At 47.8% G+C, this 133,255-nt stretch overlaps 6 protein-coding genes across 37 annotated transcripts; 2 read left to right on the top strand and 4 right to left on the bottom strand.

Moving 5' to 3' along the window:
- Nucleotides 1-59,630: 59,630 nt before the first annotated feature.
- Nucleotides 59,631-73,275, top strand: LOC4576149 (guanylate cyclase soluble subunit beta-1). 4 transcript variants are annotated; one of them, XM_061661823.1, is made up of 12 exons: nucleotides 59,631-59,707; nucleotides 62,085-62,535; nucleotides 62,854-62,927; nucleotides 66,055-66,155; nucleotides 66,243-66,797; nucleotides 67,011-67,382; nucleotides 67,487-67,598; nucleotides 68,428-68,587; nucleotides 68,676-68,758; nucleotides 68,840-69,386; nucleotides 69,510-69,667; nucleotides 71,736-73,275. In XM_061661823.1, the coding sequence occupies exons 2-12, from the start codon at nucleotides 62,533-62,535 to the stop codon at nucleotides 71,866-71,868; spliced, it is 2,298 nt and encodes a 765-aa protein (XP_061517807.1). In that variant the 5' UTR covers nucleotides 59,631-59,707; nucleotides 62,085-62,532; the 3' UTR covers nucleotides 71,869-73,275. The 4 variants fall into 4 exon arrangements, with proteins under 4 accessions (XP_061517807.1, XP_061517796.1, XP_061517786.1 ...); XM_061661812.1 differs by having other exon boundaries at nucleotides 59,664-59,938; XM_061661802.1 differs by having other exon boundaries at nucleotides 59,664-60,071.
- Nucleotides 69,669-70,888, bottom strand: LOC1272053 (uncharacterized). Its single transcript, XM_310921.4, has 3 exons — nucleotides 70,519-70,888; nucleotides 70,236-70,449; nucleotides 69,669-70,162 (listed from the first exon to the last, which is right to left on the bottom strand). Exons 1-3 carry the CDS (start codon nucleotides 70,838-70,840, stop codon nucleotides 69,682-69,684), a joined length of 1,017 nt encoding a protein of 338 aa, XP_310921.1. The 5' UTR covers nucleotides 70,841-70,888; the 3' UTR covers nucleotides 69,669-69,681.
- Nucleotides 73,276-73,665: 390 nt separating the features above from the next.
- On the bottom strand, nucleotides 73,666-76,730 carry LOC1272054 (pancreatic triacylglycerol lipase). The gene is made up of 5 exons (XM_310922.6): nucleotides 75,692-76,730; nucleotides 75,339-75,616; nucleotides 75,092-75,253; nucleotides 74,346-74,994; nucleotides 73,666-74,279 (listed from the first exon to the last, which is right to left on the bottom strand). Exons 1-5 carry the CDS (start codon nucleotides 75,819-75,821, stop codon nucleotides 73,870-73,872), a joined length of 1,629 nt encoding a protein of 542 aa, XP_310922.4. The 5' UTR covers nucleotides 75,822-76,730; the 3' UTR covers nucleotides 73,666-73,869.
- A 324-nt stretch (nucleotides 76,731-77,054) lies between these two features.
- On the bottom strand, nucleotides 77,055-80,120 carry LOC1272055 (pancreatic triacylglycerol lipase). The gene is made up of 5 exons (XM_310923.5): nucleotides 79,063-80,120; nucleotides 78,707-78,981; nucleotides 78,472-78,627; nucleotides 77,612-78,381; nucleotides 77,055-77,534 (listed from the first exon to the last, which is right to left on the bottom strand). The coding sequence occupies exons 1-5, from the start codon at nucleotides 79,163-79,165 to the stop codon at nucleotides 77,264-77,266; spliced, it is 1,575 nt and encodes a 524-aa protein (XP_310923.4). The 5' UTR covers nucleotides 79,166-80,120; the 3' UTR covers nucleotides 77,055-77,263.
- A 303-nt stretch (nucleotides 80,121-80,423) lies between these two features.
- Nucleotides 80,424-94,262, bottom strand: LOC1272056 (glutamate receptor-interacting protein 1). Of its 9 annotated transcripts, none has more exons than XM_061661724.1 (10): nucleotides 94,119-94,262; nucleotides 92,227-92,872; nucleotides 86,676-86,798; nucleotides 86,406-86,603; nucleotides 86,136-86,326; nucleotides 85,756-86,057; nucleotides 85,521-85,687; nucleotides 81,961-82,783; nucleotides 80,909-81,890; nucleotides 80,424-80,830 (listed from the first exon to the last, which is right to left on the bottom strand). In XM_061661724.1, the coding sequence occupies exons 2-10, from the start codon at nucleotides 92,594-92,596 to the stop codon at nucleotides 80,723-80,725; spliced, it is 3,264 nt and encodes a 1,087-aa protein (XP_061517708.1). In that variant the 5' UTR covers nucleotides 92,597-92,872; nucleotides 94,119-94,262; the 3' UTR covers nucleotides 80,424-80,722. The 9 variants fall into 9 exon arrangements, with proteins under 9 accessions (XP_061517708.1, XP_061517693.1, XP_061517730.1 ...); XM_061661709.1 differs by having other exon boundaries at nucleotides 93,861-94,256; XM_061661746.1 differs by having other exon boundaries at nucleotides 92,227-92,869; nucleotides 93,861-94,256.
- Nucleotides 94,263-98,043: 3,781 nt separating this feature from the next.
- LOC1272058 (leucine-rich repeat flightless-interacting protein 2) lies at nucleotides 98,044-125,946 on the top strand. 21 transcript variants are annotated; one of them, XR_009766045.1, is made up of 11 exons: nucleotides 98,044-98,367; nucleotides 100,282-100,500; nucleotides 100,775-100,958; nucleotides 103,061-104,818; nucleotides 119,154-119,381; nucleotides 120,460-120,762; nucleotides 120,845-121,208; nucleotides 121,327-121,479; nucleotides 121,585-121,769; nucleotides 122,006-122,278; nucleotides 124,692-124,765. XR_009766045.1 is itself a non-coding variant. In XM_061657191.1 (10 exons), the coding sequence occupies exons 3-10, from the start codon at nucleotides 100,932-100,934 to the stop codon at nucleotides 124,800-124,802; spliced, it is 1,545 nt and encodes a 514-aa protein (XP_061513175.1). In that variant the 5' UTR covers nucleotides 98,044-98,367; nucleotides 100,282-100,500; nucleotides 100,778-100,931; the 3' UTR covers nucleotides 124,803-125,946. The 21 variants fall into 21 exon arrangements, 20 of the variants coding, with proteins under 20 accessions (XP_061513175.1, XP_061513101.1, XP_061513110.1 ...); XM_061657191.1 differs by lacking the exon at nucleotides 122,006-122,278 and having other exon boundaries at nucleotides 100,778-100,958; nucleotides 104,645-104,818; nucleotides 124,692-125,946; XM_061657117.1 differs by lacking the exon at nucleotides 122,006-122,278 and having other exon boundaries at nucleotides 124,692-125,946.
- Nucleotides 125,947-133,255: the final 7,309 nt, after the last annotated feature.

The following is a 133,255-nucleotide window of genomic DNA, read 5'->3' as shown; positions in this document are numbered from 1 at the left end:
CGCGCGCGCGCTCGCCTTCGTGCCACAACAAGACTCGTCTACGACCAGCGAGTTTCGAAGAGGGCCGCCATTTTGGGGACCGACAGACCATTTTGTGTGCTCCAAAACTATATCTGGAACAATGCTACCATCTTCCCCGACACCGCCCACCTCATACCGTCTTCATCGCAGCTTGCTTGCTTATTAGGATCCTTATTAGGTTGCTTATTAACGGCCTGTGATTCCGCACCACACACAACAACAACAACAACAAAAAACACATGAAACAGCAGTTCAAAGAACCTTCCAAAAAGTGCTCCAAATAGAGGGCACGTTTGGGGAAGATTGCACTCTGGCTTTTTAGCTGCTTCTTCGTCCCTGCTCTTCCCCGGCGTGTGCGTGTACTCTAACGAGGAAGTATGCAATCAGCTGGCCAGTCTGGCGAATGCGGGAATTTGCCCCCCCCTTTGGTCCCTGTCCCTTTGTGTACTTGCGCGTGGTCCGCTCCCCGTGGAAAGGTAATGCGATTAGGGATTACGCTAGCACCCCCACCTCCACCCCCGGGGACGTACGCCGCCTGACACCGAAAAATTTTTCGGCCCCAAGCGCGCGGGCGCTGATTTTAAAGTCGGTGCGCCACGACCCCCGTCAATAGGGCAAAACATTAAATCAATAATCAGCACCGCTTAGAGACGCGCACGGAGGGCGGAGGGCGTTAAGGTTGGGGCCTGCTTGAAATTTATAATTCTTTGTATTTTGTTTTTGGCTTTAGTCGGTTGGTCGGTCCGTGTGTGTGTGTGTGTTTAACGGGGGTCTTTGAGGCGTAACTAATTACCAGAAACAAGGGTGTGTAGCATGCGCAGGGCTACACTGCGCGTACTTGTTGCCTTGTCATTGACCCGTCAAGCTGCGTGGGTTTTTCGCGCAACAAGATTGCTCCAGATTTTTTTTTTTTTTTTTGTAATGCGCTTCAGCAAACATCACACGTCAGAGCAGAGCCATGCACAAGTACAGGGTAAACATGCTACTGATGATTATCCTGGCCTCTGGCCCAAGGCACCTATGTCTCATTCTCGGCAGCCGCAAACAGGATCGTAAACAGGATCATCACGATCACGGCCCAGAGGCGCTGAAGTGTGCCTTGCCCAATAAAAATAAAAATCCAAGAATGAAGAACCATGAGGGGGCAGAGCAATACTAGGCAAGCTTGCGCGTCATCTGCAAGCCCACTGTTTGGGCAATTGCTGCTACGGCTATTCAACACTTTTAAAACGGCAAGCTACTTTAATGAAATCTTGGGCTCGCGCTACCTCCCCCATTTTCTATTCGGGTGTTCGGTTGTAAAGCCAATCCACACCAATCGATTGACTTTTAAATTACTTTGACCGCCTTCCCAATCTGGCCCCGCAAGCGGGCCGTGCGTGGCCAGCTTTATTACCCCGCATGCATGTCTTTTGGGCAGTAGGCAGTCCTGTGCGTCCACGCCTCCCATTAGCTGCCGGGCAGGTCCTTTCCTGTTCCTGACGATGCCTTGCAACCCGAGGTCGTCGCTGTACCCGCAACCCGGTGCAAGGGGTTTGTACGGGCCATCTTGGATGGCCACAGTTCCGCGGGTACAGCGAGCTCGCCATGTCCTCGCGCTGGCCTGTCTGCCACTACCCAAGCCCGGTCAACCCTTTTCAACCGTTTACCGTTTACCCCCGTTTTCGGACAGTCGACCGACCGTTCCACGGGACCATTGAGCAGAAAGTTGCCTCGTTTGGTGAACGAACTGGCTCGCTCCAGCTACCCCGGGCCGGGTCAGCAAGGACCAAGGGACAGCTTTTAATGAACTTTTGTGCCAGCGTCCGCAAAAGGCACGAAATTTCGGGGATGGGCTGACGAGTTAACTTTCGATTCCACCCACCCCCTCCCCTTTGCACCACGCACCATTTGTGTGGCAGAAGGTAAACGAACGTGCCTCACGAAACTCTCACTTCCACTACCCCGGTTGCGTTCTGGTGGTGGGTTTCTGATGTGAACGGTTTTGCAGGAACTTTACATATTTTTTACTTTTGCTTATTTTTTGGTAGCAGTTTTATTTAAAAATGCATTTAAAACACACACACACACACCCACACACCGAAGTTTTGATGTGCAGTTAAGGTACGGGACGCCGGCTTTCCGCCAATTTTCTCGCCAAGCGCACGGCGCACAGCTACCGGTCGCTAGGGGCCCGTAGGGCAGCCACAGGCCACAGTAATGTAATTGCGTAGAGCGACCGAGGAACCCCGTGCGATTAATTAACGAACACGAACACGCTCCTGCCAATCACATCAGCCCTGGGGGCATACGGTGTTGGCTGGCACCGTCCGCGCGACGCGACCGTACCGGCAGGCAGGCGATTGATTTTTGCACCTTTCGTTCATTAATTTGATTGTTTTGTGATTATTTGTTTTTCGTTTTTTCTTGCATGCAACTGTACGATGGAGTTTGATTAACTTTCAGCGCAACCGAGTTTCAGCATTGCAGCATTCCAAAATTGATGGTCTGGCACTGCAAGGTTTCATAATTTCAGAAATCAAAGCCTTTAAAATATTAAATGAGCAGAAAGTGTTTTCTCCCAGTTGAAGAAACGGCAAAGGAAGTTTTAGGCTTGCTGTGGCAGTAATACAACTATAGCAAATTCACCAACACGTGTGCAAGCCTTAAAGATAGTTAAATATTAATGTAGAGTAGAGAAATTTAAGAATATAAAAACACACTTATTTTACACACGTAGCTTATTTTATTGACTAATTCATCAAAATTCAAATTTTTACTTTTGAAAGACGAAAATCAAATTTGAGTAAAAGAAAGCTGTAGAAATTTGATACATTCAATTTATATTTTCTAATTAAAACGAGATTTTAAATTTCACCTATTGTAAAGGTAGCGTTAAAATGGCCCTCAGCAACGTTAATTGTGAAGCAATGTGGCCCGCGAACTGAAAAGTTTGGAGACCCCTGATTTAGATAATCAGAGTGGACAAAAACATACAAAAAAGTTTTGTTTCCATGATGTTTGCATTAAGTAAAAAAAAAAAAATAATAAACAAAAACATCGATACAGCCTGATCATCTGCGGAGGTCTAATGTTGCTTCTTTTCTGTACAAATACCTCCACATTAAAGGGGAAAAAATGATTATTGCCTGCGGCTTTCACTGCTAGATTAATAATCTTTTTTTCCGGAATTCTGTTCAATTGGCATGGTTGTGGCATTTTTCTATGCTTTTAAAATTCCAATAATTTTCTCTTTTACAATAGGAAAGTACAATTTGCACCAATCCGTATCCCTGAGCTTCCATCGCATCGGAAAGCTAAATAGTTTCTCCGAATAAGCTGTAAATGACGCAACTCGGACACGGAGTGTGTATCATCACAAAGCAACTCATTATTAAACAGTTTTAGTGTTTCATTGTTTCAAATTCGCAGATCTGATTAAATCACAAAGCATATGAAGTGAATGATACATTCTCATCACGGTAGTGGTGCGGCTTGCTTTATCGAGAATTTAAAAAAATAGAAATTCAAAAATACATTGTGATGATGATGCTAAATAGCAGCTAATTCAAACCAATCTAGTTTTGGGGAATTGTTTTCAAACAAAATTATTTTAAAATCAATTTCTGGTTTCTGCTTTCTCTAAATCAATGGCTATTACCATATAAGAGCTGTCGTTTGGTGCAGTTTTATTAGAAATAGAATAATAATTTCGAAATCCAACTGTGGGTTATTTATTGTTTTTTTTTTTTTCTGTGTCTTGTTATTTATTTGTAATGTGAAAACGCTTCACAATAAGTTCAATTCCCATTTTTTTTTTAAATAAACACTAAACTTTTTATGGCATTAGATACCTGCAGTCGTTCAACGTGGCACACTGGACGTCAATAACTAATTCCACAAACAGTTGTCGTACTTAAAGTCTTTAATGACAGTAAATATAGTTTTACAAACAAACAATACAAAATATTATAATCGGTATCTTCGTCATCATCTTCATCTTTTGTTAATCTCTTCGACAATTGTAACAGTAAACCGTTAGCAAATAATTAATTTACCGTCATTATCTGAACAAAATAAAAACAAAACATCACTGCAATAAGTTCTATGTCTAGAACGTTCTCTTTTTTGAACGAATCATGTTTCGGCACTACGATCAAGTAACAGCAAATTGATGTAGCTAGAATAAAAATAAACAAAATCCGGTTCGAAGGACCATTTCCATACAGCGCTTATCCGTGCCAGTATGACGCATAAACGTCCGTAAACTTTGGATTGGCAGCTCGTTGCTTGTAATCCTGCTGTAATTCATTCCCTGCAGTGTAGGTTTAGAAGCGGCGAACCAAACAGGAGGCAACATTGACAATCAAGACGTTCCGATACCCTAATTGCCGTACGAGCAGCGCAGCATAGTGCAGAATTAAAAACATTAAAAACAGAGAAAAACCTCCAAAAAACGCTGACAATCCTCCGCCCAAACCGAGTGACCTATGCCCAAACCAACTTGGCCGCGCCTGGCATCCTAATGTTAAGCATAATTTAAAGCATTTCCACAGCTCGGGCCTCGGGTCTGGTTAGTTAATAAAATCAATAAAATAAAATAAAAATCCCCAGGTAACGTTTTTTTTCGGGCTGTCTGAGCGCTTCCAATCGCTTCGTAAACTACGTCGTTCAGATCATTTTCAGGAGCGAGAGAGTGAGACAGAAGGGAAGAAGAATAAAAAAAAGGTACCAACGCTGAAAAACAAATCCAGAGCACCGAACAATGCACCGTGAAATTATGAAACTAGTTTGCTACCGGTATTGGGACGGTTATTGAACGCGAACGCGTTTCGGTTTTCCGCTGCTTCTTCTTGCTCCTGGAATAGCTCACTGGATGTTTTTCTTCTTCTTCTTCTTCTTCTTCTTCTTCTTCTTCTTCTTCTTCTTCTTCTTTTGCGCTCTCTCTCTCCCTCTCACCAGAAGTCCATTTTCATCTCGTCTGTTTGTTTTTTAGTGCTCTTTTCTTTCTTTCTAGCTTTCTACATTTGCTGATGCTGCTGCTGCTGCTGCTGCCTACATTCAATAAACGATCCGCAATTGATCCCCGCTGATGTTCCTATTTTTCATTATTAAAGCAGCCGTGGCCGTGCTTAACTTTTGATATTTTTCGGTTAATTTCGCTTACGATGGACTTTTTGTTTTGGTTTGGTTTATTCTCTCCACGGTCCATGCACGTATGTGAGCGTTTTCCTCCTCCCTTTGCATCACGAAGGCAGAAAACAGGACGGCACGGGACAGCTCGCGAGCCGCATTGAGCGACAGCAAAACAAATTACCTCCACGGCCCCATCCCCATCCACCCCCTTTTCCACGTCTTTTTTTTTTCTTGTTTCGCTAACGCACGAATAACGCAACACCACGGTTTGTTCGACGGGCGCTTCAGAGTGGCCCCAGAAAGCATGAATGTCGATTAGTTCGTAAAGCTGCTACATTGAATTGAAAGAAAAATCCCCCCGTTGCCGTGTACGAAAGGCGTCCAATAGCGCGCGCACAGTCTGCGCGCAACGTGGCGGCACAAAATGTTAGAAGCGGCAAACTGGCCCTCCTGTCCCCCTCCCTCTACCCCCCCACCCCCTCAACACCTCTCGCACGTTAACAAAAAGAAAACAAAGCGACAAGAAAAACCACAACCCCGGCAGCGATCGGAGATTGGACGCGTCGGCACACGGAAGCTATGTTCGCGAGCACCAAGCGACAAATCTGACACAATCGTCGACCTACCGAAATGATCGATCCGATCTGTCGCCACGGGGTGTGCGTGTGTGTGCGCGGGGGAGGGAAGTACGTTGGAGCTAAAGCTAAAAGAAGGTTGGTGAAAAATAATAGCCAAAAAAAAGAAGCAAGAAGTAAGGAGGCAGTGGCACCCGGCCAAGGGGATCCAAAACACACCGACAAACGAATCTAACGAATGAGCGCCTAAATGAACGGACCCGCACCATCAGCAGCCGCAGCAGCAGCAGCAGCAGCACCCGGAGCAGCAGCAACCGAAACCAGCCGAAAGACGCCTTTATGTTAATAAATTTATTGCTATACACATACACTTCGTGAGCTGATTAACAATATTAATCATAAAGTCATAATTTATCATCCGCCGGCAGTCGAAAATAAAAGTCTTAAAATTTTGCCACCGCCATCGGGCCTCGCCACGAGCTTCGTGGTTGTTTGCCGAGAAGAGTGGTGGGGGGGGGGATGCTGAAACAGAACTACATTCTGAGACGGGGCCGGACCTGGGGGATAGGCGGTAAAGGGGGATGTATCTTCGGTCTCCCCCTTTCTTTGTGACCGGCAAATGTTGTCTTTTGCTTTTCATTCTTTTTTTTTTTTTTTTGTTGGTTTCGTCTCGGCTTCTCCTTTCCCAAAAAGCTTCCAGCAAACTTCAAGATCCTGCCAAAAGGGGATGCAATGGGACGGATGGAGGTGGAGGCCCACAACGACTGATGAGTGATGCAGGAGTTGGGGTACAATTCGCAGGAAAGAGAGAGAGATAGTGTGTGTGAGAGGGTCTTAGTGAAGAAACAACAACACAGAACGCCGCCTTTCGCCTTCAAGGATCGTGACCAAGTGTCGTGGCTCCGATTTAGAGAGAAGACGAGCAGAACAGCACACTCATACGCACTCGGTTTGGGTCGCGCATTTCGGTGCTGGGTGGGTAGAAGTTCGTTCCAGAGTTTGGGTGCGATGGGGCGAGGGGGCGGTCATCTCTGAGCCAAGGATCGCAAGGTACAACTGCAGTAAGAATTCGCTGTAATACTGACCTCGATTGTTGGGAGCTTTAGCTTGGCGGCGCTAAAGGCTTTGCCCACTGCAAATCGGCCTACCACCCATCCTCTCTTGCCTAGCTTCCCTCGCACCAAACCTTGGACTGATTAGCCAACAATTCTTGGCTTACTGTTTGCGTGTGTACCGTGGTGAGACCCCTTGGACATCTTCAATCCGCCTTGTCCATCATAACCTCCCAGAAACCCGATTCCCAGCCCTGGGTGGCTTCAACGTCCATCTCCAACACGATCACCTCCTCCCTTCCCGCTCTTCCCAAGCATCTAGATAAACAAACGGCGCGGCCTGGATCGACATTCGTAGGCACTTTAGAGCCTCTTTTTTCGCGCCAGCCCAAAAAATCTCCCACGAAATAACCTTTTGAACGCCACCACGTCACCGCAAAGGTACGGCCCGGCAGTGCCCACCGGACCGGACTTTACCCTGAACGGGGTGTTAAGTGGGATGGTGGGAAAGGGTAGGGGGGAGAGGGGGAGGAGAGTGTCCACAAAAGCAGTTGCTTCAGTGTGCAGCCCGCAACTGAGACGCGCCTGACAGCCTGAGAACGTTTTAACGTGCACGTCAAAGTCGTGTCCGAAGCATTGACAGCTTTAGTGACAGATTTTCGATTTGCCCCGATCCGTGCGCGCAGTAGGATAAAGGGCGGGATTTGGAAAAGGACGGACACACACAAACACACACACACACACTGTCATGCGCATACGCAGTCACGAAAATCGCTTTCTCAATCAAAGCTTGATCCACGGCCGCGCGCCTGTGTGTGAGCCGATTTTGCCGTTCGCTTGTGTGTTGCTCATTCGGGCCCTCGGAAAGCATCGTGAAGAAAGGGGTAGAATGTAATTTAGGTTAAATTGGGGAGATCTGTGTGATGCTGTGGCCGTGGCGTTTCAACAAACGCAATGGCGACACTGACCGCCATGCATAAGCTGTGCGATGTGGGAGGATAATACAAATGAATGTTGGGGAAACTGGATGCTCTACTCTGTCTCCGCATTTGTACGCGTCTTGACACGTCTTCGGAAGCTAGTACGGGCTATGAGTTATGAGTAACTTGTGAGGAACTTGTAAGAGACGCATCCTAGCAAACATACGCATTCATTGAGCCGAAACGTACAACTGTGTTTTTGTTGACTGAAAGCAGCAATATTCTTCAATTTAGCTCCAGAACTAGATACATGAAAAGATGTACCATACGCTGGCTCACAGTTGTAGAAGCCGTAGAATTATGGCGTCTCTAGGAGCGCCTGGAATTTCCAGTGGCCACTAACCATCCATGCTAATGATGATCCGTTAACTTTTAGTGTAATAATAAAACGTATGCTAGTGATTGTAGTTCGATTGTTATCTCATCGGATATTAAATTGGGGTTTACTTACATACTGCCACTACTGCCATGGCTACCACTATTACAAAGGTGTTATCACCGTTTTTCCTACTTCTGGCACTGCACAATGTCTACGATGAATACTCAATAACGGATTTGCGTTGTAACAAAACCGTCGTATAGTTACAGTGTCTCTCTACGGTGTAGTCTCTTCAAGATACATTTTTTAAAGGTGATCATGAAGATGACACATCTTGTCCTATTTTTTATACACATGTTGTTTCTTTAAGATCAATCTCTTCTTGGAGACTATTTCTCTGAGCTGCATATGCGTGTTGGCTGCTTAGATATTCCAAGCTGAATTGTTGGATGGAAATTCGCAAAAAATATTTTATTTGGCAGGTTAGACAACACTTGAAGCCTTGGATAATAACTGATTGATTTCGTTCCGCTAAGATGTATGTCTCTGTAAGCATTCGGTATCTAGAAAGATTATCGTAGTTCAGCGTAGCTTTCTATATGATACTTCACTGAAAGTCCATTCGTAGTGTAATCTAAAGTGCTACTTCTTCTCCTAAATGTTATCGGTAATGTCTTACGACCTAACAACATGCTCGCCTAGGATTTAAGGTCAGTATGAATCGTGTCAAAATGGCTAGAAAATGCAACATTAAAATAGAAGACAAACAATGGAATAGAAAAGAAGAAAAACGAAGCAGAAATAATAACAAAGAAGAGCAGAATCAAAACAAATCATGAAGTACGGATTGAAATAAAATATTATTAAAAAAAAGGACTAGTAAACGATTACAATCGTTCTGTATTACAGAAAAGAAAGAAACAAGAAGATGTAAATAAACCAAAGCAAATAGATAAAATGAAGGAAGAATCGCAAAGGAGTAAGTGATTAGAATCAAACGAAGGTGCACACAAAAACTTATTATCAGAATCGTGTTATCAGATAGACACTTCCTAATCGTACTGGGACACCTTTACAATCCCACTCATCAACCTACCCCTCCTCTGTTGTGCACGGTATAGCATCGTATGCCAACGACTTGCACTTTTACACCACGTTTATTGCACATACTGCAGGTCGCCCGGGTCGAAGTCCCGTCGTCGTTGGCGGGCGCGCGCGCACTTCCTAATTGCTCTCAGGACGGAGGAGCTCAGGCCATGCGCGCCCTTGGCACCTATGATCTGCGTCTACGGTCGTGAAAGTGCTACGCAGCGTGCGCAATCATTCTCGCAGTGCTGTCATTTAAAAAAAAAACTATTCCGCCCGTTTTGTAGGCTTCGTATTGTGGTTGCTACGGTCGACTGTCCTGGGCGGCAGCGCCTCATCAGCTTTCCTTTTATTCAATCAGATGCTCCGCTTTTCGCGCCTTGTTTGCAGACGAATGCCCTGCTCTTGATCAGCACACACCAGCACCAGGTTTGGTGGGCGCTAGAAGCAATGTTCACGCGCATCCACCACTCCCCCCACCCAGCCATAATATAAGGTCAACGGCATCAAACGGAGGAAGGAAACAAATCGAAACGCTCCACTGATTGCGCTTTCTTCATTGCGCGCGAACCCATCCGAACAGCACCTTTATGGGCAGGGTCATTACGATTGGTTCGGTTTATCGCCAGACAAGAAGTACAAGAAGAAGAACAAGCGGAAGATGAGAAGAAAGCGTAAGTAATTAACGAATGGGATAGTTTCTTTTTTTTTTTTTTTTGGAAACGCGACCCACTCCACAGAAGCTCCAAAAACGCGCGGACGCGTTTAAGGCTGCACAATTATTAATTCTTAAATTATGAAATTATTATTATTTGCAACAGTTTCGTGGCTACTGGCCCTCCTTTTGCAGGCGTATCCAGTAGCACAGACATCGCATAATCAGGCAGACCCCAGACACAGCGCTGCAGCTCGACGGTGGAAGAATGAAATTGGACTTCGAAAAATTCCGATTTTAATGCCCCCAGTCGGGCAGGTTCGTAGCCTATGGTGGCAAAAGGCGCGACGAGTCGCGCTCTACGTCGCACCACGGCTATGGTAATGATCTGCAAGCCCTCCGTACGGCTCCAAACTGCTCTCCCCCCCTGCTGCACCCATCTCCCGAGGCATCGCCGATCGTGTTCCGATTCGAAAAGCTCCGCAAAACGCACTAAAAATTAATTTCAATCCGCTTGTTGTTTCTCAACATCGCGCACCACCGTCCGCGGCAAGGTTTCAACGCGTGTTCTTGTGCATTTGCTGCTTGGAAGGAGTTTCAATCCGCCTGTGTGTGTGTGTGTGTGTTAGTTTTTTTTACTCTTTTTCCCCCTTTTGCTCCACTCCCCCTCAACTTTTGTGTCTTTGGTTTGATGGGGGGACAGGGTGGACAAAACCCCCTTTTGCCCGCGCTATGCTATTGCCAGCCGAATACATGTGTTTTGTGTGCAGTGTTTTGTACCTCTCCTATACCCCTCCCCCCACCCCTCCTTTTCTGCACGAGTCGCGGGTGCAATAAAAGCATTATAAATATTTTATTTTACTTTATGATTTCTTCGAGCGCTCCCTTGGCACCATCGTTTCGCTTGTCAGATTTGAGACTCCTTTACTGCGCTCGGTTCGTTTTCTTGGGCCTCCCCAACCCCCCCCCCCCCTCCCACCACTACCTTCCCAGCCTGCATTTTCGGTGCCGGGATGGATGGTACTGCCGGAAAGGATTTTACAGCCACCGGCGGGAATTGTCCACGAGATCGAAATGAGGCGGGCGATGCTGTAACGCTTCTTCTCCACCTTCCTCCCCCATCCGGCCACTCCTGCCACGGTCACGCCGGCTGATTGGAGCCTAGCGGGAGCAGTGGAAGAGAGAGAGAGAGAGAGAGAGAGAGAGAGAGAGAGCAAAGGGAGAACACAAGCTTCCATCTTCGAAATGGTTTAAAGCCTCGAATACCAGTAGCAACTTTCCGTTTGCCGATGATGATGACTCCTTGCCGCTTCTGGGAGGGGGGGGGGAGAAGGGGGAATGGAATACCATCTACCTTCATAATGGGGGAGAGGAGAGAGCACGGAGAGAGTGGGCGAGGAGAAAAAGTGAAACACAGTAGCAGTTTGGAATAAATTAAAATTAAACTCTTTTTTGCCTCCAAACATGCCTCCGCAAGCTTCGGGCATCGTCCCGGACCATCCCAGCCAAACAGTGTGTGTGTGTTGATGGGGAGGGATTTTAGGACGGGGGAAGGCAGGCAAGGAACAAAGGCCAGAGTTACGTCTCCCGAAGGCTGGTGGGACGGGAAGGATTAAAGCTTCACCAGTCCCCGCGCTGGGCGTTTGCTTAGATTGGGCCCCGTGTGGACACTTCGTCGTGAACTTCGTATTAGACATTCGGAACCCGCGCGGGCCTTACGCAGGCTACGCGGGCCACTGACACACCAGCGATCGTCCAAACTAACCAGAACGATCCGGACCCGGGCGGCACGATGAAGACGCGCACAAAAGGCCACCCCCGGGTTGCTGTTGCGGCGCGAGAACGTCGTAAAACGAGATTTAAGCAGCTGCACGGAGGCTGCCCGGCCCCGGGTCCCCACACGCGGGTGCCTAATCCGAAACTCATTAACTAACGCCCGCCGCCAAATTAGACCGTCGCCCGGTAGCTAGACGGAGGGGTGCGCGGGATTCGTGAACCTCCAGGTCCCCTCCGCTATCCACCCTTCCGCCTCGCAGACGCAAATTTTTCACAAATCGTCGCAAAAGTTTCCCTCCCCCCAAGAAACTTGGGACATTGTGTGGAGCCTTTCGGGAGTTAGCTACAAAGCTGGAGCATAAAGACCGTGCGCCGGCCACAACCTAACCTCAATTAACACGCAAGCCGACGGTGACGGTTCGGATCGATAGGGCGGCCCAGGGGAACGCGGAGGAGGTACCAACCTTCTGGTCTTTCACCTTACGATAAAAGTTGCTGCAAGCCCGCCCGCCAGCCAGCCTTTCGCAAGCATATCGATCCCGTGTGTCCGTCCGCCCGCCCACGCACCCTTGCGCGCGATGTCCGGTGTAATGCGATGCGTGGCCAAACAGAAAACAAACAAAACAAAAAAAAAACAAACTGAGAAGCCCTTCGCTGGGGATAGACGGGGGCGATAGAAACACGCAGTTACCAATTCGAAAAGGGCTTCCCATTGGAGTGTGCCCTGATCGCCTTCTCCTGAGGTTCAACGTCCAACGGGCCGTCGCTAATGGAATCGAGTCGCCACCCCTGTCCCTGCCGCTCGGGTTACACTGAAGGGGGGAGCCCCCACTCCCTGCTAGCAATAGCCCTGTGATAGTGTCAAATTTTTGGAGCTCCCCCCCCCCCCCCCCCCCAATCGCTCCTTTAACGCAAGGGCGCGAAGGGAAGCCGACACGCCAAAGCTGTCAACTATTCGGCAACTAGGCAGGTTGGTAATGTTATCGGAAACCACCCCCGCCCAGTCCTCTGCGCTCCCGTTTCGGGCTGCCGGGCCTGCACATCAGACGACGAACCCATCAACGTCACAAAAGGGGAAAGCGAGAGGGGGGGGGGGGGGATTGGGATGGAGGGAGTGCGCGCACACGCACGCACGCGGACATTCGCGGGGGCCCCTTTGACGGCCTGTCAAGGCCTGCCCGGCCGGGCTGTCATCGAACGTTACAGTCGGTAATCGCGCTGATCAAGGATGGAGGCTGACGAGGCCTGTCGGCACCTTTAATTTCTCACCTGACGCTCCCGCACGCCTCTCACTCGCTCTCAGGTGTAGCAACTCAATCAACAAAGGAAGGGCCGCAACACAGTTTCGGCAGCGAATGCGCTTCCCCGGGAATGCGAACAGGTTTGTTCTTGGCTTCAGCGGCAGCTCCGCCAAAGCGGCTATCGCCAGGTAGCGCCGGGAGACGAGCCCCTGCTAGTGACATCACACAATAGTGCCTCGTGGACCTCTCGAGAACGCATTCTGACGCCTTAGCCCCATCTTTCCAAGACCTGTCCCTTCGGCGTACTTACGCGGTCAGTTGTGCCTTGCGGACAGGCGCACAGGCATTACCGGGCTACCGGGCACACCGAATCTTCAGGCCCAACAAACAAAACCCTTTGCCTCTTGCCACTGTCGGGTTGGGCACCGGGTTCAAGTACGAGCGGATGATACCGGGCGGACCCGGACCAGGGAAGCCATGTGTGGACTACCCGCTCCCTGACCGTACCGTAAAGCGCAGCGGGGTGTTATGTCAACAGATTATGATAACCCTGATGAATGGCCAATTTGGCAGCACAACACAGCGCGCAGCGGATGCGCGAGTCGGGCTTTGCGGGGCCACCTTGGCCACCAGAAGATTATGCGGCACCGGTCTCCGCCCCGGAATACCGCTCTCGGGCTGCTGCTCGGATAATCCGCACACCAACTCATTCTGTCAGTTCATTTCGCATCATTTTTGTGTGTGTGTACTGATCGTGCAGTTTGCTTTTTCGCTTGTTTTGGTCCTCGGTGCTCCCGAGTCCAGGCGAACTCCTGCACGAGAGGTGATCTCTGATGATGAGATCTGCTCTCGAACGGCATTAGAATGTCCTTCCCTTTTTTTTTTTTGGTTGTTTTTGTTTCAACCTCTACCGGGCCCGGCCGTGGAACCGGGTCGTCTAGTGTCGTTTGTGTGCGCGTCTACCTGTGATCGTGGGGTGTGTTGGAAGGTGTGCCGGCCAAACCAAGTGGCTCAAGATCACACATTACACACATCCCACAAAAATAACATTTGTCTAACAGTGATCAGGTTTCACAAGGACGCCCAACATCAGGTTCCTCCCAAATGCCTACAGACATTGTGGTGGGTGCGCTTGAAACTTAAAAACTTCGCTTCGAGGTGTTCAAAAATGCCGCAAGCGACGAACCCCTCCGATTCTTCAGCTCGATGCGTAAGGCGGGCTCTGTTTTCCGCCTTGTGGCTTTTGCAAATCCTCTGAAGATCGCCGAAGAATGCCGGGGGAAGGTGTTTTAATGACTTCTCACAGTTCGGTGGCGTAAATATCACGCTTCCAAATAGCATTCCGAAGTCGTAATGAGCTGTCAGCGTTTTTTTTAACGATCGCGAACCTTTGATTTACAATGTTTTTTTTTTTGTTTTTTGGGCAGTGCGCAAAACAATAAGATTGCAGAAAAACGCTCCAATGTTCTACGAATTTCAGGCGAATCTTTCGACCAAAAAAAAAAAATTGTACCCAGGATGTAGGCTGATGTGTTCGATCTTCAGGTCTGAAATAATTGTCCGGCACAGTTTTTCAATGAACGTTCAGGGGCCCCAACGGGACAAAGCTGCCGTCCACCAGCAGGGCCATGGGCCAAAGTGACAACGAATAGGGGCTCACGCCATGACGTCTACCCCGCCGGTCCGTTCATCGTCCGCTGCCGTGGTCCCGTTTGCAGCAAAAACCCTTCCAGCCCCTCAAACCGCAAAAACTTAACCGCGCACTAAACTGCGTGTAATAATGATGATCTCCTACCGACAAAAGGGCACCGTACACACACACGCACACCCCTTAACCGGTAGAGCAGCTCCCGCACAAAAGGGTACCAGCAACGGTGGCAAGAATGGGCAAGCCTCTGGGCAAGCCGGTAATCATTATTAACCGGCACAGGCCCGGCTAATCCCCTTCCTTTTTTTTTCTCGGGGAGGCGTCCCCTGGAGGAGGTGCCTGCGCTGTCCACGGTCCGCGTAGGCAGGTAGCCGGGAAACCGATCCTTGCCGGTGCTGCTGACATGCGGGCATTGGGCAGTGGGCGCTTTTGTATCTCCCGGCGGGCATCACTTTCACGCCGCAAATTTGCAAACAGGCCGTGCCTGCGGGGACGCCCTTCCTGAGCCGTGCACGAGGGAAATGAAGACGCTGTTCGATCGCAGTGTCCTCACCTGCACCTCGATCCAAGGGACAGCCCTGTCGATCGAAAATTTCTCCAGCATGATTCACCACCAGACACCAGGCACTGGTAGGACTCGATTAGAGGAGGAACCACTGCCGGACAATTTATTACACACTTCTCACCTTTTTTTTTGTTCCTTGTTTGGTCGGTGTTCTGCTTTGCCCGTTGTCAAAGCTATTAACCGGACATCGATTTTTCGGTGATGCTTTCCCACAGCGCACCCCAGGAAGAACAACAGCAACAGCAATAACAAACAGTCACCGACCAGCGACCTATGGGAATGGCGATGGCGCAACATTCTCTCGGAGCTCTCGGCCCGGCTCGTTACTACCCCACGGTTTGTGTTTGTATCTTTTACTTCCCTTTTTACGACACTCTGTGGCTCTGAAAGTGTGTGTGTGTGTTTTTTTTTTTTTCTTCCCACCACAGTCTTACCGCAGTGGCACGTTCGTGGGCTTCCCGGCCGTCAACTTCACGCCACCGCCCCCCCCCCCCCAAAAAAAAAACGGGGACTTTCGGTCCCACCAGACCCGGGGCGGGGAAAGCAAACGGTAACATAAAAATAAAACATAATACAACTTGCCAACCTCGTTCGATGGCAGTGGCGAGACACACATAAGTATAGAGAGAGAGAGAGAGTGAGAGAGAGAGAAAGGGAGCGAGAATGCCAGGAAATAGTCAAAACGACTTAATCCAGTGTCGATGAAAACGTCGAACTGGAGCAAAAGTCCAAAGGGAAGAAACACATAAAAACCTCGTGCGACCCTTAAATCGGGAAGGAAAGACTCAGTCAGCACACACACACACACACACACGTACATACAGATTGTCTTGGCAGCGAGGGCCGAGGGCGAAAGGGGGGGGGGGGGCGTGTAAAAGCTGACAAGGAATTTAGGAAATCTTTTATTTAGATCAATAATAAAATCAAATTATAAACACCCTGCCACGGCGATGCTAGTAGGAGTAGCTTAGCGGGACGGTACTTCGAAGGGTTTGTTTTTTTTTTTTCGCCGCACGTACTGCATTCGTGACCGCTGGTGCAAGAAAACAAGAAATGATAGACGGGGAAATAATCGGGAAACGGACACGGTAGAGCAAACTTGGTTTAAAAGCAAGAAAGCACACGGAACGGAAGGAACGGATGCGTGGCGGCCCGTGGCTGCAGCTATAGAGGGGTGTGGGGGGGGGGAGCGGTGGTGCAACATTGTTTCGGCAACCTGACCGGAAACCCGGGCCTCGGCGCGGTGTGAAACGGGCGGGAAGTTCGATCGAGTAAAACACCGACCCCACTAAATCCGTGAGCGCATTAGGGAATGCTGGAGAAGGAAGCAGCAGCGCAGAAGGAGAAGGAGGAAGAAGAAGCGACAAAAGAAGGAAGCGCAATCTACAACGCTAAAGACACATTCCTTGACAGTTCAGCAGGCTGTCAGAAGTTGAGATCGTCCGGGGCGACCGAGCTCTCGCTGGAAAATGGCTGGCATTGTTTCGGATGGCCGTGTGTGTGTGTGTGTGTTAGTGCTCCCGAACGATGCACACCAGACCAACCCGGGAGAGAAAGGGACAGCAACATCTGAAAACAAAAACAACAAAAAAACAACACTGAAACAAACACACTAAGCCTTAAAGGTACGAGATCTTACCGTTTTACACAACACTGTGGGACGAAGCAAAAAAAAGGTAATCAAACACAGACGGAGAACAAAAGTGAAACAAAAATCAATAAACAAGCTTAAGCTGCAAAGCGACACAAAGATCGTAACAAAGCCACCTCCCCACCACCACTCCTTCTGCGCTATCTGGTGCACACACACTCTGGTTTTATTAAGTTCCTGCGAGTCCGGCCCGGGAAGGTACGCCACGCAGCGCGCAAGTGCGGACTGAAAGTGCGCGGGAGTTGGGAATTTCGATCAACGAAATTCGGATCTGACAAAACTTTGACAGATATGCTTGCACCGGGGATGACAGGCGGGAGGGAAGAGCAGTACGGAAAAGGCCCGATGCTGCTGGGAGACGTTCGGAATGGGCCCCGGGCCACTGATCGAATTAGGCCGATAGGCCGATGATTGCACGCCACGTGACGAGCCAATCCTTCGCTTCCGCTTCCCGTAGCGACAACAAAAGAAGAAGAAGAAAACGCCGCTACCCCTAGCACGATATTGCACACCGTGACAGCAACCCTCGGTGATGAGAAGATTGATGACGACGGTAAGACTCCCCGAGATGCTATGGCTCCGTGTTTGGGGGGGGGGCTTCATGTGTGATGATGCCTTACAGCAAAGTTCGTTTCTTCAGCAAACTGGGTGGAGTAGTTCATAGTACGGTAGCTTCAGCGGAAGCATCGGAGAGCTCTAACAGCGCAAAGTTGCCTGAAATGGAGCTCTAGAGCCTCTCCAATATCAGCGTGGACTACTGAAAACCGCAAGAAGAGCTAGATATTCATCAAAGATAGTCTTTCGATACAGACCTCCAGACTCTTATGAATGAGGACATATTGATAGTACCTACATTTCAAGGGATTTTGTACGATGTAAACTCTTGTTACTACTGTTACTTGTTAAGGTTAAGCCTCGTGTGGACTATGCCTGTCATTCTTAGGATTGATTTGCATGATATGGGAAATCAACAGGTCACTGAAAGCATGAGTGAAACCTCATCACTCATGAGACTGGCTGGTAAGAAAAGCTAGTCCTCTAAGGTAGTCTTTGGATATAGATATCCTACAGATAGAGCCTTATGATTTGGGACTGATCGATAGTAGCTGCAATCAAAGGGATATTATACGATGTATGTTCTTGTTCTTGCACGACTTAATGATATGCCCGTCATAGGATCAAGGACAGAGTTACCTAACAAATAGATCACTGTAAGCAAACACAATGCGTTGTTAAAACTGATCTTGATCGACTAGGGTCTTCTTCTTTTTGGCTCAACAACCGTTGTCGGTCAAGGCCTGGCTGAACCCACTTGTGGGGTTGGCTTTCAGTGACTTTTTTGGATTACCCGCGGCACGGTCTATTTGGGGCTTGAACCCCATGACGGGCATGCTGTTAAGTCGTGCGAGCTGACGACTGTACCATGAGACCGGCTTAAATCGAATAGGGTTGATATACCAAATACGAAGAACAATAACGTCTTGTTGGTCACAATGATCTCAACAGAAGATGATATTTATTAATTAAATTATTCTTTATAAACCGCTTGACCTGAACATGCGAAATCGCAACTAATCAGATATCTTCTTCTATTTGGCGTAACGTCCTACGCGGACATGCCGGCCTTAACAGGCTTTCAAGACTTAATTCAGACTATTAATTCAGAGACAATTTAACTAATCAGGTATAATGTCCCTAAATATCCTCGATCAGATAACATGTGTTTATCAATTTAAATTGCTTTGAGACTATAAGGCATATTCTTGAAATTGAGATACTTCAACGCCGCAGTGGTAGTTGTTGATGTTTTATTTGGGTCTCTTCAAAAGGTGATGATGGTAAGCAATCGCAGCAACGCTCTAGGACCACAAATTAGAACCCCACGGTGCAGACCCTTTCGAGCGAACTTCATTCTACAATTTCTTGGAAGTTTTCTTGCATTTCAGCACCAACTCCAACATGTTTGTGAAAATTTGGCAGCCCAATGCTCCGCTTGCCAAACTTCCCGAAGAAACGTCAACATATACAAATCGTTGCCTAACTTAGTGCTAGAAATTTAGTTGGCTTTTTGCCAGCGAGGGGAAAGTCGGAGTTCAAAAAAATGCATGGACCTTGAGCACAACAGGTAACTGAACAATTTTAATCGTCTTGTCTTGAATTATCCTTAACTACCGATCGCTAATCTGACGCCAGACTAATTCCAACTGTGCATTTAGTGTCTCGGTTTAGATCCTTAGCCCGCTGTACTGTGCGATTGCATTAAACAGTCGCATTTAAATCCAAATCTGTGCAAAGCCTTCGAATACGGACTGCTGCGTGATAAGAGATTCCAATCAATATTTTTATGCTCATTGGAAGGGCTTAACAAGTAACGCTAGATCCGACGGCTAAGCCGCTGCTATTAAGTTCCTTAAACTTAAACCCGGCTCACTATCACCTCTGCCTTTGTTTATCCTCGTTGGTCAGCAGGACGGGCGGCCGGGCCATAACCGTGGCACCTGCTGACAGCGATCGGCAGTTTGCAGCGACCAGCCCCGCTACTCTCAACGCTGATGTTTAATTACTGTTTTTAATTACTCATTGCATCCTCCACGCCACGGTGACGGCGGCTTAACGGTTAGTCAGGTCCGAGCGCCTAGCGAAATCAGTTTAAAGTTTTACTACCGTCCTGCAAATGCACCTGTTTTTTCTACGCACCGTAGAACCATTTTTCCTTTCAAACTCCAATCTGGTCGCCCTTTTTCTCACCCCGCACGGTCGGAAAGTCGTAAAGTGTCGGCTCAACCGACTGACAAGGTGTGTAATTAAAGACAGCCTCGCTGCAAAACCAGACGCTCCAAAAAACCGGACGATACCGATTAGCTCAATCCAGAAGCTCATTACAAGTCGACCAATTGCCGCTCGCTACATGGAGCAGGCGTGATGGGCACCAGGAGCATGCCCGCACAGTGGCTGGGCGGGAGTGAAATATGGAAATTTGAAAAGTGTATGTTTGATGCGGCGCGGGCAATTAAGCACAGTGCGGATCCGCTGCCCACGCGCAGAACGCACGCAGAAAAAGGGATTAGAGTGTGTGCGCGGGCGCAAGTTTTGCCAACCTGGTTGGCGACACCCTTCTTTTCCACCCCGTCCCCAGGCTCAGACGAAACCAATTAAAGTTGCTTGGTGACGGACTTTCATCATTTGATTACACCACATTCCCGCGTCATCTTAAGCTCGAGAGCGCGCGCGCGCGCGCGCTCGCGTCCACGCTCGCGGCTCGCCTAACACACGCAATTGCGTGTGTCAGGGTGGACAAGTCGGCGACAACAGCGTTTACGACCGGGGCCGTCAGGCCCCTTCCGGTAGTCGGTTTCGGTGAAGGACACTCTCGCCGCACCTGCAGCAAGAGAGTAAGAGGGAGAGTGCACGGCGCAACCGGTGTAATAAAAATATTGCCATGGATGATCCATGGACGCTGTCCCGAATCGAAGCATCCGTAACCCGGCGTGGCAAGCCAAAGAGCAAGCCGCATCTCGTCGACTCGTCAACTCGTATCGGCCGGCCATAAAAGTACGTCGCCCGGCCACGGCCGTCCGTAATGCGTTCGCGTCCGCCCGGCCGGCCAAACGGGCGGCCATAAAACAATTTACGATTATTTTACGGCGCACGAGCGAATGTTACACCTTCACCACTCCCCCATATGCTGTTACCCCCATGCCCCCGTGCCTCTCTGTCCTAGGTTGAGGTGTTTGCTTCGGCACCGCAAAACCAATTTCTTCCCAGCTCAGCGTACGGCTCGGCTAAACGGTTCAGAGCAGCATAAAATTGGTAATTATGTTATTAAGTAAGGCACCCCCCCCCCCCCCTTTGCCTACGCCCTTTGCTTGTCTTTTTCCTTTCTTTGAGGTTTGAGTCGTTCAGTGGGACTGTTTTTCCGACTGTCTTAGCTTGCTGCATCGGGCTTGATCCACGATCCAGATGCATGGTTGAATTTATTTTTTTTTTATTTCTATTTTTTGCAAAAAAAACGGTCATAAACGGTCACTGTCGGACACGCTGGAACGCCGGCGCAATAAGAGCCTGTCGCAAGTAAAAGTTTATGGTAAACATGCAGCGTTCCTCCCTTGCACGCAGTGCCAATTGCCCTGGCCGGTGTGATCGCAGCCGCAGGACAAGTTCGATTTTAGTTTGCGGTTTTTGGCCCTTTTTTGCCGTAGGGATTCCTGAACGGTCCCACCCGATCCCAGCATCCCAGCACCGTACCTAGCGCGTTCGTTTCCCGAATGGCACAGGTAGCGTCGCCGAGCGTTCGATCGAGCGCGCGCCGTCGACCGTACCGGGCCCAACAGACACCGGGTGACTCAACTGCGCATTCCGCACCCCCGGGAACCTTGAAATCGGAGCCCTCGGATCGAATCCGCCCAGCGTCCGGCTAGATAAAGTGTGATAATCACCGGTTTGGGTAGCTTCTTGATGAATTAAACTGATTAGCGTGGCTGCGGCACTGCTTCCCCTCTTTCGGGGATTTGGCCCCTTTCTTCCTTTTTTTTTTTCTTTTTTGTTTGTTTTGTGTATCGCTCTTTCCTACGCTGTGCGGTCCGCGTATCGGTTTTGGTTTGCTCCCTTTCCCGCCCGTTCGGATTGTCTGTACGATTGCCCTGAGACAGGTTGTCTCGGTGTCAACATCCCGAATGGAAGCGACACAGGACACGGCACACCATATCCGCTGGATGGTGACGGTGGACAGGAGCAGCAGGCGCGGGAGACACAGACAAGATCGGCAGCAGCCATTAAAATATCGAATTTCAAACTCAATTATGACAAAACATCTACATTCCGGAGTCGACATTGCCCGGCGCGGCGGGCAGGTTGATCCCGGGCGTAGCCCAAAGTGCACCACGCTGCGCGGGGAACGGGAAAGGAATGTGGAAGAGGAAGCAGGGGAATGGGACAGGCTTTTAGAGAATGTGTAGCCGGGTGCCCTTGCTGACCTTTTTTTTTTTTTTTTTTGGGTTCTTCTTGGAGAAACATTCTTGGTCCCTTGGGGGAATGGAGGAACTTGTCTTGTTACGCATTTCAAAGCTCATAAAAACACACACACACGCACGCACAGTGTGGGCAATAGGTGACAGTTTATTGCGGCCCAAATCAGGGTAAACGTTACGCAATGCAATTGGGGTCGTAAAGAAACCAAAACGGGGATAAAGCTAATTTAATAGATCAAATCAGGGCCTGCAAAGCGATGCTCTGCAGTCAGACCCGGGACATCCCTAATGGGTGCTCCGCTGCTCGTTCTACTCAAAGCCCGCTCAAACACTACAATGGTCTCAATCAGTGGGACAATTCGCCCTAACAAGCCCGCAGCGAAAGTACTGGGGCACACTGGCGGCCGCCAAACTCACCTCCCCCAAACGAGGAGCCCTCCATTATGCTGCAAAGTAAACAAAAAAAAAAGGGGGAAAGAATTGAAGGCAAAAACTGACCTATCGCAACTAGCGCAACAACGGTAGCGCCACTCCGCGACCGGTACCGCCCAACACTTTAATCCCTTTAACAATGTACCGAGATAATAACGGCTACAACCGGCAGCACGATAACAGGGCGCAGCAACCGCTCGCGTGACGACACCGTCCTTCATCAAGATGCTAGCCCCGCCGCCGCCGCCGCACGACCAATCGAGCTGATTTGCACAGCATTATGTTGCAAAGTCGCAGTCGCTAGTTTGCACAAAAAGCTCGGTTTTTTTTCCTCTGCCCGCTGCTTCCTGTTAACGCTCGCTTAACCCCTCGTTAATCTGGCGGCTCGTTTTGAGCGATGCCAACACCTCAGAGAGAGGTCTAACTTTGCATTGCAAAAGAGCTATACTTCGAACTATTCGTGGTGAAAAGAAGAGTGCAAAACCGTAGAACAAATACAAGAAAAAAAGCGAACGCACAATTCCCACTCAATGCTGGTCCGTTCTCGACTACGCCCGCCCTGTAAGCCCTGTTGTTGAACAGCGTCAAAGCTAAGGGCTAAAGGAGGCTTTCGGGGTTTCGATCGCAATCTGCAAGCTAATGCTGTGCCGGAAGATGTAAAGATGTTCTAGAGTGTGTGTGTGCATGTGTGTGTTAAATGCCGCCACCGATAGGGAAAAATTATGGGAAAACTGGGTACCAACCAAAAAAAAAGCCATCCAAGCACTCGAGATCGCGCAGCAAAGCTTGACTTTGGGCAGGGTTTCGTGCCAGCAGAGTGCTCTAGCCATTCGGGCTCGCTCGCACCTCAACACTTAGCGGTTGAGCGAATTTCGGGATCGGCTTGGGCTGTGTTGTTGTATTTTTTTTCTCCTTCTTCCCTTTGGATTGGCGGAAAAAAACAACCAGACACGGAACGATGCTTATCGCGCTCGCACTCGAAGCTCGCACTTTGAGGTTTTTCGTGTGTGTGTGTGTGTTTTTTTTTTTTTTTTTTTTTTTTTTTTTTGCACCACCAAGTACCCTCTGACCCAACTGGGAATGAAATGCATTCCATTGCCGAGCGGTGGTAGCTCTAGCGGAACGTCTTAACCTCCGCACCGGTGAAGAATCGATCAGGTAGGCTCCCGTCCGGCGCGAAAACGCAAACGAAATGGAAAGGAAAAGCAGTGGGGATTGAGGGGAGAGAGAGAGAGAGAGAGAGCGACAGCATACCGTGCACTAAATCTACCGACAGCTTGCGCTGCTTGTTCGCTGCTAATTAGATATAGATTCACAGCGCAGCACAGCTTAATACGCGCCCGCACTAACCGGATCGCGCACGCTAGCGCCGCAGAACGCAGCGCTTAACCAGCAGCCCTGCCCGGGATTGTACGAACGAATGAACGAATGAAAAAAAAAAGTACACACACACACACACCAACGGAAAACATTACCCAGGATTAGAGCGCGTGTTTGTACATGCACAAATTAAGCCACTTGCGACATACCCCGCGTGGACCAGGGGGAGGGGAGAGGAAAGGCATTAACAGGGGCTTTCGAGCTGGTGGCCCATTTTAAGCAGCCGCTTACCCGCCAGGAACGGAACGCGCGCGCACTCGGAAATGTGCTAAAATCGGTGCGATAAATAAAGTTAATCCAGAGCTGTGAAAACCGTTTTGGGCCCAGGCGGAGCAGCGCACCGAAACCGATCGGATTGGAATGGTCGGTGGGTAGCGCAGTGCGCAGTGCGCAGTTAACCCTTCCGCCCTTTATGGTGCGGTGTTCAGGTGCATCGAAGGGAGCAATCGATTGAGCATCGAGCGCATATTTGACGTTGACCTCTAACGAGGCTCAAGCAATACGTTCTTGAACGATGGCTATCAATCAATGTTTTGTTATTTTGTTTGCAGTTTGCAGCGTAGAAAAGGTGTTTATTGCTCAATGTTTTATTAGTTTCACCGATTGTTTGACGCCTAATAAGGTAATCCTACTTAATCTTACTAAGAACATGGTACTGTTTTGACAGACAAAGTACAATTGTCGCTTAATGAGTAGGAGATGGAAGCTCTTCGCAATAGTGGCCATGAGCTAGATTACATTTTGGACGCTTTTCTGATCTTCAAAGTTTATGCATGACTTAATTTTGCTACACAAACCTACTGGTTGGGGTAAAACTCAATACAGTAGCAGCTTTGTGTGCAGCAAGCACTGGCAAGTGTGGAAAGGAATTAGCCGACTAACAAGGAACAATATTTTACGATCATAAATAAATATTTAAAGGGGGGGCATCCATCAATTACGTAACGCAAATGTGTTTGACTCCCAGTACTTCCAGTCAGTGCTGCAAAATGTCATGAGTATCGCGAAATTTTCACCAACGAAAACAATGAACATATCCGTGGTAGCTTGATGCTCATTGCTGATAGTCAATAAAAGTGCGTCTTGACACGCTGAACATAACATGTGAATTCTTGAGTCCAACGCGATACTCTGACTGACAAGCTGAGCTTAATCCCGGCGCAAGCATACTCATGACTCTTTCTGGCTGTGAACAGTGCTGCCAAATGTCACCAACAATCATGACTGAAACGAAACTCAAATCAGCTCACTTATACAGCTGAGATGATCAGAAATGTCACTGTCAATGTAAAAAAAAATCTGATTGAAACAACATACATATCAGCGTCACGTACTCAATTGTTAAAATGAGAGGTGATACTCAGAACGGTTGGTGTGACCAATACATGCTCATGACATGTTTGCGACTATCGCTTGGTCAGTCACTATGTCATGACTTTTTTACTGTGATGAGTTCTGCAAAATGTCACTGACATAGTCATGACGAAATCCGGCTGAAACAAAATCATGTCAGCGTCACGAGCTCTACTGTGATGTTCAGAGATGAGCCTCTGAACAGACGGTGCGACCATCACATGCAGTTAGTGGATCAAGCACATGCTTGGTGACATTTTGATTAGCGCCCAACTCTTTCTCACTCACTTGGTGACGACATTTTTGTCGGTGATAATCACGATATACTTGGCGTGGGGTCCCAAGCAACAAAATGAGCATGATTTCTGTCTGATATGATGGCGAGCGAGCGACAGAGCGAGTAACCATGCTGATTTTGTTTCTTGGAACCACTCGCACGCACCGCGATATGAGCATGACTATCGTTATGCTCACCGGCTGAAAATATCACGACCAAGTGACTGACCAAGAGTTGGTTGCACACAAGCATGTGATGGTCGCACCGTCTGTTCAGAGGCTCATCTCTGAACATCACAGTAGAGCTCGTGACGCTGACATGATTTTGTTTCAGCCGGATTTCGTCATAACTATGTCAGTGACTTTTTGCAGAACTCATCACAGGAAAAAAGTCATGACATAGTGACTGACCAAGCGATAGTCGCAAACATGTCATGAGCATGTATTGGTCACACCAACCGTTCTGAGTATCACCTCTGATTATCACACATTGACAGTGACATTTTACAATACTGTTTGCAGTGTCACATTGTGAGGGTAAAGCGTTGAAATAATTTCAGATACCAAGTGTCATACTTTTTATTAAAAGAAAAAGATTCGAAATCGGAAAAGCCTCCATTTTTGTTTTTTTTTTCTTATTGTCAGTAGGCGGTTTTTGAAATATTTTGTTTTGTGCTACATAACATGACCCCTAACAGTTAGCAAGAAATTTATTTAGTTAGCTTACTGATTACATTGGTGTTGCTTTTGTATTGCCATTCTTGTTTCGTTCTTTCCTTATTATCGTATTATGTTTTTCGGTAATTAGCATTTAGTTCAATTATTGTTTCATAATTTCTTTATTTTTACTTTTCTTTGGTATTACAGAAGGTCTCGATATAAAAAAAGTACAGAAAAATGAAAAATATATTTCATCATGTGATGATGTCCTTGCAATGACGTGATTTAGTTCGACTATCGAGCCTATCGATCGGCTCGTGTAGAAATATTAATAAAAATACGAATTTGTTTCGTTCCCGACGGTCAACCTGCAAATAATCGGGCAGGTTTGCGACGTCAAGTTTGAAAATGATAAGCTACCTTTTTCCCCAGCTCCCAAAATCAATCCAAAGCATCGTCTGCCTGATAATGCTGCTGCGCAATATTCGCCAAAACTTAGGCCAGACATCCAGCGCCATGCCAAACAAAGCAAACACGTCCTAACCATCCGGCTCCTGCTGCCGATGGCTGATGGGGGTTTAATTTCAAGGCTTATTGGTTTGTCTCAATCCTTTTGACTTCGTTTTGAGTCGTCTCTTCTATTTTATTTGCACCACACAATGCCAATGCATTCGATGCCTGGGACCTGATAAACGTGTTATTAATTAATAAGTGCATCTTATCTACCGTTTATTGCCGCTCGGCCGTACCGCCTTCAAACTGTGCTCGAACAATTAAGCATCGTGTTTGCCATTGCCGTACGAACGGGCGGGCCTCGTCGATCATCTTTCTAACGCCTCCAGCAACCCGAAAAGAACAAAGAGGGTGAGTGAGAGAGTAAGAGCAAGATCCGCATCCGGGGACCGTCTTATAATCTGCCCGATCCCATTCAATTAGTGAAATTGCAACTTTATTTTTTCCCTCCACCTCCAGGGGCTCAGGTACGGGGCTCGACCCTCTGGCAATTAATTTCTCATGGCCCACACTACGCCTACCCCTTGAAAAACGCACACACACACACATACATGGAGGATGGGCTTTTTTTCGTGTGTTGCTCACAACGCCCGTTCCTTCCTGCGGGCCGCAGCAACACTGTCCACAGCTATAGGCCGGGCGGCTTAGCGCTGCACGCATGAACTGTTGGGCACAATTGGGTCCCGCAAGGGCCAATTGGTCTTACCGAAAGAGCCAACACACACACACGCACGCAAGCACACAAAGAAAAGGTCCTTCAATTTCGACGATTTTCCCCCAGCCGCATGCCGTCACGAGGATTGCAGCAGCAGCCTCAACCTTTTGCGGCTGACACGAACCAACGAACACACACAAAAAAAAATGAGGGGATCTTCTGCAATTTTTCTTCCATTTTGGCAAAATTCTATTTCTATTTGCCGAGCTCTGGGACCCTTTGTTTTCGGCCAGGGCGGGCGGGGCTGGCGGGCGCAAACGGATTGCCCTGGATGCGGATGCGGCACGGCGTTTGCGAATGCATTTGCACACATCCCTCCCTTCGGGCACGGTTTTTCCCTAGCACCGTACCCGTAGCTGCTGCCTCTTTTCTATGACGTTTTACACACACACACACACGCATGTTCATGCTTCTATTTGGGCCTGCTTTTTTTCTTCTTTTCTTTTTGGCTCTTCCACAAACGCATCGAAACACAAAAACCGTATTAGCATCCTAATCTTGTGTGAATGATACGGCGAACCCTTCACAGTGAAAAGCTCCCTCGTCGCACACTTTCGGGACGGGTGCGTACATGTTTCTTTCTTTCTTTCCTGTTCTTCTTCCTTTTTTTTTTTTTCTTTGTTGGTTTTTCAACTGCTGGAAAAGGGCTGGAAAGCCTACCGAAGCACGCAGGCAAGCAGCTCCCGGCAAGCCACCCAGCGTTGCCGCCGCCACGAAGCGCGAAACGCGCTTCCAACGCTGCCAACATCCGACGATCGACGATCCCGCCACGGACAGGGGACAACCAACCTCCGGCCGTCGCACATTAAGGCAAACTGTTATTCTAGCCATTGCCAAACTGGGAGAGGGCGCTGGGCCGGCCATAGCGAGTGCGTAAAATATTGTGTAAAATTAATCCCCGTATCCCGTATGTTCCCGACTCTCTGTGTGTGTGTGTGTGTTTTAGTGAGTAGCAACCCCTCCCATCGCGCCATCACGCTACTAAACGAGTCCTTTTGGGCATTCACAGCACTCTCCTGCAAGCACTATTCCCCTTTATCCCTTTGAAACGTGAAAAATGGTTTCCTTTACAACTTTGGCTGCTGGATGGCACTGTTGGCACTATGTTAATTATATTCCGCCACAAGTTTCCCTCCCTCCCCCCCCCCCCCCCCTAAAACCCTACGCATCAAATGTGCCCCGCGCGTACAAACAAATGCCGCCCCCTGTTTCGCTGGCAGCCGACTGCGTAACGCGCGACCGGCGAATTTATTATAGTTTTAATTCCCGAACAAAAAAATCCTTTTTATTTGTCTGTAGTCAAGTTTTCACGGCACGCCTTTTCGCCCCTCGCCCTTTCCCCCACCCGCGGCAGGCGATGCAGTTGATGCAGCGGGTGTGCCGCACGGTCTGCCGGTAGTATTGCGGTACGTGTTGCGTGCGCTGACCCTGCCAGGGGAAAAGCCAGCGAGTAGCCCGATTAGCTTTTCCGAGCGGTTTTCTGTGCCTTTTTTTTTTTGTTTGCTGCCGCTTGCGAGGTGAGCGCAATCTTGGATTCGCAATCGATTGCGACTGCTCGCTGGGATAACGGAGGACATACGTGGAGGACAAAATTGCCCTTAGCGTGGAGAGCAATGCATCTAGGTGGAGAAATGATGCATAATAAAAAGATGCAGCTATTTGCACAATGTTATTATTCGCTTTCTTTTTTGTACGAAAACAGGGGGCAATGTACGACCTTTCTAACATAATTTCACTTAAGAGCTTTGCAACTAAGAATTTGTTTACTTTTTACAGTCATTTTGAAAATGCGCTTTCAAGCCATTGGCATTATTGTTTCATTTTTAATGCCTGAAATTCCTATTCGGAACAATCAGTATTGCTCCATAACATCTTCATTAACGTACTCCAAAGATTGTTGCATACACACTGCATGCTCTGTGGACTCTACATTGTTTCTGAAGTGAAAGCGGCATTGTGATAGGATGCTGCAAGATGATGCATGCCTTTTTAAACGTTGACTCTTCGACAATTGTTGCAATAAATTTTCCTCCTGGACTTAACATGTCTAATAGTCTAATAGATTCCAGTAGCTGCAGACTTCACTGTAGTAACTTTTGGGCTGTATCCACGTACTGTAGCTTTCAAGATAGCAGATAGAACTTATTTTTTTAGCTCCACAGATCTCTAAACTTTTAATTGAACTCGCTGGTTCAATAATCCGGTTCGAAGGACCAAAATGTATAAGCGTTCTTTCGGTGAAGTACAATATTCTATTCTATTCTTATTCTAATTCGCCCGCTGCTGCTGCTTGTTTGCCTATCTCTAAGGCGTAAACAACCTGATTTATTAAACTTACATTCTCCATTAGAAAATCCTTATTACTCTAACTAGATTTCAATGAGGCTTCGCTTTCTAGCTTACGTACTAGTCGTTAGTTCTACTGCGCAATTTCATGGGCTGATGCTTATTCCCCTAAACTGTTTGCTTGTTCTCTTTAACTTAATGTCTTACATTCACATTCAATATTACATTTGTGTACGCTTTAAAATTAATTACAAAGGTACAATTTCTATCTAAGTAAGTACTATTCAGGGTTTTGAAATACAGTGAAAAGTCTCCCAGATGTAGTCTCTTCAAGATGCATTACACCGTTCATTTTCAAGTGAAATTTCTCTAATGCCAAATGCTGTACAATAGACCTGTTTATCTTATTTCATATTTACGCAGAGTTGATCGTGCCTTACACAGGCTGCTTCAAGGTTGCAGAGCTCCAAAAAAAAGCTTCTTAAATATGTATTATTATGATGGCCATAGCGATAAGAGATTTGTTTACTACAATCGGCCCCATTACCGTACGCATAAAGGACTTAGTTCCTTATGAACCGATCAATAAGCAAGTGAAAGTGAATGTGAAATATTTGGCGCTATGTGATGTTCGTCGTTCACATAAATTTGATAGAAACATAGCGCGTTATACACCAAAACAATCAATTCTTAATTTCTCGGTGGTTTTAAAATAGTAGTTCACGGAGCATTGGAATGTCAGCGAGAAAACGACGAAACATTTGAATTAATATTATATTACAAAAGAAGAAAAACGTTGCAAACTTCAAATTAAATTAAAACCACTGCTTTTTACGGTAGCATTCTTAGCCCGCTCACATCGCTCCCTGTCCTCACACTCTCCCATTGAGTAGCTTGTACGAATCACTCTGCCAGCATGTGAGGCGTTAATCCGTTAATTGGCAGACAGCACGAATCTCTGCCCTGTTTCTTTCTAAAATAAAGTTGAAGAATCGATCTATTTTTTTACATTTTAAATCACTTTTTAATTCTTAAGAGCAAGCATTATTCCACAAAAAAACCAACATTTGTCGCAGCCATCTTTACTTGCTTCCGTTTTCAAACTGCCTTTAACATCTTATTTAAGCTGCAACATTTCCCTACCCCGTCACTGCCCGTCGGCCTTACGCGCTCGTTCCTCCCCTCATCTCCCAACCGTCGCAAAGCGACCATTGAAGCGACCCGGTCACCCCACGGCACCCCTGGGCCGTGCCGTTTCGGTGCGTATTAATATTTACCTATCGAATTAATTCGCTTACCGCACAGGCACGAATCAAACTGAACGAACAAAAAAAAACAACAACAACCCCCACGGGAGAAGACAGAAACCCATAATGGTACAATTTCTACCGCACTTCCCTCGTTTTCCCGAGGGGTAAACGGAAACGGGGCGTATCATGATTAGGGGGTCGTCCCGCTGTCCACGGCTGCTCGTGTTTGGGCATTGATTTGGCGCTGAAAAGATTTTCTGGCCAGCAGCCTCGGCTCGTCATCTTTTCCACCGAAAAAAAAAATCCCCACCCCGTTCCTCACGCCCATTGCGCTTTAACCCTTCCGCCGTACGCCGCCAACAAGCGGGAAAAAAGCAGTGTGCTCCTTGCAAAAAGGAAATCCCACCGCCCTGCTCTGCCGGCCAACGCCCATCCTCCGGGCATTTCTTGCTGCTCAGGCGTGTGGGTGAGAGGGAAGTGCGTCCGTGTGTGTGTGTGTGTGTGTGTGCGCGCGCGGAGAAGCCAACACTTCTCTGTTTACATAAATCATTAGCGCAATTGTTTGGCTGCGCGCCGGAAACGAGACGGAACAGGGCCGGCTCAGGGTTGACTTTTTGCTGTTTTGCTGCCCTGGGAGATGATATGTTTGTGTATGTGTGTGTGTGTGTGTGTGTTTTTCCCCCTTCTTCTCAATGCGCCCCGACAAGCCGGGAGGGGAATGCGGGTGTCCTAAGTTATGCAAACGAATGATTTATGGCGGCTAATTGGCAACGGTAGCGTACGGGGTGGTTTTTTCTTTTACTTTTGAAATTGATTTTTATTTGCACCCATAAAAAGAATTATGAATCAATCAGTGAAGCGAAGCGTAGTTTAGTGGCCAAAGGCGTCGTGTTTTCTTCCCCTCCTCCCAGCCTTCCTCACAGAAGCTGCGGTTTCCGGCACACCGAAACAAAGTGGCCGGCGCTAAATTGTGCGAACGGACTTTTTCCGTAAAACGCTCACGCCACGACGGTGGTGTTATTTAGCGTCTTTGGTGTGTGGTTTGAGCTATTTTTAGCAGGCGAAGATGTAGAGGTTCGTTTGCAGAAATCAAAAGTGGTTTCCTTCCACAGCATCTTGAAAGGGGGAAACTAAACCTGTCAAGGCTTATGTTTTTTTTTTTTGTGTATAAAGTTTGTAGCCTAAGTAATGTCTCCATAGGTCCATTCGCTATCTATCTTGGTCACATATAGCTAGAATTAGTTTCAAAAGGCTTCAATACTATATTTTATATTGTTGATGGTCGTATTCCTGCGTCTCAGAGCCTAATCAGCGCCTTGAAGGATAATATGGGTTCGTTTGTTGCCATATTTCTATCACTGTCCTTAGTTTAAGGTGTTTTTTCTGCTCCATTCGATTTTCACAACAAACACAATTTTACATAGACTATAAGAGGATGTTTCTAAACGTGCAGATCTAAAATATAGCACCAGCCTGACACTCAGTCGTTGGTTCTGATCCTATTGCCTGAAATCCAACTCTTACGAATAGAACCACATCGAAGCAAGGGTTCTTCATGTCATCATCGTCTTCCAGTTCCAAAGAGTGGCTTTTTATCTGCCCTGTAATAAAAAGTGTTCCTATTTCTGTATTCTTGGATAAATCCAAGATATATGTAAACAATACATTTTTAAATAACTTTGAAGAATTGCTCGACGCGAGGTCCTAGTCTAACGACACTAGACGAGAAGTATTACAAAGGACCTAGTTCCAAACAAGATTTGCAACAAAATAATTTGTGTAACGGTAAATAAAACCTATCTTCAATAGTTTTTGTTGAAGTGTTTTGAGCTAGTACTGCTAAAACGATTATCAAAAGTGAAAACGGTTGAAACACGTGGATTGTTGAATATCCAAGCATCTGACGCTATCGTAGAGCATCCAATGATAGAGCCTTAGAAAACAACTGTTACTCCAAAACAAACTTTAACTTCTGTATTGTCTCAATAAGAGTTCCAATGTTGATATTAGATCAACTCCTGCAGGGTATTCACGTCTAAGACCCCCACGCTGTCTCCGTTCACCTCCCAATCCAAGATTCTTGCAATGTTTTGTTATTTCTCTCTGTTTTTCTCTCTCTCTTTCTCTCTCTCTCTCTCTATCTCTCTCTCTCTCTCCCTCTCTTTTGTGCCTCTTTTTTCCAAATTCAGTCTTCAAACATAAGGGTTTGTATTCTTCAGGACTTGCAGTGAAATCCACTCAGCGATTCAACAGAATGTGGCAGATCTTTCGTGCAAGAATAACCATCTCCAGGAAAATTATTTCCCAGCCAGGCTTACAATACATAAACATTGCCTGATTAACGATTAATTGAATTGGACGCACAGACGCAGCAAACATCGAAGAGAGTGTATTCATATCCATTGCCCTGATTGCAGTATGCATCTTCACACAATTCTTCCAACATTCTGAGAATTCTAGACCGCTCTGCACCTTTCGCTCTCTCTCTATCTCTCCCTCTCCTCCTCTCAGAATGCCCAAATCGAAAGCTGCTTATTTGCACTGGAACATAGCTGGCAAAGCCGTACCAGCACTTCAACCCGGACTGCCTTCCGACGCTGAAGGGCGTTAAGTAAACATCTTACATCAGTTCGATCCTTCGGGCAGTTGTGCAACCTGATTTGCTAGCGACAGCAGTGGCATAAAAGGACGCTTTGCCTACTCTTCGCCATTCCTGCAATCTCAAACAGCTTCCAACTGCATCTCACGCATCCTGCGCGGGTGCACGCAATCGCCGCTCCTGTACATGCAAAGGGTACACACAAATCCTGCACCAGACGGTGCGACGCCAGGGTCTTGAGAAGCGGTGGCAATGAGAAGCAAGCGATGGGCAACCCTGTTTGACAATGAACGGCCCCGGGCCCTAATCCTACCAACTCTTCCTTGAACAGCTTGATGCGCTTGAGCGAAAATTTCAGCCTACGACGCGTCGCGTACGACAAAACGGGTGGAAATTCCCATGTCATTCGATGGAATTCAATTACCCAAACCGGTGCCAGGACCGGCGCAACAAGCACCAGGCACGAACCCCCGTAATACCCGGTGCAGGTGAACCTCCGGGCGACAGCAAACGCTCCAACGTTCGCTCAGGTTGAGGCCATCGGGGCTCTGCTGCTCTTGCTTCGAAGCCCGTTGCTACGCACATTGTTCCCGGAGCTTTTCCGCTGTTCGCCCGCTCTCTGGTGGCGATTAAACCTCAAAGAACCTCTTGGCACGAGAAGATGAAATGCACTTTTTGCCCTCCGGGGGGGCGGCGAGCACGCAGCGGACCGATCCCGAAACAACATCCATTAGGCAATGTCGACATATCTTTCCCGAGACGACCACCCCGTAGGTGTCCCCTCCTCTTCCAGGACTCTCCAAAAAAAGGTCCACAGAGACTCTGTCACGGGAAAACCACCCGAAAATCAAAAAAAAGGTACCGATGAAGCATGAAACCTGATCCCTGGAAAAGCGTAATCACAAAACGTTCCGCTCCGTTTCGAAGCGAGGCGAAGAGGGAATAAGACATCGTGCACACACACACACACGCACACTGCGAGGAAGAAAATTCCCCAAGGATGTTCCTGGCTGGCTTTATTTTCGGGTTCTTTTCCCTTGCTCTCCCTCTCTCTCTCTCTCTCTCTCTCTCTCTCTCTTGCTCCAACCCCCTGCCGAGCTAGCACTTGTTCGTCCCCGTTGTTGTGGTTCCTGCGGCCCGAAAAACGGTCCCGAGATCCCCAGTTCCGACCGAACTCGATACGCTAAACGCGCTCACTCACACAATTCCCAGCGGGACCAGGTCCCAAAACATGTGTAATGAATTTTATTTCAATTAATTCGTACGCAAAGCACTCCCCTTCGACGGGACTGGCCTGCTGCTTCACCGCAAAATCACGACCGAAAAGGAGACGCCCGCCCGCCCGCCCGCACACTCTAGCTCTGCCTATCTCTCTCTCTCTTTCTATGCCATTTTCATCCTCGCCGCGCTTACTCTACGCATACAGAAAGACACATCAACACTGGAGGGTTTTCTTTTCCGTCCTCCCACCCGCTCGTTCTCTCCAAAGGAACAACAACAAAAAAGAGGGAGCAAATTGTGCGTCGCTGCGTGGAGTTTTTCCTTGAGCTCCTTTTTATCACAATCGCAAAGGTTTTGATTTCCCCTTGGTGCTGGGCCCGAGCTGAGCATGGGCTCGAAGTTTTCCCACTTCGGCAGGAAGTGCCCACGGATTGTGTGTGTGTGTGTGTGGACAAGGGTTTTTTTGTTGATGTTGTTGGTAAGTTGAGTGGCTTCCAAAATCGATATTATTGATTCGATGGGACGCTCACCTAACAACCGCTATTTGTTGCGGATTTGTTTGCTATACAGTCGTGGCTGAAATTGTAGCCAGAAGGTAGAGGATGCGCGTAAGCACTCGAGAGCACTACGGCGTTTGAACAGCAGCAGTGGAAGAATAGAAAATAAAGAAAAGCCGAAGGTTACCCTTGTAGTGGTCTCCAACCGTTGGCGGGCTGCTCCATTGAACCGTGAAGTACACAGCGTACACAAACATGTCCGCCGTATTTAGCGGCAGCTAGTCGCCGCAGCCAGCACGGCTAGCGAGCAACGAAATTGACCTCCGCTCATCGCAGTAGCCTGCCGCTCCATTTGCTGCGAACGCAAGGACAAGCTTTGCCAGCGTCCAACTGCAAAACGGTTCTTTGGGGTGAGGTTTTCGGTTATGCCGGTCGCAATAATGAACACGCTTTTGATTGGGTCCCCGGGCTCCCGTCAAAACATATCAATCGACGCGCCCCAGCGAACTGTGTGACAAACAGCTTAGATGTGTTTGCGCGTCTGCAAATGCTTTTTATTAGCTGCGTCCAGTGCGGTGAACGGGGAGCCAACGACTTGAGGCTTTTGTTTGAAGAGACAGGACGTGTTTTTACTTTCTTTTTTTTTTTCAGGTAACTTTACAATCTTTGGAGCCAACGAAAATAGGAAATATTCCAGAAGATCATTACGTTATTCGCAGACTTTGTTTGGATCTTGTAGACCCGCGAAGCTCATTTCGGAAGATAGCCTGTTCTGCATGAAGACTCGCAGTACGAGGTATACACCAAGCCTGGGAGTTAGCTCACTACCAGAGATGCTGTCAAACAACATGTAGATTAAGTTCCTCTTGAAGTTCCCTAGAATTGGAGTTCGTCCTCCCAGAGTTTTATGTGCAGTGGCGACCAACTGAAGTCGTACACATGATATTTGCACATATCTTCTGACTTTGAAGCTTTCTGGAAAGTTCGTTAGATACATTATCGGACAAACTTTCTTCACACGTCGTTGAGGATATGGAAGCAAATGTTTGACATTTATTGAGTCCACTGAAGGTCTCTATTCCTCAACGAAATGCCCAGATATAGGCCAAAATGGTGCTAACGTTGAGTAATTGTAGTTAGAAGTAATTGATTAGTGAGGTTGGTGGTAACTCAATAGGGTCTTTTCGTACTTCATGTGCTCACAAAATAACCTAAGCGTAAAACATCAGAGTCAATAATAAACAATAAGGTTATCCTTAGTTTTCCTTTATTGATTGTATATACTGGCCTGATTTTATGCACCACGATATGTACAGACGAGTGTATCGATAGGCAGTTAAAATACCTTTCCAGGAAGCCACAAAGTTTACGCATATCTGATGGAATGCATAACAAAAATTAAGGGTCTAACTTTAGGGTGCTGCCACTGTAAAGAAGGTGTAAAGAATATCATTTTGCATGCTCCGAACCAGTCTGTAGTAAGCGCTGACTTGACAGAAGAAGAATTGTGGCAGATACAGTAACGGACATTAAGATAGGACCCTTTTTTTTCAATGCACCGTGCACTTGTTTTGCCACGTTACTCGTGTTTGTGTGTGTGTATGTGTGTATTTGTGTGTGAATGTGTGTGTGAGAGAGTGTGTGTGTGTGTGTTTGTGTGTGTGTGTGTGTGTGTGTGTGTGTGTGTGTGTGTGTGTGTAGTAGTAGTAGAAAGTGAGTGTGCTTTTTAATGTGTATTTGCAAGTGCGCGGGTTTGTGTCTGAAAAACATAGCTTGCCATGATGTCATATTGCGTTGAAATTATTCTTATTATGTGTGTTATCATGTGAAACATTGTGCGTTTACACTTGGATAAAAACTAAAGTTTGCATCGACAGCAGCCCTTGTTCCTCGGACGAAAACGCAGGTGTGCTGTTTCATGAATGTGAATGCGACACCGGTGCGAAATGGACACACGCACAATATCAATGAACTCGGCATTCTCTCACAGGTGTTTCTCCAGTGCACGCCATTGAAAGGCCTTCGTGCATCTCTGCGTTGCACGTTGTGTGCGAATGGTAAACTTTGTGCGTGCATTGAGCTGGCGCGCAGTTGTTCTTTTCAATGGGCGTTTTGTTTCATGAGCGCGGCAGTATTCTGTTCTCGATTTTGAAGGGAAGACGCTTACTCGCGTACTCGTTGATAGTTTTTATCCATGCGATGTTTTCGCTGCTCGACAACGATGTAATTCATCGCGTATAGAAGTAGAACGCAGGCAGAGCACGGGATCAGCCGTGTCCAAGTTTTTAACCAGCGCGTTCTTGACGGTCCAAGCAAGCAATGTTAGTAACAATGGGTCGAGGTAAACGTTGTACCGATTATCAGCGCCATATGTAAAAGCGAATGGCTGCTGCTGGCATTAAGCGCAAAAGGATCGAGTTCGTAATGGAACGATCGCGCACTTTTGTGGCAAACGCGCTTCGGACAACCGAAACGTGCTTAGACAACTGAAACGCGCTTGGACAACCGAAACGCGCAAGTCAACCGGACGTCCTCAGAAGACCACGGCGAAAGAAGACCGTAACATTGTTAATATATCGAAAACACACTGATCGCGAAGGCGGTGGTCCTGCTTATCACACCAAAAACCTAACCCAAAACACAAAAAAGCTACTTACAAATCTATCCGAAACGACCTACTTGTGAAACAAACACACACATCAATACACATTCAAACATACATCCACACACACACACACACACATGCACACACACATACACACACACACATACACACACACATACACACACATACACACACACACAAACACAAACACATACAAACCACACATAAACTTGGCCCAACGGGTGCACGGTGCGTTAAAAACCCAATGCCCTATCTTTCTGTCCGATACTGTACTATGTAGAATATCAAGGAGATGCTGTAAACAATACTGCAAGAATCTCTTAGAACTCATCAAAATTGCCATGTTCTCGAATTGCCATGTTCTTACTTGCCACGATAGTATGGTATAGCACAGAGCTATAGTTGGACACGAAGTAGCCTTGGGCTTATAAAATAAAGAGCCTGGAAATCCATGGAACTCACATGCAACTACCCTGAAATGCTTCTATGCATCTCTTATCCAACACTGTTATATCATCTTAAAGTTGTGCTCTACTGAGCATTTTATTTCTTCTGTAATATATTCCTACAATGTCAAATTAGCCGAAGATCTCATTAACTAGGCATCCCGAAAGAATCTCTTGGAGGGTTTAAAATCATCTCAGAATTGAAATCAATCAGCATCTTCGCGATTAATTGGATTGAGTGGATTTGCAGCCAGTTGAACTAGTCTAGAGCTGCCTTCTGCCATACTCGCCCCAAACCGTTCCTACCCGTCAGCTAGATCGTATGACAAGAATAGAAAGTGCATCCGACTCCAAACAAACAAGAAAAACGGTGCACGGTCCCATCGTTCCAGGGCGTACGGGGCAAATCAGTCAGCTTAAGGATTGGTTTGATGCGTGCATTCAGCAGGAGATTTCCCGACAGCTTTCCCAAATCCGTTACAGCAAACCAGACCACGGCCCAGGGTGAAACAATCGGTGGAAACCTTTGCGTTTGCGTCCCTGCAAAGTTCCTCGAACGAAATTCCGGAACGCTCAAAGGTAACTGCAGCATACACCGCAAACAAAAAATCCTCTTCCAGACACACACACACACACACACTATCGCTTGCAGTAATTATCGCCCTTTCTGCTAACAAACAGTGCACAAACGCGGCCAACACGGACCCGCTGCATGTGTTTGTTGGGGCGAGCTGTAAGCAAAGGCTAGCCACCTTTTCTGTGCCCGGTGTGTTGTGCCCATATTTGCACATATGTCAACACTTGGGCCGTGTTTCGACGACGGGATGACAAATCCGTCTCCCGGGGTCTCTCTCTCTTCTGTCGCTCTCGTCCGCTTTCGCTGTCAGTTTGACAGAGGCGAACTGCACCGAAAGACGAACAAATAGGTAAAGGTGCGTTTGTGCCCGTGTTTGCTTAAAAATGGTTTCACAACAATGAAGCAATTATTACTGTTTGTCATCCATACGTCATCATTCGGATATTGAATATAACTTCCATTTTGGTGCGCCCTTCCCGCTTTCCCGCTTTGTTTGTTGTCTTTTTTCGTAGTTTTTTTCTTTTCTTTCTGGGCTCGTACCCCCCCCCCCCCCCCCCCATCCCCGTGCTTGTCACCGCAGACAAGGGCCCGTAAAGGTGTGGCACTGCCCCGGGTCACGGCAAGCAATCGCAACGACCAAATTATTTTTAAACTAATTGTCACTCCCAGCAACACAAAAAAAGGGGGTGAACGGGCATGAATGAACGAAGAAAGCTGACAGGGTTTCGCGGGACCACAAAGGGGCGGGGAAGGCCCGGAGAGTGGTACTGCCGCTGTTAGCTCTCTCACTCTTTCTTTTAGTATGTGTGTGTGTGTGTGTGAGGGCAGTGCGAGGATACGCTGGGACCGAAGGCGAAGGCGACAAAGCCCCGAATTCCCGCAGGGCTAATCTGTTTCCATTCCGTGTGCGCTTCCCATCGTCCTTTCAGCTCGTTCCATTTATTTGTTTTGTTATCGATGTCAGACCGTGATTTTTAGCTTTGCTGCAAGGTTCCTCCCCACCCATCCTGCAGCCCATCCTGCCCCCTCCCGACCTCATCAGGTTCCCTCACGGGAGGACCCGGTCGTCCCGGGTCCGAATGGTCCCGGCTGCACTTACGCAGTGGAATGATGATTATTCTGTTCGTTAATCCCTCCACTTCACTCTCTCTCTCCTCTATCTCTTCATTCTCTCTCTCTCTCTCTCTCTCTTCATCTCTCCTTCTCTCACTCTACCACTCGTTTTCTCGTGTGCCCTAGACCGTAGACCGTAGAACAAAGCGAAGAAAACCCTTCGGTGGGTACGCTTCCCGGGTGCGATACAATGCTCATTGCTTTTCAACAGTGTCCACAAACCCCTTTTCCGGACCCCCCCCCCCCCCCCCCCTCCAAACCCTCTCCAAAACTGCCACCTTCCTCATCCTCACAAATGGTTCGACAGCGGGCCAGCGGGAAGAACGATGCAAACAAAAAAAAACAAAACAAAACGCGCAAAACAGGCCACGAACCTACCCTTTTCGGCGAGTTCATTTAAAACGTGATTACGCGCCGGTAGCAACCGACATTGGGCTGCAAGCTGCGCTGCGTACATCTTGCGCTACCGGGACATCCCCCCCCCCCCCAACCCCCCTTTAATGCCAAGGGAGTTCGGGTACTGGTGGCACTGGGTTTTAAGTACAGCAGCACCAGTGTCCAAAGATGGCGCCCACGGTGAGATATCTGCGTCCAAATGGCGCACAATGGCGCTGCATGCATCTAATGGGTACGGGGGAGAGGGGGGGGGGATGGTGTGCTCGGACCAGGAAATCCCGTTTTTTGCTGCAAAACGGCGTTCGTCGCTTACGAAAATCAATAACCCAGAAGCGCTCGACCAGCAACGTCTCCAGGCGAAAGCGTACTGGCGGGAGGAATGAAGAAGAGTTGGGGCGGAGGGGGGTAGATTGTTTGCTTCAGCCCGATCCCACCGCCCCTTAAGATGGCTCGTAAGGCAACAGTCTCGCAATGCGACAGTTGATTACAACGGTTTTGCCACCGTGTTTACTGCTCCGACGTTCAGCGCACCATTGTCATCTACCATTGGCTGTTGATATAGTGGGAGACGGGGGGGGGGGGGGATGGGGAGGTGCAGCAGTGCCTAGAGCTACTAGAGCGATGCCCAAGTGGTTAGAGATGCCCTTTTTGAAAATGAAAAAATAAAAAAATAAAATGAATCGCAGAAAGCAAAAGATGATTGACGCAGGAGCACACCCTGCGCACGCTGTTCCCCATCCCGTTTTGTGGGACGTTTTGGAAAGTGCCTAACCAAACAAACCGAACTTTATGGAAGGGGGGGGGGAGGGGGGAGGGAGGGGGGGTGACCAGTAACAACAAGCAAGAAGAGAAGCAGCAGAAAGAAAGCAAAAAGATGTTAACGGAAGCATTCGTCCCCGTCCAAAGGGGAACACAGTCCCCCGAATGTTGGTTACCAAGCATTTTGGAGCGGCGGCGGCAGCAGCAGATAAGAACGTCTGCAAGCGGGTTGCTCACACACACACAGGCACACACACAGGCACACAGACACAGAGGCACAGGCATGGCGCTTGCCCGCCCCGGTCCGATGTTACATGTTTGCGACTTAAACCTTTTTAAATATTTACAAGCCCTCGACTGGGTTGACTGGGCGCAACCGAGTCTCTCCCATTTCTCCCCCTATGTCCTCTCCCCCCCCCCCGCCCCCATCCCACGGGGGTTACCATTTTGCAGCATCCAACAGCCAAACGAAATGAAAGAAATATAAGCTGCCACTCGTACTTGCGCCATCCTTGTGCCGCCGCCACTACCACTGCCGCTGATGGCGAAGGAGGAGAAGGATGATGATGCCGAAAGACGGGGCAGTGCCGTTTTTGGACGGAGCTGTCTGGGATGGGGCTGTGCGGGGTCGTGTGTACTAAGAGGGGGGTTTGGGCAGCATCCCATCTTGCGCTCTTGCGCTGCCCCCGGAAACCCCGAAGCGTTCGAGTAGAGGATAACGATGGCTGCTACCACTCGTACCGCGTACTGCCGCGCGAGGAACGCAAGGACTGGGCTCAGGAGGACTTTCGCATCGGCACAGAGCAATTCTCGTTTCGGACCCTTCTCGTTCCTCTTTTCTCTCTTTCTCTCTCTCTCGCACACACACACACTCGTACACGGGCCCTGTATGCAGCCCTAGCCAATGGGAAGTCGCCGCTCCGGTGAACGAGTCTAACGTCCCCGCAGAAGGAGGAGCTTGCCGAAGCGGAACCGGATTCTCGTTTTTCACACAACGCGCGCTTGTGTGTGTGTGTGTGTGTGTGTGTGTGTGTGTGTGTGGTTGTGTATGACCCGATCCGGTCAGCTCGCTCGCACAGCCGGCCCTCTCGCTCTGTCCTTCACTCGGTACCGTGCTTCTTTGTGTGTTTCTGGTCGCCGGGGAGCGCGAGCCTGGGACGAGCCCGGGCATGAGGGTGAGTTTTCCCCTTCCTCCTCCCCCCCCCCTCCCCCTCCTCTTACACCGTTGTTCCCGCCTGACCGCGTCTTCAAAGCCTTGTTCCGATATCCAAACACACAGCTGCATGACATTGCGTGTGCGTGTGATTCCCCGGGACCAGCAGCAGCAACAACAGAGGAAAAAAAAACATAAATTCGCGTAAAAGTTTAAATTTTCAAATCGCTTCGAATTTCTGGGAAATGCAAAACAGACATCCTCCCCCCCCCCCCGCTTAGTAGTAGTGTCCTGGTGGAAAACTGATTGTTCACCGCTCGCCACGGTTGGACGAAAAACGTATATGCGAAATCGAAATCACGACACGACTACAAGCGACATTCTAGTTGGTTTTCCTGGCGGCTTCTGGAGAATCTTCAATTCTTGAGCTCTTCCCGGTAAACCAGCACGTACTGGAACGGGAAGGGGGGGGGGGGGGGAAAGCAGAGCACAGCTTTAGTACGGGCAAGGTTTTCGGGCCGGCGTGAGCCAATATTCCGATAATTCGTAAACCAAATGGCCACCAAATTCCCGGGAAATCGTAACGTACCTCCCACCAGGGGTAAGTACCTGCTAATAGCGTGAGGTATTGGTTCCCAAGCTCCAGCTCCAGCGCAACCAGGTGAAGCCATTACACTGATGAGGCCACCCGGTCGACTCCACCAACGCTATCAACCATGATTAGCGACCGAGCTGGCGAGCATCTGTGTGCTCTAGGGCCTGCCCGAATCCAATGCATCCAATTGTGGCAAGGTTCGGTTTCGTCGACTCCGGTAGCAAACCTCCGGGGCTTCTTCGGGGTAGTGTGTGTGTGTGTGTCTGTCTGTTTGCTGTGACGCTACCGATGCTAATTGTGCCCTCCATGCGAAAACCATGCGCTGGTTGATAAAGACGATAAACATCATTAGTGCTGGGTGCGCGATGCGCCGGCCCCCGATAAGACGCACCAGACCGCGGTGCAGCGTCTTGCCTTTGATGATGGTGATGGGTGGCACTGCAGCGGCAACCTAGTTACTGCGACGGGTTCGATAATGATGCATGCGGGAATCTGCAAAAGAGAACCTATTAGCGACAACCACAGTGGTATTTGCCTAGTGAGCCGTTTGGAGGGTGAGGTTTGCCTGCCCTTTCGAGGGGTTTGTTGGTTGATGAGCTAGAGACATTCGAGCAGAGGTTGAGACATTGCTGGGCTACAAGATTGGTGGTGCGCGGTAAAGATGCGCTACTGCAACAAATAAAATGTCCAGTAACCCTGTATTAAAGGTCGGTAAAGGTCACAGCAAGAAAAAGTACAGGGAGGAGAGATGGCTGCTGGAATTTAACTCACTACCGATCGTTACCGCAAAAGCCGACGCCGCTCCCTACATATCTTTTACATTCACATATGATCTAAGTCTGGGTCATGTTGGCAAATGAGAATCGAACACGTATCCGCACAGCGCGTTGTAGGGGCGATCGGCGCGTCTGTAGAATAGACTATTAGGCTGCCTTCAAAGTCTTCGCTTGCAAGGAGGTTTTATTTACTATCTCCCAGCCAATGTTGGCTCATGCTCCAGTATTAAAGCTCAACCTGAATCGTGCTGAAGTAAGCATGTGAGCATGTGGTGTATTAAGCCCTTTATTGTTTGCTTTATTCATTAACGATGTTTGTGACCTCCGGATTTGGTCATCTTTTGTATCCGGACGATATCGATTACCGTTTGCGGCTCGCGAACGCTTCCAACTTTACCTGCTACTACTTTATCACATGGTGTTCCACTAATTTGTTATGCCTTTTTCCCCGATAAATGTGCAATTATTTCATTCTCTCATGCGCGGTCTCCTCTTTGCTTTCATTACAAGCTTTTATCTGTTTCTCTGTCTCGCGAATTGCCTATTCGTGGCCGTGGAGTAGTCGCTCGATAGTCGCTTGGATTTCAAACTACATTTTGATAAACCATTAGCCTATCTCGGGGTTCATTCTTCGGACACTATCTAATTTTAGGGATCCTTCTTGCTTAAGAACTCTCTATTGCTACCAGACTGCAATTTTGTAACATGCCAGTACAGGCCATGCCCCCGAGATACGCTATTAATGGGGACTGAGAAGAAAAACCGCGTATCTCGATTTTTCCGCGTAAGTCGAATCACGCAATTTTCAGCCAAAATATAGCTTTTCAAAATATAAAATATATTTTGGCACCTTTTTGAATGATTTTTATTTAATTCGACCAAAAGGGACATTATTTAACAAATGTCAATTTGCTTAGGGAACTGTCAAATTTAGAAAACCGCGTATCTCCGTATCCGCGTATCTCGGGGACTGTATAGAGTCCTCCTCCTGTGTGTTGTATAGAGTCCTCCTAGCGTTGCGGAATGTACTAGAATTGAGAACATCCAGAGACATTGCACTGAAATGAAGTGAAATGAAATACTGTAGTGGCACTTGCTAGAAGATGTAAGCGAGAAACCTTCATTCAATCCAATGTCAGTTCATTTTGAAAACATTGCTTTGGAACGGTTTTGAATAAACAGACGAGTAAACGAGTATTGCTGTAGTTATTTGTCATTTCTCGCGTTCTATAATGGCATCATTAGACTGTAAAACTCGCATATGGTGCCTAACATTAAAGCATTTGTTTGGCGCAAAAAAATTACACTAAGAAGTGTTTAACAGCATCGAGCAACCTGCAGTCAGACACGTTGGTTTATTGCCGATATGAAATCAAACAAACTGCCAGATTAGTAATTAGTTTTTTTCCAAAAATGTAAAATAAAATGTCATCAAAAAGGCAACAAAGGCCCGGAATCCTTTCCAACAACTAACTAAATTGTAATCCCTTTTATTTGACTGTCAACCCATCATGTCTGTCTCTTGGGTTTAATTACAAAGTTGTCTCAAAACCTCCATTGCAAGCCTTCGATTGCAAAATGTATTGAGCAATTGAGCGTCAAGAATAATCGTTTTAGGGTTTATTTAAATCTCTACATGGTTGCTTCTGAGCATCCGAGGTTCATTCGTGCCTCGGATATTTCAAATGTAGACATTTTCAAAAAATAAAACAGTTAAATAGTGCGTTGTTTCCATGGAATGGGATGGTTGATGTGGGAAACTTACACAATCCTCTATATTTTCTATTATAAAGCATTCAATACAAGGTAATTTACTTTAGTTTTTCTTTGCGTAATTCTTCCATCAAATTAATTCCATTTGCTATTAAAGCCAGGCTCATTACAGGGTTTTCCAGGAGTTCTCAGAGCTGTGGGACACTTTATTGACGCTTTCATACGTGAAATGGGACGTGAATGGGTTAATGTAATGGGAATTGGACTCTATAGCACTCTTGTTGGACAAATGCAATAGGAATTTCCAAGTGGACAGGCGAAAAAGGGTGCGATAGAGTCCAATTTCTAACATATGAAATTCACTTCCAATAGGAAAGTCAAAGAAGTGTCCAACAACTACGAGAACCGCTGGAAACCCTTGTAAAGCAAAACCGAGCATGGCCGTATGCTTCTAGTGACGTTTACATTTTTCGCAGTTCAAAATTACACCATTACGTATGCGACTTTTGACCAAAGCGGCAAAACTTATTGACAGAAATACCCACAGTAGATATGAAGGTCTTTAAGCAGTTTAATATCACAATAATTCATACATTCTTTAAACCCGTTACGTTGTGCAGCTTTTTTTTCGGAAAAACAAAGCTACCAAAACGGTGATCTAAAGCTGAATCGAAAAAAACCAAAAAGTCTCCCAGAAGGAAGATGTTTTCCCCTTGGTTCCGATCGCACATTAGCTCGGCAACTCGGCCGGAAAAGCCATCAGCAAAGACAAACACCACTTACGGGCCCGCACCAACCACCCGAACGATGCCACGGTTAATTGAGCCATCCCGGGGGCCAAAAATACACGTAATAGCCGCTGGCAGGCGGAAAAGCGGAAAAGCGTGACAGGAATTTCGAGCTGTCTAGGCGAGGCAGACACGTAGATTATCGGCAAATAAAATATAAATCAACACTCACCACCTCCACCCACCCATCCCCGGGGGATAGAAGACGGTGCCACCGCCGCCTCCCTTTGTTGTACAGCCCCGGTGTACAGCTGTAATTGATGTTAGAGGCTATTCTCAACCCCCGTGGTAGCCGCATATGGCCACAAACGTGCTCACTACTTCCCGCCTGTCGGGCACCGCCCCATCGCCCCTGCTCACTGGTGTTTGCTCATTTTCGATTCATTTATTCGGCCAGGGCCCGGGCGACATATTTTCACTATCAAATCAAATGTGATCGGTTGGGCGGGCTCGGCCGCAAGGGGAAAGCGGGAGCTGCAGTGGGAAAACAAATAACCGCCGAAGCAGCGGCGCTTGAGTTGTTGAGGAGCGCATGCGAACGCTCACCAAACGACCAACTTGACACAAAATCTGCCCCTTTTTCATCGGCGAATTGTTTGTTTCCCAATCAAACATTTGTTCATTTAACTTTGATATCCGGGCTAGGTAGGGGAAGAGAGGTGGGGAGGCGAGGGTGAGGGCCTACTGCTTACATATGCTCGCACACGAGAATCGATACCACAAATGTCGTCCCGGGGAAGTGGGAAAACAAAAAAACATGGGAGTGTTATTTTCCTTGCCCACCCGCTGCTTTGATTTCGGTCCGGTTTTCCACTTGCCTGCGATTTTTCTCTCTCTCTCTCTCTCTTGGAAATCCGATACGTTGTGCACCGTGCCCCGGGAAAAGTCATCGGAAACCAACCGCACACACACACACACACACACACAAGCACACACAGAAGTACTTGCGCTGCTCGAGTGGGGGGCCAGTAATATGAGCTACCCGGCGAGGTGGAGTGGCTCGCACTGCGGGCGGTGCGGTTACTTTATTTTCGCCTCGCTTTTCATTCCCACACTTCCCCCGGGGCCTGACCCGGCCCCTTTGTTCCGGGCTCGCGGCTGAAGGGCCCACTCGCGCCGCCAAGGACTGCAAACAATCGCGCAATAATCGCGAACCAGCGACAGGTTCGCGAGCCCGCTGCCAAAGGACATTCGCCCACATGTGGCGAAAAATATTGCACACTGCTCGAGTCAACACACACGCACACACACGCACACACTTGACTCGCGAGTGCTCGAGCAGTTCGCGGGGCTTGCTCGCACAATGTGCCCCGAATGGACCGGGAAAGGACCCACTCCCGGCGGTGCTGTTTTTCCTTCTGTGGAATTTTAGTTTTTTCGCTGCCCCTTTTTCTAGCGACGTTTGGAGGCTTTTCATTGCACACAAAAAAAAAAGCAGGCCCTCGAGTGTGGCACTTTCCACTGTACAAAAGCGATATTGTGTGAAAGTGCAGCCGTTTCTTTGCGTTGTTTGTTTGCACAGTGCGGGTAAAAAATACATATTTAACCATCGCTAGCTTCGAACAGTCATCTTTCTAACAAGCGCACCGGCCTACGCGAACCGAACCGACCCATATCCGCCCTGCACGCGCTACGCTCCTTCCGTGGGCCGCAAATCGTTCCACATTCCACGGGCGGCTAATCTTCGAGCTGGCACCAGGCAGGCCTCCGGTTTCATGGCCAGCTTGCGCTCCAAAGCGGGGACCGCGGCCGGGATTTAGTAATTTCATTTTTAACGACCACCACCACCACCGGTCGTAAAAGTGCGAAAGTGCACTTTAAAGGTGCTAGTGTCATAACGCATAAAGGAAGATAAACCTGTGTACCGGCATAATTGCGACAAATTTAATCACATTCAATCGACCAACCGATCGATCCGGGCATCGCTGTGCGATCGCGGAAGGCCTGGCCGGGCCGGGACCAGGCGACATACAGCAATCGCTGCGCGCTGCTCGCAGTAAATGCGGCACCCTCGGGGTTGCTTTGCAGGGTTTGTGCTGCTCGCGTCCGGTTTTGTTTATTGTGAGGTTGTTTTTTTTTGTAAATTGATTTTTAGACAACTCGTTAGTCGCCACCGCCCAAAACGGTTTCGGTTGGTAGCACTGTTCAGTTGATTCGAAGGATGGAGAGATGAAGCGAGGAAAAGCGCGAGCGAAAGAATCGCGGGGAACTTGAACGTTTTGAAACTCTAAGTATGCCTTCTATTTGCCCTTTTTCTTGTGCTAACATTCAAATACACAAATTGTGTACAATTCTGGCTCAGCTTTGCAAGTAGTTTTCATAAGCTTAGGTTTTTTATTGAGCTTTTTTTTCAAGCACACGGTGAGTGACGCATACAAAAAGGATTTTTTTAATTTAAAAATGTTTTTAATAATGTTGAGATTGAATTGTAGGTGAGGTTTTACAACACTTGTAACTGCTACAGCAAATCGACACAATCACAGCGTCACAGTTCTTGTAGCAACATTTCGAACCAGGCCAAACTCTTCTTTCCTTCCGTGGCGCCCTCTGTGGAGAAGCTTTGGACCTACTCGCTGGAAACGTTGCGGCACTTGCACACAACACAGGTGAAACTTTTCAAAGCGGTTCCCAACCCGCAAAATCCGACAATGCTATAAAATTTTCGACGTCGTGCATAAGTCGTGTGAACGTCCACCCGTCGTCGGGGTTACGTCGCTTATAAGAGGTTACTCGACGAAGCGAATTTTTTGAAATAGATTTCACGGCGAAAAACAGCAAAATTATGGGTGGTTTTGCTGATTTTGGGTTGTTGTATCGAATAGCAGCCACAAAAAATAAATTTTATGGATAGCTACAAAAAACGAATCTTGCCCTCCCCCCCCTTACTCCTTTGCTTGACGGTAGTGGCGATCACACCAGTTGTTCATAGGCTGCTAGTGGTGGGAGTGATAACACGCTTGTCTGCTGTCCTCTTTATCCGTTCTTCCAGATCACAGTCGCTTTGTGTGACGTCGCTTCCCACCACCTCCTTCATTCCCCTCTTTCTCCCAGCGGCTATTGGCGAATGCTTGACCTTGTGTGAGCGCGCTTGACTTGGGGTTATTGTTTTTTTCCTTCCCGTTTTTTTTGGCTGCTGATGCATTGTGCGTTGCCTGCAGCCGCCGTTCGAATCCGGATTTGATCACCGCGCAAAGTTGTCGTGTGGATGTATAAGTCGATCTACCGTTGGAGCTATTTGCTGGTTCGATTGAATAAATGCTTCGTACGGGGTTTAAATTGTTTGTTAGTGTAGTTAGTTGCGCTTGTGCAAAAAAAAAAGAAGCAATCAAAGGACAATTATCAATGCACTAGTACGCACATGTGAAGCCAACCAATGCTTAGATAAACTTAACGGAAAGTCAAATGTTCAAATGACGAATGTTATCATTGAACACATGTTGTCTTTCCATTTATTACTTTTTTATCAATAATGCACAAACCCATCCAATCCTCCCCTACCCCTCTCTATCCCTTCATCCCTACCAATGGGGATTACAAGTAAGGATGCATTTTGTACTGTATTCTTGTTTATTACCGGGGTCTACTCTTCGGAAGAGAGAAAGGAACGTCTCCCCCGCCTCTCGCTCGATGCTGTAAGCAAGGAAGACCCCGCCTCGACATGGCTGGCGCACGCATCGCTCGCTCGCGTTGCCTGGCTTGCTCCTTCTCTCGCCTTTTTTGGAGACGCATCATCGTTGCGGATGGTGCGGCGCGGCCATGTCGCTGCCTGGCGGGTGGCATAGAGAGTTGTGTTCTAGCCCGTCGCTGAACTCGCCATCGACGCAGCATGCGTAAGTGACGTTTATGCTGCATGCATTGTCGATAGCGCTGCGGCTGCGCTCGGGGATAGGCTGTGGCGACCGGCCCTCGGGAGCCTCACATGCCGGCGATGCAGCCGGACCTTTCACGCGCCAAGGTGCTCCACGCGTCCCCGCATTCTATGGATTGCTTGGTTGGTTTCGGCGGTCCCTCGTTGTCGTGATACCCGAACACAATACCACAACATACCAGTCCTAGGTTCAAGCCCCGTATGGTGCTAGTAGCTCAGGACTGGCTATCCCGCTATGGGTAAATCAATTAGTAACGTCAACTCGCACGACTTAACAACATGCTCGTCTTCGGTTCAATCCTCGTATGGGCTGACTATCCGGCTGCCGGCATGAACGCGCAGGGCGTTACGCCAAGATGAATAACAAAAAAACAGGAGATCCGTGCTCAAGAGTGGTTGAGGCAGGTAGAAAAACAATGGTTGTTGTGTAAAATAAGAAAAAGATAAATAAACTTTCTACGATCCTCCGCTCATAAGATTGATGTAGACAATACTTTTGATTTCATTTTTAAACAGAAATTTCTTTTCAAAGTGTGGCAGGAAGGAAGAACATTTACTTACAAAAAATGCATGTTGCTTCCTTCCTGTATGTCCTTCCCGCTCCTCCTTCCGCTCTTGTTTGCCCACCATTTCCTTACTTTCTTCCCTTTTCTTTCCTTTTTGATTCGTGTTGCTGTTCAATAAGGCTAGCATAGTTTAGTATACAAGCTACGGGCAGGGCTGATTAACCAGTACACAGTGGCGGATAAAGGGTATCGGGGGCCCTAGGCGATAAGACGAGTTAAGGTGTTCTAGCCCCCCCCCCCTGGAAATGGTATTCTTGGAGGGGGGGGGGTTCAAATGATTCGCCAGCCTCGGGGCCCCAACGTCCATCCTTTCGGGGGCCCTTGTCGCTAGTTCTCTGTCCATAGGCATACTATAGACTAGCGATCTACGGGGCCCCTAAATCGGCGGGGCCCCAGGTGACCGCCTAGTCCGCCTACCGTTAGATTCGCCACTGCCAGTTCGCAAATAAAGCGGCCGTGTGGGCCCCCACTCAAAAGTAACATTACTTCGCAAACCTTCTCTGGTTTAGCATTTCTCATATAACTTCTCGCTCGACACATTCGTGTGACCGCTTAGGGCCTCTACACCTGTTAATCCGCCACTGGGTGGGGGTCGACCTACCGGGTGGGAACCATCCGTAAACGATCCGGATCATTTGGGCCGACTCGAACTCGTTGCTCCCACGGGACGGGATGGTGGCTGGCGAACTACATACTGCACTCGCTGACATACCAGCGCTCCGTGGAGCCACGTGATCGATTGCAGTCCGTGGCCGATAAGACCCCACAGCTCCCTGCCATCTTCCTGATCTCTTTGTTGTACAGGTGATCTTGCCTCCCTTACGAGCCGAGGCTGAGCGCAGCAATTCAAGCCACATCCTCCCGTACAAAGTTTCTTCTTCTTTGACGTAACGACCAATACTGTGGACCGGACTGTAACAGCTTCTTCTTTACCTTACTAAAACCACGTTATCGGATAGTCAGTTCTTCATACCTGAGGAATGGTCCGGATGAGAATCGAACGCGTATAGCCTCGTAGGAAACGGTTTAATCACATCATGCGTTCTATGAGTCTGTGTGCATGCCAAATAGAGCAGCAGAATGACGTTTAAATCGCATTCTGCCGCTTAGTTTAAAGGGTATACAATATGCGGCATTTTATTGTTGCCCGTCCGTGTAAAATGTACCAAATCTACACACAACATCATACATGTGCTTTAGGTTTTTTTTTAAATTCAGGACCAAAGGCCGGGCTGTGTTGCTAAATTGTGTTGTTGTGCTAGCCAAAACGTTGTCCGTACAGTGTGGCACATAAACGTGCACGAATTTGTGCAGCATTGGGTGTGCCAGAGCCATTGCTTCTAACAATTTACCTTTAACTAACTAACGGATCAGGAGGATGATGATCGTTAGCAGCCAATGCCACACATGGGAATAACAAGGAGAAAGAAAACTCCCTCACGTGCGAGAAAGAGCAGCAACAACCACAGCTTTGCGCCTATAACAGGGGGAGAATGCGACGGGACACCATCGTTTGTGAGCGTGAGCGAAACAGAAGTCAGAACCATAATCTTCCCATCCATAATCAGCCACCATAATTTGTGTGTGTGTGTTCGCCCCATACAAATGGTATAATTTTTATTTTCGCTTGGTCGTAAATCGCGGCGAAAACCGCCTTTTGCGGGTTGGGTTGATGCACATTAAAGATGGGTAACACTGACCAAACAAGCGGAGTTGGTTCCGAACGGTTGCAGCATACATCGGAACCAGTTCCGGAAGGTAGGTTCTACCAGCCATTAGAACCATCCAGATCGTCGGAAGTGAAGTTCGTACAGAATCGTAGCTTGCTTGGCGTAAATTTTAAACGACTGTTCGTACAACAAGTGTTACCAACACCCGCTTCTATGCCCATAGTACAGTGGAGCACCGTTTACCCGGGTACCTTTTATCCGGTTATCCGTTTATCCGTGCTGTTGAAAAATGATGACATTGCGTGCTGAGGAGGATATTTGAAATAGCGGTTACCAGAGCATTTTGTCATAGCAAAATACGCTATAATTCATAGCACATTTCAAATATTCTCTTCGGAAAAACATGAAGTTTATAAAACTGGCCAGGTTTTACCAAAACATAATATTAATTTCAAAAACAAACCAGGATTTTGTGATAAAATAAATACTTTGACTCATTATCCGTGTTTTTCGACTATCCGTGCGAGGGCGAGTCCCGAAGAGCCCGGATAATCGGCGCTCCACTGTATAACTGTACTCTATTGAGATAGTGAACTATTGAGCAAATACTGTACACTTGAGCAAAAATAAATAAATAAATATGAAACCACTGTCTACGTTTATCTCAGCATATCAATATTTATTTTCCAGTCCTGTTTTTTTTTCTTAACAGTGCAAAGTATCTATCCAAAGAAATGCTAGCTAAGAAGAGGTTACTTAATTCTGTTGGGAAATTTTGTTCATTAGGGTCAGTACACCTACTCAGGATTGACCAAAGATTTTACTGAAAATAAAAGAAACAAATAAAAGCAGATGGTTCTAGTTGAAACAATCGCTTAAACGGTTATCAAACACGGCTAAACACTGTCATATTCGGTTGTAGTTTATCCTTTAAACGCGGGATTTGACATAGAATATTTACTAGAATAGAATATGATTTTGATGCTAATTTATTTTGAACCTTCATCATACATTCTATGGAAAATATTCTATTTGACAAATAAAAACCTACTTCGAGCAAAACCGAATCGCTCACGTCCGATTCCGATTGTCAGAGCGGCGTTTATCTGTCAAACGTCATCTGGCAGATAAACTCCATTCGGGAAAGGCAGTTTTAGCCGTGTGTGATACCAGCTTTAAACTTTGATGCACACCGAAAAGAAACATCGTAACGAAAAAAATATGAATGAAATGTTATGGCTTCGTAATGTATCGTAACAGCTTGTAACGCTACGTAACGCTTCTTTTTTCGGTCTGCCAATTACAGTAGAACGTCGATTATCCGGGGGCGGATTAACCGGCGGGCGGCTTAACCGTGCGCAAAACTGTGACAGCTGTTTAAACGTATAGCGAACATTTGCAGCGAGAGTCAACCAGTTTTTTTGTGCAGCTCTGTAGTGTCTAGTGGTATTTTCGAAAATCATTTTTGTGCATGAATAGTTGTTAAACCTATAGCTATTAATGAAAATAATATTCTACCAACGATTAATCGATTGATTTAAGGTGAATTAATTATAAAACTAGTAAAATTTATAATTTTTATATGAATTTGACATTTTTTGGACGATTATCCGTGCAAATCGATTAACCGGCAAACGTCCGGTCCCGAGCTGCCCGGATAATCGACGTTCTACTGTACGTTGCAATGCAAGGTGTATGTATTAAGAAGGTGAAGTCTTGTCGCGTTTGCCTGATACTTCCATGATTGAGCATTCTTATGTCAAAACGTATACAATTTCCCATAGCCCCTTCCAGCCCTCAGCTATTTTTATACCAGAGCCTCCAGTATTGTTACGTGAAGTTGTGTAATGTCAATTTGTTCTGAATGTCTTCACCTTCTATGTACATACACCTTGGTTGCGGTGGTTTTTCGGTCTGTTCGACAACGGCCTGAGAGTACACACAGTTGTTCTGGCTCTGATTCGATAGGCTGTTGGGCAGAACGAGGCGGTATGTTGATTTTCTTCACTGGGCGTCAAGTCCGATTTGGTTGTTTTGGTCACTCCCAATTTTCCACCATCTACCTAGTGAAGAAGGACAAAAATAAAGTACAGTGGAGCGCCGTTTATCCGGGCTTCTCAGGACTTGACCTCGCCCGGATAAGTGAATAACACGGATAATGAGTCAAATGATATATTTTATCACCAATTCCTGATTAATTTTTGGAAAATTATCTTATTTTTTGATAAAAATAACCCAGTTTTTATTAACTTCATGCTTTTTCCACAAGAATATTTCAAATTTGCCTTGAATTATCGGGTCTTTTGTTATGACAATGTGCTCTTTTAACCGCTTTTTCAAATATCCTCCTCATAACGCAATATCACCATTGTATTGAACTGTCATTTCTCAACAGCACGGATAAACGGACAGCCGGATAAAAGGTACCCGAATAAACGGCGCTCCACTGTAAGTAAGTTTCAAACAGGCCTTCCCAGCCAGACAAAACGGGCTAAACAACCTCTGTCTTACCGCTAAATTACCAGTAATTTAAGAGTAATTTAGTGGCGAGTTAGCAGTGTTGAATTTATCCATTCGAGCAGTTTTTTTTTTATAGATCCTATTCCTTCCTCTATTTTATTTTTATTCTTTTCGGCGAAATTGTTAATAAATAACACGAAATGTATAATATTATGGTTTAATGGTCATATTTCATCATTTTTCTTAAGTTCTACAAACGATTATGATGTTTTTTTACAATGCACTAATAAATGTAATTTCTCGGCTGATTTTTACATTTCCCAGTTTTGAACATGTCGCCGACGTCTTCTTCCGCTAAAAGATCATTAAAACAATATTCGTTTTGTTCTTGCGACAGACAAAAAACTGCTCGAATGGGAAATTAACAGAAGGCTGGCTGGCTGGGTCACGTTTGCTGCTCGTATTAACTTTTTTAGCAATTTGTACATTTTGTGACACTCCAACGGCCAACTCACAAGGTGTGTTTATTAAGGAGGTGAATTGTTAGCGCGTTTTCCGGGCGCCATCATTGAGTATTGTTATGTCAAATCGCATACAATTTTCTATACCCCCCTCCAGCCTTCCCCGATTTTAATACCGGAGCCCACAGTATTGTTATGTCAAGTCGTGAAATGTCAATTTGCTCTGAAGCACTTCACCTCCTAATATCCATACACCTTGCTAATATCCATACACCTTGCTTCACCTCCTAATATCCATACACCTTGGCTGTCAAAATGAAGATGTCAAATGCCATTGCACTATGTCCACCGCGACTATCCATTGTGCAATTTGGAAAACAGACTACGGTTAAGCGAAGCGGTCAACTCGAATTCCGTTTTTCTCCCGAGTGGCGTTGTGCACGACCGTAGTGGCCACGATAGCAAAGCAAACTAGTGCCGCAAGACTTAATTGATTTAAGCGAGAAACCGACGTACCGATGGAGCAGCTACCGGAAGATCCGCCATTGATGCACTGGCTGTCCCGTAAACGCTGGACGCTCGGGAAGTTTGTGTCCACCCGGTTGTATCCGGTCGCGGTCGTGGTGGGACCGCACACCAGCATCGCCACCCAGTTGATGCTGCACACCGGGGAGGTGGTGGGCGCACGGTTCGCCTGCCTGCGCGAGCTGCTACCGCCAACGGATGTTAATTGCAATGTGGCCAACGGCAAGTTCGTGATTGTCGTCCATGGACGCCTGAAAGGGATGTTCGGGCGGGTGATTGGCTCCTTTGAAAGCCGGCTGATTGTGCGCAACTGCCACGGGTCGGCACCGCTGAAGGCCAGGGGCTGCACGAACATCGAAACGTTCCTCTTTACCGTCAACTGTGCGAACGTGTTGAAGCAGTGCGAAGGATCGCACTCCGCCATCAAGACGTTGGCCCGCAAACTATTTCCACTGCCAACATCGCTGCCCACCATCCTGGAGGATTCGGAGTCGAGTGATGATGAGGAGGAGGACGGTTCCGCATCGGGCTACAGCGCAGACGACGAACAGGATGACGACAACGACGACGGTGAAACCGATTCCTGCTAGGTGACCGAACTTTGAGATGGTTGAGTAGAACATGGAGGATGTTATGTTGGCCATTGCATTACTCTAAGGCTAATCTTAATGTCCCGGCAAGCGATGTTTTAAAGCAACGGACGATTTGTTAATAAACCGTTGTTTATTTCAAGGGTAATTGCTTAGTACAGTGGTTGGCAGGATTGCGCGATTGTGATTTCTGTTCGGCAGTGTGTTGTGCTGTGGTGGCCGGGGGACAGCGCCATTAAGGATGGAGTTGGACATTACAGTGGCAGAATGGTCTAACCAAGCACGGGGTGAGTATTCTGATACATTAGACTGGAAAAGTAAAGGATAGCTTCGAAAAGAATTTGCATAGCATGTAACGTAGAGCATTATGTAACGAATGCGAAACATTATGGGTATTTCAGACTCGTTTTCCATAACCTCTGCCATGTTTTAGGTAATGTGATTCCAGATGCAACACGTCACAGATGCGAGAGCGTGTCTATAATGCAAAGTCCCTAACTTTAAGGCGGCCTAAGTCATCTACGCAAAAACACCACGTTGCTCCTACTGGATAGAACTTCCTCTACCCGTTCTCGAGTGTGCCACGATGTCGTTTCTATTTTCTTTTCCCATTCCCTAGTTGCAATGCCTCCCTTCGACGGACCTCTTTATTTGATTAATTTCCAATATTGCTCAGTAGCCAATGCGTCCTGGTTTCTTTCTTCTTCTTTGTCTTTGTGGAGCAGGGTGTAATCTGCTATACTCTCGAGACGAATGTTTCATACAGGCATATTCTTCCTGGTTTAGTCTAATGTGTTTTGGTGTCTAAAGTGTTGGCGTATCGTAACTCAGCTTGTAGCAATACTAACAAAGTGTGCAATAGGCGTTTATAGGAAGTGTATGCGGGCATCGTGGTAATAGTCCTTGCGTTACCATTAACCATTTTAGTCGCCATCTGCTTCAGACTAACACTGCTGCTCAGGTGATTGGTATTCCTTAAAATGTTTCAAAAAAATAACTTCAATGTACTGATTATCAATCCTTCATTTTTTTTTTTTTTCAAATTTGTCTGCAGATTGCCAGGTTTGGCTGAGAAAAGGCATAATGGAAGCGGGGAATAGTAAAATCAGCCTCAGGTAAGTCACTGCTACAATGCTTGGCGAGTAATCACACAAATACCATACGACGCTGGAGGTATTGAAGCATGAGGTAACCTACACCTCAACTGTGACACACGTTGAAAAGCTTACTATTCAAGTTTCATGTAGTCTATGGTTGCATTGCTGGTTTGTGTTTGCAACCACACTTTTGAATAGCATAATCGATAGAACATGAGCATTTATCCAATGGTCGTTTGCTCTAGCATCTCGGTGGCAGTTTATTTCACAAGTCTGCTAAACTTTTACTTCAATACCTAAAGTAAAACGTAAACTAACACGTAAACGTATCTTGGTCCAGAGCTCAAAATCCGCACCATTTTCAATGAGATGGTTGTGCTTTGAGATTATCTACTATTTTTGGACTGGGAATTATGCTACCAGCAATAACAGCAATAAGGTTGATGTCTCATAAATTTGCATTGGTCAAATTATTATCCGCATGCTGTGTATGAAGCATGATAAACACTCCTAAAATACCAAAAAATACTACACCTAAGCATTAAGTAGTGCTTGAAATTTAATACAACGTGTATTAAAAGATTGCATAAAAGTGTTCTACTTTTAGAACTGTTGCAATAAAACAATAAGCTTTTGAAGCTCTCATCTAAAGCTCCAACCCTTGAGAGACTTGCATTTTTGACACACTCTAGATAACATGGACCACATAACTCAAAGTCAAATGAGGCTGGCTGAAGTTTTATTGCACGAAAGCATTACAGGAACCACGCTTTTAAAGCACTACGTGCCGGAAGCTCACTGAGTTACTGAGGGAAATCTATTACGCGAATGCAATCAGTCTCGACAAGGTTGACCTACTTGATTCAGAGTAGAGACTTAACTTAAGCTTAACCTGAACTGGGAGAACTTGATTATGCTTTGAAGCGTCAAAACACTCAACACCGAGTTCGGTTTTTGGAGTAGTTACGATATAGGACGAAGTCTATAGAATGCAAAGGTCGATGCATAGCACGATTTCGGTTCACCATTCTCAAAGAAAGGTTTGACAAATGGAAAACTGTTAACACACAACTTTACATGACCTTTTTAGATCAAATCATTCTTTTACTAGACCACATGTACCAAGAACTCTGTTATGCTTCGCTTCAACAGCTGCTTTCTTTACAGTGTTTTTCTGTATTATATATGATACAAAAATGCTCGCAATACAACAATTCAATATCCAGTATATGACATGCCAGCAGAACCATAGCACTCAGTCGTCAAACGTCAGATTCAGAGAGCTCTGTCCTGGGGAGATTTAGACCTTGATTTGAGATATCAAGAAATTTTGCCAAGTCGTGTATGAACGACTCCATTCCGAGACCATATGCTGGATACTCGTAACGAAAGTTGATGATGTTGATAAGTCCCCATGATGCTAAGCCATTAGCAAATCGCAGTTGTGTCCTGATCCGTGGTGCACCAGATTCATTAATTTGAACTTGGTGAGCAATGTAAAGGATGCTGGTGGTTCCAGAGCACTACCTTCCGAAGCAGCATTATCTTATGTATCTGGACATGGCGATTTACGATCATCAATGAGTGAATCTCGTTGTGACCTTCCAGAATTTGTTACAGACAACGAACTCTCCCAAAAGAAACCCGAATTGTCCGCGCGCTTGAGACACTCTTGCCAAAATCTTATCATCATTATCAAAATGACAAGTGCAGTTACACATTACATAGTGACATAAGACATCAAGTCAGAATCAGTTATACCATTGAATCTCCTTGAAGAGCAAAGAGTTTTCTTGCAAGTTGGTAACCCTTGGCTCATGAGTTCTGCGTGTACATTATCGATGCACATCCAATCCCCGAACTATTCTTTCTTCAGATACCAATGCGGGTTTGAAACCTCTGAACCCTTTTTATTTGCCCTTTATTGCCAAGAAATAGAACAGACGAGAATGAAGTAAAGTGTGGTGATATCAGTGACTTGTAGAGGTGAACTTTCTCACACAAAAATCGAGGTCCTCCGCTAGCCTACTTTTCACCCCACACCAAGTGTTTGCCAAGTTACATGAAGCTTCACTAAACGGACGGTTCTAAAGCAACATTTAGTTGAGTTCAGTTGGGATATGGTATGCCTAATTAAGAACCTTTACTTTCATCGCGCAAAAACAACCCACTTTTGTACTAAAAACGTGGACAGTGAAATGTTTTCCAACATTCGTGGTGAGTTGCTTGCCGTAACGCTCCCACCTTTGCGTTACAGCAAATCTTTCACCGAGGACATTTTCCCAGTATAACAGATTTCCTTCCTTCCTCTGGTGTTCGTTCCCACCAATCACCAAAAGGGCAAATATCCTTCCTACTGTAGCTCGCTCTATCGGTCGGTGAGAATCACCACACCCACAGGTCCTTAGCAAAGACATTCACCCTCCGAAATCGACGAAACAATGTTCCCATCCCGCTGGGAAGGAAGCTTTCGTGCTGTCTGTCTCTCGCTGATTCATAGCACTCTCGCCGTGCGTCGCTGGAGAGAGGGTACAATCCTTCGCTCCTTCGCTCGTCGTGGAAAAAGTGCGCCTCGTCGCAGGTGAAAAAACCAAACAAAAAAGAGAAGAACACAATCCTCCCAACGCCCGAACGCCTTAAAACGGTTCAGCATGCTAGCCGACCACCAGTCACTGTCGGGATTGCAAACAAATCGGTAGCCGAGCACACCGAGCGGGCAAAGACGGGCCATACCATAAAGAGGAGGAAAAAAAAACAGCCAACCTCGAACCGCGCTTTTCCCATACACTCGCCATTACTACACACAATCGCAAGCAGCAGCAGCAGCAGCAGCAGCAGTAGCAGCAAATCGATCCGCTCGATTTCAGCCTCTCCCCCTTATTGCACACGCACGCCCTGCGAGGGAGGACGGGGTGCTTAATGTTTGGTTGGTGGTGTTTGTTGTTGTCGTTGTGGTTGCGCTAGAACAGGAAGTGGAAACAGGAAGCGAGTGCGCACGGCTACTATGTTGCAAGCTTGACTTCGGGCCGATTTACTACCCACTAAACGACGGGCAGCGTGTGAGTTTTCCGAGTTTGTGTGTGTGTGTGTTTGCGTGATTGATGCTGTAAAGTGTGTGTGTGTGTGTGTGTGTGTGTGTGTGTGTGTGTGTGTGAGAGTGTGTCTACGTTTCCTTAAATTCTGTGGAAAGGTAGCGAAAGGCAACTTCCCGTTTTGTGTATCCCCCTGCACGGTGTGTCCCCTTGCGCCCAATCGAGGACTTAAACTTCCGGATCCCGACCGCAACACTGGACGGACGGACGATTGTTTGAACTTTTTCACTTTGCTATCTCGGTAGACCACCATCTCGTAGCTTCTCGGCAGCATCCGCTAGTGTTACGAACAAAAAACAAAAACGAATAACGGAAAACGGGATGGTGAAAAGACACTCTTCAAACGGGGCGCTTAGTCCGTGGAGAGTCCGTTAAGTTGGGTGACTACTGCGTCCAGCAGAACAGACTGTACGGTGTGAAGTGAACAGAGTGTGCAGAGATAATGTGCCACCGCTTCAATGTAACCATCCAACCAACAGCCAATGGATGCGGTTGAAGAGTAGCTTTCGAGCCTGCCGCACATATCCGGTGCACCGAACCCCTTATCATTGCCATCCCCGAAAGACAAATCAGTGTGAGGTTTTGCGGTGACTCAAAGTTATCGTCCCCCCAAAAAAAAAGAGAAAAAAATCAGCACACCATCAGCAAAACTGTTGTAGATAATGGGACGACGACGACCACGCCGACAGCGAGACAAAAGCGCGCCCGGGAGATCTGTTTATTGCAGATAAAGCTCTCGCCACGCGGATTAGTGGACGCCCTGCAGCGACGGACGTCAATCAACACCCGTTCTGAACGGCAACGTGGATGGTGTGGCTTTTTGTTGGGTGATAGGGGGTGGGAGAAGGTGGGATTTTGCCCTGTACCTGCAAATATTCGACCGATTGCCCGAGGGTGGCAAATCTTAAAACTCCAACCACACTGCTCCTCCTGGTGTCGTCTCACCTGGGCTGGAGGAGCAGTGGAGCAGTCACTTCCGGGAGTTGCGACAGTTGGTGGTGTGTCTCTACGGGGGGGGAGGAAATTAACAAAAAGGGCGGGTAGGCCAAGGAAATGAGTCCACTTCCTTCGGCTGCTGCAAAAGAGCTGAAGACATTGCTGCAGACGGTTCGGCGGCAGAGCCAACGCCACGATCAAAAGCCCCGGAATAGCCCCCGCTGGATGTGGCTGCTGCGTGGTCCCACACTCACAATTCCAGACCAGAGCTCGTCCATCAACTTCTCCCTCGCATCACTCGCAATCAAGTCGCAGTCGCCGCTGCTGGTGCAATCAGTGTATGTGTGTGTGTGCTCTGCTCCAAAGAGGTCTTGAACGGGGGGGGGGGGGGGGGACCTATTGCAGAGTGGTTTCATTTGTTGCACCCCTGCCATGCTTCCTGTTGGCAGGTTTTGGCGTCCCACAGGGGGTACACAGAGATAGGGAGATCGATCGCCAGTTTAGAGGTACTGCCGCACCAAAAAACCTCTGCGAGAGGTTGTGAGGCGACGCGAACACGGAGATAGTGGTTGCAAAGGCTTTAGCAGGCGTCCTCCATTCTTCTGCTCCACTAGTCCGATTGTATGTGTGTGTGTGTTGGGGAGGGGGAGTGCGTTTAGAGTGCCGTGTTATGGGCCACCAATCGATCCATGAGGCGCGTTGTGTGCCTGTGTGGGAAGCCGGTTGAGTAACGATGACTCTGCAACACCTGGACACTAATGCGCTGCTCGTAGCACCGCATGTAAACAAGCCTGGACAGAGCCTGGGTTGGGGGAAGTGGCTGGAAATCTCCCCTCACACACACACACACACACACACACACACATTCGAAGGCCCTGTTCTGTTTTCATATCAGGTTCAATTTTAGCACTCATTTCCCATAAGTCACTGCCGTCCGCACACCGCCCAAAGCATGCACAGGACACGCAGATCAATCAAATTAACTCATCGCCATTGTGTCCCCCTCTCTCTATCTCTCCCTATGTGTGTGTGTGTGTGTACCAGTGTCCACAGCGGTGTAATACGATGGTGTTCGATCAATGAGCAGCAGTGGTACGCGAAATATCTAACAAACAAAAAAAAAGGAAGACAACATCGGCAAAGAGCGCGCGTCTCCCGACGCCTTATTCTGAACATTTGACCTGTGTGCACGGGGCGCTAGTGCAGGCGGCCTGCTACGTGGATGCTACGCATGCCGTACCGGCAGGGCGGATAAACCGGTGTCGAACGGCGCCTCGCAAAACCCATTCGGGGACCCCGATGACCCAGACCGGCACCGCCTCAGGAGCTCAGCGTAATTCGTCGCGCCAGGTCGGCCCGTGAGCGGGTGGGTTGGGATCCAGCAACAAGCGGGAAGCGACACAAGCACCAGCAGAGCCAGTGACAGGCGAGCTCCAAACATTCAAAAAAAAAAAAACAAAAACAAGAAAATCCTGCAACAAACGGCAACAAAATGGTAAGCGACCGATACACTCTCTGGATATCTCTGGTCACCGCGCCATGGACGCGTTGGGTGATTGAGCGATAGCGCGTTCCCCATTAATCCTGGTGCGTGCGGCGGGGGAATGCCCCCATTTCGGCGCTACATAATTCACCGTCCCGATAACGAAAAGCCGGGCATTCCCCCACCCCTGTTACAACGTCTCTGTTCTTTGTCTTCCCCTTACTGTGTGTGTGTGTTTTTTTTTTAATTCCACGCCGTCCGCCGGTTTGGAAACTGACACAACTGACTCGCGCGCACTCGGGTGGGGACGCCAACTTACGCGGACACTAGTACGGATTCGTGAACTACGCGCTGGAGCTGCTAGTTTTAAAAAACTTCGGTCTAAACATATGGGAACAAATAAAGTAAGTGTTGTGAAGGAACACCGCCAGCCGTACTGCGGGCGGGCGATAGTTTGAGGGATGGGGAGGCTCGAATTCCAAGTCTTTTGTTAGGTAACACTTCATTTTCCCTCTTTCACACACATACACTCTATCAAGAAGGAACGGAAAGGCAGCTCCAACTTTCCAATTGAATTCTGATGCACTGTGTGAAAGTTTTTCAACAATTCCTTGGGAAATGGTGTGTGTGTGTGTTTTTTTTTTTCTTCCAATTTCTTTTATTCGCCCCGCGAATTTTTACAATTCTCTGGAAATCCTTCCCCAACTCGCTTGCGAGGAAAATTGTTCGCATTGCGAACGACGTGACGTGCTCGCATCCCCAAATATCCCCCGCTCTGAACAAACTGGTCGCTAAATGTTAGCGATAGAAGAAGTTTTTATATTCCCTGTGTGTTTTTTTTTGGGGCTTTTATTTTGGGTTGCTGCCTGTCCAATGCTCTAAAAAAGTACAAAAATATATTGAGGAATGGGGCAAAAAATGTGAACAACAAAAAAGTTCCACATCCCCGGGGGGATGTCCGTGCTATAATGCTCCAAGCAACTGTTAATAACTGGAGGGAGCGTGGGTCGCTCAGGGTTCGATTTTTTGGTCAGCGTGCGTTTGACGATGCGCACCACTCCATCCCCACCCCAGTTCGATGTCCAGAAGTTAATTGGATTCCGTGCTCCGGATTTCAGCTGACCTACTTTAAAGCGGTTGCAATCGCAACCCCGCCCGTGTACCATCGGAGGATTCCCCGAGTGCAATATATTCCTTCGCTTACTACATCCTTCCGCCAGGCGAAGGGAGAGTGCCTACGACACATTGGCCACACAGCAGAGGATTCTGTAAGCTGGATTCTTGCTGGAATTGGCACCGGACGGATTGTGTGTGTGTGTGTGTTAAATAGTTGGCTCACGGCCCAACTCATACGATTGTTGATGAGTTGCAAAAAGTCCGCTTCGTCGTCCAGAGAAACTTAAAAAATAAGCTGTATAGGTTCTATCGTCCTTAGTCTGAAGGGCTCGATTGCGTTGCTTTGCTGGCAACGCACCAACTGCGCACCCTTCCGGTGCAGTACATGACGAGTGCACCAGCCGTTATGCCGCATTGGGCGCCACTTCCCTGTAATAGGTTTGGCAAACTGCATCAATTCCATTGGTTGAGGCATGGAATGAGGGCGTTGCAGACATTGGAGCATGGCACAATATCCCAAACCCAAACACATTACATCACATACCGATCCCCCCTGTCCTGGCATACACGCATACGCGTCTGCCATTAATTAATAATCTAGACGTACCTGGCAAATGGTAACAATTCAACCTAGGCCCCAACTCCATCTCCATCTACCAGATTGGCAGCGAAGGCACAGGCACAGGTTCATTTGTGGTCAATTATAGCATCATTCCGCGTTCGGTTCATTATGTTGACCCCCCCCCCCCCTCCCCTCCCCCACTCTGGTTGGTGTCCCGTGATTTCAAAGCGCAAAGCTTACGCGGCCACCGGGCTCATTATTGGAATTATCCGCACGACTCCGCGCGGTGTCGCGAGTCGTGACCGTAATTAAAGGACGTGCCCCAATTTGCAGTAAAGCAGTACTGCGTGGAGGTATTATTTTACTATTGTTGCCAGTAGCGGCGTTGCACAGTGCACTGGGGAAGGAAGGAGCGGTTACAGTGGCAGTAATTGCTGTAAGCACATTTGATGTTTGCTTAAATTTTTATTTTAGAGGATTCTATTGCTATTTGTTTAATTTTGCCATCGCATCAAACATTAATCGTTGGCTGTGAAATGTTTGGTCCTATTTAAATGTCAGCTTATTTCGATTGTCATCCAAGAGGGGTTAAGAGATAGGCGCTATTATTTATAAGCTAAATGAAGACAAAGTATCCTCAATAGTGAAAACGAAACATCGAAGGCCCTTGACAATCGTCTGTATTTGGGACCGAAAAAAGGTCCAAAAGCATGTCTTACTGCTTGCCAGTTGGTTTTCAGCTACGGTTAAATGTTGTATTTGCACTACAATATTTTTTCAGATCTTTGTGATATTCTACGCGCCAACAAGCTGATCTGACTGTGACAGTTTTTTTGTTATATGTTGAAAATTATGTGGAGAAGAGAATTAATTGTGATGGAAGAACAATACTTGACAGCTGTTGCAAAATAACTTCCAAGCGGTAAAAGATGCTGTTTTGAAAAACCCTATTGATCGTTTGTCGAATATCTTTCAAAGCATTGTTGACAACCGAGCATGTTCGGGTAAGATAGACGGATCGGCATCCCCGCAATCATTGCGAATAGCCAACAAAAACACGTTTAGTTTTAATGCAATGAAAAGAAATAGAGAAATCACCTTTGTTAACTTATTTGTTTAGTTTGTTTGACGATTTAAAATATGATTTAAAAGATCCTGCAATCATTTAATACTAATCTATAGGAGCATTTTTTCTCAAATAGTTGTCACACAAACCTGTTACTGAATGTTATTTACACAATTTCATGATTGATTAGAGACGTAAGATTTTAGAGCAAAGTCTCGATGGATGCTGGATGTCAAAATCAACCTTTTTTTCCTAATCAACTTAAATGTACACTAAGAATTTCGTATGAATGAAAAAAAGATTTCGTAAGAATGAAAACAAATTTTCTACAAAAATCTGAAGTAAACATGAACAAAAACTAAAATGTTTAAAAGTGAGAGTGCACTTAGAGGCATTTCTTTCACTGTACTGGAGAGCGCTCGCACTGGAGAATGATAGGTGCGAAATATTCATCAATCCATCATCACGGGATACCACTGCTGCCCACGTGTGCACAACAACTGAAGCTTTACACACGAAAAAAAGAGCGTTTTTGCATGCTCATTTGCCGTCGGGTCCGTTTCAGTGGAAGTAATAATTGGGTATTGATTAATTATAACGACGGAATTCATTTCCAACCCCATTGGAGGGTGCGATGAGCGAAATGGTGCTTACCTGCATTATTCCAGGAAATTACTAAGCATTTCCAACCCTCAAGCTCTGGCCAGTTCTCCAGCGGGAAGCGGAGTTTTGATGTCTATATTTAATTGTAATCCGCAACACTTTGCTAAACAAACCAACTTGACAGGAAAAAGGCGCAGGTAAATATGGAGGGCCAGTTTCTGGTGCGCCAGATCTACGAGGACGACATAACGTACAATCTGATAGAGGCGGCCGTGGATATACTTAGTAAGTGTGGCTTTCCCGTCGGCAGTACGTTGGCCACCCCCCCACGCACAGCTGCAATTGACCCTTTCTCCCCCCCCCCGTCCGCAGACATACCCGCCGGCGACATACTGGAGCTGTTCGGCAAGACGTTCTTCGAGTTCTGCCAGGACTCGGGCTACGACAAGATCCTGCAGGTGCTCGGGGCGACACCGCGCGACTTCCTGCAGAACCTGGACGCACTGCACGACCATCTCGGCACGCTCTATCCGGGCATGCGGGCGCCGTCCTTCCGCTGCACCGAAACGAACGGCCAGCTCGTCCTGCACTACTACTCCGAGCGGCCCGGGCTGGAGCACATCGTGATCGGGATCGTGAAGGCGGTCGCCTCCAAGCTGCACGGTGTGGACGTGGAGATCAAGATCATACGCCGCAAGGGCGACCCGGTCGAGCCGGAGGCGAAAAAAGCGACCGCAGAACCGCCGGTCGCTAACACCGCCGCCGCCGCCACACCGAAAGCCCGCCACTCGATCCCGGAGGTGGTGAAATCAGTTCCTATCACGTCCCTCGACCCGGCCGTGCCGGAACTGGCCAACCTGGGACTGTGCAAGCGAATTCTAGCCTCGAAAACGTACGGTGAATCTTATTTTTCGAATAGACTTAATAGTAGGTTTCATTCACGGTATCCGCCGGCTAGTGTGCTTCAGTCGCACCCGTTTTCCACCCTCTCCCCGCAAGAACCGCACCTTCTAATGCGTAGCCCATTCTGTTCTTTCTCTCTCTCTCTCTCTCTTTCTCACACACTTTCCGTACCATTTCTCGCCCCTTCATCATCCAACAACAACAAAAAAAAACGCTCCGAAAACCACCTCGCGCTAGATCTAGCCACCTCGAAGAGCAACTCCGCGCTCAAGCAACCTACCGACACATCGGCGTCCAGTCATGGCAATAAACTTAGCATAAGCAGTAGTCAAAACGGAAGCAATAGTATACCGCTCTGCGGCGAGGTTAGCAAAGCTAGTAAAGACACCAATACCAATTGTGATAGCAGCAGCAGCAGCAGCAGCAGCGGTGGCCCGGCGCGCAACGGCCCCGAATGGCAGCAGAAGGGGCCGAAGGGACCGGGCACCACCGCCGTCGAGCGGTCGGACCACTTTCAGTTTCTCATCACCGAAATCTCCGGCCCGAAGACGCCGACGCGCCGCTCGGACGAGAAGGATCAGCAGGCGGTCTGCCAGCTGGTGGCTAAAGGTAGGGGTCCCCGGTTTGGTCTCAGGTGTGCTCGATTGTCAGCAGAAGAATGCAAGCAACGTTTTGTTGCGCCTTGCGGTTTGTTTTTTTTTCTTCTATTTCAGAACCGATGATCTCGCCGATGACGTTTTGCAAAATCTTTCCGTTCCATCTGATGTTCGACCGGAACATGCACATCGTGCAGGCGGGCCGATCGGTTTCACGGGTAATTCCCAGGTAGGTTTGGTTGCGCAGATCATCCCAGTTCGGATTGGTAGAGATTTGGAGGAAGCGGTCGAGGAGTGGTCCGGTCGTTCGGGTTCTTTCAAGTGAATGAACTGTTTTAGCATGATTTTGCGAACTTGCCATCCATATGACGAACGGCTGAATAGTGTTGTGCTTCATGAATCTTTCGTAAAGATTCTTTCGTATGAATCTTCAGTGATTTGATTGTCGAATCGAATCTACAATGATTCATGAATCTCTCTCATTGATTTTGAATTCAGAGAGATTCATTTTGAAGATTCATTCAGATTTATGAATCTTAATCAGCGTTAGCCATCTCTACTACTGAACGGACGATCAAATGAACTAATCATTGATTGAACGTTGAACTTCAGGTGTTTACAAACAGCTGAACAATGGGCTCCAGAACTCCAGAACTCTGATCTCGAAGTAGCGATGTATGTATTTGACCGCTTGAAAGACTGTTTGCAGAAGAGCAGAAGAACTACCGTTCTCGAGTAGTTATTTTAGAATAGTGAACTGGTTCAACTGGTTTGCCGGTCTGGTGGTACAGTCATCAACTCGTACGACGTAACAACATGCCCGTCATGGGTTTAAGCCCCGAATAGACCGTGCCCCCATACGTAGGACTGACTATCCTGCTATGGTAACAATAAGTCACTGCAAGCCAAGCTCACTTTCACTAGTGGCTACAGGCAGGCCTGGACCGACAAAGGTTGTTGTGCCAAAGTAGAAGAAGAAGAACTGGTTCAAATCTCTCCAGAAAAGATTTTGACCCTAAATGCACACTAACCTTGCATCTGCTCGACTTTTTCGGTAGAATTTACGAGAAAAACTGTCCACTGCTGGCACTCTTCGAAGCGGTGCGGCCCCATCTACAGCTGAGCTTTGAAAACATTCTGGCCCATATTAACACAATCTACGTCCTGAAGACGAAGGCGGGCGTTATGTCCAAGAGCGAGAGATATCTAAGACTGAAGGTACGTGGCAAGTTGTGGTGCCTCGAGGTGTTCCCGATAGCTATGCTGTATGCTCACGCTCCTCGCCCTTCTGCTCTCTATTTCCCAGGGACAAATGATGTACATTCCTGGATCGGATCTGATACTATTCCAATGTTACCCGAGCGTGATGAATCTCGACGATCTAACCAAGTAGGTGGCAGCGGACGAACGCGTGCACCCCAGGCATTATTCTCCCTAACCCTTCTGCACACTCTTTCACTTTCCCCGCAGGAAGGGTCTGCACATCTCCGACATCCCGCTGCACGATGCCTCCCGCGATCTGGTGCTGCTGAGCGAGAAGTTCGAGGCGGAGTACAAGCTGACCACCAACCTGGAGATACTGACCGACCGGCTGCAGCAGACGTACCGCGATCTCGAGAGCGAGAAGCAGAAGACGGACCGGCTGCTCTACTCCGTCCTGCCGAAGACGGTCGCGAACGAGCTGCGGCACCAGCGGCCGGTCGCGCCGAAGCGGTACGACTCGGTGACGCTCATGTTTTCCGGCATCGTCGGGTTCGGCCAGTACTGTGCGGCGAACACGGACCCGGAGGGTGCGATGAAGATCGTGAAGATGCTGAACGAGCTGTACACGATCTTCGACGAGCTGACCGACTCGAAGAGCAACTCGAACATCTACAAGGTGGAGACGGTCGGCGACAAGTATATGGCGGTGTCGGGGCTGCCGGACGAATGCGAAAACCACGCGAAGTGCATTGCGCGGCTCGCACTGGACATGCTCGATATGGCGAAGAACGTCATGATGGGCACGGAGGCGATGGTAAGTGCAAGCGAACTGTGTTCTCTTTTTTACGGCTGCTCAGTTCCTGGGCAGGAAACGAAAGACACACCTCTAACGCCTCCACTAATTCCAATTCTCAATTCTCCCGTGGTGTGGGTGTAGAAAATCACCATCGGCATCCATTCGGGCGAGGTCGTGACCGGTGTGATCGGCAACCGGATGCCGCGCTACTGCCTGTTCGGCAACACGGTCAACCTGACGAGCCGAACGGAGACTACCGGCGTCCCGGGACACATCAACATCAGCGAAACCACGTACAAGTAAGTTGCACTCATCAGTCGAGCAAATCGATATATTTCTGCATTTTGCGGGGCAGCGGCAGCTTTAACACACCCCCGGGCAGCTGGAAGTTGTCGCGCAGCACGTCCCGCACCAGGCAGCGGCAGGTGTGCTTGAGCGTCGGCACACCGTACACCTGGTCCGGAGGCAGCAGTCCGTCCTCTAGCAGCGCCTCGTACTTAGCGTGGAACATCTCCCTGCGGACCGCGTACAGGTGCGGCTTGTACGGCAGCTCCACCATGCGAACCGTGCGGAGCAGCAGCTTCAGGCACGACACCAGCTGGAACGGGTAGCAGCGGTTTTCGCACTCGGCCAGCTTTTCCAGCAGACTCAGCACCGGGCTAGCGCCACCATCGTCCGGGCAGGGGTTGGCACCGTGCCGCAGCAGTATCAGCACGACGTCAGGTGCCGATGCCTGCAGGGCGACGCGTAGCGGCGACGCCTTACCGCACGACTCGATCGGCACGTCGATGAATCTGCGACGGAAAGCGGAGGTTGATCGGTTTGAACGATGCGTTGGGTTTTGGAAATCTCTGACCAAACACTTACTTGGTCTGGCGCAGCCGCTGGTAAGCGTACGAGTAGGTCGGATAGATGGCACGCGCCTTCGCCGAATGGTGCAGGAAGAACACGACCGCACGCAGGTTCTCGTCCTGATCGTTGAAGTCGCTCTTCCAGCCGGCGATGAAGTGGGGCGCATTGCAGCCGAACAGTGCGCCCAGAAACAGCCGCTCGAACGTCTTTTCACACTTGAAGATTTCATCTGTGGGTGGACGAGCGGTTAGGGATGTGTAAATCCTTGACTCCAAAATGTACTTGGCGCATCCCGTACCTAGCAGATTTCGCACGATGGTTGAATCCTCCAGCCCCCAGTCCCAGGTGATGCGGAGCGCTATGTACAGCACGTTGTGATACTTGCCCATCAGGCACACCTCGTAGTTGTCGCCCTTCATCCGGTTGTGGTAGTCGATGGCGGACGTGACGGCCAGCCCCACTGCCAGCTGGGTCGTGGCCGTCTGCCGACCCTGGATGCAGCCGGAGATGACCGAGTTCAGGTGGCTGATGATGTCGCGCCGGCCGGCCCGCGATGACAGCCCGCTGCGCTCCATCTTGTCGAAGCACTCCTCGAAGAACACGTCGAACACGTACTCCATCGTCGGCGTATCAGTTGGTACTCATTCGGGGTTAAGGGTGTAGTGTGCGCCGTCTAGCGCTTGGATTTGGACTGGCTTGGGGAGAGAAAAAAACAACCTTACCTGTCCACCCGGTGGTTTCACGAAGGAAGCCTTGCAACCGAACAAGCAACAACAACCAAAAAAAAAAAACTATTGGGAGGTCTACAAGCGAGGAAACTCTGCTAAGGGGAACCTGCCGGGCATAGAACTAGCTCAGTCCCCTCGCGCGTTGCAACTATGGCTTCCGTCACAGGTGTTTGCTGGTGCGCCAGCGCAATGAAGTAGCATTTACGTCCGGAAACGGGGAAATCCCTGAACGCTCAAACTTATCGAACCAGGTTGTATCGATTGAAGTGTAGTTTGCACGACGATGGACAAACAGTTTTGGGGAAATTGGGAACGCACGTCTTACATCACCGACGACGATATGTACGACCTTCGGCGGCTGGAACATCGATTCGAAAGCTTTGACGTGCTGTGGATGTGACGTAGTCTAGTCTTTGGAAAAAAGTCTTCCGAGCCAGAGTGTCTAGTAGTTGAAGAAATCACTGTGTGTGTGTCCAGTTGCTGTCGTCAGCTACTGAAATCATAGTCATCTTTGACGTATCATGACGCACTTTTCTTAATTTATGACTTACCAACGTGATGTTCTTTGTTCTTTCGATTGTGATAATCGCGTCATGTTCATGACGTTTTGCAGCACTGACTGCCGTACAACTGATGCCCTGCAAGTCTTGTGTTGGATGTCATAACTTAATTTCTCGTATGTTAAGTCTCTCTTTCAGGATTCTATATTCATTTGAATATCATAAACAGCCCAATAGATTAACAAATAAAAAAACTCCTCTTTATGTATCTGTTTCTAATTTGACAGGCTGCTCTGCGATCCCGTCAATCACGATCCCTCGTTTAATCTGGAGTACCGCGGACCGGTAGTGATGAAGGGTAAGCCCGAACCGATGGACTGCTGGTTTCTAACACGCAAGGGCACACCGGCCACTAAATAAGCTGGACAGGCTTCGAGCACCCATATCCCCAAAAAACCGGAAAGCTTTCCTTTTCTTCTCAGCGATGTGTGTGTGTGTGCGTGTGTGTATGTTGATAGATGTTTTGATGAACCAATGCCGATGCTCCCGCACCAGGGTTAGGCTTACAATCGTTTGTTGTAATGATGTCGTGTAGGAAGGGAAGAAGCGAGAGAAGAGAGTAAAAAAGCGAATCTAGTGTACTCCTTACGCGTGTAGGTTGTATGTTTTTGTACTGTCTGCCAAAGCAATCTATCTCTCTAGTCACTCTCACACACTCTTTAGATCATTTGCCAAAGCCTCCGGAACACACACGATCCCTTAGTCCATTCGATACGCGTGTAGGAAGCGTGTGTGTGCGCGCGCGTGTTTCCAGCAATGACGACCAACACGGAGAGAGCTTGCCATCGTCCTACTCCCCTACTACTAAGCTCTAGATTCGCTGCGTGTTTCGTACTTGTAGGTTGTACGCGCTCGAAGGGGTTGAGAGAAAAAAAAAACAAGATGGAGATGTGTCAGATGCTAAATCGTTTCCTTCCGTTTCACACACTATACTAGAAAGCCACGGTGCGTGTACTTTTGTAGCCTTTTTAGATAGCTGTACAATGAGAGTATTTATATAAACAAACAAAACAAAAACCGACATAGTTTTGACGTTGACAGTATGTAGTTTGTAGGGGTACTAATGGTAGTCTTCTAAAGATTTAGTAGATGGACGCAAACCAAAAACAAAACAAAAAAAGATAAGAAAAAACATTTAGCTAATATACATAGAATTTGGGCCAATCGTGATAGATGTACAACATAGTGGAAATTTGCAAACAATCGGTGCCAACCCGAACCAAGAAAAAGATATAACCAATCTCCCGCCCTCTCCCTTTCCCTCGCCATCCCCTTCAGTCCTAGCTAAATGCTATCCTGCGCGCGATAAAATTATCTACTGCAACCTTAAACGAAATCAAACAAACAAAAAAAAACGAACCAAAAAAAAACGATACTAAATAATCCAAAGCAAACACAAACGTGAAACCGATGTCTAGAAATACCATTCATTAAATCACAATCGCCCTGCATTGACATTCAAAGCAACAAAAACTCCATCACACAGCATCGCACACTCATATACCACAGAGAGACACATACAAAACGAAAAAAAAACGGACATCGCCACAGACCGATGGTGATTAGCGTGCTGCAAGTACGAGTGAGCTACGCTCTACACGAGATATATTACGCGAATCATGCTTCAATGGGAGCGATTCTTCTTCTACCGGTAATAACTACAACAGCAATGCCGAACAAAACAAAACGAAACAAACAAACAAAGTCGCTAATGATGATGTTATGACCAGAGCGAAACACAAATAAAGTCTAACTAATCCCTCTCTACATGCTTTCGTGGTGGTAGTATGGTAGCGCTAGTGTGTGAGTGTGTCCATAACTTCGTCGCAATACAGCTGCAATACAGAATCATTTGGATTTTAACTCGTTCTGAATCGTATGATTCGAGGCGAATCGTTGCTACGGCCGAATACATTGAGTGTGAATTATACCGTGATTTTTTGAATCTTCAATATGGTAGATGAGAACAACGTTTAGCATTTGTGGAATGTATGAATATCCGAAGTTGAAAACACCAAAGAAGTAAGAATTAACACATTGAAGCATCATAGCATTTCAGTTACCGTTCAAGTTTTACACATCTACAAAGATTAAGTTATGGATTCATAACACTTCCAAGAATCACTAATATCAAGAATCGTTGCATGTGAAGAAATGTTTTACGTTAGCGTGCTCGGAATGACTTTTTATTGCAAATTCATACGCTCCACCCAGCACATCGCTTCTTTCGTTTAACGTATCTTTAATCCTAATTGCCAATCAAAACTTTGTTTTGTCTAACTGAAAGGTACAGCTTCACATTACGCTGGATAAAGCAATCTCAACCATCACGATCGGCAAAGAGCTTGCCTTAGGGCCGCTTCAGGACCGGCAGTACTCACTCTTGAACTCATTCTCCTGATCGGCCCGGACCGGTGCATCGTTCAGCGGACACACCACCACACTGGTGCGCTGCTCCATCAGCTGGATGCGAATGCGCTGCACGTACACGCGCGGCACCACCAGCAGGCGCCAGGTGAGCGGGTTGAGCGGATTCGTCCGATACTCCCAGGTCAGCATCACCTTCAGCAGCTTGGCGACGTGCGAACCGGCCATGATGGCGGAATAGTTACCGCCCGGCTCGAAGTACACCGGATCCTTGGAGAAGTCCATCTTGCCCGAGCGGACGCCGCCCTCGCCGTGCAGCTCGAACGACATCTTGCCAATCTCGCCCCCGTGTATGAGGCTCTCCTCCTCGTCGGAAACGCTCATCGTGATGCGGAAGTGCGACCCTGCAGAGGGACGCTAACAGTTTTGAGCGCTGTACGAGCAGTGTGCGCTGCGCCGGCAATACTTACGGCAGTACGGTGGCTCAGCGCCCGTAATCATGTAAACACTCAGCGGAGCGTTCGGATCCTTTATCACACCGTTCTCGATCAGCCGGCTGTAGCTTTCCTGCGCCTTCAGCCCAAACTCGACGCAGTAGTGCCCGTCCCGGTCGCACTCGAAGCATTCGCCGCGCAGAAACTGTGCGTACGACTCGCACCCGATGCCGACGAACGGGCACCGGTGCAGTATGCTGTCCGTCAGGAACTGGTGGCACCGCAGATGGTTGCAGCCGAAGAACTCCTGAAAGCCCCAGAAGAACGAGTCGTCGTGCTTGCGGATGAACTTGTTCATCGGATCGCTGCAGCCCGGCTGATTGTACCCCCCGTTCGGGTAGAAGTCGACGTGCCCGATAGGCTGGTACATTCCCAGCCCACCCTTGCTCACCCACTCCGAACCGTCCGAGTGGATCACGTCCACGAACTTGGCGTCGCTGCGATCGAGCCGCACCAGCGGATCCGTATCGGAGAACAGTGGTTCGGCCGGATCGAGCCCGGTAATGCGGCCCAGCTTTAGCCCGAAGTCCTTCTGCAGATGGTACCCGGCGTACCCGCACAGGTGCGACCCGAGCGAGTGGCCCAGCAGGTGCACCTTGTCCAGGTTCTTCATGTTCAGCTCCTCCTGCAACGGACACAGACACGGGTTTTTGGGAAGTTGGATTTGGTAACTGATAGAGGGGTTTCAGGCGAGGTGGTGGTGCCTACCACGCGGTGCCTACATAGAGCAAGTAGATCACGTGCGCCGTGATGGCCCCGATCAGCCGAATGTTGGCGCAGGTTTGCGTGTACGGTGGGTTCGACGCCTTGCGCCAGTCGATCACGACGCAGCTGGCCGTCCGGTCCGGATCGTTCTCGATCAGTGCGTTCACCATCTGCCGGATCTGTCAGTAGTGCAATGGATAGGCGGGTGTCAGACGATCACAAGCTCTTTTAGTGTAGTTGCGATAAACTCCCTAAGATCCTTACCCACGGTCGATCACCAGACTCGATGTAGCCGTGCGTGATGAAGTAGATGCGCCCCTTGGGATTGATGCCGAGATGCCGCACGCTGGCCGGATCGTTGATGTCGATAAACTTCGGATGATCGGTGTTCGGCTTGGTAAACACCGGGTACCGCACGTCCACCGTCGCCGGCGACTGCGGATGGTACGCGACGGGGCGCTTCTCGTCGATCCAGGGCGGCGTAATCGGGAAGCAGCCGTACACACCGTAGCAGCGCACATCTTCCGCCAGCGAGAACTCACCTACAAACGAGAGCGGAGGCGTGAGCGTCATGTACTGGCCCCTTTGTCACAGCTACTACACCTGCAAACACCTACCACTCGTCTTGTTGCTATCCGCACTGAGCGTTTGATTGTGTATCACATTGATCAGCGAGTTGTTGTACTCATGGTTTGCCATCCAGAGGATGGTCTGCAGCAGAAACCCGGTGGTGTTGCTTATCTCCATCGTTTTGATTGTGCTGTGGAGCCCACTTGTGTTTTCCACACCTTGCCAGTCACTGTAACTGCTCGTTTCAAACCAACACCGAGCGCGTGAGTGTCCTCCACCCGACTAAAGGCGAAGGCCGACTGCCACACCGGCCCGCAGTCATCGCAATTAGTTCGGTCGGCAGGAGCGAACAAAAAAAAAGCAAAAAGCACACACACACGCAAACCACTGTTGACGTTTTGATTCCGATGAAATCAATCTGCTCCGTAGGGGTTGGGGCAGCTCACAGCCGATTGAAGCCGATCGCGCACGGAGACAAAGACCACTGATAAGAGCGGGGTTTGGAGCTCCGGCAAGCGAGTCCTAGAAACAAACGCGACTTTCAACGACATCCGAGAAAAAGAGCGAAAGAGACTATTCCAGTAAAGGTATGGTCGTAAACAGTGTTTCAGTGCGACTGCAGGAAATGTGTTCTCAACGTTGCGTACAACGCAGGAAGATCCTTCAGAAGCGCTTAACTTTGAACCCTTCTATCAGCGCACGGCACTCGATGACAGCTCTACGAGCGATGATTCTTCTAAAAATATCGATGAAGGGATCTCCTTTGCTGCTGATGCGTAATCGCGAGCGAGTGTCCCCCAGTGCGAGGTCAGGATCGACCTCCGATCCAGCGATAGTTACTTCAAGCTAGTTGATTAAGAGGCGTCATTTTAAAAGGGGGAGGAGAGAAAAAAAAAGTCCAATGCGTGTAACCTCATTACGCCTTTACGCCTAATCTCGCAAGGCTTTGCGCACAAAAACAGTCTAGAAGACGCTGGGAGCCTGCTGGGAAAGGTGTTTGCCTGATGCTGTCGCAATGTTTCACGCTCATCACTGGGAACAGCTGCACCCGGACGTCGCTACGTACAGTGCGCCATTTACGTCACTGATAGCAGCAGCGAGCATCCTGGAGTGGAGCGCAAAGTTCAGACGCACTGGCTCGCCGTAAACACAGGACCTACAGTGCCCTTCGGACACCGGCGGGGCGGTAGCGCGTGCAGCCGCGGCACGAACCAGGGCAGCAGCCGGATTTTGACATTTGGCCGCCGCGTGGAAGCGACCCCGGCTTATCAAGTGCGCCGAGAGCGATCTGCGCCACTGCCCCAAGATTACCTTGAAGTGCGTCCCCAGTGTCGGTGTACACTACATTACAGTGAGTGGAAATATGGGGAGGTTTGAAAAGGAAAAAAAAAACACACGAAACACGGAGTCTTCACTTAGATTTCAGTATTTAATATTTTATAGTACATATAATTATATTTTTACATTACTTTTGCTTTTTTTTTAAACTACAATACATTGCATTGATAAGGCAGGCGAAAGCGAGTGTGTGATGAGGGGAGTTGGGGGTTGAAATAAGACGTCCATTGAATGAGATGTAGTAGTACCTAGGATGATAGTATGAACGATACACTGTTCTGCTAATGCTTTTTGCAGTGTACCTTCGCCAGCACGCCCAGCTCATTGTTGGTGATGGGCCCGTTCGTCGCCTGGCACATCTTCACCCGTCTGCTCTGCGCCAGCGTCTGCAGCTCGACGTACTCGATGTACACGCGGGGTGAGGTGAGCAACCGCCAGGTGAGCGGGTTCAGCAGGTTCGTCTCGTACTCCCAGCCGATGCTGATGGCCGTCGGTTCACTGTTTGCCCGCCCCGTGATGACTTTGGAGTAGTTATGTCCCGGCTCGAACAGGCTGCGTGTGGGAGTAGTAGATAGTAGGATACAGTTAACATGCAAAAAAAAAAAATACAGTCACTTGCGCACACTTACGTCGGCACCTCGTTGAAGTAGATCTTGTCGTCGCGCCCGTCAATGTACAGAAAGATCTTGCCAATCTCCGGCCCGTGCTCCACACTCTCCTTGCCGTCCGCGATCTTGATCGTGATGCGGAAGTTGGGCGTCAGGAACGGTGCGTACGAGTTGGTGAGGAAGAACAGCTCGATGGGCCGGTACTCGCTCACACTAACCTGTCGCTCCCGCACCAGCCGCCTGTACCCGTGCACACTGTTCATGCCAAACTCGATGCAGTGGCTGCCGCGCGCCCCACAGTCGAAGCATTCGCCCGCATTGTAGCCTTCGTACGTGTCGCACGACACGACCCGCATCGGGTGCCGTATGCTCTCCGTGAAGTACAGGTAGGAGCGCGAATGGCTGCAGCTGAAGAACTGGAACACGCTCGACACGAACCGATGGTTGCCGGCGTCCTTCCAGAAGTTGCGCTCGCAGCCCGGCTGATTGAAGCCCCCGTTGGGATAGAAGTCGACGTGCCCGATCGGTTCGAGCAGCCCGAGCCCGATCTTGGGCACAAACGGTGTCGCGTCACTGTGCACAATGTCCACGAACTTGGCGTCGCCCGGATCGAGCCTCACCCGGGTGTCCGTCTCGGTGAACGCTAGCTCGGCCGGATCGAGCCCCGTGATGCGACCAAGCGTTAGGTTGTAGGTGTCACGCAGCATCGTGCCGGTATATCCGGAGAGGTGCGAACCGAGCGAGTGACCTATCATGTGCACGTTGTCGAGGTTCTGCAATCCTAGCTGACCCTGGGGAGAGGAGGGCGGCACACAGATTCAGAGACGGTGTAAGATGAGAACTTGCAAGAACAGGGGTAGGACTTTATTTCGAGAGCTTACCATCATCGTATATATAAAGTGCCCCACGATGTTCCCCACCAACCGAATGTTAGCGCACGCCTGATTGTACGGTGGATTGGAGCCCTTGCCCCAGTCGATAACAATCACCGTCGAGTCGGCGTCCATATCCAGCAGCGCGTTCATCATTTTTTCAATCTAGAAAGCGGAACAATACAAAACCAAATCGGATAAAGACACATCGCCCAGACGGCACAGGCACAGGACGCTCTCCTACCCATTTCGTGGCCCCCTTCTCCAGAAAGCCGTGCGTGATGAAGTAGATCATGCCCCTCGGGTTAATGTCGGTCGAGCTGATCGAGTCCGGCAGGTCCAGGTAGCTCGGGAACTTGTTCAAGTACTGCGGGTACGACCGGTTGCGCCCATTAAATATCACAAAGCTCACGTCCAGCTCTTCCGGCGGCTCCGGCAGCAGTGCGATCGGGCGGCGGGCACTCGTCCACGGATCGGTCGTGGTGTAGCAGCCGAAGATACCATAGCACACGGTAAGATCTGCACAGGATCCATGCGGTAGAAGATGTTGTGGTTAGTAAGGGGCTTTGCGTTGATGCCAACGGTTGATCGCGGTATTACCTGTCCGCAGTCGTGGACTGTTCACAACACTGTTGTCACCGTAGTTGAGCGAGTAGTTGTGCAGCAGTAAAAAGGTGGGAAACATTAAGCCCGTTCCGTTCATCTTCTTAATCTAGGACTGCCCTTTGCAGCATCCAGTACCCCTCCAAAAAAAATCAAAAAAACAGCGGAATGTCTGATATGGCGTCACCTATCTGTCTCTTTACATCCTGCATGTGCTGTAGCCGCGTGCAAGATCGGTAGTGTTCAGGGTCTTTCACTATATATAACTGTACGATTGGTTGGTTGATGTGATTGCCTCCACAGACAGTGTATGATCGATGAAGATTGAATGATCGGTTTATGGTCGCGTGCACACCGTGGTGGAAGTAGCCGAAACGGTTTTTTTCCCCCAACTATCACGACTCCAAATTTACACTTCCGCGTTGCCGCAACTTTCTTGGACGATTGCGAAGCTGCCGGCAACAGATTAAGGGGTATTGCACTGGCGCAGAGAAGATTCTCGCTACTGAGCTGTCGGTGTGCGAGAGCGATTTAAATAGCTTGCCATGCACACGTCCAACACCGACCGCGTCCGCGCTCCCCACGCAGGTTCGTGAATCTTCGTGCTAGAATAACCAACGAAACGGAAATAGCGCTCATTTGGACTAATGAAACCAGCCAGAGAAGGAGGATGAGAAAGAGAGAGAGAGAGAGAGAGAGAGAGAGAGAGCGCCAAACGACGATGATGAGATGAGTGAGATTGTCCGCTCATCGTCTGAGGATGGTGTCGAACCAAAACCAATAGTCGCCAAACGATGCACCAGGCCGCGCGGGGCACAGTTTAATTGGAAGAAATTGTTTAATGATACATCTCGGCTCGCCACTGTCTGGGCCTAACTTTCACACCCGAGCAGACTAATTAAAGCCGACATCTTGAAAGTGCTTGATAAGTACCGGATGCTGGAGCATCCAAGATAGCATCTGAAGTATCTGGCCGCATGCACACGGAGTAGGGTGTCCACCCCCCAAACACATGGCTGAAGTGTTGCTGTGCTACTTGAATTCTTCGTCGTGGGTCCTCCAGGATTTTTTTACGCATCCTTGGACACCTATCAAAACATTCGACTCCACTGGAACTTTACGTTTTAGCAAACGTGCCAAAGTACCCAAACCATGCAAAATATTTGTACAGTACGGGCACACGAGATACATTTGATAAGGGATTTCACTCGGCGCGTGACGTCAATAGAACTATAATTAACCTAGCCAAGCAAAGCACCTTTGGAACATCCGCGTACGCGCAGCGTAGGCTGTACTTTGCGCGCGATGCAACCCGTAAACAAAATCAAGCCCCCGTAAAAACACCGACCCGTGGAGCCTTTCAGGTTTGTTTGTTTGTTTGTTTTCTTCTTTTATTATTGTCAATTGTTGCAGTTTGTGTTATTAAAATTAATGTGTAAAGGCTAATACGTTAGTGGTGCCTAAGGAGAGACTTTTTAAATAAATAATGCCATATTAGTGGAAGCGATGAATGTAGTTTTGTTTGTTTGTTTGTTGTTTTTTAGTTTTAATGGACAGTTGTAAACGGGTAGTGTGTAGGAGTAGAAGAGCTTGTGGTGAGAAAAAAAGGGAATCAACACCATGAGTGGAGGGTTTCCGACGCTTCCGACGCCTTGCCCTACTCCGCGAGTGTTCGCTGTATAACCAGCTCTATCTTGTCGCCTGCCGCCGCTATCAGCGGCACGGTGAGGCAACAGTCAAAGTCCTGCGTCTTCGTCCCATTAACCTGCCACGTAAGGTAAGAGAGATAGCGCATTAGTTTCCTTGCAGTAGACGACGACCTGTAGGGGCACCTGCCGCTTACCTGTACGATCCGATCGAAGGGTCGCAGCAGCCCGGCTAGATCGGCCGGACCGCCCGACCGTATGCGGTTGATGTAGACCCCTCGCTCGTACAGCCCGTCCGACACGGAAAACCCGTAATCGTCGTACACCCGGTCCTTGAACAGCGTCACGTGCATCGTCCGGATGGTACCGCCCCCAGGGGGCCCCGTCTGTGCCGCACCGTACGAGCTGTTCGAAGCGGCATCATTGATCGAGGGGCTGCGCGGTCGCCGCTGTACCTTCGCGTAGACCGCCGACGCGGACCCACCATCAACACCACCACCGGCCGGAACCGGCTCAACGCGGGCAATCTGCAGGTCGACGACGTTTTCAAACTTCTGCAGCAGCTTGGTCGCGGTCGTGAGCGGCACACCGCTAACGCTTTCGCCGTTGATGGCGAGCAGACAGTCGCCGACCTGCAGCTGACCGACCGTGTGCGCTACACCGCCCTCCGTAACGGCGCTGATCTTGATGGGCTTCTGCAGGTCCTCGCTGGCGGCCAACGTTATACCGAGCGGACCCCCATTAGGCTCCAGCCGCACGGTGAACACACGCTGCCGCAGCTCCTCCGGCGGCGGGGCTGCCTGTAGCGGGGGTGGCGGTGGTGGCGGCTGCTCGTTGCCATAGGTCAGCCCAGTGTCGGGGGACGAGCCGTTAGCGCCAAACCCGACGTAGTTGCTGTTGCTAATGTTCATCGACACCATCTTGTAGTGGAGTATGTCGTCGTACCGATCGTCGGCCGGCTCACTGTCCATGGTCAACAGATGGGCCGGAGGTAGGGGCAGGTGTTCGGCACTGCCGCCCGGCTGGGTGGGCGCTTTCAGGGTGCCAGTGCCTTGACCAGTGCCCATCGGTGCACCGTCGTAGGAAGGTGTGCTGGACCAGACAGGACGCCGGAGCTGATCCTCGATGGCATATGACTCTATGCTGCTGTTCATCTTCAGCATCGTCCCGTCGGTGTATCTAAAAAAAACAACAACCAAGGTTACAATTTGGCCCTCCAGTTCACTACACCCATTCTTCCCGCTCCTACCGATTGCCGTAGGTGAACGCTCCGCTCTCCTCGGCGCTCCCGTAAAGCCCGGCCGGCTTCTGCTGCGCGTCGTACAGAAAGTCGGGCAGCGAGTTCCGCTTCACCGTCAGCGTGATGCACTCGTTCTTGCTCTCCTTCAGCAGCAGGTCCAGGTTGTAGTGCTGCAGGGGCCGGTTGTCCACCGCCATCAGCAGGTCGCCGGCCCGCAGCGAGCCCGTCCGGTGGGCCGCACTGCCCGGCTTCACCTCTGAGATCAGGAACGAACCGTGCGCGTTCCCATTCACCGTGATGCCCAGCCCGCACCGGCTCTGCTTGCGCAGCTTGATGTTGAAGACGCCGCTCGCCGGCACGACCGCGTCCGCCATGTCGAACTCCACCTCCAGCTCGACCCAGTGCGACGTCGGCGCCTGGTTGTGGTAGTGGTTCGCGACCGTCACCGGCCCGTAGTCGCCGAGCAGCTGGCGGGCCGCGTTCACGTCCAGATCGCGCAGCTTGTTGATCGCGATCAACCGATCGCCCTTCTGCAGGCAGCCGGACCGTTCCGCGACTGAGTCGGGCAGGATCTGGGCGATCAGGAAGCCGCGACCGCAGGCCGTCTTTGGCCCCAGACAGATGCCAGACCCGGCCGAACAGTCGAGGATGAGATGGATCTTTTCCGCCCGGCAGAGTCCCCCACTGGACTGGAGCAGCCCGTCCTCGGCGGTCTGGGGCAGCGAGCTCTTGCGCAGGAGTCGCCGCGCGTGCTTGCTATTGCCGCCGCCGGCGAGGTTCTTGCGCGAGTCAACCGTGTTGAAGCCGTACCGGGGGCTGGAGCATGAGATGCCTGCCGGCGGAGTCATTCAGGAGAACAGTAGTGGTTAGATTGGGCAAGCTGATACACAAACAAAATGGCGAACTAAGCAGTGAAGAGTTCCTACTCATTGGAACTCATTGGAATTGGGTCCAGAATCAGAATTAGTTCTGGAATTGAAATCAATTTCCAGAAATCAGACCGGAATCTTCTTAAGAATGTATTGTTTACAAGTAAATTTGGATTCTTCGCGACTATCAGTACAATCGTATCAGCATAGGATCCAAACGCTTGTTCTCATGGAGATGCTGATACCGACTCCGATTCCGGAGCCGGATCCAATTCCGGAGCCGATTTCGATTTCGAACCTACTATCCGGAATCGATTCTACTTCGGAGCTAGTGGAATCGAACCCGACGAAAACTTCATGTTTGCAACTATAGTGACTATACAACTATTGCAACAACTAAGTTTAGTGAGTTTGGGCCCCGATTTTGTTACCACATTGGGACTCTGGCACCCTAAGCTCCTGGTCTTACCCAGACGCCCCGCAAAAAAAAACACATTTCGATGCGGTATCAACTTTGTTTTCGAAAGGCCACACACCGGCCACACCGCGCGGTCTAATTAATGACACGTAATTATTAAAAAAAAAAACCCGTGCAGCGCAACCGTGCCAACAAACCGTAGATTGCCATTACAGTGCTGCCGTGCACCTTACGTGCACGGAGATTTGGGCCTTCGCTCTACACACATGGAGGCGGTGCTAGAGATCGAAGCGAAAGATAAAATTAGCAGCAGTTCCCGAGTGAGCAGCGTTCAACGCCGCTTCCCCGGGAGCGTGCACACACACATACACACACACACACACTCCAAAGTTAAATTTTATTGCCCATTTCGGCTTAAAGCAGACGACGAGGACGCGTTGTCGTTTTGCTCGTCAAGCGCACATTAGGGAGCGCTTAGGTGCAGCTGTCACTCCAAAGTGGTGATCTCTTTTCGGCATTGGCGAGCGGCTTGAAGCACTCCACCTTCTCCCACACGGTACATAAACACTCGCACTCTGCAGGTCGCTTTCATCTTAGTGACGCTGCGCTGAGTGTTTCATGGATGCTACTCTCGTCGCTCTCTATCTCTCTTGCAATAGAGATCGCACCGTCGTTCTCAAAAAAAAAAAACCAAAAACAAACGGCGGGACCCTGTATGAAAGGTGACGCAGCAGTAGTGTAGTTGTCAACGACGCTGGCGAGTGTCGTGTCGTCTTGCCGGGGTTTTCCGCCTTTTCATATTACGCGGGTTTCGCCACCGTGTGCTGCTCGGAGTGCGATCATCATTCAACCGACGATGCCAGTGGCAGGCATGGGCACCCGCAAAACATAGGCTCCTGCTGCTCTGCGACGACGCCCTTCTCACTTTGACTCAGCGATCAGAGCGGCCGAGGCTGGGAGGGTGCACAGCGGCAGGAGGGGAGACAGCGTAAGAAAATATCGCACCCCTAGGTGGAGGAAAACAAATTATAATGAGTCTAAAAATAACGTGCCCACTCACACACGCCCGCAGCCGTTGCGCAGCGCAGGCTGGTGCCAAAAAGCGGGAGAAGAAGAAACCTAACCAACCAACCAATAAAAAAAAAGGAAGAGGAAAACCAACACCCCAAGAAGGAGGAAAACGCACGTCGGCGAGATCGGCGTTTGTGGACACGCGGATGTCACGTTTACGGCCGCGCGAGTGTGCACTCTCTCTAGTCTCGTTGGTCGTACTGCAAACGTTGGTGGCCTGGACTTTGCGTCGAACGGCGCCCGACAGTAATGCTTGCGCGATTGGGTAACGACAACAACACGGCATTAAATAATACGCCTAAGCCGTACAGCGGTTTGGGGCAGTGCAGGGCATTGCAGAAACATTGACCCTGGATCGGATTTCCGAGCTCCGAATGCGCCTGCGCATCCAGGGTCCAGCGTCCAGCGAGGGTTTTTTTTTAATGGGCGGTAGTACGTCCGGCTGTCCTAAATACTCTCGCTTTGGTGGTCGTAAAAACCTGAGAACCGTCGTTTTTTTTTGTTGTTTTTGTTTCCGTTTTCACTTTCTATCGCTGCCACTTTGTTTGCCTTCATTACGTAATTGAGTGTGAGTGGGTTTTTTGTGTTGGGATTTCTGGTAGGTAGATCCGAATTATGGTTCTACAAACAAGTGTTAAAGAAAACTATTTTCTAGTGCATAACGCACTGAAAATCAAGAACGAGACTCATTTTGCTACACCACGTTCTTTATGAAGCACGCCCAAGCAAAGTGAGAAAAATGGCATGACAGTTTCATTTTTAATTAGTACTTGTCGCAGAAGTTCTTGCTGCTGCCCGTGGAAGTCATCCGCAGGGTAGGCACAGCAATATGGCAAATGATGCGTGTCATCAGCTCTTTATGTTTCCGGTCGTCACACCATCACGTCGTGTAGCAACCGATCCTCTTCCCCACTACTGCCGGGTCATAGGTTGGCAGTTCCAGAGAATGTCTGGATGCTCCAAAAAAGGAACCGACCGGATATTCGCGCGAAGAGACACAAAAAAGTGCTTGGATAATTAAAATAGCCTGTGACTGTCGCCTGAAACTGATTCTACTAAGACTCCCAGGACGGATCCTGTAGCTGCCACGCCGTTTGGGAGTCTTCAGTGTTGACAGCGTTGCGAATTTCCCCGTGAAAGATATCTTTCAATGCTATCCGCTCACTCAGTTCTTTGTCTATCTTTGGATCTCTGTCTCTCTTTGTACCTACCTCGACGCCGAACGAACATATGGGCAGGAAGTATGTGCAGCTGCGTATAGCCTTTCACGCAGTTTGCATCCAGCAGTGCGGTAGCCTCCTCCAGGGTGCACACTCCATTGTCGACCACACTCTCGTCTATCGACAGGATCTGATCGCCGACGGTGAGCGCTCCACATCTAGAACGGAGGCGGGAAAACAAGCGTGACATTCGTACCCAATGTCCCTGCCACAAACCGAAACCTACCTGTCGGCGATGCTGGCGGGCAGTATGCTGGCGATGAAGATGCCGTCCGGCTGCACCTCGTTCAGCTTGTAGCTGCTGTGGTAGATGTCGTTCAGGTTGACCGCGCTGGAGTAGTTGCTCAGTATCAGGCCGAGCTTCTCGTTCATCGGCCGCTCAATCTCGAGCAGCAGCGGGCCCATGCTCAGCTCGACCGTCTGCATCACCGAGACGTCGTACTCGATCATCAGGTTCGTGTAGCCGGACGCGTGCACATCCTTCAGAATGTGTTGTGCCTCCGAGAGGCTCTTGTTAAGAAGTGAAACCTGCGAGGAGTAGGACAGATGTAATAACAGATCTGTTTTGGATGGTTAGGTCCGGACCACTGGCCCTGTGGCTCTTACATTGTCAACGCGCAGAACCCGATCGCCCGGCTTGATCTGGCCCGTCTTAAAGACGGGACCATTCATGCGCACGTTCGTGACAACCAGCGGGTACTCGCCGCCGCCCCGCAGCGTCAGCCCCAGGCAGCCGTTTTCCCGCTCCACCGTGATCTGGGCGATTTTGGTCGTCACGCAGAGACTGTTCTGTGAAACTGGAGAGAGCGGGCAGAAGTGGTGAGCAGTAGTTCTAGGAATGGATTGAATGGGGGCTAGAAAGAGGATGATACTTACTGTACTCCGGGAAGGAGTATTCGATCTCGATGACGGCCGGTCCCTCGCCGTGACACAGGATGCTGAAGATCTGCTGGTTCGACAGCCCGATCGTGGACACGCCATCGACCTGGTGGATGCGGTCGCCCGGTGCTAGCAGATCCGCCACTGGACCACTGATCGACTCCACCATCGGCGGAAAGGAAAGATCGTTGCGCTCTGGGAGAGATCAAATAAAGCAAGCGTTTGGAGTCGTTGACTCGATCGAGGTTCACAGCCGTATACACATACCTGCCAACACTATGCCGATCTGGCCGCTGTCGCGCGGTATCGAGATAGTGGCGTACGTGGTGCCCCGATCCGCCGCCAGCCCGGAGTCTTCCGATTGTGCTGGACTCATGGCACGATCGCTCGCTGGAAATAGAAAAACGGAAACACACATCATACGCCTTTGCTCTGGCATAGCAGCCGCCCGGCAACCGAAACACGTTTAACAACTCCTGCAACACTTTACGACCCATCGTTAGGGTCCAGCTAATTCACTACTTGGAGTCGCTCGAATTGCCATTCTAGCACGTAGCTCTGCTCCGTGCCACCATCTGCTTGTAGAGGGTGCGTGTCCGGGAAAGCGTAGCGAGTTTTGCTAGAAAATTGAGGTCACGCACACAGCTAACAAATGGCGCATTCCTGGCTATTTCTTCGCTTTTGAATCTACAAATCGCTTGTTTCTTTCTTCTCTTTTTAATGGATTCGGAGCAATGGTATATTGGTCGCCATCGTTTACGATCCGTTGATGAACTGATTTTGCTCAAATGACAGCCATTCATTCATTTATTGAAAATTGAGAATCACTGGACTGTACAAACTAGTTCCTAACGCCCACATTGTTTGCAGATAATTACCGTTGCTAATGGCTAGAACATTATTGGCATCATTAAAGCATTATATTTTCTGTAGTTAACGGCCTGGAAGCATAGCCAGGCTGCATCATTAGTGCAGCGAATGCTGGATAATATTTGCAGACATCTTCATCTATGTCTAAGATTCTGGAGTATCAACGGAGTTTCTCTTAAATGTCCCATAGATGTCAAAACTAGTGCCATGATTTGGTGAGCTTATCTAGAACTTGCTAAAACCAATTGATGACCAGTATGTTCGTCTAGTTCTAAATAACACAAATTCTGTTCCTAATCTTGCGTGTTTTTTTCTTCACAAACTTGAGATGACCCAGCATGGATCGTACTTAAAGAAGAATACACGTGGTTTACGATTCCAAATACACAATGTTGAGCTAATTTCGAACATTGTTGAACTATAAGTACACATTGGACGTCTTAATGAAATGCTATGCCTATCTTAACTTCTAACAATTGTAACTATACACTTGACACCCCTAAGTTGTTCCGTTTTCTTCAAGGAGATTCATCTTTTTTGTGCTTTCCCTTACAAAAATAGAATAATTTATTTATCAATAATTTATCATGATAATATCAGAATTCATAATCATAATTATGATAATTCATAATTCATAAAATCAGTTCCAATCAAGTTAATCTCCCGCGAATCACTGAATACTACGCGGAATGTATCGTATGTTCAAGATACACACATCTAAAGTAGCTAATACATCTCAGAAGACTCGTTTGAATGAATCTTAAGCTTCCGTTCTATCAATAGATTGATGATATTTGAAATGAAATCATTCTTCGAAAAACGATTGCTATTCTGGTGGAAGCAAGTAATCAATTTACGTTTCCTTTTCCAACTAAAGAGCTGGAAGCTACTTTACCGATGATTCAACCAGCTAGAGAAAAATGATTTAAAAAAAAAATAAAGCATTCGATTGTTGATCTCCCCTTTGACGAGATGCTCCAGACGCATAAACTGCATTTACACGCATACACCATCTCGGTGCGTGTGTGCAGGCTCGTAAAAATAAAAAAAAATCTAGATAAGTAGTAAGTAAAATAACGTTCTCCATCCAGCGTGTCCAATTCCCTCCCGGTTCCGTTTCACCACTTCCAGCCAACCAAGGCCTTCGGCAGAAGAGTTCACAAACACAAACACACACATATATATATATATATAAATATATCATTAGATCAGTGATTAATGTCGGATCATTGACCTCGCGGGGCGGGAGAGCACATCCGGGAGGACAGGGCAACAGCATTTCGCGCAGTGCACGCAGCAAATGCAGTCTCCGCACTGCCAAAACGCACAGTCATTTATTTATAATTATGCATGGTGACGAACGAACGCTAGCGGTTCGGTCTTCTCGCCAGCAGCTGCTGGAAGTGGCGACCAGGGGGGGCCGATGCGTCGGCGATGGAGCCTTGCTTGGAGCGGCAAGGAAGCAGCAGCGAATAAAGCAATATATGTACGAAAGTACACAACCCGTTCGCGCCGGGACGGACGCCCGACCACATCGAGTGAACGTCGAGTTTTTCGCAATGCTTCGGCGAGTTCCGGTGGAAATTGGAGCCAGCCAGCTCCACGACACAGAAAAAAAAACCTTCCCAAAAAAATGAATCGGCAAGTAAGATGAACATGCTGTCGCCGTCCAGCTGGCGACACTGGCTGCCCGGCCGCTGCCGGGCAATCTCATATCTCAGGCCGGTGCCGGGGCGCTGGCGCCATGCCTTCTGGGAGCCACTGGAGCTCGCTCCAGTCGCAACCCCATTCCCTTCGGAAATCCGATGGAATGGTGCCAAGATTAGCATTTGTGCCCATCGCTGGTTCGGTCGCGCGATGCTATCAGGCTGGTTGGGCTTGGGCTAAAGATTTGTCAACAGAGACCACACATCCGACTTTATATATTGTGGCAGTAAAATTTGTCCACTAAAAGGATGGAATTTTGCAGCCAGATTGCCAGGGTGCCGCCGGACAAGCGATGCAGCTTCCGAGCTGAAACGCCGCTGCCAGAAGTACGCTTTATGTATGTTGATGTTGATGGAGCCCAACTTTCATTATGCGCGAGCTCGGTTAGCATGATGCCATTTGAGGAAAATTAGCATGGCGGTCTGATTAGAAGAAAGTCCTTCTTCTCCTTCGCATCGAATCCTAGAAGCTGTGCCGTATGAGCGCTGAGGCGCGGTCTTGGCAGCCTCGGTACGATGACAGCGCAGCAAAACATTTGACTCATGCCGGCGTGCACGCTTACTCATCCACCGGGCCCGCAAAACCGAACCGATAAATTGTCTCGCCCGCCGGCCCTTTAGGCCCCCTTTCCCGCGTTGCGCCACCCCATGTTGGGTTTCTATCGTCCCGCAAGGTCTGTCTTCGTTGCTGTGCGAGCGAGCGTTGGCGAGCGCGCGCACCCACGAAGGGGTAAAAATACTTCTCAACCCAATTTAGCCGTTCGGTTTCGCGTCGAACTCAATCGTCGGGACACGGCGAGACCTCCGCTTCTCAAAGCTCAACACCCGCGCCCGCTCTTCGCCTGCATAGATCTTGGCTTACGGATGCCCTCGGTTGCCTGGTTGCGCGCTGGTATTTGTTTTCCAATGTTTCGCTCCCGTTCGCGCTTCCCCCGACGATGATATTATTTATAATGTGACATTATAGCGCGGATGGACGGTTCGGATGGTGAGAGCGAGCGCCAACACCTACGCAGTTTTTATGTGACCAGCACGCACACACACACGCAGGGCGCGGTAAGCTCTTGGTAAGTATGCTTGAGTATGTTTTTCTTGCCCCAAACCAAACCGCTCCCTCTGCTACGCATCTCCACCGACGACTGGCTGGATGCATCGACGAACTGGCGGCTGTAATTTTATGTTGATGCTGTCTTTCAACTGGCAGTCGTACCATGTGTCGTACGCTTATTTGTTGCGCGGCTGCGAACGCCACGCTGGGCAGGGGAACATGTGGGATTCAATTAGCTACCACGCTTACCCATCGCAACCAACACTTATGCTCTGCTTGGTTTCAAAACAATTTGCTCAATGCCACTACAGTGTGTGAGTGTAGAGAAATGCGGGCACTAACCGTTTTATGAATGGTTTTTTGACAGATGGTCGGAAATGTTTGTTTCACGTTTTGTGTGTTTGATTCACAGCGATACAAATTGATGTTTTAACAACGGCATCAGTCTGGGGCTCGATACAGTAATGGGTAAGTGTGCGGTCAAGCGTAGGAAATGTCGCGGGTTCAATTCTCTCGGTCTGCGAACTACATGGAAGAGAACCGCACACAGAGATATACTGTTCTCTTCAAACAAGCTCCTACATCATAAGCCTGAAAGATTTGTCATTGAACTTTATTATGGTAAAAACCAAGCAATGACAGCAATCATTCAAAAGACTCCATTGTGGGTCATAGTTTAAATTAATTTAAACACATTTAAAGGTGCCCAAAAACCTGAAAGGCATCCTCTTTGAAGTAAGAAATCTCTGAGATTATATTATACATAGATCGAACCATACCATGTAGCAGAGCTACATGCAAATGTTTACCAGATTTAAACCACACCGCTCAGTTTCAGCAGCGTCTTGAGTTTGGTACATTGATGGGAAATGTTCCGAATAAAAAGTAATGGGTGCTTTCACTCTTAGAGAGCTTTTTTTAACCTGATCAATGCTTAATGAAACCAAGATCATATCGACACATTAGTCTATTTGATAGGAGCACCGATTTGTGTAAGGCCGGACCTGATGGAATTCCACCGGAACCACCGTCCCTCTGTAGCACTATAGTCATGATTTTAGTAGGTCGCGCAGATCGTTCCTCCAATGTAAATGAAGAATAACAACATAATGAATGAAAGAAAAAGGAAGAACATAATGATCTCAAACTAATGCATTACTAATGCATAGCAATCGTGCTACCATGTAAAACTGACGTTTTGAACGATTTTTGTAGCATCGTTCATCCGTGCAATAAAGGAGTAATTATTTGCAGGTACTTTTGAGTTATTTTGATGTAACATTGGAACGGAACTGCAAGTAAAATTCAATGATCCTGTTTTCGTTCGCTCCAACAGTTGGCTCACAATTTCCACTAAATCACTAACATACGGAGTGTGCGGATAGTACGGAGTGTTCCGAGCCATGTGGAGCTGCATTTAGAGCGCAGAGTGTTTGGAGCTTGTGGAGTTAGCTTTGAGCGCTTGGAGTGATTGGAGCCGTGAGGAGCGCGTAGTGCGTATGTGCGGAGTGTTTGGAACGGTCAGACGGTACGTTGAGCTCATGGAGAATACGGAGAGTTATAAAGAGCTGCCACTGTTCACTTATTATTGCAACGTCCTTTGTCATATTTCAAAGTCTGAGAAACTCTGTCTTGGGGAGTACACATTGGTCTCAGCTCTGTCTTAGCAAACGACCAAGTGCATCTAGTGGATATCGTGTGTGTAACTCTACACGTTTCTCTTTGTGTCTGGCATACTAGCGTACAAGAAATACCAGCCTAATTTCTATTGGAAGCTGAATTTCTAATGCTCCCCCCCCTTCTCCGTAGCAAACGACAATTCTGAGCTGAATTTTTACGACTTTTGCTTCCCACTTCAATGTCTCAGCTCATTACAGTAGGGATAATTAAAATATAAATAAAACAATCTGCATCTACGAGCTCCCACCCACTCACACTTAGCAATAAAAGCGTAGCTAATGAACGATTTATCGACCAATGGGCAGAATTATGATGTCAACAGTGTGCACCAGCTACAGTAGTAATAGCTTCCAGGAAGTCTCAGTAAAACTGATGCGACCCTCGCAAAACAATAAACGTGCAGTCACGATGTGTAAATCGCGCCAGCCCAGAAGCAACCCCCTCCACCCCCCCCCCCCCCCCCCCCCCACATGTTATACACACACACACACACACATGTTATGCCGTGGCTTACCCGAAAAAATGTTTCCGGTTGAGTGCTGAACCATGGCGGAAACGACACCGCTCCCGGGCTGGGCCCCGTCCTGCGGCAGCGTGCCGTTGGTGCCCTGGTGGTGGTTGATGAAGGATGTTTCGGCACTGCTGTCATCGAGCACGCTGCTACTGTGACCGTTGCTGCTGCTGCTGTTGCTGCTGCTGCTGCTGCTGCCGTTGCTGCTTTGATTGCTGCTGCTGCCGCCGTTGCCGCCATTACTAAACTTGCACGTCTTCGAGAGCATACCGCCGCCGCCGCCCCCCTTGAGCGTACCGGTCGAGCTCGATACGCAGCTCGTCGTCGTTCCGGAGGACGCGGCAACTCCCTTCTTCGATTTCCACAGCTTCATCGCTGCGTTAGAACTGTTGTGGTTTTCTTTTCCACCCGCGGCAGTTGTGTGTGTTTTTTTTGCTTTCCCTGCCCTGCCCGTCCCCCACGTTGCTGCTACAAGTCGCGATGCGCACACACACACACACGCGCGCGTTCACCGCCCCCCGTTCCGCCGACAGTCAACGTACGATCTTTGTCCGCGTTTGGCTGTAGACGCGCGCACTCCCCCGGCACATTTATCTCATTTTATGTTGTCCCCCGCCCTGTTGGTGTTTTTCGTTGCTTGGAAGCACTGCTAAAGGAAGACAGAGAGACAGAGAGAAAGACTAGAATATGGGAGTAGATAGACCCTTAAACAGGATCAGTAGCATAGTTTGATCAATAATTGACACGCAGCAGCTGAGCGACTCCAAATCGTCAAGATCCAAAAGATCCAAGACCCGACGCACGCCCGAATGCGCAAGCAAGGAGATGCGGTTAGATGCGTGCGTTTAATTTGAAAATACGCAATACGCAAATATCGTTTTTTTTTTTTTTTTTTGCTCTCACTCTTCTGGGCCTTGATGGTGCGCACGCGAAAAACGAATATTTATAATCTTGAAGATGTGTTTTTTTTCTTCTTTCTACTTCTTCTGCAACATCCAGGCGCCGCTGACTGGCTCGTGCGCGTGTTTACGTTGTGCGCGAGGGCATTGAAGGAAGATAAACGACTCACTGTCAATTTTTGTTTTTAATTCGTGAAATACAATGTGAGAAGATGTGCGGGCAGAGCTCTTACGTTTCCCGAGCAAAGATCTTAGTGAGGGCAAACATTTGGCTCACTAACAATAAAAAAAAATGCTAGAATCATCGGAGACCTTGGAGGTTCGATCTGGAAGAACTGCTGAAGTTCAAAACAAAACCTGTGGATCATATCCCCAACAGCAGGAGCTGTGAATGTGTGCCAATCCCCGATGGGGTGTTGTAAACGAGGCGTTCAAACTGTAAAACCGTCTCTCGCACGACGACTCGACTCTTCCGTCGTATTTTCACGATTACGCACACGCAAGACGCACCACGCGGCGTAACACGCACGCGAAGGACGGTGTCGATGTGGGTGGTGGCAACCGACGACCGTAAGTCAATTCAACGGTTCCGGTTGATAGATGGCTTTGATTGTGCGCATTGTTTTTCTGGGTTGGGGGGGGGGGGGGTTTGTGGCGACTTTCGTCTACTAGCTGCAGCTGTCATGCTGCGTGTTGAACTTTGTCTCTTCACGATTTTAACCTACAAGCACTACTTACATACATTGACACACACACACACACAAGCACCCACGTACGATCTGAGCAACTGTTACTCAGGCTCACCACTACTCGGCCACTACTAGGGAGTATACTAACAGCTTGGACGATCGACACTGGGTGAGGTAATTATCCATGAGCCCTGCACAATCTGCCACTTAGATGTGAGTCCTCACGCGCTACTACTCAACGAAGTAAGAATTATTAGGAAATTAAATTACTCTTGCGACACACACACACACACACACAAACACCCACTGTAGCGCGCGAATCCCGTGGCCAGTTGCAATTGGCAGTGGCCGTTTTATTTATCTTTTTTTTTTTGTTTGTGTCTCTTGCTTCAACGGTCCGCCAGTGGCTAGAGCTTAGTTCCGACTGAACGAACCGTACCCGATGCTCTGCTTCTGGTGGTGGTGGGTCGTCTTCATTCTGTGCTGCCGGGTGCTGAGAGCAACATAAATTGAGCCAGCGAGAGAGCGAGAGTGAGCGATGGGTGAAGAAACCGCGCAAGGAAAGGAAGCAAACGAACGAATGATTATTTTCGGATGCTAGAAAGAGTTTTTCAAAACGCTCGACCGTAAGGGCAAACCGAAAATGCTCGCTATGCTGAGAAATAAGGCAATGCCAGCGCTACCGAACGCGCGGGCGAGAAGGAAACGAGCATACAATTTAGCAACGGGTGCCTTCGCGGCTGGTAGCAGCAACCGAGCAGCAACCGCTGCAAAGGCAAAGCCAACCCAGAGCGGGAAGCTCTGCTTGAGAACCGCTGGCCGAGCGAATCGAGGCGTGATCGAGATTCTCGCGAGAAACAGACGGGACCGTTGCTGAGCAAGCGGGAATCTGCTTGCGGGAAACCGCATAAAGCATAAAGCACAAGAGGAAGCATACAAAGACATCTTTTCTGAGGGCCCTACTATTGCCTCTCAACGATGCGATCCACCGCACCGGCAATAAAAACGCATCGAGCAACAATGGGGATGGTTGTGCGTGCAGGAATCTGGAAAACGAAGTAGCCACAGTTAATGGTTAGGAAAATAATCAATGTTTTGCTGCAGAAGCCACGAACGGGTGATATTAAAACTGTGCATTACTTGTCATCTTTTACTGTTTTATTGATTGATCCTATTTGTTACACATGTTTTAGGCGAGTTAGGCGCAGGGTTAAACATCTCTAAGAAGGTTTTCTGCTGCAATGAATCGTTTGCAGGCGTTGCCTTAAAATCACGCATTTCTAACAGAGTTATTGTCTAAATATCTTCTTAATCGCGCACCTTGAACGATCTTGGGATGTCGAATGCCTAAAGCTGGATGACGTGTGGCCTTTAAACGTTGCCCTAATCCTGGATCCAACTCGAGTCACCACTAGTCAATACATTTAAAGAACTAAGGCTTCTCCATCTTAGCTCGAAGTAGTATTACGCACCTATGATCACCTGCCTTGAGCCGAAAATGGATGATGATACACTAGACACTAGACGTAGGGATGTAAAGAATCACAATTGTACTACATGTTCTTGATTCACCTGTTTGCATGGTACCTCGAGACTAAGTTTTCACCAGTAGGGCATTCTAACGGATAGGAACATGATTCTCAGGGAAATCCATCTGTTCCGCCGTTTTATTTCTTTATGGAATGGGAACCTTTAGAGCTGTACACCAAAAAAAGAAGCCCCCAAAAGTCTGAGAGCCAAAGATAAGTCAGCGCAGAGATTCGAGATTTCAAAATTCTACCTATAAAAAATCTCGCAGAGCCTTCATATTACAGTAGGACGAGCCCAAGTATGACTATTGAAATGAGATGATTTTTTACCTACAATAAACTGGATCGTCAATAGTATTCCAACGATATCAAAACTGGTGTATGACACAATACACATGACCTTTTCGTTCTATTTAGCTGTAATTATGTGCCACAAAGCTCTAAACGACTCTTAATCAAGCTACGAGCTCTAAATGACTCAATCAGTTGGTTAGTATTGGACACATTTCGGCTAGTTCAGTTTTTTCTGGAATCGATGCGGGATGAAAGATCCGAAATCAGTTTCCGGAATAGATTCCGAATCGGCTTCGAAATCAGAATTGGCCGGTTTCGGCGTCTCCATGAGATTAGGCATTTGGGATCCAATTGTACTTGTAAACCGACCATGCTGATGAAGACTCCGAAGCCAATTCTGATTTCGATGCCCGAGCCGATTGTGATTCCCGGGCCGATGTAATCAACTCCAATTCCGGAATCGATTCTTGTTTATTGAGCTAGTTATAAACCAATTTAGCTTCTTTTGCTATCGTTTTTTTTGCGGATATTTCACTTTTCAGTCATATAAGCATAATCTGTGGCAAGACGATGACAAAGAAGTTTATGTAGGTCATGTAATCGAAATCCGTAGTCCCGAGTATAGTTAACGTATTCAAGCATTATGCCACAATCATGGTATTGACTGCCGATGAATCGCAAAAAGTGTCCTGCGCTGTTTAAGTTGAATCGTCGCCTATTGTATTTGCATCACAATAACATTTCAATTCTTCCACATGATTTTCAATACATCACAAAGAACTGTCAAACTCAGTCCCGCTTGTAGTTTGTTACTGACTCATAGAACTCTGTAATGTTTTTCACATTGGAAAATTATAAGGAAACCCCTATAATGCTGCCCTCATTGGAAGATGTCTCGGAAAACACCGAAAATTGCACGTTTGTAGTGAGCACATACAAAACATTTCAAAATGTGTTAATTGTTCTCGTTTGCAAAAGTCGCATGTAAATCCTCATGTAGACTGTTTTATGTTTGTTAATTTTTTAGAATTTTGGATCCGATTTTCGCAATCGCGCTTATCGCACTGCTGTGTAGAAACAGCGAAATTGTATTGACTGTCAAACTGTAATTTGACAGCTGCGCTTCAACCATTTTCGATATTGGCAGACGGTCGTGCAGCTCAAAATTAGGTTATGTTTTGCAACCAAACATTTCCGACTACTGCAATTTCTCTAATTATTCAGAAAAAAAAAATTAAACGGTACCAAACCTTCCTGGATGAAACATGCGAACCGTTCATTTGAAATCCTCAATCATGCATCAGATATGACATTCGAGCACTTAGGTTGGTGTCAGTGCTGTGAAGTGCTGTTTCGATTGATTTAGCGCGTGGCCACGGAGCTGAAAAAATGTTGAAAAAATTTTCAACTTTGTCAAAATTGCTTGTCAACTGCAAAAAAGAGCTTTTCTCGTGGCCGCACCAAAAACATACACAAGTGCGAAAAAAAAGCTCCAACATCTGAATATCATCGATATGTTGTTTAAGAAGCACTAACTAGGTACATACATCAATTAGAATCATGCATTTTAGCATTATTATCATAACAATGGGTCACAACTGCGCCAAATAGCTGTTTGTTTACGCTTTTTCACGAACGTCAAATTTTGTCAACTTTTGTCAACTTTTTTTCCTGGCTGCTCCAGGTCACAAAATTTTGACAAAAGCTCAAAAAAGTGACAAAAGCTCACATTTTGAAAAATTTGTCAGCATTTTGTCACTCCCGTGGCCTTTCGCTTATTTATGCAATGGAATGAGTTCAAATCAGAAAAATTTGATTCCTCCGAACGACGAAATCACACCTCCGACATTAGCTGTCAAAATCGAAATTAAAGTTTCACAGTCCAATAATATCACATTTAGGGCGGTGGCAACGCTTTTTCGCATGCGATTTTATCGGACGGCCTGTCAAATTTTTATATGGGATTTGACATATAACGTCGGACGACGAAATCGCACGTCCGACGTTATCTGTCATATCCCATATAAATCTCGTCCGATAAAATCGCATCCGATGAGCGTTGCCACGGGCCTTAATGAAGCACTGACACCAACCTTATGCATGCTGAGGTTTTCACTAGATCAGACCTTCACCGCATGCAATTTTGCTGTATAATTTTCAAGGGGATTTAATTTGGACGAAAGAAAAGAAAGTATAACAAGAAAAATTAACGACCCGATTTTACCATGATTAGGAAACCCTTCGTTCAATTAAAATATTTCTAAAAGACCAAAGCTAGTTGAAAACCCGGCCGGATGTGCCCGTAGCAGTGACCGTTGCCGTTGCGTGGCTGCTCGAACTTCGTCCAGCTGCTCGAACCGCACCGTCGCCGCCTTTCGTCAAGTAACCTTTTCGTCAAGTACGCGTTCCGTCAAGCGCCCGTCGCCCGTCGTACACGCAGCGGGACCACACGCACACCACCGTCTCCCAGGCGCCGTCAATGTGCGCCCTGCTCAGCTGTGTGCGTAACTGCGTACGGGCGGCCTGTACATTTTGCGCCTGTGTGCATGTGTGTGTGCGCGAGTGTGTTTGTGGGCAGAATCATAACCTAAATGACCTGAGTCCCAAAAAGGTGTGCGACGAAAAAATCGAACCCATTTCGCGGACGGGCATTTGTTTTTGCCGTGTTTGCGCGTACCGTCGCGCGTCCCGTGTTTCCTCGTTCACCTTCGCGCACACGTGCAGAACGTACGGGTAAGTTGGCCGTTTGGCAGTGATTTCAGTCAAAAAAAGACGGGTCAGAAGCTAACAAAAAAAAAAAAAGAAAGGACCATTCGTCGAAAGGCCAGCAGAGGCCCCCACAGCGTTTGTGCAATCAACCTCTCCGCAGCAGCTCGGGTGGATTTTCTCTCTCACTCTCTCGCTCGCTTAGCTCGCACTGTGCACTCTGCAAACGCCAGATGAATGAGAACGGGCCTGAAGACAGTCGGGCGGCTGAAGCAGGGTAAGGCAAAAGAAGGAAACAAAACCACTTGCCATTGTTGCGGCACCAGCACCAGCAACATCCGGGAAAACAGGACGCAGCGGAAAAATAAGATTCGGAGGTGAAACTTTTCATTACAAAACCCTCTGGGTCCACTAACTCTGGGTGGAGTATGTGCGCAAGAGCGAAAGAGATATAAAGAGAGAGAGTGAGAGAGAGAGAGAAAAAACCACGGAGCCTTCTTCTATCAAAAGACATTAAGAAAAATAATACCAGGCGAATAAATAGCGCGCCCCGCACGTGTGCGTATGTGTGAGTGTGTACCGTTTTAGAATCGTGATAAAAAGCCGTACGTTTCCTGGGTCGTACTTTCCTTCCCACGGGTCCTCGCGGCACCCTCTAGAAGAGCAAGAAGAAAAAGTGTGCCCGTCCCCGTCCCGCATGTGTATGTGATATAGAAAAAAAAAAGTTAGGCCCAAAAAGCGAAGCGGCCACAGTAAGAAGATAGGCGAAGGTTCTCGATAAGAACACTGTGGTTGTTACATGTGCGCGTGTGTGTGTGTTTGTGTGTGCTGTGAAAGGGCTGAGCTGGTGTGCCGCAAGTGTGCAATTAAATGAAGATGAAGCAATGGAAAAGTTGACAGAAAAATGGAATGAAAAGACAGCGTAACGAGAAGAGTAAAAAAAAGCCCCCTTTCATCATTACAAAACACATTAAATTCGTACACACACACACACACATACAGGCAGTGCGAGCCACCGAGCAGCTTCCAACACGCTCGTACATGCGCGCACGCACACACACACGCACGTACGCACGCACGCACACGTAACAAACAGCAGCGTAAATCGGAAGCTGTGTGTAGTGGTGGTGTGTGTGTGTGTGTGTGTTTTTACTACTGCTGCTGTTGCCCGCACCACCACCCCTCCTCCAACACTATTCCGCGTACGTACGGGGTGGACAGCAGCAGCAGCAGCAGCCGAGCGGCCGAAACATCTGATTGTGTTCCGGGTTCTGTGCGGTTCGGTCGTGGCCCCATAGGACGTCGTGCAGTGCCCAAAAGGTGTCACCAGTGCGGGTTGGTCGCTTCCCACCTCTTACAGCATTTTTGGCAAACACGTAAGCGGGCGCACGCGAGTACAGTAGCAGCAGCAGCAGCACACACACTTCGATCAATGTTTGTCCATCCCTCAACCACCCGGCCCCAGTGCCCCGCGGCCCCCTGTCTTCGGTCGGTCGGTGTCGTCATCGTCCGTCTTGGCACACAGAAAGTGTCACGCGGTGGGGGGAAGAGAGAGGAGAGAGAGAGAGAGAGAGAGAGAGCGGGGCAGGGAAGCGGCTATTTCAATTGTTTCGGGAATATTTTTATTCGACCGGGAGTTTGGTCCCTGCGCGCGCGTGTGTGTGTGTGTGTGTGCGGGGAGTGAGTCTCCTGTGAGTCAGCAGCAAATCGCCCGCCGCCGCCGCCGCCCCATCTTCTTCAACAATCAATTGCCATAAAATCGTGTTCCACCCCCCACCCCCATCGCGTTTGGCCGTGGTCGACACCATTTGACACCTTTACGCGAATATGTGTGAAAAGCAAATGGATTTTTTCCTTCTCTTCTGTGGAATGCAAACATCAACACACCAGTTTTTCATTTTCTTCTCATCCTGTGTTTTTTCTTTCTTTTTTTCTTTTTAGGATTTGATTGGCGACAAATTTTTGCATACCAATTTGTTCGGGACGGAAGAAATAAAGCCGCAGCTGCGTTTGGTTTTTTTTTTTTTTTAATTATTTCTGGTCTGCTGCAGCACTGCAAGATAAAGGGGGAAATTTGCGGCATATACAAAAAAAAACGCAACAACTCAAAAGAGCATTCCCTTTACGAAAAGAGCACCCAGTGCCCTTCGCCCAAACGAGGTAAGCGAGCGACGACGACAAAGGGTGGCATGGGTGTTAAAGTTTTAATTTCATCTTGTTCCGTTTTTTTTTTTTGCAAATATCATTTCATGTTGCTAATAATGTCACGCATCGCATCGTTTTCGAAACTGACCACGACGACGACAACAATGCCGACGACGACGACGATCACAATGTGGCATTTTGAATTTTGTTGCTGGAACTTTATTATTATTTTTTTTACGCTGTTGTTCATCATTCACAAATTTTGCGGTACGTATACTGACTGGGCCAGCAGTGGTCATCAACACATCGTTCGTCCCTTTCTGCTGCTAAAGAAATCCGCGGAGCAAAAACCATTCTCCATGAAACGAATGAGCAGCGCGTGTTAAAGTTTTTGAACCTGCTGTACTCGAACAGGCGGGTTTTTTTTTGCCTTCTTCGGTGGTACCATGGGTCATCGAAGAAAGCGTAATAATGTACGTACAAACACACACACCCCGGTGGGTGGTAAAATAATTGCGTGTCGATTCGTAGGCCGTTTGTTTATTTCTTTCGCCCTCCCGCAGTAACATTTAACAACGGCGATGCGTTAAGTAAGAGATTTGCCGTGTTTTGGCTGTGTTTTGTTTGAGTGTAGATAAAGTGTCTGGATAGTGCTTAAGCAATCGGGCAAACAAATAATCATCCAGTTGTTATCGGGGGAGGGGGGGTTCGTTAGGAGGGCCGTCAAATTTGGTCGAATTTGATCTTGAATGTGTGCTTTATAAATGTATGCGAAATGAGAAAAGCCTGTTAAATGTTGAAGTTATTTTAACGGAAATTACCGTCCCGTGTACGTGTATGTATAACGACGAGTCTCTTTTTGTTAAAAAAAAAATATATCCAAATAAGATTGAGGAAGTCATTATGAACTTTTCAATATTAAATGCAATGCAATTTATGTAGATTGTAATGGTCAGGATGGCATAATTCGCAATTCGCTTGAACAACAGCAGTGAGGAGCAATGATATGATGTGAATAATTTCGTTGTAATAACAAAATTGTCAACATTTCGAATAATTAAACGTGCTAGTAATTTTTTTTTTTTCGCTCCCAAAACCATTGAATCATTCTTCATGGGGGAGGGGTGTCTTTATACACGTTACAAGAAGGTACATTTTCCTTAGAATTCCTTAACAAAAGCAGAAAAGGCAGCTTCTTACTAAAAGGTTTTTTTTTTTGTTCTATCAGTTGTTCTGTATTCCACCTAAAAGTGCAACTTTTCGTTAAAATCCAATCGTAGGAGCCCAAATATGTTTTTATGCAAGACACTGTGGTTGTTGAATGTTTTCTATTTGAAGCATTCGATTTTTTATTTCGCTTTGCCTAATACTTATTTGAAGGATTAGCGCGTAATTTGGATAAAGTTAACTTTCGTTTTAATTATTCGGCTGAAATTTACGAATAGAGTTAATTATTGATGTTTTAAAATGCGTGAAAAATGTTGACTAAATTCTACGGGTAGCAATATCTTTGGCAGCTTTCAGTTGGAATAGAAAGGCAAGGAAGACGGTCTTAAAATTATATTCAAAGAAGCTTCAGAAGAAATTGCGCTTTTAATTGAGCATTGCAAAGGTGTCAAAGTTCAAATTAGCACCTGCTGTAAAGGTACTTTTGATGGACGTTCGATTCACATTACGTTCCTGGCCACCGACAGTAATCGTTACTAACTTAGTGATGGGAAAAAAATGAAGATTTCGTCGGATATTTTCCGGACAGGCGTTTAAGTCCAATGATGCTACGTATTGATAGCCACAAAGAATCAAAATTTACTTTCAAACGATCCATTCCCATGGAGATTCTCCGATTGATTTCGCTTCTGAAACTTCTTATTTCTGTGCAAGAGCTGATTCTCGTTAATTGAAATAGCCTAAAACCAATTTTGTATGAGTGTATGTTTCACGTGCTCAAAAATACGATCGATTTACGATTGTGCAAAATGTGTCCATCATCGAAACAAGACGTCTGCAAGGTTTTCGCGGCATAAATCAACATTGCAATTTGTAATTTGACCGATACCTGTACCTCTGTTTTACAGCATTATTGTGTAAACATAAGTATTTAAAGCATAATACAATTATATTCTAAAGCAGACAATTTCTAAGTACAAGAAAAACCAATCATACAAGTACAAGCGCATTATTCAACTCAAATCGACCAAATGTTGCACACCCTTTGGAAACGGTGCTGGAAATCATACACTAGCACTAGCAGCCGCGATCACATTTGCGCCATACTAGCACCCCCTAGCCGTGCAGCAGCACTTCGCAATCGTGTACAGGGAATTACACTCAAACTCATTCTCTTTCCCATATTTTCTTTCTTACTTTCATAAAAAAAAAAACAAAAATACTCGGCGGCCCTTTGTCGGTGCAACACGCTTCACAACAACATTGAACAACATCAACATCAACAACATTATCATCATCATCATTGCCGCTTTACACACAACCGGAACGCCCGGAAAATGATTGGAACCCGCGCCTTTGCAAACGCGGAAAACAACAAACTTGCCCACCGTGCTGCGCGACCGTGCAGATGTGTGAACGTGTCGTTGCCGCTGGACTGTAAACGCGCCCCCTGCAACAGTTTGAACTCGCAAATTCGCAACCGGAACATCGTTCGCACAGCAGACTTGGCGCGCGCGCGCGCGATCGCAAACACGCCCCTGGCCGCTTTGGGTAGCCTGAGCGTACCTGGCTCCAAGGGACAGAGATTGATTATTTTGTTACACCTTCGCTTTTACGTGTGTGTTTTTGTTTTGTAATACAACCGCCCGCCGCCGTCCCCCCCCTGTCCCCCAGCGGGTGGCGTGTAAGTGTGTACAGTGCAAGCAGCAAAACACTTTTTTAACCGGCGCCGCGACCGCGTACACCCACGTATAATGTGGATCATACGATGTAAAATTTAGCCGGAACGCCCCAAACCACCACACACTTTTTTCTACTCCCCCAGCCCCACGCTTTGCCGTCTCCCGTTTGTGTGTGTGTGTGCGTGTAATTGTGTGTATTTATGAGCGTATTAATGTAATTGAAAGTGCAATTTATAGTACGAAAAAGCGTGTACAGTGTTTATATAAATATATAGTATAAGTATTATATTTTAGAAAAAGTTTCGCATTTTGCGCAGCCAGTAAGCAGCCAACCGCGTTTGCCCTGCTAGCGCCACAGAAAGCGTTGTGATATAGGTTTTGAATCTGAGCAGGGTTAGGAGTTCCCTTTTTTTGTTTGTTTGTTTTGTTCTTCTTTGATGTAAATGTAAAACCCCCCCGTTGATTGAAACACAACTTTAAACAAAAAAATACAGACGATAGGAGCGGCAAAAGCAAAACAAAAAACGACAAAATCGTGCGTACTGTGTGTATGTGTGTAACCTCAATTTGCAAAACAACTGATAAAGGGAGAGAAGTGTGCTCCGTGTGCGCAAACTGCAGGCCGTCCGGGAGGGCAAATTCTAGTGATCATGGCCTGCGCCGCCCGCACGACGCCCGCGTGCTGAGTAAATAGTAAATCCCTGTGTTTTCCCGTGCCCCGCCGCCACTGCTCGCTGCTAAGTATAGAAAATGCAGCACACCGGCAACAAGTTAACCCGCAGCAACTAACTGACCGAGCGTGCGTTCCGTTGCGTGCGTGTGGTTGTGTGGCCGCGCGCGCACATGGCCAGCCAGTGTGTACGGGGTGTCTGTTTGTTCTATGTTTCGTCGTTGTTGCTGTTTGTTTGTTTGTTGTTGACGTAAGCCGAGCCCGTGCTGTTGTGCCGCAGATGTGAACAGATGTGAACAGGAATCGAACGTCGGAGAGCGGCCCGAAGAGCATTTCTTAAATTCGCATTTCGCAACCGGACCGCGAAGAAACGGGATCGCGCGCGCGTGCGGCCTGTGTGCTTTTTCTTTGTGGCCCCTGTGTTCCCCCGGGCCGGATGTTACTGGACTGGCGGGGTGCGTGCGCCAGTCGTTCCCATACCGTGCAGAGTATTCGTGCACCAACACCACCACCATCAACCGGCCCCGGTGGCATACACCGCGGCGTACCAGCGCCAACAGCAACACCGCCACCACCAGCGCACACGACTTCAACATTTATCTTTTGCATTTCGTCATTTCTTGGCCTACTCGATCAGCAGGAGCAACAACAGAAACGCACCACCAACAGTAGTAACACGAGTAACACGACGCCACACACCACCGGTAGTACAGCAGGCGGCGGCAGGATGGAGAGCCCGAGTGCCGGCGGCAGGCGTCGCGGCAATTCGCGCATCAATGCCGAAGATCAGGCGCTCGATCAGATCGCAAAGGAGGTAAGTCGTACAGGGCAGACAACCCGCAACCCGGCGACCACTGACAGGTACACGGATGGTTTCGTTTGTTGCGTTTAGAGACAATGAAGGAGTTGGCTTTCGAAGCGGCGTACACATTAGATTAACTGGAGGGGTTTCCGAGTTTCAGTCATTCTCTCTGGCAAGATACTTCTTGGGTTGGGAATTGGGTTGGGTTTTAGGTTTCTCTTTTTTTTTTTTGGGAAAGATCCTCCAAAGCGTCGACTGAGTCTTGCTACTATTACTATTACACCCACCGCTCTGATCCGACTCCGACTATTGTTAGACCGATTCTAACACCGGAAAAATGATCACCACTAATTCCAGATTCGGAGTCGTTTGAATGCGTCCAGAGGCATCTGGAGGCGTCAGAAGTCGTCCAGAGTCGATCGGAGTCAACAGGAGCCATGTGTTTGTGAGCAGAGATTTCATTTTGTTGTGGTTTTTGTCGAAGGCTTTTCCAAGACCTTTGTTTCCAAGGCTTCGGTCGACTCCGGACGGCTACAGACGATTCTGACCGTCTCCGGATAATGCTGGACGTACATATCTATCTTCCGAAGTCGGATCCGAAATTGTCTGTGTCGGATGGGAACCGTCTCCGGATTTAGCCTGTTAAACCCATAACTATTCCTGGAGCCTTGCACTACATAGGAAACTAAATGCGGTCCTGCAGGCATGTCAGGTCCTGAGTCATGTCGTATGAACTATGGTATAATTAAGAGATCTACAATGACACCACTGCCAGGCTACAAGCTGAAGCAGGCAGAAATTAAGGATCTAGCGAAGGAGTACCGAGAAGGAATTGAACTATTGAAACGTATACCCTTCCGGGAGAAGATCTTGACCGGGGAGTCGAGTCCTAGGAGGATGCCGGGATTCTTGATAAAATAGCAATGTTCTCGAATGAACCTATGATCAGGGCTATGATAAGGATGCCTAGGAGGATGCCGGGATTCTTGATAAAATAGACGTGTCCTCGAGTAAAACTAACAAATCAAAAACTCACATGTTGTGTATCTTTTGGGTGCTGGATGTTTTCTTTTTCTTCTTCTTCTTTTTGGCTCAACAACCGTTGTCGGTCAAGGCCTGCCTGTACCGACTTGTGGGGTTGGCTTTCACTGACTTTTTTGGACTACCTCTCATAGGAGGATAGTCAGTGCTACGTATGGCAGCACGGTCCATTTGGTTGAACCCATGACGAGCAGGTTGTTAAGTCGTGCGAGTTGACGACTGTACCATGAAACCGGCTGCTGGATATTTTAGATAGTCTTTTGATTGGACCAGGTGGAGTCTAACGAAGAAGTATGTATCTTCTTTGCACAAGCACCTTGCAAGACAGAATATCAAAATATTGGCTACGAATCTAAAATGGTACAAAATGGTTTGGATTATGACACTTATCTAAAGATCAGAGCTATGATAAGGCCTCATCAATCAATTAAGTAACGCTGATAATGGAAGGGAGGGGTCCGTGATCAAACAAAGTTTGGAGAGCACTGACGTAATTGAATGAAGTTTTGGACGTAGCGTGAAAGCGAAAAACATCGAAAGGATGTACTTGTACGAAGCTGTGAATCGTTTCAAACCCCCTAATGCTGAGCTTCTAACCACTATGATGGGTCTTACTAGTCCGTATAATGGATCGTGTCATGTCGAGAACTTTATTGATCACTCTCGTCATCCCGACCGATAATGGGGCCGCCGCCTGCACGTCTCCAGCAGCAGCAGCAGTAGTGGCCAGAAACCCTAGGCCGGCTTTCCACCCAAAAACTTCCGCCAATACACACACACACACGCACACAACACGCGCTGCCCTCGCAAACCGGATGCAAACCCCGCGCTAATGGACCAAGAAGCAGCAACCAGAAGTCTGTGTGTGTGTGTGTGTGTGTGTGTGTGTGTGTGGAGCGGATGTTTTCCAGCTGGGCCCACATGCCCCGCCTGTGCGCGCACGCTAAATGCATTTTTTTATGTCGGCTCGGCTGCAACTGGAAGGCAACGGCGCGCAATTGGATCAGCTCGTTAAAAATCTGTTTCCTCCTTGTTGGGAGAAACAAGAGCTCATCGCTTGTAAGGTCGGTACACCGGTACACGTGGTTTTGCCCCGTGCGCTTCCCGTTCTGGCGGGGTGCGTTGACATTTCTGAACCGCGGATCCCCGTATCCCATTACCACTGGTCTCCGGGCACGGACCCCGGCCTCTGTTTTGCCGCTGCCTGCAAAACAACAATAAGCAGACGGAAAACGCGCGGGCTTCGTCGTCGGACGGTAATGATCGTTTATTTGTCTTTTCTTTCACTTTCTTCCATCGCCACCGTCGATGCGATTGATTTTATAGATTCGGGATTTGGGTTTCCAACTGTTTTTAGGCGCGTAGAGGCGTTGGGGGGTAATGCGAGAACGCGAGTGACAGCAATTATCGGCCCCGTAACGCGGGAAAATGGTCTCCGTTCGATCGGGGAGTGATTTTGGGAGAAGGGGGCGATGCGCAGCGACCCGGCCCGGTAATCGTGTTGAACGTTTGGGAAGAAAAATTACACGCCATTACCTCGGGTTTTTGGGGGTTAGGGGACACTGGGGCTTACTCGTCCGGCTGCTGTTGCTGGGCGCAAAGGTCTCCCGGGTGGAACTTTATTTAATGTACGATTTTTCACCACTCATTGTGGACGAGGGGGAGGGGGGAGAGATAATGTTGGATGACTTTATCCATTATTCTTACTCGACGTTCTATTGCCGCTGAAAAATGGGTTTTCTGGTTGAAAACTTAATTACCGTGCGCGGGACGGGAAGCATCTGTTGGTTTGGATCGGACAGGAATGGGCTGGCTTTTAGTTGTTGGTAAATAGTTGTGCTAAATGCTGTTGCATGTTTAACGGTTATAGGAAAATTCATCGAATTCCAATTGAATCTACAACGAGCGCTCACTAGCTTAAGACCTAAAATGGACCGTCATTTGCATGCTTGCATGATAACAAAATTGTTTGGCAAAAAAAAAGGTTTTGCTAATGCGATCTACCGGATGTTTGCTGCATCATCTGATAAGAACTGTACCTTGATCGTATCGCACGAAAATTAATTGATAACAGGTATCGAGCTCTTGCCAAATGGAAAAAAAATGAGCTCCACACTGTTACTGTCTCTTGTAAGCTAATCGTAAATTGTATTCACTTCATGAACTTACGGAATGTTGGTTATTTACATTTTATTGTTGGATGTATCTGATTCAGATTCGTGAATCTGCATGAATCTTTGATATTATTCAATAAACCTGAGATTCAAGAATCTTTCCATTTGAGATCCAAAAGTTCATCAAACTCGAAAGATTCTCAAAAGATTCCTTCAGCTTGAACTTCTTCTTGTTCTTCTTCTTGGCGTAACGACCTACCACGAATCATGTCAATCTATATACAGGCTCTCGTGACTTCTTCTTAGCAATTACGACACATAACCGGATATTCAGTCCTTGCTACGGAGAGAAGGTCCATTCGAGACTGGAACCCATGACGGGCATATTGTTAACCCGTGCGAGTTGATAGTTGATACAGTCAAAGGACCGACTCACATTCAACATCTTTAAAATCTTTTATGTCTAAAGATACATGGATTTTCAGAGAATCATGAATCTTCAAGGATTCATGGATCATTGGAGATTTATGAACCTGGAGAGATTCATGAATCTTTGGAGATTAAAGAATCTTTATGAATTGATGTCTTTGAAGGTTCGATTCGAGATTTGAATCACTCATTGCTGAAGATTCGTATGAACGAATCTCAACGAAAGATTCATCAATCACAACACTATTAAATTGAACGTTCTGTTCCTAAATATTTTGTTATGTCTCGTATTGGTTTCAAATGACATCGACTTCACGAAGGTCTTACTCTGCAGCATTAAAACTCAATTCAAATCGATTCAACCGATCTTCTTAAATAGCAACGGCGAGCGACGACGAATGAGTGACTATAAAATAAATAACCCCGCACTTAGTCATTTCGTTTTAACACTTTTGTTCTTTTTTAGGAACAAAAGTGCTTCTTCCAAAAAAACAAAAAGCCGGAAGTATCGGCTCTCCCGCCTGGTTGAATAGCGCGAAGCGTTCGAAACCTACCGATGGATGTGTTGTACGCCGCGAGCGGAAGAATTACAAATTACCCCGAACACGTCGGACGGGCAACCCGAGAGCAGCCCCCGGCAAGCGAGACAAAACTATAGGTTTGCTAAAGGCGCCCGGGCTACCCTGAAATGGCTTAGCAACAGCGGCAACTTCGACCCGAGACAGCACAGCAAGGGGTTGAACTGCTGGCCCCCAGTAGTTGCAGCGAAAATCCAAAGCGGAACCGGAAAACTCGCGTCAAATCCCGGCCGGGGCTCAGCTGTCTTTTCCTTTGGTTCCCCCTTTTCTCCCTTCGGGGGCGGCCTTCCCGCACACCACTGAGGATATTACCCCTCCGCCGAAGACGGCACACGGGTCTCGCGCAAACGATCAATCGATCTTTGTCACATTTGTCGCCGACGTGTATCGCTCTCCCCCAGCCGCGCCGATGTGTGTGTGTGTGTGTGTGCGCGAGAGTCGGGATGGAAAACGATTGACTGACATGTTTCCACCCCGGACGAGAAAAACAATGCAACCCACCACCACCACGAGGAGGGAAAATGCTTTGTAATTGCTCCTTCTCTTCCCCGGCGACACGCTTCAGCGACGCAGTAATGCCCATCGCCGCCTCGTGTGTCGTGACTTCTCAGGGGCCCGGAAGCCCGGGAAAAAGGTGTGACCCATTGCCGATGATGCCGATTGCGCATCTCACACACAGGGAGATATTATGAAATGAGTTGCAATGAGTTCCGAAGTACGGGTTTTGGAATGTGTGTCTGCCGTCTTCCAGAAATCCCCCAAACTGGCGGAGTCACGTACGCAGGGGGTTTTTCTGCCAGTTGCGTCCGTGCTCGACGACATCAACGACCCCTTGGTACGCATTACGGCAAAAGTGGCTAAAATTAAACCACTGCTGTCGCCCCATCCCTTCGGGGGACGAACATTAAAAAAAAAAACGCCGGCTTCCGAGAAGGAATGGTTTGCGCCCGAGCCTGTGGCCTGTGTCGTCTCCCCGTATGCTGAACTGTGCGTCGTGTTTATGTTGCACTTTTCTGTGGCTCTTCCCCAATCCACTCCAGCGCCCTGCTCTGTCTTGGCCTGTCCGAGGGGCAATTACGCAAAACAGAAAGGAAAACACGGCCAAACCAGCGGAAGCTACGGATTGTTTTTAAAAAAGACTACAAAGGAATGCCTAAGAATGCTCTGTCTATCCTGGAACAAACCCTCGGGGCTTGCGTTAGACGCCCCAACGTATGGGTGACGTATGGCGGCGCCCTCGCCTCATCAATCGGCATGTACCGAGTGAGTGAGTGAGTGATCTGTCTGCCGGTTGTGTGATGGGGGGATGGAACCACCGGAAGGAGGAAAAATCCAAATGCGTGCAACGCGGTGTGTGATACATTGACACGCGGCGGCTAGACAACACGCACAACCGATCGCGGGTGCGTCTGATTCGCAGCGCTAAAGATAGAACCCACCGCGCCCGACGCTTGACCTGAGGGACGTGCGGTTGTTCCGCGCGCATCGATCCGGTTCCGGCGCGGCACTGGCAGGAGCCGCTGGAGCCTGGGGGGGGGGGGGGGGGGGGAGGGGGGTGGCGGCAAGACAAAACCAGACAGACAGCGGTGTTCCCGCTGACAGATGGTGTCGCATCCTCCGCGCACGACAATTGTACTGCCCGTGCAGTTTGTGATTAACGTGTCGGGCGGTACGGGGACGTTGGACCGGTGAGGTTGGGCGGGCGTTTTGCGCGGAGCGGAGGAAAGATAGTTCTATTTACAGTGCAATACATTGATCTAGTTTCCGGAGTAATTATTAACGTTATATATATATATATATATATATTTTTTTTTGTAATTTCCTTCTTTCTAATGACAACCCGGCAACAATCGATGGTTCAATTGCAGGGTTGGAGGAGCTTCGTTGACATATTTGATTTACATTTCATCGTGCCATGGGTTTAAATCATGTTTTGTGTGGTGTTAAATAGCACAAAAACTATTATTATTAGTATTATTATTATTATTATTATTATTATTATTATTATTATTATTATTATTATTACTCGTTTAATGGAGAGAAAAAGTTCCTTGTGAATGTTATTAAGTTTCTCTCATTTTAAATAATCCAAATTTTCTTCCTCTTGCTCCGACTTGGGTTTCTGAATCTTGCTTCTGGATGGTTATTGAATATTATAGTTTTATCCATAACAGTTCAGTAGACACTCATCTACTGACGATCACTCTTTTGAATGAGTTGAATCAGAGTAAAAGAGTAGTTATAGGGATTCAACTCTCTTTCAATCACTCTTTTGCGACATGCAAATCCTGCATCGCATCGTAGTGTCTCACGCGTTTGTGATTAATCTCCTTTGTGATTCGGCTCACTTGCTGAGGTGACTCGCCGATCAGCGATCAGTGAACGTGAAGTAATTAAAACAATATTTAAACGATTCAAATCACTCACTCATGCTCAATTTGCACATCTCTGTACAGAACCGCCACTTCTACGTATGAAGAGGGGTGGCCGGGGGAGGATTCATACGAGCCTTGAACCAACGACTTGTTGGTAAGGATGTGTCATACGCTCCGGCTCGAAGGACCAAAATATGCAGGGTGTTTCGCTGATGTTGCGAATGCGAGAAAAAATATAATCTTCTACTACCACTGCTTCTAGCGACTGTAAAATAAGAATTAGTAGTAGACAAATATATTGTTTCTCGCATTCGCAACATTAGCGAAACACCCTGCATACTTTAGTCCTTCGAGCCGGAGCAGCGTTCGCCTAGCCGCTGCCGTCCGCCTAGCCGTCACTTGGTATCATGCCGGCCAAGCGCAAGGTCGATGCCGTTGCATTCGTTTCTCCCGTGCGTGTGTGCATGCAGCAAGAGTGCCAAATACAACGCCCCAAAAGCAAGAACAAAAAAAGTAACTCGCACCCTCCCAAGATGCTGCACACGCATTACTGTGCCGCTCGGATGCACACACACACACACGGCAGCACCCCTTGGCACGTTAAGACACGCGGTAGCGTCGGCCGCACGACCCATTCAGACGGATGTCCAAAAATAACAAAATCCGCATCGCACACCGCCAGACACACCGCGAAAGAGAGAGAGAGAGAGAGAGAGAGCATCACGCTCGTCTGCCGTCCATTCCGTGCAGCGTCTTCCCGTCCCGGGGGCGATCTGTCTGTCTGTCGCGCGGCTCGAAACGGAAATGCATCTCCTTGCGCGAGTGTTTCTTTTTTTTCCTTCTTCTTCTTCGCTCTGTTAGACGGGGGAAAGTGGAAAAGCCAATCGGCAAACCGTGGGTCGGCCACAGTCACTCCCGGTTGACCGAACGTGCCGCACGCGCGCGCTACCATTCAACTCCGTCGTCCCTGTCGGCAGGAGAGAGAAACGCACCGAACGGCGGATGCTGCGCAACGTCGTCGCGTACGCACATATAGGCCGTTGCCGTGTTGTCAGCTGCTTTACCGCGTGGCCGTGCTTAAGCTCAAAGTGCGTGCAGAGGGCTGGCTTAATCGACGAATGTGCCGCGTGCGTGAAGCACAGCTCTCGGTGCGTTGCGATAGTGTGTGGTGTGTGATGTGCAAAGCGTGGAACACAGTTTGGTAGAGCAGAGAAGCTTCTTGTTCTTGTGTTTTGGTGGGTGGAAGCGGAAATTAAGGCAAGCCGATCGAGCGTCATTCATTTTTAGGATGAAAAGTACACTTGCAAGTTGGTAGAAATTCGCACAAAACCACCAGAAGGACCGCGTGTCTGTAGCGTGTGCCTGGAACCTCCAGTTCAATCTTCAATCAAAAAGGCTCTTCCGTGAAGCAGCAGCAAAAGAGGAAAAAAGGAAGCCAAAAAATGGTTCAGCTAAAGCCGCAGCAAACGTCGCTCGCCAGCAAGCTGGTGGTGCAGCATCAACAGTGCGGACCGTCGCTGAGCGACTGTCTCGAGCTGGAGGCTGCCGGTCAGCCGAAAGGATTAGCCATCAAGGGAACCTGGCGCTACGTGAGTAACAGTGTGCAGAACGGCAGAAAGCATGGCAAAAGCCAAGGCTCTGGTGGGGTGGAGGTAGGGGGGGGGGTTTGTGTTTTGGCAACGAATGGGGCACTATTCATTTTATGTACGTCTCCGTTGTTTGTCGGCGTGTGGGCTATAATTAGCGCCGTGCTGTGTTGCACCGCACGTGTTGACAATTCGGCTGCCCGAAAGGCGCATGATCCGAGTGCGTACTTCATTTCTTCTCCCCTAGTTTTATGCATAATTTGCAACCTTTGGTCTGGAATGTGTAGGGGATGTGTGTGCAATACACCAGAATCGCAAACTCTGCGATGCGTGCTGGACGCGTCACATGATTTAGTCCCGAAGTAGTTGTTATGGTTCAGTAATTCAGAGATATAACATGATGCTGTTGCTGAAGTGCTGTGCTTGATGACTCTTTCGTAAATATTCTATCACATATAGTACATATATCTTCAGTGATGAGTGATTCTAATCTCAAATCGAATCTCTAAAGAGTTATGAAACTCAAAGAACCATGAATCTGTTAAGAGTCATGAATTACAAAGAACCGAGGATCTTTGAAATATCTAAATTTCCAAGAATGTGTAGATTGTTCAAGGCTTTCGAATTCCAAAAGATTTGTGAATATCTACAACCACCAAAAGTAACAACTGTGATACGGATTGTTTCATAATGCAATCAATCCGATTATGCAGTGAAGTGCAATCAAGAGACAAACATAACAACTGGAAAAATCTTAAAACAATGATTAATGAATCTATCTAGGCTCTTAAACCATGAGAGACTTATGAATCTTTTCAAATTCATAAAGCTCTAAAGCTACAGGAATCCTTGAATCTCCTATATAGAATCTGAAATATCAGTCCTCAAACATTTACTTGGAAGTTCAAGGTTGGAAGAAGATCTTCATTTTCAAGAAATAATTGGACGGGTGACAACTGTGAATGATCTCGCGTAGCTCGCACAAACCTGGTAAAGCATTGGCTCAAGGAATATCTTTGCCTGGTAGTTTTTATTTGTAGTTTGAAGAATTGCTATCGCTTGAGTGAATGCCTCTCGAATGCCGAACGCTATTTAATAGGCCTGATAGGCAACGGTATCGATCTGATTTTGTTATTACCAAGCCCAACAATAACTATCATGGTTGATATTAGTGTCATTTCGATGACCAATATTTGATCACAAGTAGATAATACCAACAGTCCAATAGACCAATAGTAGATAAAAAAAACACGGTAGGATTTACTATCATCTGACTGGGACCGAGCATCCAGCAAGATAGAGGCGAACCAAGGCTATCAAATCGAACGTGACTTTATTCCCATTTGAAGCAATCCTTCCCCTAGCACGAACTGTATACGGTTGGGGTTTGTTGGATACCACAAGAAGAAAAGGAAACATTGTAACACTGCATTTGCAACGGGGTTCTTTCTTTATCCCAACACAAAGCAACTCTTTCTCGAATTGTTGAACTGCAGTGTCCAAAACAGGCAAAAGAAACCCTGAAGGGATATGACAGTACGCTCTTTGATTCGTGTTGATGCCACCCACAGTCGTGCGATATTGCAGGGAAACCCTGCCAATAAGCATTCACGTGGTTATGACCGCTTCTTACCGAGAGAGTGGTTATGATATGCAAAAACACATTTGGAGTCACATAATCTCACTCGTCCCAAGCAGCTAAACTAGTTGCAATAGACACACACTCATACAAACACGGTATAGGAAGCTGTCGTTTAGTCAATTTCACTTTCACCTAGTTTCAGGGGGGAAACGCTTACAGCGATACGAGATCAGACGCTTAGGCTTGCATTGGCACCGTCCATCCGATGCCAATGCGAAGTTAATGCCCTTTTGTGGTAGTTTGGTTCTTCGCTCCGATTAGCAAATGCTGTTCCCAATGCAGAGGCGCTGGTGGCGGCCCTCTCAGTAACACGAACCCCCCTTTTGATATCGGCACCCGGTAGAAAGTGCACTGGCATGGGCATGTAATAGCGAACAGAAGAAGATGAAGGGAAGACACACAACTACACACATTAGCGACTCGCAAACGCAAAGAGAGTTAATAGAGCATGTAAATAAGCATCGAGCTTTGGGTCGGTGGCATGTCGGAGAGAACGCGCAACTATTGATGAGTCTAGCGATGTGAGCACAGCAGACAGACGGCAGGCTCGGAAGCAAAGCGTGCTACGTGATGCGGCGATGTGTGGAAACTAGGATGCGCGCGCCCAGTAGCTCGGTCAGATGCCTTATTTAGCTTATCTAGATTCCACCGATGGAGGCGAAAGGCGTTCGATGATGGCGCAAGGTTGGACGGTAGCTCAGAAGCATGATGCCCGTTATCGTACCATTGTTCGTTTATCTCGCCTGTGCTACTGTTCTTTGGATTTTCAACTGGCAGTGAACTCTCTCTCTCTACATAGTCTGCAGGCTTGATAATTCGATCAATTCCAGTACATTCAGGACCCTCAAACCTGTAATTCTTTAGCTCCGTACATGCTGATTCCATGGCGTGTACAGTGTTGCGCTCTCTAACTCATGATTTCTATTTTTGATACGAAGATATCGTCTAGAAACTAAGCTAGATTCTGCAATCGTACCCGCAGCTTCCTAGAGCAATTGTTAGATATGCGTTTACAACGTATGGTAAAGTATACTAAATCTTCTATCTCCTTCCAGCGCGTATAAACTACTCATACCCTCAAGCGGACCCATTGCGGTCTGTAGACTACAGAGAGCTAACTGTACACAATTTTGCCAAGTCTCAGAATATGCAATAAGTTCAGGAACAATCTATCTTCCGCTCTAAAAGTGCGAAGCGCATAAAATACCAGAGCATGTAATCTGCTGTCAACCTTCCCTACACTATCCACCACCAACCACCCATTCATAAAAACGAGAAGGGTTAGCATTTATGTGTTTCTACCTTGAGTTTGTTGTAAAACTGGCTGGAATTGGTTGTTATCCCGTGGGAACAATTCTCACCTTTTCCCGTGGCCATTGTTCTGATTGTTCAACTTGTTCATCCGACTAGAAAGAGATAGATAGATGAGAGAGGCTTATTGTTTGTGGCAGCTCCTCTACGCACACACGACGCGCCGGGCCTTTGCTAAACAGAACGTGACCAATTGACAGCGGGGTCTGGTGTGCACGTTTCAAATTCTATTGTTGTTGTTTTGTAAACAACTGAGGAGGATTGTAGTTTTCTCGCTCTCTTTTTTTCCATCAAGGCATCTTGCTGTGGGTGCTGACGTACTTCCAAGTTTCTCAGACGCCGAGGGTATGATTGACCTTTCTTTCTCTCTAGGATTTTAGTTTGTTAAAGCTTGCTAGCGACATCTTAGAATTGATCACATCCAATAAAGTGTCAGCTATAATTAATAGCTCTTTTATATTACCACTCATTATTGCCATCACATTGGAGGGAGAGATGTCTTCAATGTCTTGATCTGTGATTCTAGCAGTTCCTGTTTTTTTTTGTTGCCTTCTATTTTGTTAGTCATATTTTATGAGGCTCCCCTTTCCACCTTGTGTACACTGCGTGCACGCGTCTCTGTGTCACCAGCTCCGTTGGTTTGCGCCGAGGTCTCTTTTCGTCTGCTTTTATTTGATGATTGACGTAATATCTTACTCACAGCTCCCATTCATCGCGTCCTTAACTTCGAGCTCGCGTCAGCTTTTCGGTGCGTCCCGAACGTTCGACAGCTGTGCGCGCGGCGGCGGCGCCTTACGAGCATTCTTCCCACGGAGCGGATTTCGGCCTTTGGCTGCCGAAGGTTGCCCTAATGAATTGCATCTGGAACGATGCCCGGAACGGGGGAAAGATGGGCGTTGAACGCCCCGAGTGGGAAGACAATGTTTTCTATATGAGCTATGAAGTTTGTTTGCACACTTGAGGAAGCCAACACGCCCCACGGCAGGGGACTCACGAGGATTACAGGAGACCCTCGAGATACGACCCAATCAAGATGCGACGATTTTGACTTTGACAGTTTAAAGATGTCATCTAGCTGAAATTGATACAGGTAGTCCCCAAGATACGCGGCGCTTTATCTTTATACAAATTTAGCAATTCCTTGAGTCACAGCTGTTGAGGCAATTCCCTAAATTGTACTGATTTGAATCGTTTCAATTGTTCAATGCGAAAAAAATCAATCAAAAATGGTTCAAAATTGTAATCTTCAGTCAAAAACACATCTAAAGATTATTGTAGTTGCTTAATCTACCTATTTCGTTCAAAATTACCCGAAAATTAGCTAAACTTTGACTGGAAACCGCGTAATACTACTTACACGGACAGCTGAGATATGCGGTTTCTTCTCGGGCCGCAATAATAACTCTGTATCTGAAGTTTTATTTTTGCTTTCTGATTATCGTTACATACACATTTATGAAGACTTTCTAACTACTCGAACTTGGATTTTGACATAGTGCATACACGATTTCATTGTAAATTAATGCATTCTGTTAAATTGTTTTATTTAAAATACACGAAATTGACTGCTAGTGGACTTTTCAACTACTGTTACAAACGATGTCGACATTGACATTTATTCGACATACAGTAGCACTTCGATTTTCCGGGTTCGGATTAATCGGCGGACGGCTTCACCATGCGCATGAATTTGACAGCTGATCAATCGTGGCGAGAATTTTATTTTGCATTGTTCCGATTGAAAAACACATTTGTTGTGCAGCTGTCTAGTGTCTAGTGATATTTTCAAACTTCATGTTTGTCCAACAACAATTGTTTAATCTATAGCTAATGAATAATGAACTAAATCTACTAATAAACCCGACTCGAACAAACGTATATGACGTATATCGAGGTGTGCAACGATAGACATTTCGAGCAAGCACGACAAACTTTATCTCAAACCCGTCAAATTCCAGACATTTTTCAATGTTCGATTGGTGCCAGAGCGCAGGCTTAATAAAGCCTGTTGTTTTTTTTAATGAATCTGACAGTTGTTGGACCCGATCAGTGAAAATGTCCCGGTAGTTTTCCGTTCCCAAATAAAGCAGTATCGCGGGGCTTCCCTGTAATAGGCGAGCGATCTCGCGCTCTCCCTCTCGCCCACTGATCTAATCTGGCTGGAATGTTTGCTTTGCGCCGTGCGCAATAATTGTCCCGTGGGTTGACATTATTCTTTCGCTGTGTGCATCTCTCCAGCCCATCTGGATCATTTCGTGCGGCGCCTCTGTATGGGTACCCACTTTCACTCGCGCGCGCGCGCGCGCCCATAAGCTCGCCCGCCTTTTCTCTCGCAATGGCTCGCTAGCGCTGTCTCGCTCGCTCGCAACCTGCGCTACCCGATCGCTGCTACCTGGAAGTGCGCGCTGGGCTCGCCCGCAGTCTGCGCGCGTACGGTGGTGCGGTACGGTCGGTGTGCGCTTTTTAGTGTGTGGGCCGGTTTTCTAACACTCCCGGACGTATTGGGAAGCGTGTGTGCGTGTGTGTGTGTGTACTAATAGTTGCGAAAGACAGTGGCCCTTGCCGCCCTGATCTAAGAAAAGCCCGTGGTGGACCCCTGTGTTTGTCGAGCTGTGTCACACGTCAGTGTGTCATCGGCTGTTCACTGCACACACTGTGCCAAACACTTCTAACCGTATGCGTGTGTGTGTGTGTGGAGCTCACGTATACTTCTCGTGCCACTGCTATCAATCACAAAGCCACACGCTTTTGTGTAACACAAACAATAGGACGGCGAGCTGTGTGTTGCTCGCTCGTTTCTGTTGGTCCGTCCTTCAATCAACAGCACTGCTCTGTGTGTGTGTGTGTCATTGTTCTTTCGGGAATCAAAGTGCGCACAGTGTGGCAGAGTGTACACTCCATTTGGCACACGCCGCTCCTGTCATTTTTTTGGGGGCGCTTTGTGTGTGTGTGTGTGTGAGCAAAGAACAAAAAAAAAACAGTTTGTGTAATTTGTTTATGGCCAAGAGAGGGTGCCCGAGTTTCGGTATTACAGTTGTAGTGTAGTTTTCATATAACAAAAAGCAAGAAAATGCAACGCTACATCGAATCCATGACGGTCGACTGTGGCGTCATTGTCGGGCACAAGAGCAACGCCAGCAGTGTGGGCGACATTTACGAGCTGGCAAACAGTGAGCTGTCGCTGTGCGAGTACTCCTGCACGACTGGCGACGACGCGCCCGACTGTGGTGGTGATGGTGGTGCTGATGATGGTTCGTCTTCACCCGAGCAGGGCAGCAGCATCCGGAGCGACAGCTACCACGATTCGTCCTCGCTGCAGGACCCGGACGATGGGGGGGCGGCGATCATCCAGCAGCAGCAGCAGCAGCAGCAGTACCAGCACGGCGGCTACGAACCGCACCGGCAGTACCATCGGCTGTCCGTGTCGCACACCGGCGACGAGTTCAGCTCCGAGGAGGATGAAGCGTTCGTCGAGCTGCTCGAGCGGGCCAGCGACATTGTAGGTGTCTGTGGGGTTTTTTTTTTTTCAAAATCAATTTCAGCTCTGGGTGGCTGGGCATCTGTTGCTACCGGGACTTCCGGAACATCTGGGACCGTGTACCCCGGTGTATGTGTTTTGTCTTTGGTGGTAGAAGAATATTACATTGTCCGGCTTTTTTTGTGTATGTTGCCAACCTGCTCAAATTTACAGGGTTTTCCAGGAATTATCATAGCTGTGGGACACTTTATTGAGTCCTTAAGCGAAATGAACTAAATGTAATCAGAATTGGACTCTATAGCTCCCTTGTTGGACAAATGTAATAGGAATTTCAAAAGCAGCCTGTTCAACAAGGGTGCCATAGAATCCAATTTCCAACATATGAAGTTCAATTCCCATAAGAAAGAGTCAAGGAAGTGTCCCACAATTATGAGAACCCCTGGAAAACCCTGTATGCTTTATTTTCTGCGTCCTCTTTTATGTTTTTAATTGTTTTTTTTTTCTGTTCATCTCATCATTCGCCGCTTCTCTCTATGTTTCATGTTGACAGTGGGGGCGCAAAAAGCGGGACAGTAATTTGAGCCACTGAACACAAAAATTGCATTCTTATTTTATCACACAAAATGCCAAGAGGGTTGGGCGACATTGCATTGCGCAACAACCGGTGTGTCGTCGTATCATGTGTCTCTAATAAAATAACGATCAGGTTACTCGCCCCCCCTCTCTCTCTCTCTCTGCAAGCGGGAAGCTTACCTTTGGCATTGTGACGCGCTCGATCGGGTTCGAGCCGGCCTGGTGATCGGGTTTGGGAAAATGGCCGGCGAACCAACAGTCGCGTGCCAGGCACGTCCCAGCGTAGTCGTACTTCGTTTCTTTAGGAAGGGGAAGGAGGTATTAATTATGTGTCGCTGCAATCGCTAATATATATGTCTCTGTGTGTGTGTATAAACGTTGTCCACTCTTCGTCTACTCCCACCCATTTTTGTGTGTTAATCTTCGTTACGCCTCCGGGAAAACATATCTCCGTGTGTGTATTGATGCGATGTGTCTAATTATTTGTTCTGTATTCATTGCTTCCCGCCTCCCCCCCCCCCCCCAGGCCGAGGCACGATTAGCGGCACGGCGCCAGGCCCGTGCGGAGGCGCGCGAGATACGCATGCGCGAGCTGGAGCGGCAGCAGAAGGAGCTGGAGCAGACGGCGGACCGGGTGTTCGATCTGCAGCAGCAGTCGATCGGGCTGTCCGAGCCGGCGACCGCGCTGGTCGCGACGACGCCCCGGTCGAGCCGCATCCTGGCGCAGAATGCGGTGACGCGCGGCAGCGCCCTGTCGTCGCGCCGGAACAGCGAGGACTCGCTGGAGGAGGAAGCCCGCAGCCTTCGCGACCTACGGCACGAGCTGAAGGTAACAGAAAGAGAGAGAGAGAGAGAGTGGACGCTTCCTGTTGCAAGATCATCTAACTAACTTCCTTTCTATGATTCGGCAGGAAGTGGAGGAGCGCTTCCGGAAGGCGATGATTGCGAACGCCCAGCTCGACAACGAGCGGTCCTCGCTCAACTACCAGATACAGCTGCTGAAGGACAAGCTGGAGGAGGTGGAGGAGTCCCACTCGCAGCTGCAGCGCGAGTACCGGGAGAAGTGCCGCGACCGGGAGGCGCTCAAGCGCAACAACGACAAGCTGAGCGAGGAGCTGAAGCTCGTCCAGGGCCAGCTGCAGGAGCGGGACGCACTGATCGAGCAGCACGGGCTGGTCATAGTCACGGTGGAGAACGAGGACGGTACCGATGCGCACCGCGCCCTAGTCACAGCGGATAACGCGCAGCTGCTCAAATCCGTGCCCGGTTCCCTTGGTGGGTGTTTCTTTTATTTTATAATATTTTTTTGTTTTTGCACGTGTTCGTGTCTCTGCGGCAATGGTTTTATATGTATTTTTTTGTTCTTTATTCCTCCCCCTCCCCTCCCACACAGACGTAAGACTGAAAAAGTTTGCGGCCGAAAAGCAGGAGCTGCAGACGGAGCTGCAGTCGCTGCAGCAGCAGCTGAACGATATTAAGAGCAAGGGCCGGCGGTACACCTCCATGAACGGTTCGCTCGTCGATGACGATTACGAGGATGCGCAGCGTAAGTAGCGTGATGCGTGTGTGTGTGTGTGTGTGTGTGTGTGTGTGTGTGTGTATGATGGTCAAATATCATTTAACCCGCTGCCTTGTCTGTTCTGTTCACCAGGCGAAGCCAACAAGCTGATCACCGAGTATAAATACAAGCTGCAGAAGGCGGAGCAGGAGATCGCGAACCTGCAGGCCAGCCTGGCCCGCTCGGAAACGCAGGTGATCCGGTACAAGAGCACGGCCGAGGCGGCTGAGAAGGCCGAGAGCGATCTGAAGATCGAGCGAAGAAAGCTGCAGCGCGAGGTAAGCGAGCTTGACAACGAGCGGGCCCGGGGGGGAAACAGGGTGACACGGATCTTTTCTGCCGCCCCTCCCGGGCGGGGAAGAAAGTGTGGAGGAGAATCCGATCGAAGTGTATTTGTACTCAATTTTTGTTTTCTTCCCATTACACTCTTTTACTCGCCTACACATCACAAACACACACATCAATACATATACCAATTCGCTCATATTCTTGGGGGGCGGGTTGGGGCTTTTAGCCTATCATTACGCAATACTGGGACGAGTGTCATTGTCAGTAGTGAGACTTTTTCCTCACAGCGCCAGCACCATTCGACTTTCGACTCCGATACTCAAACAAATTAGTTGTGTGTTTGTATGCTGTACAACCGCAACTGTTCATCCCCTAACACACACACACACATACACTCATTCATACTCAGCTCAATTTTAGGGGGAAAAGCGCCACTTTTTTGCACCCACACTTTCTAGTTTTGTTCTGTACATCTGAACAGTCTCGCGACCTTACCCTGGTACGTCCGGTTTTCTTCTAGCGTTTCGCGTGTGTGTGTGTGTGTTGAAAGAGTGAAAGTTATTTACCACCTTCCCAACCTCTCACCTTCATTATGCACTAAACAACCATCGTCATCGTGTTGCGTGCATCGAGGAAAATGGTTACTAAAACTTCGTTGCCCCCACGCGCCCCACCGTGTTTGTTTTTATCTTGTCCCAGCCGTTTCCAATCATGTTTTCATATTTCATTGCAAGTTTCGTCTCCCATTTGTTTGTTGTTTTTTCTGTTTTTATAATTGTTTGGTTTAAATAATCTGTTGTGTTGCTTTCCGTTTTTCGGCGTGAACCAAGTGTGCTCAACGGTTGCTGCTGCGAATTTAGTTTAGACGGCTTTGAACGCCTGAAGCGTTTGATGAAACGGTTGGGGCTTGTTGGCTCGATGGCAGCGCCACCTAGCGGATTATCGAAGACACAAACACGAGGCGAGACCGACGTCACACTGCAAGCGTCCGATCGGCTTGCGCAAACGTCTGAACTGGTGATGGGAAAAATGAAGTTTTCGACGGAATCGCGTTTCCGTTCCGGAACTATCTCCGGAATCTCTGGAATCGGAATAGGCTCCGAAATCAGAAACGGAGTCGGTTTCGGCATCTTCCCAATTTACTTGTAAAACGACCTATTCTCATGGTGACTCCCGGATTGGTTTCGCTTTTAAACTTCTTACTTCAATTCAAGAACTGATTCTCCTTCTGGAGCTAATTCCATTTCTGGAGTCAAAACTGATTCCGTTACCGGAGCAAATTGCGATCCCCGGGTGGATTCCCATTCCGGAGCCGACTCCGGAATCGGTTCCAGAGTCGCGTTCGGAATCTGCTCCAGAGTCAACTCCGGTATCGGGTCCGAAGTCAACTCCGGAATCGGGTTCGAAGTCAACTCCGGAATCGGGTCCGAAGTCAACTCCGGAATCGGGTTCGAAATCAACTCCGGAATCAGGTCCGAAGTCAACTCCGGAATCGTGTCCGAAGTCAACTCCGGAATCGGGTTCGAAGTCAACTCCGGAATCGGGTCCGAAGTCAACTCCGGAATCGGGTTCGAAATCAACTCCGGAATCAGGTCCGAAGTCAACTTCGGAATCGGGTCCGAAGTCATCTCCGGAATCGGGTCCGAAGTCAACTCCGGAATCGGGTCCGAAGTCAACTCCGGAATCGGGTTCGAAGTAAACTCTGGAATCAGGTCCGAAGTCAACTCCGGAATCAGGTCCGAAGTCAACTCCGAAATCGTGTCCGAAGTCAACTCCGGAATCGGGTTCGAAGTCAACTCCGGAATCAGGTCCGAAGTCAACTCCGAAATCGGGTCCAAAGTCAACTCCGGAATCGGGTCCGAAGTCAACTCCGGAATCGGGTCCGAAGTCAACTCCGGAATTGGGTCCGAAGTCAACTTCGGAATCGGGTCCGAAATCAACTCCGGAATCAGGTCCGAAGTCAACTCCGGAATCGGGTCCGAAGTCAACTTTGGAATCGCGTCCGAAGTCAACTCCGGAATCGGGTCCGAAGTCAACTCCGGAATCGGGTCCGAAGTCACTTCTGGAATCAGGTCCGAAGTCAACTCCGGAATCGGGTCCGAAGTCAACTTTGGAATCGCGTCCGAAGTCAACTCTGGAATCGCGTCCGAAGTCAACTTCGGAATCGGGTCCAAAGTCAACTCAGGAATCGGGTTCGAAGTCAACTCCGGAATCGGGTCCAAAGTCAACTCAGGAATCGCGTCCGAAGTCAACTCCGGAATCGGGTCCGAAGTCAGCTCCGGAATCAGGTCCGAAGTCAACTCCGGAGTCAGGTCCGAAGTCAACTTCGAAATCGGGTCCAAAGTCAACTCCGGAATCGGGTCCGAAGTCAACTTTGGAATCGCGTCCGAAGTCAACTCCGGAATCGGGTCCGAAGTCAACTCCGGAATCAGGTCCGAAGTCAACTCCGGAATCAGGTCCGAAGTCAACTCCGGAAGTGGGTCCGAAATCGACTCCGGAATCAAAATCGAGTACAGTATTGGAATCGGTTCTGGAGTTGATTGCCAACACGGAATCAGAATCGGGTAGGTCCGATTCCGAGCTCGCACTACTGAACGTCTGTATCCAATAATTCGCTGCCAGCGAGGAGATAGTGTGTTCAAAAGCGTGTGTGTGTGTTGCATTCGATCCTGTTTTTACTTTGTTTGTTTATCATCCCGACCGATTTGAATCAAAAACCGTTTAGAAAATTTCGTGGAAGAAAGACAAAAAGGAAATTCAAGAAGCAAAAAAACGGTGTCCAATCGTTTTGTTCCATGGTTTACGTGCTAATATCGCTGACCCTATACTAATAAGCCAAACAGCAAATGCACCCGTACTAATCGCATTCTCTCTCGCTCTCTCTCTCTCTCTCTCTCTCTCCCGCTCCACAGAACCGTGAAGCGATGGACCGGCTGGAGGAGCTAGAAACGTCAAACAATCATCTGCTGAAGCGGCTAGACAAGCTTAAGAACGTCAAGAGCAACATCCTGAAGGACATATGATAGGACCAGGGCGGCCCCCCGTCCCCAGTGGCATCCGGGACGGCGGCGACGAGGACGCAGCGCCGCCCGCCCGAGCCAGCCGGCGGCGAGCGCGGGAACCGTGGGAACAAATAACTGGCAGCAGCAGCGCCCACAAACACCCAATGGGGGGGGAGAGAGGAAGGGTTGGCACATTCGTTAGAAAAAAAAACCCCATCTTCATCCCCCTCCCTCTCGACGTGATTTGACTTAAGCCCCCTTCGCACCCATCCCCTTTGCGTATAAGTAGAAGCGAAAAGCAAGCATGATAGATAGAGCCATCTCCCTCCCGCCACACGCGCCGCCGATCAGTTATGTATTATCGTTTATCCCCTGTCCTCAGCCGCCTCCCACTCTGCCGCTCGTTTTACGCGCATTGTAAGCGTATAGGGCTGCGATGGGGAGGCTCTGTGTGTATGTGGCGTGTTAAGTCCGTATGTTGTGTATAAAAAAATGTTACTTTTGAAGCTTGAAAGTTCACAAAATGCATAAATCGGTAAATATATAGAGAGAGAAAGATAGCATGGCCCAAAATAGGCACATCCTCCCCCCCCCCCCCCACTTCCCCTATCCACCAGATAAAAATGGAAACGCCTTCCACGGACACAGGCGCCGCGCTGCTTCGCGTTACACGGACACAACACGGGCGGCAAGTTTTGGCACTCGCGAGAGCATGCAATGTTGTGGCCCCCCTATTGCTACCTATAGCTACTACTCTCCCTGCTTCAGCCTGCACATAAAATGGCATCGAGTATTTATTATATAAAAAAAAAAGTTTTAATCTGTTTTTTTTTTTAAATTAACAAAAAGCGATCGTTTGTAGAAAACCTGTTCTGTTCTGCGCCTGCGTGCCAGAAGCATGAGCAACATGTGGCAAACGGGAAGAGGGAGAGGGCCAAGGGGGTGGGTAGATGATGCAAAAGAACCATGATAGCTGACCGTACACAAAAAAAAAAATAAAAAAAAAACATTGTAACTAGTGTAATATCTTAGACATATGACCACGATGCGGCCACTGTGCTTCGTGTGTCAAACTTGATCATGACCGCTGTCATGATCATCGTGCGCGCGGCAATGAACAATAAACGTCATTCGTTTACGGATCGTCGTACCGGCAACATCTTCAGTCTTCTTCTGTGTCGGTTTATTTCTTCTGCCTTTATTCTTCTGCCTTCGGACTGTGCTCAGTTTGAGTTCATCGGTTGATTTGAATTAATTCAAATTAATTCTAATCATTACATCTCAGAAGTGGGATACGTCCTATCGACTACACCTGTTTTGCTGTTTGCACCCTCACGATAAAAAGTATAGCGAAAAGTGTGTGCGTGTGTATGTGTGTGCGAGGTGACGCCACGATCCGCCATCGCGATGCCTACAAAAGATGAGATGTTGTGTGCTCTTGAAAGTAAGGGCATAGAAGTCCCCGTTACGGCTTCTATTCCACAAATTCGGAATATGTTTTCTGAAAACGTTCTACAACTAACATCAGCGGAAGCAGTCGCAACAACCTCACGAGGTGAGATATGCCCCCCGTCGAGCACCGCCATAGCCGCCACCACCACCACCGCCGTAGCTACCGTCGCGGCAAATTGCGCATCCACCATTTTGAAAGGCGACAACGATACCGATTCTGCCACCATTTTGAGTGCTTCCGTAGCTTGTGCTCCCATCGCGCTTAACAATGAGAATTCTTCTTCGCTTCCTGCTAACGCCGACAACGAAAATGAACTCAACGAAATGCGACGACGCTTGGAACTTTTAGAGCTTCGCCAAAGGGTCCAAACCCTTGAATATCAATCGGGAAAATTTTCGGCAAGCGATTTGAAGCTAGATGGAATTATTGAGCCTTTTACTGGAGACGATGCATCAAAGTGCATCATTGAATGGCTTGACGAGCTAGATCATCACTTTTCTCTGTGCCGCGTCCAAGATTCTGATAAATTCTTCTATGTGTACCGTTTACTGAAAGGATCTGCTGCTATGGTCGCTAAAGCCTCTCGTGCTTCAACACTGCAACAATTAAAAGACGAGCTGGTTGCAAACTTTTATGTGACACCCACGACCGAAGGCGTCTACCGACAGCTGCGTAACCGTCGTCTCTCGCCCCATGAGACAGCCCTGCGTTACGTATTAGATATGCAGCGAATCGCCAGTCGCGCATCCGTTCCTGAGCCTGAATTAATTAACATCATCTTCGAAGGGCTTGGCAGTCCGTCCCACACCGCTGGAATGCGTTTTCTGGTCGAAAAAGTGGAGGATTTGAAGCCACTTTTGAACAAGTTCGAGGCGATTCGACCACGATATGTTGCTAAATCATCCGAGACGCCCTTTCCCAGTGATCGCAAACGGGTTACAACTAATCGGGGAACAACACCAACAACTGTCCGTTGTTTCAATTGCTCTCAGTTTGGTCATCATCAGAGTGCTTGTACACGCCAACGCCGCCCACCAGGAGCTTGTTTCCGTTGCTTCCAGCTGGGACACAACTATAAAAGCTGTCCGAATGCTGAAACCAGCGCTGCTGCTTATCCGGATGCGGCCAATCGCGTTGATATCGATAATGCAGAAACACTGCCATTAAATGAATTGCACGAGGTGAGTGCTTCTTTTCTTAAGTCAGGGAAAATAATCATGACAGTCAAAGAATATTCCTTATTTGATACAGGTAGCCCAGTAAGCTTTATTAATGAGAAGATCGTACCTTTATGCCTGTTATCTGATCCAGTTCCTTCCAACTACAAAGGTTTAGGAAATTCGCATCTTTATACTCGTGGCCAAATACACTGCCGAATTCAATTCAGGGAGACGATTCTCCATCACATGTTTGTTATACTGCCACATACATCTATGGCATGGCCAATAATCATAGGGAAGGATCTACTTCCAGCACTTAATGTTCATCTTATGTATTTCAAAGATCACATCCCGCTTAAACGAACTTGCATTATCCCTACAAAAACTATAGAGGAACAAAAAAGGAACGTTAGCAAATCTGGTATATTAGATAATGCCTTTAGTGAAATCTGTGCTATTGATACATTTGAATCTGAATTTAAACTTGATACTGGCCCTTCTCTATCCCTCGAAGAGACTTCAACCATTTTGTCTATTTTTGAAAATTCTTATATAAATAATACTTCTAAAAATAATGAACTATCAAATCACTGTATGAAAATTAATCTAACTAATCAAACTCCTATTTTCACAAAACCTCGGAGATTATCATACGGGGAACGTAATCAAGTGAAGGAAATCGTTTCAAACTTACTTAAAGAAAAGGTTATAAGACCTAGCAATTCTCCTTATGCTTCGGCTCTTGTACTCGTGCGAAAGAAGAATGGAGAGGTTCGAATGTGCGTGGACTATCGACCGTTAAACAAAATTACTGTGAGGGATAATTACCCACTACCGTTGATTGAAACATGTTTAGAGCATCTTAGCAACAAAAAGTTTTTCAGTTTACTAGATCTCAAAAGTGGCTTCCACCAGATACGGATGGAAGAATCTTCCATTCCCTACACTTCTTTCGTCACCCCTGATGGTCAGTACGAGTACACCAAAATGCCCTTCGGTCTTAAGAATGCCCCCTCTGAGTTCCAGAGATTTATTAACTCCATTCTTCGTGAATTTATCGATGATGAAAAAGTGGTCGTCTACTTGGACGACATTATAATAGCCTCCTTGGACTTTCAGTCTCACTTAAAAACCCTTCAGGCAGTTCTAGAGAGAATCAAACAATGTGGCCTTGAGCTTCGCGTTGACAAGTGTAAATTTGCGCATCAAGAACTTGACTATCTAGGATACAAAGCAAATGCTTTCGGTATTCGACCTAGTGATCGGCACATTCAAGCCATTAGAAATTATCCGATGCCTATTAATGTTAAACAACTCAGAAGATGTTTAGGACTCTTCTCTTATTTTCGACGCTTTGTCCCTTCGTTTTCTTGCATTGCTAAACCACTCACTAACTTACTTCAAAAAAATGAATTATTTAACTTTGATACAAGCTGTTGTGAAGCATTTGAAACATTGCGAGAGAAACTTACTCAATCCCCTATCCTTGCTATTTTTGATCCCAAAAAGGAGACTGAGCTTCATTGCGATGCCAGCTCGTTCGGCTTCGGTGCTGTATTATTACAGAAACAAGAAGATAATAAACTTCATCCTGTAGCTTATTTCTCGAAGACAACATCAAAAGAAGAGGCAAAGTTGCATAGCTACGAGCTAGAGACGCTTTCCGTTATCTATGCACTTAAAAGATTCCATGTATACGTACATGGGTTGCCTTTAAAAATCTTTACTGACTGCAATTCATTGGTCGAAACCTTAAAAAACAGGAATGCATCGGCTAAAATAGCAAGATGGTCTTTGTTTTTAGAAAACTATGATTACACAATTCATTACCGATCTGGAACTTCTATGGCTCATGTAGACGCTCTAAGCCGAACTGAAGCCGTTGGAGCAATCAGCGACTTAGATCTTGATTTTCAACTTCAGATTGCTCAATCCCAAGACCCCTTAATAAATACCCTACGACAAAAACTTGAAGCTGGTTCTGTTCAAGGATTTATCCTCCAAGATGGTTTGGTATATCGTCAGTCTTCCACAAATCATCTTCAATTATATGTGCCACGAGAAATGGTAGACAATATTATCCGACACAATCACGAAAAGATTGGTCATCTTGCCATCAGCAAAACTTGCCAAACCATTAGCCAACACTATTGGTTCCCTCATATGAAACCAAGAGTTGAGAACTTCATTAAAAATTGTTTAAAATGCATCGTCTATTCAGCACCTCCAAGAACTAACAACCGAAATATGTACAGTATTCCAAAGACACCCGTACCATTCGACACGTTGCATATTGATCATTTAGGACCCCTACCCAACATTACATCTCGCAAGAAATATATATTGGTTGTCATAGATGCCTTCACCAAATTTACAAAACTATACGCTACCGCTACAACTAATGCTAATGAAGTATGTGAAGCTCTCACTCAATATATGTCATATTATAGCAGACCGAAGCGAATTATAAGTGACCGTGCAACATGCTTTACTTCAACCGCATTCAAAGAGTTTGTTGATTCTAATGATATCACTCATGTTCTTAATGCAACGGGTTCCCCCCAAGCGAACGGGCAGGTGGAACGTGTTAATCGTGTACTTCGCCCCATTTTAAGCAAATTATGCAATTCTTCTGACCATTCTGATTGGAGTTCGCATTTGAGATCCGCTGAACATGCCCTCAACAATACTGTCCATAGTTCCACAAACTTTCTTCCTTCGATTCTTCTTTTCGGCATTGAGCAACGAGGCCAGATCTTAGACGAATTACATGAATTCCTTAATGATAAGCATGTTACAACAAACCGTGACTTAAACCTTCTTCGTTCGGAAGCGTTATCTAACATTGAATATTCACAATATCGAAACGAACAATACGTAGCCAATAGAACCAAGCCAGCCCCTAGTTTCTCTGAAGGAGATCTGGTAGCTATCAAATACACAGATTCCACTAATGCAAATAAGAAACTCGTCTGCAAGTTCCGCGGCCCTTATATAGTTCATAAAGTACTTCCCCACGACCGTTATGTAATTAGAGATGTTGATGGATTTCAGATCACGCAGATGCCTTATGACGGAGTTTTAGAGGTAGACAAACTTAGGAAATGGTCTAATAACATATAACATGATGTATTACTAGACAGCATCGTATTGCTTTAATTAGAATAGAATTGAGGTCAATCCTAGGTCAGGATAGCCGAGCTGTAATATCTTAGACATATGACCACGATGCGGCCACTGTGCTTCGTGTGTCAAACTTGATCATGACCGCTGTCATGATCATCGTGCGCGCGGCAATGAACAATAAACGTCATTCGTTTACGGATCGTCGTACCGGCAACATCTTCAGTCTTCTTCTGTGTCGGTTTATTTCTTCTGCCTTTATTCTTCTGCCTTCGGACTGTGCTCAGTTTGAGTTCATCGGTTGATTTGAATTAATTCAAATTAATTCTAATCATTACACTAGGAATAAATTTACACAACAAATAGAACAGTGTGTCAGACAAAACTCGAAAACGCGCGCTACAGAGGACCATGTTTGCTTTTTTTTTTTTATAAGCCAATACCCTCCTCCCGCGCTTGTTTACCGCGCTTGTCAGCTTTTCCACCTAGGCCTCCTCTTCCCTGGCCAACGCACACGCACACACGCACACGCATTGCACCAATTTGGTTGTGCCACGAGTATTACAACACCGAGCAGAGTGTGCTGCATTCGATGCAGTGTTGTCACGTGTGTGTGTGCTTTGGTAGTGACTTTACTCTATTTGCTTCCAACTGTGTTTTCTTCTCCTTCTTTTCCTCTCGTTGTTATACGTATTAAGTGCGTACGCTTTAGAAACATTTTCATTTCCCCGAATCCATCTCAACACTGGCACGCGCGCGCTTAGCCTAAACATTATTTATTTGTTAACGTAGACATTTTAAAGTCAAAACAATGCAAGCGCACACGCACACTCGAGAGAATTGTGTAAACTATAGAGCCGCGCGAAGCAACGAGAACAGAGAGCAGAGAGATAAAGTGCATCAAATACTTGTAGTAATAAGGCAACAGGAGGGCGCAAGGAAGACGGAGTTTTTTTTTCCGTTTGCAAAGCGTTCTTCTTTTTTTTTTTACTGGTGATGAGTTTGTAAAGCAACAGTAGCGTTTCGGATAGAATATTAGAAAGTATATGAAAAAAGCGAGAGAGAATGAGAGAGAGAGAGAGAGCGGGAGAGCGGGAGAGAGAGAGCGGGAGAGGTACGCAGATGCAATTGGATTACGTGTCGGTAAATTCCGGCCCTCTGTTGCGATTGTGTTGCATCTTCAGACTACACACTAGAAGTGTTGCGATTGTCGCGTAGCAAAAGAAATTGTCGAGGAAAATTGGAGGGAAAAGTCACAAGTCTGCGACAATCATGGTTCCATGGTTGTTTTTTTTTTTTAATTCTTTTTTGTTTACGGGACAAACGGCCTGCGGCTGTATTTAAGGACAAGGTCTAGCAGCAGCGTTTCGCACCGGGCAGCAAATGTGTAAATTTTTGTACTGTTTGTTTTTCTTTTACACCAGTTTTACTTAAATCGATTTGTAAATTTCATGTTGCGCTTCTTTTCTTCTTTTCTTTTCGCTTGCTCTTCTGTGTATCTAATGTGTATTTTAATGCGTTGCTAGAACGATATTATATACGATATGAATTATAGACTCGCTGTGCAGGTTGCTGTTGTCCCTGTTGTGCCGGAAAAGCAACACAATGAAAGCATGCAATGGAAAGCGCAAAATCTTACCGGGACGTGCTTTTTTTTTCGGAAGAGAATACGAAAGCTGTTAGAAGAAAAAATATCTTATACAGGGTTTCCCACGATTTATTGGTTGGTTCCCATCAATTGTTGGTGGGTTCCCATGTTTTTTTGGTGCGTTCCCACGATTTTTTGGCCGTTCTCCAGAATTTGTTGGTCCAATTGTATTGATATCCAATCGGAAAATATCAATAAATCTTGGGAACGAACCAAAAATAAAAAAAATCGTGGGAACGCACCAAAAAATCATGTGAACTGACCAATAAATCGTGGGAAACCCTGTAAACACCTTCTCCTCGCCGCGTACGATAGTGTTTTAGATAGTGCGATCGGAACGGTTGGTTTCATTTTCAGTTGTCACTGTTCGGATCATCAAATTAGTTGTGTAAACACACACACACACACACACACACACACACACACACACACACACGCTTGTTTTTAGGTCGATTTTTATTTATTTTTGCAAGAGGCAAGAAGAAAGGTGTAAAACGATGCAAAAAGGGTAATGAGGTGGACATGAAAAAACGAAACACTAAAAAAAAGCGCAACCCCCGTAAATATAGAACAAAATAATCAAATAAATCACAACCGGTGAGAGCCGCCCCCACCCCAAAACACCTGTGTTTAGGAGATAGGCGTGAGTAGCGATTAAAGATTAGCATAAAGCGAAACAAATACTAGAGAGAGAGAGAGAGAGAGATGGGGAGAACGCGTAGAAACGAAAGCAACCAACACACACACACACACACACACGCAATGCGATATGCTTGAATGAGAAAACAAACAAACAGTGCAGTTTTGGCGGTAATCGATACACGGGCTTTCCAGGAGTTCTCATAGCTGTGGACTCTATAGCACTCTTGTTGGACAACTCTAATAGGAATTTCCAAGTAGCCTGTCTAAAAAGGGTGCCATAGAGTCCAATTTCGAACATATAAAGTTCACTTCCAATAGGATAGAGTCCCGGAAGTGTCCTACAACTATAAGAATCCCTGGAAAACCCTGTAGACCACGAAGAGGATGATAAAGAGAGAGAAAGAGAGAGTGAGCGAGAAATGTTTTGTAATCGGCTTGTATCGTGTTT

Source organism: Anopheles gambiae, chromosome X (genome assembly GCF_943734735.2).
Source record: "Anopheles gambiae chromosome X, idAnoGambNW_F1_1, whole genome shotgun sequence".
In the NCBI taxonomy this organism is placed as follows: Eukaryota; Metazoa; Arthropoda; class Insecta; order Diptera; family Culicidae; genus Anopheles; species Anopheles gambiae.
The sequence above is the reverse complement of the archived record's forward strand: the minus strand, read 5'-3'. Positions and strand labels throughout refer to the sequence as shown.

Bases quoted from the DNA above. Each gene is read 5' to 3' on its own strand.
- LOC4576149 (XM_061661823.1), top strand. The intron at 66,798-67,010 runs GTAGGTTTCATT...ACCTCGCGCTAG, and splicing joins TTTTTCGAATAGACTTAATA to ATCTAGCCACCTCGAAGAGC. The intron at 68,588-68,675 runs GTACGTGGCAAG...TCTATTTCCCAG, and splicing joins AGAGATATCTAAGACTGAAG to GGACAAATGATGTACATTCC.
- LOC1272058 (XM_061657126.1), top strand. From the start codon at position 104,441: ATGTTACTGGACTGGCGGGGTGCGTGCGCCAGTCGTTCCCATACCGTG. The intron at 120,763-120,844 runs GTAACAGAAAGA...ATGATTCGGCAG, and splicing joins ACCTACGGCACGAGCTGAAG to GAAGTGGAGGAGCGCTTCCG. The intron at 121,209-121,326 runs GTGGGTGTTTCT...CCTCCCACACAG, and splicing joins ATCCGTGCCCGGTTCCCTTG to ACGTAAGACTGAAAAAGTTT.
- LOC1272055 (XM_310923.5), bottom strand. From the start codon at position 79,165: ATGAACGGAACGGGCTTAATGTTTCCCACCTTTTTACTGCTGCACAAC. The intron at 78,982-79,062 runs GTAATACCGCGA...GATCCTGTGCAG, and splicing joins CAGTCCACGACTGCGGACAG to ATCTTACCGTGTGCTATGGT. The intron at 78,382-78,471 runs GTAAGCTCTCGA...TCCTCTCCCCAG, and splicing joins ACTTTATATATACGATGATG to GGTCAGCTAGGATTGCAGAA.
- LOC1272053 (XM_310921.4), bottom strand. From the start codon at position 70,840: ATGGAGTACGTGTTCGACGTGTTCTTCGAGGAGTGCTTCGACAAGATG. The intron at 70,450-70,518 runs GTACGGGATGCG...GTCCACCCACAG, and splicing joins CATCGTGCGAAATCTGCTAG to ATGAAATCTTCAAGTGTGAA. The intron at 70,163-70,235 runs GTAAGTGTTTGG...TTTCCGTCGCAG, and splicing joins CAGCGGCTGCGCCAGACCAA to ATTCATCGACGTGCCGATCG.
- LOC1272056 (XM_061661724.1), bottom strand. From the start codon at position 92,596: ATGAAGCTGTGGAAATCGAAGAAGGGAGTTGCCGCGTCCTCCGGAACG. The intron at 86,604-86,675 runs GTATGTGTATAC...GATCTCTCCCAG, and splicing joins GATCGGCATAGTGTTGGCAG to AGCGCAACGATCTTTCCTTT. The intron at 86,058-86,135 runs GTAAGAGCCACA...TACTCCTCGCAG, and splicing joins GGGTTCTGCGCGTTGACAAT to GTTTCACTTCTTAACAAGAG.
- LOC1272054 (XM_310922.6), bottom strand. From the start codon at position 75,821: ATGGAGATAAGCAACACCACCGGGTTTCTGCTGCAGACCATCCTCTGG. The intron at 75,617-75,691 runs GTAGGTGTTTGC...TCTCGTTTGTAG, and splicing joins GGATAGCAACAAGACGAGTG to GTGAGTTCTCGCTGGCGGAA. The intron at 75,254-75,338 runs GTAAGGATCTTA...CACTACTGACAG, and splicing joins AGTCTGGTGATCGACCGTGG to ATCCGGCAGATGGTGAACGC.